Source organism: Podarcis raffonei, chromosome 17 (genome assembly GCF_027172205.1).
Source record: "Podarcis raffonei isolate rPodRaf1 chromosome 17, rPodRaf1.pri, whole genome shotgun sequence".
Lineage (NCBI taxonomy): Eukaryota > Metazoa > Chordata > Lepidosauria > Squamata > Lacertidae > Podarcis > Podarcis raffonei.
In genome coordinates this window covers 40251247-40395425 of record NC_070618.1, presented here as the reverse complement: position 1 = coordinate 40395425, position 144179 = coordinate 40251247, and the positions used below count along the sequence as shown (strand labels likewise).

The 144179-nt window shown below is 45.8% G+C and overlaps 2 protein-coding genes across 3 annotated transcripts; both read left to right on the top strand.

The window, feature by feature from the left end:
- The first annotated feature begins 59991 nt into the window (after nt 1-59991).
- Nucleotides 59992-79253, top strand: MRPL4 (mitochondrial ribosomal protein L4). The gene is made up of 9 exons (XM_053371622.1): nt 59992-60112; nt 61995-62079; nt 64399-64567; nt 65428-65479; nt 65869-65986; nt 69591-69697; nt 74821-74930; nt 78250-78320; nt 78993-79253. Exons 1-9 carry the CDS (start codon nt 60065-60067, stop codon nt 79136-79138), a joined length of 906 nt encoding a protein of 301 aa, XP_053227597.1. The 5' UTR covers nt 59992-60064; the 3' UTR covers nt 79139-79253.
- Nucleotides 79254-89519: 10266 nt separating this feature from the next.
- Nucleotides 89520-142735, top strand: LOC128405215 (sialic acid-binding Ig-like lectin 5). 2 transcript variants are annotated; one of them, XM_053371619.1, is made up of 5 exons: nt 89520-90435; nt 94256-94525; nt 95855-96145; nt 102399-102659; nt 142095-142735. In XM_053371619.1, the coding sequence occupies exons 1-5, from the start codon at nt 90378-90380 to the stop codon at nt 142244-142246; spliced, it is 1032 nt and encodes a 343-aa protein (XP_053227594.1). In that variant the 5' UTR covers nt 89520-90377; the 3' UTR covers nt 142247-142735. The 2 variants fall into 2 exon arrangements, with proteins under 2 accessions (XP_053227594.1, XP_053227596.1); XM_053371621.1 differs by lacking the exon at nt 142095-142735 and adding an exon at nt 112601-113518.
- The last annotated feature ends 1444 nt before the right edge of the window (nt 142736-144179 follow it).

Here is a 144179-nt window from a genome sequence, read left to right as displayed (position 1 = left end):
AGGGAGGTGCTCTCTTGCCTCTCCCCTGGTACTCCCTAGGATCTCTTCCCCCATCCATTGTAACAAACAGAATATTGATTTTGCCTGACAGCAGGTTGGGAATGTGAATGAGCCCAATAAATGAGAAACAGAGAAACTGTGATGGTGGCAACAACCTCCCTCAAAACAGAAGTTAGATTTTCTGGGTTTCAACCTTAAACTTTGCGCACACATGCTGGGAGCCTGATCCCATCTGCGCTTCCTCAGTGGCACTCCCAGTAAGTATGCATAAGATTGCAGCTAAGGCAGAATGCATAAGGAATCCAATCAACTCCTTGACTGGACAGGATTGCTTCGGCTTCCAGTCAAATAGTGTGCAAAGTAAAATTAGTTTCACCCTCAGCTATCATTGTGACATTTGAGGAAGGCGCATAGCTCAGTTGTAGAGCAACTGCTTTGCATGCAGAAGGTCCCAGGTTCCGTCCCCAGCATCTCAAGTTGGCCGAGAATTTCCCCTGCCTGAAACCCTGGGGACCCGCTATGTGTCGGTGTTGGCAATACTAAGCCAGATCATGAACCAATGACCTGACTTGGTACAAGGCAGTTTCATGTGTTTCCCTGACATTGACATTGCAAGTAGTCCTTGGTCTCTTGTAGATCATGTAGCCCAGCTCCCAGGTAAACTGTGACACTGAGGTGTCAGGAGCTACACACATAACCCCAGGACTTGGTGAGTCCCAGCACCTCTCATTTAGAGGTTAAAGCACTCATGCCATATTAATGCATGCATTATTTAGGAGAAAACATAATATACCCATGCTCAATAGCCAGTCTATAAAAGTCTTTAAAGGGTCAAGGAACAATTCTTGTTGCATGTGGGAGTCAGATGTCCCCCCCCCCGATACTCTTCTTTCCCTAACATTGAACAAACTAATCATTTCAGCCACTTGGACAACAATAATAGTTTAATTGGAGCCAGGGCCTACAATGGCATAGCATTGGGAGAGTTTTCAGTCCTGCAAATGTGAAGCAAGAACCTATGAAGTGTGTGCAGACTACTTTTCACCTCTGACTAATCACAACCAGCCTCCACATGCCTGGGATTGGACAGAATACCTTGCCGATTTGGGGATGGGAGTGAACAGTCAGTGTGTCATCCACACCAGACTGAGACTTGTGAATCTACTTTCATTTCATGATTTCACTGACAGCTGGGCTACACCTTTAAAGCACATTTGCAGCACAGCTGGTACGAAATCATGTCATTGCCTGCCTACCAGAGGGACTGGACACATTCCAATTTGCTTATAAAACGAAAAGATCGACAGAGGACGCTGTGGCGATTGCCCTCCATGCCATCCTTGCACATTTGGAGCAGCGGGGGGGTTATGCCAGACTGCTTTTTTTAGATTTCAGCTCGGCATTTAATACCATTCTACCACAGCGTCTGATGTCTAAACTGGAAGATCTGGGGCTTCCGTTATCACTTTGTGGGTGGATATTGGACTTTTTGTCAGACCGCTCCCAGAGGGTTCGGTTGGGCCCTTATACCTCTAAAATGCTTAAGACTAACATAGGAACACCACAGGGATGCGTACTCAGTCCGCTCCTTTATATTCTCTACACGTACGATTGTGCCGCTGCTCACCCTAGTAATAGGGTTGTCAAATTTGCAGATGACACAACCGTGATTGGGCTCATCCCTGAAAGGGAGGGTGAAACGCACTATAGAGATGAGGTGGAGCGGCTGACAGAGTGGTGCAGAGCTAACAACTTGCTCATAAATACAAGGAAGACAAAGGAGCTTGTGGTGGACTTCAGGAGACAGAAGAGCAATATCCAGCCACTTTTGATTGATGGGGTCTGTGTGGAGAGGGTAACAACGTTCAGATTTTTGGGCATTGAATTACAAGAGGATCTGTCCTGGAGTGTCAACACAAGGGGGCTTGTGAAGAAGGCGCAGCAGAGACTGTACTTTTTGAGAATTCTAAGGAAAAACCATCTTCCGCAGAAACTGCTGCTTGCCTTCTATCACTGTGCCATTGAGAGCGTGCTCACTTATGGCTTATGTGTGTGGTACGGAAGCTGTACTACCCAGGACAGGATGGGGCTGTGCAGAGTTGTTAAGGCAGCAGAGAGCATTGTTGGCTGCCCACTCTCCACCTTAGAGCAGATTTATGCCACAAGGTGCCATAGGAAGGCACTGGACATAGTAAAAGATCCATCGCATCCTGGTCACTGTCTCTTCGAGCTCCTGCCGTCGGGACGGAGATACAGGACGATGAAGACAAGAACGAGCCGTCTTAAGAACAGCTTCTTCTCCAGAGCGATCTCAGCCCTGAATGGGAAGCCTGGACTTTGAAAGTCATCTAATCTTCCTTGCTGTACTATACTGTATTGTTTTAATTAGTGTTTTTATGGAGCAGTCGAGTAATTTCGTTGTCCCTGAGAGGGGGCAATGACAATAAAGATATTATTATTATTATTATTATTATTATTATTATTATTATTATGATTATGATTATGATTATTATTATTTCACCCCCTCAAAGAATTCTGGGCGCTGTAGTCTACCCCTCAAGGGGGTACAATTCTCACCAACCTTTAACAAACTACAGTGCCCAGAAGCCTTTGAGGGAAAGAATGTGCTTCAAATGTACTTTAAAGATGTAGTGTGTGCACAGCCGAATGGACCCTCAAGCAGACCCTCAAGAACACCAGGCACTAGAAATCAATGCTGCAAAAGCAAAACCTGGCTCGCTGTCTGCGGAGGAGGAGGAAAAGGTTGAAAATTTATGATTCCCTCCCTCACACTTAAGCTGTAGGGAAGCTGGCAGCAACAGGAGGTCCTGGCTGGAAAGTAGTAAAGAGGAGCAGAGTTAAGACAACTCAGACTGACAGCCAAATAGACATTAAAATGGCACCCATACCCCCGCTTTATACATTCATTTCAGAATTTACATTATTTTCTTCTGTTATGGAGGCTTTTAAGTGCATTAAATATTTAAGCATTTAAATGTCATGGATTAATGCAACAGCAATACAGTACTAAAAACAAGAGCAGCAGTGCATCAGCAGCAGAGCAGGGCATGCGCAGAGATGGCCCAAGGAGCCTGCCTCCAAGAGACTTCTGAGTCATGTGAAGCAAGTTTCCATTTACCATTGCTGAATTTTTATTAACAGAGCGAGAGAGGTACTGACAGAATTTTACACCTCAAATGCCAAAATAGTTCAACTGAGTTCTTTTTTAAAAAACATTTTAAGTTTACATACATTCATCATCTTAAAGACTTCCCAACCTATCTTCCATGGACATCCTATATGACTTCCTTTGATCTGCTACATCTCCTTTATTCCACCCTTTTTTATCCCCTCAATTCTCTTCTGTTTTCTGCTGCTGTTCAGAAATTTGTCCCTATTTGAAAGTTTACCATCTCTTTTTAAGTACTCTTCAAGGCAATTCCACTCACTTCCTATTTTCTTTTCATCCCAGTTTCTTATTTTGGCAATCATACTCACTAGTTCCACAAATTCTATTAATTTAGGGGCAGGCCGGGTAAGTTAGTGAGTGTGCCGTGTGCCAGTCCCTCCTCCAACCTGGGGAATTGTGGTTGTCATATCAGCCAGCCCTCGGGTCTGCGACTGCTGCTGTTGAATGCCAGGTCAGCCCAGAATAAAATCTCCCTTATTCATGATCTGATTATGGATGGGGAGGCAGATCTGGCATGTATCACTGAAACTGGGTGGGGGAACAGGGTGGAGCAGCTGTGCCCACCTGGGTACTCAATGCAGCGTCAGGCCAGACTCGAGGGTCGGGCAGGGGGAGTTGCTGTGGTTTTCTCTATCTCCAGGTTCTCTGTCCGGGAGGGGGGCAGGGATCTAAAGAGTGTGTTCCTGGCGTTGGGCAATTGGGAGGTGGTAGCTCGCTGTGACTTATTTGCAAGGCACTTTGAGGATAAGATCACTTGCATCCACCAAGACCTTGACTCTGCTGTTATAGCAGATGAAACTCATGGGGTGTCCAGAACACAGTCTAGTCCTGTTGTGCTGGATGAGTTTCAGTTGGTAAGGCTCGAGGATGTGGTGCTTGGATCAGTCAGGGCAGCCACTTGCGCTCTGGACCCCTGCCCCTCCTGGCTGATAAAAACCATCAGGGAGGGAACAGCTGGCTGGGCCAGGGAGGTGATCAATGCCTCTTTACAAGAGGGGGTGGTCCCTGCCTGTTTGAAGGAGGCAGTGGTAAAACCACTCCTTAAGAAACCTTCCCTGCATTTGGAAAACCTAACTACTGGCCAGTTGCTAATCTCCATTTCCTGGGCAAGGTTCTGGAGCGAGTGGTCGCAGACCAGATCCAGGCACTTTTGGAAGGAATTGATTTTTCTAGATCCATTTCAAATGGGGTTTAGGCCTGGTTTTGGAACAGAAACTGCTTTGGTCGCTCTGTATGATGACCTCTGTCGAGAGAGAGACAAGGGAAACATGTCCTTGTTAATTCTCCTTGACCTTTCAGTGGCTTTCAATACCATCGACCATGGTATCCTGCTGGAGCGGTGGGTGGCACCGCTTTGCGGTAGTTCCAGTCCTACTTGGATGGTCTTTCTAAGAGGGTGTTGCTTGGGGAATGCTTTTCAACCCCGTGGAGCTTTCACTGTGGGGTTCTGCAGGGCCATCCTATCCCCTATGTCTTCAACCAGTGTGCCATGACACCCTGGGTTGCCTTGAATGATAGTCAGTACTTTCCGGTACATCTGGGTTCGGCGCGTCCGTAACCCGAAAACACTCAACCTGCAGCGATCGCAACCCGAGGTATGACGGTACCTTCTGCCAGTTGTGTCACATAGGACAGAGTGTGGACAAAATGCAACAAATGAGGTCGGCTACAAACTGGTCTAGTCCCTATATTATTTATTACCTTTTTAGGTGCCAGGTGAAATATTCAGTCGTAAATATTCTTTTACTTGTACTGAATATTGTACTGAATATTACCCACTTTTTATGGTTTTAGTCTGTATTAGATTTTAGTTTCCTGTTGTATTTTACGTTTTTAATTTTTAACTTGTAAACCACTCAGAGGTGGTATATAAATATTGGAAATAAATAGTGAATAAAGAGTGAATACAGTGCTTCTAGCTACCAAATCCTTCTTGGGATTACAGCCAGACATGTTCTCTTCCCACACACTCACACACTGCCCCACTCACCCCCCTCTAAATTAAAACCATTATTCCTAAAGGATCAGTGCTGTTAGCTAACCCAAGAAAAGAATGTTTTATCTGAATGAAAGTGTCTCACAATAACTTAGCACCAGAACCTATCCTGAAAGGCACAATGAAAAGAGAGCCCTTCTTTCACCACTAAATAACTACAAACGACTTGTATATATTGTTGTGAGTTTGGGGGATTCCATTGTTGAAGGAGCTAGGCAAGTTTCTTGGTGAGTTAATGGGCCCTAAGTATGGTGTGTGTGTGTGTGTGTGTGTGTGTGTGTGTGTTTAGTATAAGAAAGGAGTTGCTCTGTGCAGGAAGGCAAATGGGTGAGCTCTCTCTCTCCCCAGGCTAGTAGTAAGAAAGACAAAAGCTGAACTAGAGTGTGTGAAAACTGGGCTACAAGTAGCAGAAGTCAGAGAGGGAGAGACATGCTTGATTTCTGCCTGAATCCAAGGCTGTGACTAGGGGGGAAGCAAGACCCTCTTGGGGTATTAATGCTGTGAGCCCCTCCATTGTAGGTTCAGGTTGTATATATGTGTCAATAAACCATCTATCATAAAGATACCACAGTCTCTGCTGTCCCTCAGTCCCAGGAAATAGAACCCTGGGTAAGTGGCTGGAGCCTCAGGAATCTCTCACCACTCAGAGATTGGGGTGGCGGGCAACAACATGATGGGGGTCATAGAAAACAGCTTTGGTGGGGATATCAGTTGATAAAGTAAATAAAATTAGAAGGAAGGAAGTAGATTTTCTGTCATTTGTTCATTTTCACTTGCTGAAGAGCTGCACTTCTGTTGTGCAGGAGGGGAACTTTAAACTTATGAAAAAATATGCTTGTTTTTAATTGCATATTTGAAAGATCAGAATCGGCTATTGCATCAGACCTGCAGATGTAGTCATCATCACTGGAACCGCATCTTAGGGGGAAATTATGTTGAAAACATGCCTGGTTTTCCTAGGTATGGTTCTGCATGAGTTCTCTGACTTAGTCACTCTTTAAAACAGAAGTTGTGATGGGGAAGGGTCTTACTGTCACCCAGAGTCAGAGATGGTTCATTCATCATTCATGATAACCACAAGGCTTACCATATCACCAAGTGACACTCTCCCACTGCCAGACAAGTAGGAAGTTCACCCTATGCACAACATCAGGCTGGTAAATGTTGGGCTTGGAGGCCTTTGCAGTGCTGGTGTTTGCACCAAAGATAAATAGAGAGAAAATGGGCAGGAAAGCACTATTCCCAGAAGGGTAGCTATGCTTGTCTCTTTCAGGAAAACATAAAAGTCTTGTGGCTTCTGAAATACTAACACATTTATGATGGCATGATCTTTCATGGTTCTCTTCATTGGACACACAAAACCTTATTTGCAAGCAGGGATTTCATGAAACTTGGATTACAGTTGTATCTGTATGTGAAAAGGACTTTCAGAGAAAGTAAACACTTGACAAATGTTTGCGCCATCTTCCAGTAGTGAGCTTAAAAACTCTCTGTTGTTCAGTTCTGTGGGAAAACCAGCCTCATATAACCAGCATGCTTAAGTCTACTTAATGCATGAAAGAGTGCCTTGGGTATGCATGCCATAGAGTAAGCTGTTCTGCCAGACTTAGTTAGGTCACTCCCCCTCACCTTGGGCGGAAAGTAATCAAGCACATGGGAGATCTGAGCTAGTTGCTCCAAACTGCATGGCTCTCACAAGTCACCCTGGAGTTCCTATACCAATAATTTAGATACTTTCACCACTATAGCTAAGCCAAGTTTTACTGCCTGTGCAACTTTTTCTGAATGGTGTATGGAAAAACACATGAATCTGACCTTTGAACAGTTTGTATGTAAACCATATTTTAACTTACCAAATGTGTGGTCTTTTTCTATGTTAAGGGATGGGAAAAGCTTTGGAACGCACAAGGGCATATTTTAAAGGTCCCTAACAACCGATGTTTCCGTGCTTTACTTTGCTGCTTTTTTGTGATTTTAAATCCCTGCTGAGGTTGTCTCACCAAATAGTACATGCCCCGAACCTGGATCTCAGCATCCAGGGAATTCTCATTTTATATACCTTTTGTTTGTTTTTTTGCTTGCTACCAACAAGTTCAACAGGAAGTTCTTTTCCAATACATTATTTTGCCAAGAAAATAGAAGTTATAGAAAATAAACTGAAGATGAATTGATAGTTGCCCTTGGTGTAACAAGCATGTTTCTTTTGCCCACTGCTCAAATTGTGTTTGTCAGTTTTTGAAACACTCCAGAAATCCACAAAGCTTCTTTGACCAAAGAAGGGTGACTTTCCTGCATCTTTTAGTGATTCAGGATGCCCCACAGGACCCTGCACCCCTAAGATTGTGTCCACTTTTATAGATCTAGATTGCTCTACCACCTCCAACTATAGTAATTTGTAGAAATCGGCAAACACTTAAACAAACTCTGTATTTGCAACTTATTATTAATAATTTAAAATTAAATAAATTTATAAGACTTACAAACAAATGCTTAAAGAATGCTTTCTTTAGATAGTTTATTTATTTCATTCAACAAGAAAAAGACTCTGCACTTTTTCAAAAGCATTCAGTTTGATATGCTAAAATTTAAAATAAAAGGTAGCCACTCTTGGCGCCTACTTCTTGGTGCCCAGGGGGCCAATGGGAACTTTCCTATCCGGCACAGAAGTCCCCAAATAGTTAAAGCCCGTACCCCTTCATCTAGGGTCCCAATTTGGATCCACTCTTGATTGTTATTCCACCTTTCTCAAAATAATGGCAATTGTCCGGATGGGATCATATCCCCCTGGGCAACTTTCACATCAGCTTTTCGTCTTGAGGTTCCAGCTTCAAACAGCTGTGAGCAGCAGAGAACTGTGGGTGTGGGTTTTCTCAGTGAGAACTGCAGGACCAAGCCGGCCTTATTGTTAGTGCTGGAGCCACAGGTGTCTGGGGTGTGCATATGTCAGCTTTCACCAAAAAGTGACTTGTCCTGCTATTTATTCATTTGTACACCCACTCAGAAAACAGATAGATCTGAGACTGACAGCTGCATGCACTGAGACTGAGAGAGAATTTTCCTGGGCCACATTAGGAAGGAAGTGATGATGTTCCAGATAATTATATCATGTAGATACATTTCCTGTGCCTATAGCAGTTTTGGGCTGACCTCATTCAACCATCAAAACCACAGATTTAGTTCTGTTAACAAATCTTAGCATTTTGCTGTAAAGCTCAATTGACTTTTGTTGTCCATGGAACAGCAAAAGGCTTTGTCACTGGAACAGGATAATACTGTACTGCAGTTTTCTAAAACCAAAAAGAAAGGGAAGGAAGACCAGTTGCTGAATTTTGCAAAGTTTGTTGTTGTTTCTAGTGATCTCACTGTTTCAGATAAGACAGGTAGAGATACTTAGGGTGGTATGCAACTAAGTTTTCCTCAGTGTAGATCCATTGAAAATAATGAACATCTGTTAGGTCCTTTAATTTCAGTGGGTCTGCTCTGAGTAAGCTTAGTTAAATGCCACCAGTATTAAGCTGGCTTTAAAATAATGGCTTCAAGTAAAAAGAAAGGAGATTCCGACTAAACATCAGGAAGAACTTTCTGACAGAGCTGTTTGACAAGAAAGTGATGGGCTCTCCTCCGTTGGAGGTTTTTAAGCAGAGGTTGGATGGTCTTCTGTCACGGATGCTTTACTTGAGATTCCTGCATTGCAGGCGGTTGGACTAGATGACCCTCAGGGTCCCTTCTAACTCTACAATTCAATGATTCTATTAAACCTGTGAGGTGGATTGTGTGAGGCCCATGGTCAGTAAAGTAGGTATTTCAACTGAGATCTTCCCCAGTCCAAGTCCAACACTGTTCTCTGTGCAGCACTCATATGAAGACATTTCTAATTAATGTATGGAACCCCATTACCACAAAGGGGGGGTTATGGCCAATGGCTTTTAGAAGAATAAGATAAATTTGTGGAGGGGTCAGTCAATGGTTATTATCCATAAACACTAAAGTTCAGAAGAGAGTTTTGCCACTGAGAAATAATAGTGGGAGAAGGCTATTGCCCTCGTGTCTTGCTTGTGGGCCGGAAACAGGCCCCTCAATGCCAGTTGCTGGTAATCACAAATGAGGAGTTGGTTGGCCATGATGAGAACAGAATGCTATACTGGAGGGCTTTTACATTCATCCCACAGGGCTTTTCTTAGTGTTTTTGCCCTGTCCTAGTTGGGTTCCAGGTACAGACAGCCTCTTGCAGCACCGTTGCTCCTGGGGACACAAGGGTTGCTCCTGGGGACACAAGGTATAGCATTCTGTCTCTGAGTCAGACACCAAATTCCCATTCTGAGGGGAAGGATCCCTGTCAGTCTTCCCCAAGGGCCCCATTTCTTCCTTGGCTGCTGTTCTGGGCTGCATCCAGAGGTTTCAGGTCATCCTCAGCCAGAACCTCGGAGAATGAGGAGGAGGAGACACCTGGCAAGAGCATGGCCATTCTTAAGGTTCTGTGACAGGAACATTCACACTGTGTTCTACAAACTTAACAGCTGGCAGAGGTGCTGCTGAATCCACCTGGAACTGCGATAGTGACCTACAGGGTAAACATTTCCTGCTGATATTTTTCCAGTTAAAAATCTCCCACCACACTGCTATTTGCCTGGCATATAGTGATGATAAAACCTGCAAGCACCAGGGCTGGCTCTCTTGCTTCCCTCCCCCCCCCCCGTTTTCCTTCTCCATTTCATCCCCCTTGCTTCTCCTCCTCATTTCATGTAATCTTCCTTCACCCTCCTTTCCATATCTCTGTCAGACCACTAACCCACAGAGTTCTACTCAAGTTCCACGCTGTGTGAGCAGCTGCCTCCCTGCCCCTTGGCCGTAGATAAGCAGTACAAAGAGAAAGCAGTCTCTTACCCAGGGGTCAGCAAACCTTTTCAGCAGGGGGCCGGTCCACTGTCCTTCAGACCTTGTGAGGGCCCAGACTATATTTTTTTTTGGGGGGGGGGGAATGAACAAATTCCTATGCCCCACAAATAACCCAGAGATGCATTTTAAATAAAAGCACACATTCTACTCATGTAAAAACACGCTGATTCCCGGACCGTCTGCAGACCAGATTTAGAAGGCAATTGGGCCAGATCCGGCCCCCGGGCCTTAGTTTGCCTACCCATGCTCTTACCAGTAACAGAAAAGTTTAATGAATGCAGCAAAAGAACAAGCAACCATTCTCGGAGGTGCTCCCAATTAAGGTTCCTTCCACTTCCCTCCAGTCACTTTCGTCCTCTCGTCTCCTAGCCACCTGATCTCTCAACCACTGAGCCTTTTGTGAAGCCACCTTATCTAACCTCCTAGCCTTGGGACTGAGAGGCTGCACATCTTCCAGTGAAAGTAGGCTAGCTCACTCTCTTCCTGTTCTTCTTCTTGCTGATCACCTCCCAGTTCCGCCCAGCAATTGTCTCCCGAACTGTGCCCTTCAGCAAACCATTGTTCCAAATCAACACTACTCCACTGGTCCTGTGGAGTTTCAGGATACTGGCCATGAGCAGGGGGAGAGGTAGGTTCCCACCATTCCTCATCGAGTTGTACTCCTCAGCCAGGTCTCTGACAATATATTTCAAAAAGCACCACCTTTCAGAAATCCCAACCATGTCAATTCTGCCTTTGAAATCCCAGACGTATGGCAGCCCTCCCTGATGGTCAGGCTCCCAGCTTTGCAGAGAGCAGCTTCAGTCTCCAGCCATGGGGTAAAGGCACATGAGAGACAGAGAAGTCAGCAGAATGGAAGGAGGAGTCGTGTTTTGGGGTGACGGGGAAAGGGGGGGGGGAGATGAGTGCTTGTCTGAATGGAGGACGGAAAGGAATGTGTGACTATGAGGAAGCCGTCCCAGGGAGAAGGAGGTTTTGTCACTTTGAGCAAGCAGGCAGGCTGCAGGGAGGTGGGTACAGCACTTAGATTCAAATCTGCCGCCTCTCCCAGAATGCCTCTTGAGGCGACTGCCACAGAGAGGTGCATGGTAGCTCCAGGCCTGCCAAGCACACAGGACCACTACTCATGTCTATTATAAACTTTCCCTTTTCTGATGATGGGTTCCAACATCAGCTTCCCCCACAGGAGGAGAGTGTTGGGGCTAGCAGTGCTGATGTAAATATAATTTTATTTGCAGCTAAAGTGGTTTGTTGGAACCCTATACTTACAACATATGAAACAAATGGCAAATGTCATAGGATCACAAGTGTGAAAAAAATTATATGAATGTGGACAAAGTTAAATTTGGCATTCCACCTCATGCTGAGGCAGTCTTCCTTAAATGGCTACCCTTCCGTTACTTTGGACTCCCAACTCCCTTCAACTGCAGTCAGAATGGGGCACCAGAGGAAGGCTGCTCTAAGGCACCCTCATCAGTCCCAATGAAGATCCACCACATCTCAAGCCCTGGGCTCTGAAGTACACATCAGAAAGTGAGAAGGTTCCCAGCAAGATTGGCTAGCGTGGCTGTTGAGTCAGATGGCTCTGAGATCCAGAGATGCTCTCCTCATTCACTTTCCACTCACGAGGCCTCACTTTCACATACTGTGGTCCTTGTTTGGCTGCTAAGATTGCCAAAGCAAGTCAGCTTGCAGATGAGTTCTAAGACTGGTCCTTCTATTTGGCAGAATGAAGCAGCTGCCTCAGACAACAGTTGCAGGAATGGTGGTGAGGTTTTAGAGGACAGAACTACTTGTGCCACAAGGGCTAGATTATGTTCCATTTTACAGATGAGGAACTAAGTCTGATCCACACGTCACATGGTACACAGTGGAGTAGGGATTCAGCATCCTCTTGCCCAAGCTCATTTCAAAAAGCTGGTGCTACTGAACCCCATGGGCCTTCTGCTCAGTTCTGCACAGTGTTTAATATCTAGCTCTTTGCCTGGTTGAAATGGGAGATCTGGGACTTATCTGTGCTGCTGCTTCCTCTAAATTCCTAAGCACTCTGGATGGCTGCCTTAGCCTTCGAGGACCCTTGGACACAAGAGATTCCTTCTTGGATGAAGAGCTGCAGCTGGGACTGCTACTGCGTCTCCCTTCATTTTAATGGAATGATGCATCCTGTGCAACATCATTGATAGAGCAATGTGAAAATGCTTGTGGGAGGACAATAGGCTCCTAGCACCCCTCTATGTCAGCCCCAGAGCATCTGCACACAGGACAGCTATTCTCACCAGATGTGGCAGGGACAGGGGCAGAGAGAGAACAAGAGGAAATGGCATGGGGATGGGTGGGTGATCTATGATGCTGGGAGGTATGTGTGTACAGTGGTACCTCTGGCTACGTATTTAATTCGTTCTGGAGGTCCGTTCTTTTTTTTTTATATAAATTTTTTATTGGTTTTTCAACATATAATATAAGACAATACAAACAACAAACACTAACAAACAAACATATAAACATGTATAATTTCATAAATTTTTTCATGTACCCAATTTCAGCGACTTCCCCATGCCTCCCTTTTCTGCATCCCTGTTTTGAACTTTTTTCCAGCAACCCCTGGTCTAAATTACTTATTAATTCCTTTCTTTAACCCCTTTCTTTCTTCTTATCCAGTCATTTGTCGCTGCAAATCTGTTATGCTTTACCCATGGCATTTAATTTTTTTTTTTTTAGAATTTTTCTGTTATGCTTTACCCATGGCATTTTAACACTCAATAATTTTACAAGAATTTTTAAGATAAAGTTTAAATTTCTTCCAATCTTCTTCCGCCGTCTCTTTCCCTTGGTCACGGATTCTGCTCGTCATCTCTGCTAGTCCCATATACTCGATCACCTTCGTCTGCCACTCTTCCAGTGTGGGTAGTTCTTGTGTCTTCCAATACTTTGCTAGTAGGACTCTTGCTGCTGTTGTAGCATACATAAAAAACATCCTATCTTTCTTTGACACCAATTGGCCTACCATGCCCAGGAGAAAAGCCTCTGGTTTTTTGTGAAAGGTACACTTAAGCACCTTCTTAATTTCATTATATATCGTTTCCCAGAAGGCCTTAATCCTTGGGCACGTCCACCAAAGGTGATAGAAAGTACCTTCAGTTTCATTACATTTCCAACATTTATTATTGGGCAAATGGTAAATTTTTGCAAGCTTGACTGGGGTCATGTACCACCTATAAATCATTTTCATAATATTCTCTCTTAAGGCATTACATGCCGTAAATTTTATACCGGTGGTCCATAACTGTTCCCAGTCAGCAAACATAATGTCATGACCAATGTCCTGTGCCCATTTAATCATAGCTGATTTAACCGTTTCATCCTGTGTGTTCCATTTCAGCAGCAAATTATACATTCTAGACAGATTCTTAGTTCTGGAGGTCCGTTCTTAACCTGAAACTGTTCTTAACCTGAAGCACCACTTTAGCTAATGGGGCCTCCTGCTGCTGCTGCGCCGCTGGAGCACGATTTCTGTTCTCATCCTGAAGGTATTATTTCTGGGTTAGCGGAGTCTGTAACCTGAGGCGTATGTAACCCGAGGTACCACTGTATAAAGGAGAAAAAGGAATTGTATGGGCATGGGAAAACAAGGCTAGATGCAGTAGTTTTACTGCCCCAAATGGTCACACCACATGATCTGCAGAGCATGTTGGAAGTGCTGGGGTGCAACTCAACTTGTATTTAAGACTGGTGGTCTGGATGGCGAGAAAGTAGACAATAGGAGCCGACTCCTAGGGGCCGAGGTCCCTTTGGACCTCCAATAAAACATTTGAGGGGGCTGCCCTTCCAAAGTTGATGGGCATTGCCATTTAAATGGTGTTTGTACACCACATCTTGTGATAGATTATGCAGAGCAGGGCTTACCTGCCCCCCAATATTTAATTTAAATTAGCATCCCCAAAGTAGAGAGACATATGAATACCAAAGCTTCTTAGACTGTTGTTTAACCTGTGCTGATCCTCCTTCGTATGTTAGGCGATGGTCTTAGGGTTGCTGATCTCATTTCCTACTGCTCCCTTCTGCATCTTCACCTTCGGAGTGGATACATATTTGTGTATGTCTCCTGCTGAAAATAAAGAGGTTCTTTGTATCTCCACCTCAGTTAGACAGAACTAGAATTTTTCCTATCAAGTATGTATTTCCTTTAAATTTAGCTTACTACTTTTTCCAAACTCAGAGTCTCAGTGTGATTGTATCCAAGGGTAAAGTGTCCTCTTCCACAGGGATCCAGTGCTCAGTTCTGCAGGTGCATTTAAACTCCAAATGCCATTAAGGTGCAAGCCCAGGATCCCATGCCCTCAAACGTTCTGCAGGTGAAAATAAGGGCATTTCTGACTCCCCTCTACTGACCCCCATTTTTTTTGTCCCATCCCTCCACAGAGCATTTCTTATTAGAAGGGCAAGTGCCACCCCCACTTCACCAATGGGACACATCACACAGGGCTGGGCCTCGACAGCGGCAGCCTCTCCTACTCCTCACGCACTCTCCAGCAGCCACTGTGAGCTGCCCAAGGGAGGAGGCTGGCAGCAGCAACCATGGAGAGGCAACAGGATGCTTCCTCGCCTCGGGCACCATTTGCGCCCCCCCGACCTGCGAAGGACTTCGGAACGGGGGACGGGGTGAGCAGCGCGGTGCTGAGAGTCGACTGCTTCTCCTGCGGAGTGAAGCCGCGCTGCCATGGCCGGAGAGCGCTGACTTCTTCTTGTGATTTGGACTTTAAAATAACAACCCGTGAGTATTACGGAAATTGGATTTTTAAAGAAATTTTTCTTTTGTGAATTAGGCACGATCGGGGAAGGCGTAAACAGGAAGTCCGTCTCCCCGTCCTGTAAACAATCTAAAGCAAGGACCTGCTAACTAAGGTCGAGAGAATTCTTTCTTTTATTACTGGGTAAAAGACATTAATTTCACGATTTGGCATTAGAAGAAATTTTACTGGAGGATAAGAGCTAATTTTGGGAGCTGAAGTGCCACCCCCCCCCCCGGACCCGGGAGTGATCCGCGAGAGAGCCTGTTGAAAAGACATTGAAGAGTTTGACAGCTGTCAAATTAGCTGTCAAGACGGAAAAAGAGAACTTTGTTTCTGCTGCTTCTGCTGGCTATATTTGTTACAATTTGACTATACTTTGTTGAAAATAAGGAAGAATTGATACAAATTAATTTGACTTTTGGATTTGAACTGGAAGGAATACTAAGTAACCAAAATCCCTCTAGAGGGGATTTTGGGACATTACAAGAATGGCTGAAGGAGGGAAAATTCAGGCTGAATTGGACAGAGTGTTTCTTCTCTTGGGAAAGTTACAAGGCCAAATTGATGTTTTGGCCACAAATGTTGCAACTCTGGACTTAACAGTAAACAAATCCATTGAATTTGATAAGGAATTGACTCAGGAAGCCCATGCAGCTAGACAAGAAGAGAAACTTGAGAGTTTTGAGAGTGTGAAGAAAGAGATATATGTTGTTTCTGAGGAAAATAAGAACTTGATGGTGAAAATTTGGTCTGAACTGGAGACTGAAGAATGGAGAGATCTCCTTATGTGGAGATCGGAAGACCCAAGGATTACAAATTTGATTAAGGTGGAAGTTGGAGCTTTGGGGACATTTGGACTTGAAAGGAGTAAGAAACAAGATTCAGGCTCCACTTTTAAGTATGGAGGTCTGGCTGGAAGAAACATGGACCCTATTGGACTAGTGCTTCTCCGAGATTTGGTGTTTAATACCAAGGACTATCAAAAAAACCGGCAGAGAGGAACTGAGAGAGAATTAAGAGCCTCGGACGTGAGATCTCCAGGCTGATAGTAGATTGATTGATGGACATTTGTTGGGGATTGAAACCGGGAAAGGGGGGGGTGGAATTTGGGAATCCAAAGGGTGTATAATTATAATCTGTTTTGTTTTTACTTTTGTTATATGTTTGAGAATTGAGGAAATCGTGGAAGGGAATTTAGGCCGACTTTAGAAAAAGGTTTTAAGAATAAGCACTGATGTATTACTATTGATGTTTATAAGGCAAAAGTGCTTTTTTAAAATGAACTAAATATAAAAAGGTTAAAAATTAGGGATAAGAACTTGTTGAACCAACAATTTGAATTGGAATACAAGAGGGGGAGGTGTGGGGAAGTCAGGAAAATATGTTATTGAAAATAAGGATTGTAAATTCTATGTGTTTTTAAACTTTTTTGTTTTTTCTTTTTTGATTTTTTAATGTATTACAATGGAAAATTTTAATAAATATTTTTTAAAAAAAGGATGCTTCCTCGCCTCAAGGGTGATTTCCAACAAAACACAAATTAGAATGATGTCTAAAATGTAACATTTATTAAAAACAACCTTAGAGCCTGCTATTTGTTTTGGGGATGGGACTGCTGTTGCTTTCAAGACTAGCACTAGTGACAGTGTACTCCTCTGCACAGAAAGTGTATATCTGTAAATAATGCAGAAAGGCACACAAGTCTCTGTCCAGAATATTTGGAAGGCACACAAGCTCATTTAAGTGAGAGAGTGTTTACCCATTGACGTTGTTGGTATCCATCTGTCTTGGGAGACAATGGAGTATGCCTCCAGGGTGAAGTCCAACCGCTGCATTTTCAGCATCAAAATGACGTCCACAGGGTGCAAGTCTAAGCATTGTGCATGTAGGAGCTGGGCTGCGCAGCCAACAAGACTGATGTGGTCCAAAGGAAAGCAGAGCAATACAATCGGCACCTGCTTGGCTGCAGGAGTTGCCAGAAGGAGGCGTACAAAGAGCCATCCAACCGTCTTAGGGACTCTGGATTTGTGTAGGGTTTACTCCCGAGCCTTTTCTTCTCTCAAAGATGTCCTGCAAAGTTTAGGACCAGAGTTATCCTTCTCCTGGATGGGCTGGGTTCCTAGGTTGACGAGCCCCATCTGCCCCTGCATGGTTTTGCTAGGGGTGGGAAAGTCTTTCATTTTCGGTTTCTCTCAGTATCATTTTTTCCAAACTTAAGTTCAGTTCTCCATGTTTTCACATTAGTTTGCAAGAGTCAGGGCTTTATTTCCAGCTGGAACTCAGTTCTGACACCTCTCAGGTGGGCGCCCTTGCCATTATAAGAGAACAAGGGAGGCATTCGTGGTGAGTCCCCACACCACTTTTTCTAGAAAATTGCACTGGAAAGAAAATTCCAGTAAAAATTCATCAGCATTTAGTGCAAATTTATCTTAATGTATGTGCTGAAAACGTTATAAAATAGTCTGTAAATGTTTATTTTCTACTTTTGACTTCTGAAAACCTTTCCAGCAGCCTTGCATTAAGGGAGCCACTGTTAGCCCTACGCCCCCCCAAGTGCACACTCACAGAGGCTGCCCCCATGGGGAAGCGCCTGGAAAAGGCTTTTCTCTTTACAAAAGCCCTTGATAACAGGAATTGACTATGTACACAGTACTGTTTGTTCAGACCATAGGAGCCAATTGCTAGAGGCCTGAGGCCCCTTTGCCCCCCCTCAATAAAATATCTGAGGGGGGCAGAACCCCCCCCCCCAAGTTGATGGGTATTGCCATTCAAATTGTGTGCATGCACACTTTTCTCGCCTCAGGCTGACCTGCCCTCCCATATTTTATTCGAGTTCAGACTATCACATGAATGACATTCACCGGTCAGCTTGGTTACCTATGTTGTGACTTGAATGTAACTTGTGTTAACTAATCAAAATGTCAATGCTGTATGTAAACTGCACCTGGATGGGTGTGAGCCTTACAATTCACAAATTACCGTATTTGGTTGACATATTGTAGATTTTGACCTGTCTGATCTGCTGTAACCCCTCCTCGAATATGATGTATTTCTGACGTTTTGCCTACGTATCATTATGTTTGTGGGATGTGACTTCTTACTGCTTTGGCACCAAATATGAACCTTTAAAAGGCCAAACACCCATTGCCCAGGATTATTCTTTTGTTTTTAGGGAGGTTGAAACTTCTCTTGCAACAAATAAATATAATCAAATGATTAACAGCCCACTTGGTTTTATATTTTTGCCTGGTAGCCTTCTCTTTTTCTTCTTGATGTGACTGAGGAGCCTAGCCTTCAGCAACAGTGACTCAAGTAAGGGGTTCTGGCCCCAAGCAAGCCCCTGGTTTTCTGGCAACAATACCCTTTTATTGCAATGCATTTTTGTATGTGTATATTTTTATGCACACTCTCCTCTGAAATACATTGTTATACCAACTTTTGCTTTGGAGAACTGCACTGCAAGATTTGGAGAAGTTTGAATCTGAAATGATAGTTGCATTTTGGTTTCTGTATTGTTTCAGGAAGTAGGAATTAGTTCTGATTGCCTTTAAATGCAAAGTGAATCAACTTTTTCACACACACCACTTAAAAAGTTGTAAGTCACATGGTGACTGGAACTGCTGTGTAAGGAGCAAGACAATAACATTCTTGGATTAGTTAGAGAAGTTAGGGATGGACTGGGGCAAGAGAGGACATAGAAAGAAAGATGTTTAAATTGTTTGCAGCAGCATAGTTTGGTCTTAGTTGTTGTTATAGAGTGTTATATGGGGATTATTGGTTAATCAGATAGCATCTGTTCACTCTTCAGTTCTTGTGGTCGTTTCTAAATGCTTTAACAAGGCAAAGTCTGCAGTACTCTCTCTATGCAAGGAAACTCTCCTGGGGCAGCTGAGGATGGAACAACATGAAAGGGAGCGGGGTAAAACTTAGCAGGCCCAGCATGAGGTGCAGCGGGACAAACAGGGCTTCCTTGGGATCACACTGAGAGGGGCGGACACAGTCAGGTGGAGGCTTTCCGTTGTTAGCTATTGGCACTCAGCCACTAGGTATGCTGGCTCGCACCACAAAGAACTGGAGTGTTTGTGTTGAATGGCAAGACCTGAAAGTCATGTTTTTGTCTGACCAAGTGGACCTTGAAAACTTGACACAGAAGCGCTTTCCCACTTGTCTTAACTCACAAGCATCTTTTTCCTGCCACTGTGTTTTGCAAAAGCAGAAATGGAGTCGTCAGTATTCAGGCTTAGTCAGGGGCAAAACTAGGCTTTATTTAACCCAGGTCAAAGTCCCAGTTTGGCACACGCACCCATGCACATTTGCACATATACATACACAGGCTGGGAGCCTCAATGGTGCCCATCTGGAGGCTTCACCCAGGGCAAAAACCTGGCTAGCCTCCCGCCCGCCGCTCTGGCTTAGTAATAGATCTTAACAGGTAATTTGGGGCAGTGGATGTGAGGCATCAGATCAAGATCTGTATTTTAAAATGAGCTTAAAAAATATATTTGCAAATGTTTGTATCTCTCATGCCAGGCAGAAGACCAGCTGGGTTTGGCATATGTTTATCTTCCTGGACAAGGGCCCCCTGATTTATAGCAGGAGCCAAAATTCTCAAAGTTGTAAAAAGAAAATTACAGGCTGGGAGCAAAAGGTCACACTGACCATACAAATTACAGAATACAATCAAGTTGCAAAAGCACTCATTGTTTAACAAATAATAATACCATGTGTCTTCCATTAGAGACTTGAGCCAAAGGTTAAAGGGTAAATTGAAGAAGTTGCTTTTAGAAAATGCACTTGGCCAGGAAAAGGGGGGTTGCTTTGGAAAGTGTTCTTACTAAGTTTCCTTCTAAAAAGCTATATATGTTAATGTATGAAATATATTGGCTTAAATGTAATTATGCAAAGGATTTAGAAAGTAAGAAATGTTAGATTCTTATGTTAGATTCTTATTTCATAGAATCATAGAATCATATAGTTGGAAGAGACCACAGGGGCCATCGAGCCCAGCCCCCTGCCAAGCAGGAAACACCATCAGAGCACTCCTGACATATGGTTGTCAGGCCTCTGCTTAAAGACCTCCAAAGAAGGAGATCTTTCATTGATGATGCGTGAGAATGTGAACCCAAGATCTCTGACCTCTGTTTAAAATAAAATTTTAAAACCGTTAGCCATCTGTTTTGGAGGGCAATAGGGCAAGGAGGGCAAGAGGTGAGCTGGTAATTAAGCTGCCTTGTTGAGGCAAATGTAAGATATATGTCTATTTATTTGCCATTTATAGATAGAAGGAAATATAGCTCTTTGTCTCCCATAAAAGGTAATAGGAAATGGGTGTATCTTTTATGATTGGTTCTAGCAAACAGCCAATAGGAATTTCAACCAGGCTGATTGGACAGAGGCAGCCAAAGGAGGAGCAAGGGGGCTGGGCTGAGGGAATATAAGTGCTGGCCATCAGGGCTGGAAAGGCAGAGCTTTGGTAACCATATACCACTGTGTCTCTCATTTATTTGTCTGACAAATAAATTATTATTTTAATTTCTCTATTGCTGCGTTGAATATTTCATTCCAGCTAAGCGTTAACCACAAGCAGGGTGCTACAGCTGCAGCAGAATGAGGCATGTGAGGGAACCTGCCACAATGCGAACTGTTCCAACATTCAGATTTGCTTTCTGTTAAGCAAACACAGGTTTCATGAAACAGGTAACGCTGCACCCGCAAGAGTGGCAGATGAATTACATGGTGCTGCATTGAGAGGGATATGGACACAGCTTGGTGGCTGAGGTGGAAAACCTGAAGAGAGTACACACAGACACCCCACTCCTTCCCCTCCACTTAATTTAGGGCAGTGACAGTCCACTTAAGTCTCCTCCACAGTCTTCTCAACAGGCTCCACTGAGCACCATGACAGTGTGCTGAATCTGGCCCTCTGGTATCTGCCAACCCAATATTTATTATGGTAGGATAGACTTTATCTGAAGCTTTACTCACAAGGAAAAGAAAAAGCTCATATGTTGCAAGAAATTGAGCCTACTTGCTTGGAAAACCTTTTAAAAGTTTAATGTGTTATTAAGTTTTTACATATGTTGGAAGCCGCCCAGAGTGGCTGGGGCAACCCAGTCAGATAACAGAGTACAATTATTATTATTATTATTATTATTATTATTATTATTATTATTATCTTTTCAGATGTTATGTTTCACATTTTTGTCCTTGGGGGCCTCAGGACTGTCATTTAGGGAACCGAGTTATGGCTTTCTGAGGATGTTAAGAATTGCAACTGAATTTTCAACTTCACTTGATATAACTTTATGTCTGAATGGACTTTTGCTGCTTTGGGGTGTTGCTTTAATTTTCCATATTTTATTTAATTATTTAATTTTATTTCCTCAATTTATTTTCTATTTTTGTTTCTTAGTGCTTGGTTGGACTCCTTGTAAACATAAAGGTACAAGATATTAAGTTATTTAATCTGTGTGAAGTGCAGTTCCTGAGCATATGTGCTCCATAACAGGGAAGTCTTTGTTTTAGGGTGTGGTCTGAAGGCAAATTGGGTGCTTGCTGCAGGTAGGCAAGCCTGGATCTTCTTGGTACCTGAGTGAGTGGCTACCTGAGAACCATATGTATGCACCTTTACCAAGAGTCCAGCTGATGCGAGTTGTAGTTCTAAAACATCTGGAAGGCTATAGGAAGGAACTAATACAACTATTAATATTGCACAGCTTGAAACAGACAAACTGGAATAAAAAGTGTCCAGACCTGCAATTATTACTCAAAGCTTTACTAACCAGAACTTCATCAAATCAGGTACAAAAACATCAATGATGCATCCAAATAATTCCATACAATCATGTACACATCCAGCACAGGCTCAGTTTCTTATAAAATATGAAATAGTCCAAAAAGATCTAAAATCACAGGTGTGTCTCTCCCCACAGCCTCCATTACCCCCTACAGCTGTTTTTCCTTTGGGAGAGACCTCATTATCACGTTCTTTGTCTTTGGTTGCTTGAGGACAAAGACTCAAAACACACAGATTAACATATGCAGAGAGTGTAATTCTACCTCTTTTCCCTTTATTTTTTTAAAGTGGGAGATCCCACCATTTTAAAAATCATACAAATTTTGTGTTGTTGTTGTTTTTTTGAGGGGGTATAATGGGTATAGGAAGCATTTGGCACCCCTACCTCTACACTTTTTCAGCTGGCTCTCCCCCCCCTTCCCACACTTTGCTGCATGCCAATGGCCTGTTTGCAGACATGACCGACTGTTGTGAGGTGCCTACAGTCTGAGAGAGAGGTCAGTTTTGCCCCGTGGTAGCTGTTTTCCAGAGTTCATGAGTCCCAACAGACTGCTTATCTGGCCATGGGCAACCTAAACTGTTTTGAGTAGCCAGATGTGTGTTAAATGCTTTAAAAAGCTTGCAGTCCAGCTTCCAACCCAATCCACTGGCAGAACTGAACTGGAGACTGGAAAGGAAAGTGTTTCCATAATTGAAGACAGCATCAAGGATTTCCTAGGGCCCTGCTAGGCAGAAGAATAAACTTGGAGGCAGGAAGGAGCTGCATAGTTGGATAAAGAACTGAGAGGAGCTGTGAGTGTTTATTAACACACATGGCTTCAATCAGCACAGATGTGGAATACAGAGAAGGATAGTGTGAAAAAGGGCCCTGCCCTTCTCTTCTGACTCTTAAGCTAGCTATTGCACAAAACCTGGGAGAGCAACTAGAAGAACATTTTCTTCTTCTTACCATGAATTTCAGTTTACAGATTGGGGTGGGGGGACAACATTCCTGATAGAGATGACTCCCCCTACTGGAGACAGACAGGGTCCTCTCCAGAGGGGGAGAGTCATCCCGTCTCTGAGTAGCAGAGCAGAATAACTCCTCACTCTGAAGCAGATGCCCGTATGCCAGCCAAATCACTGGAGCACAGTCCTAGAAAGGAAGGACACTCATACTCAAAGCATGGGGTTAGATAGCAATGCCAAAGGTAATACCCCACAAATGCCTCCTCATATCAATCTATAAACCAACAGAAGCCGCCACTAGAGGCGACAAGTGCTGCAATGCGTTGAACCACAGGAAGATAGAGGAGGGTGGAATATCGTCATCCCCCTTCCGTAAACTGAAATTCAAAGTAAGAAAATTTTCCATTTTTACCAGATTTAGGGGGGTGCCATTCCTGATAGGGATATGCCAGAGCAGTATCCCAGCATTGGGGAGGGCTTCCTCCGCCTCCAAATTACTGTGGAACTATTCTCTGCAGCACCTTGCAACCAAAGGCCGCATCAGAAGAAGCGAAGGAATCAATTTTGTAAAGCTTAATGAAAGTATGCGGAGAGGCCCATGGAGCAGTCCTATAGACATCCACTATTGGAAAACCTCCCTTACACACACTGAGGCTGCTGCCCCATGCAAGGAATGAGCACCTCTGACATGGAACAGAGCTGAGTGATCTAAATAAAACTTTAGGGCCTTATGCACACCCAATGAATGCCAACTATGCTCTTCTGGGCAAGAAGGATTAGGACAAAAGGAAGGCAGAACCATTTCCTGTGATCTATAAAAAAAAGGGAATTGAATTTAGGGATAAATCCTGGGTCAGGTTTGAGAACTACCTTATCTGAACAGAAGAAACAAAGTTTGGGATCAGAGGAAAGAGCGCCCAACTTGGAAATCTACCTTGGTGAAATAATGGAAACTAAGAAAATTATCTTATAGGTCAGAAACTTTAAGTCACAAGAATCCATAGATTCAGTTGGAGCCTCTATTAACCCTGTCACGACCCAATTAAGATCCCAAGTAGGAAAACCCATGAACTGTCATGGGAGCCAACAGTGCAAACCACTTCATGGAAAGCTGAGTCAAAACGTCAGTAGATAGAAGAGGGCCCACTAAATTGGACAGAATGCTGCTAAGAGTGGGAAACTGCCTCTTAATGCACAATGTCCTTTATCCCCCTTGCAGGGGGTTGGACTAGATGACACTTGTGGTCCCTTCCACGGGGAGGGGAGCTCTGGAATGGATTCCATTCGACTGCCCAAGGTATGACTGTATTACAAATCTGTGCCATCTGGGTTTTTGGGTGGGTGGGTGATGCATTTCCTCTTATTTTGGCAAGCCTCAATAAGCTCATGAGAAAGGAAAAGTTAGAGCCACAGACTTCCTGTTTTATAGCCCACTTTTTTCAGTCATTATGCCCCTCCCCCCGGTCTGTTGCAGAGTTACATACTTGTTCAGAAACTCTGTTCTGGAGAAGTAAGAAAGTGGGTGCACAGAACAAGAGTACCTAAGGGGAGACTAGACAGATAATAGCTATCTAGGCCTATCGGAGGAGGCAGAAGCAACATCTCAGCAATAGACAGGAAGGAAGATGCACCTTCTGTGAATGTGTTATGACTGTACCAGCTCACAGCCCCTGCAGACACAACAGGCCTGGGGAGAGAATTGTGTGTTGTGTGCATCTGGGGAAGAAGTTAGTGTGAAACATAAGGGGATGTGGTATGCATACTGCCAAAAATGTGGTTTTGCTGAGTAGTAGGTGTGATTTGCATGAGTAGAGTTGCCATGTACAGGTATCAAGAGTTGCATAGAAATGAAGTTAAATTGCTGGTTTCCCCAGCACACTATTGCAATGACACAGGAAGCCACGTCTGAAGGTCTGGTGAAATTCAAGCTCCTCTTAAAAGGACAGTTGCAACCTAACACACATTGCCCGGCCAAGACCTTGTGCCCCATGAGAAGGAAAATCCAGACAGTTCCTTTTCCCACTGCCTTGCTAAGTAACATGAGCCTCAATCCCCTGGCGTTTTCCCTAACATAAGCTCCACTGAAATGAGCTGATAAATATCCTGATGCGAAGCCCTTCCAGGGGAGGAACATGGTGGATTCAAGTATTTTGTCAGCAGGCTACTAATGAAGATAGTTGTGTGGCAATTGATGATATTCAGATATAAATCTTGGCTATAAAATTCACTCTGGAAAAAAGAGTGAACAGGGGGTTGACCTTTGATGGTCTTTAAAAGGCCGTTTTCTGCATTGGGAGCCTGAGAAATGGTCAGTTTCTGGGAACCCTGACAGGGTTAAGTGACTTGTAAGTGAAGGAATCAATATCTTACCCAAAAGCCACACAAGAGCCCTGATAGGCACTGGATCTGCAAAAGCCTCTTTTCTTAATTATTTCTAAGATGGTTATAGTTTATAATGGACAGAGATTTTTCTGTCTGCTGGTAGACATTGACATTTGATGTGTGAGCTACTTTCTGGCTTCAAGAATAAGGGAATAAGCCTGCTCCAATTGTTTGAGGCAAGAAAGTTTAAATGAGCAAGGTAGTTCTGTGTGCTAAGAATTTGTATTTTCTTTATTTTTGTTTTCTTGATGAAAGTGTTGCCTAGAAATCAAAAGTAATTCAGACATTTGGCTCTGAAGATTGGGAAAATATTGCTTAACAGAAAGTAGAACAGTTGTATGTAATACTAGAGTGCATGTTTAGAATAATTTCTTTTATGTAACTAGCAGATGGAAAATTGGAAATCTTTTCAGCTATGTTGATAGTTGAGTTAATAATAACAATTTATTATTGTTGTGGTTATTAATTATTCATTGCTTACTACATAAAATGCCTCAAAATTATTTATTTATTTATTTATTTATTTATTTATTTAATTTATATGCTGCCCTATACCCAGGAGTCTCAGGGTGGTTCACTTTTGTAATAACATTTAAAAAACAAAATTTAAAAAGTTATTAAAAAGATAATACAACAATATTGACTAAAAGGGCTCATCTTGCAATATTGTAAAAGGATAAAGCCTATTCACCCTACTAAAATATGAATACTTTGACTTCAAACAGCATCAGCCTAAGGGATTGAGCTATCACAGAGCACAAAACTTCAAGTAACTTATGGAATTCTTTATTTGTGACCTGCATCAAGATGGCGGTGCTCACTGGCTGCTTGTTTGCTGTTGTGTATTCCATAATGCAGTGGTTTTCAACCAGTGTGCCGTGGCACCCTGGGGTGCCTTGAATGATGGTGATGTGGGCAGAGGAAGGGAGTGAGGAGGGAAGAGAGCGAGCAGCTGTCAGGTAGACTTGTACAGCAGCACAGGCCTTTTGGTGCTGCGCTTCTGTGTGAGCCAGTTATCTCGTGCAGCAGCGTGACTCACATCCCAATTTTCAGCTGAGAAATGTTGGAGGGTATTTGTCAGGGAACTGCCATCGGTTCAGGAGGGAGAGAAGAAAAGCCGAATGGATTACAGAGAGCCTCCAAAGATTGTGGGAAGCAGCTCCTCCTCAGCGGAGGAGAGTAACCACGTCTCCAGTGGAGAGGAGCTGCAGGGCTCGGAGGGGGCGAGGCGGTGCCAGGACACCTTGCCTGGGCAAAGCGGGGAGGAGAGGGGTCCTCCGTTACCCACGCCCTCCTTGCGCAGTAAGCTTCTGCGCAGAGAGGGGAGGCACAGAGAGGGGTGTCAATAAATTACTTTGCTGGGGAAAGTTTAAGGACCGCCCACTCACGGATTCTGCCAGTGAATGAGCCAGCCACGGGAGAGTGGCGCTCTGGACAGATAAAGTTTATTTTTGCAGCTAAAGCAAGGCTTTACAGCCGAGCAGGCAGGTATTTGCCTGCTTGCTCTCGAGCAACCACTTGGAACCTTTACAGTATTGCTATGTATGCAGGCAGTGCAGGCAAAACCCAGTGCATGGTACCCTTGATGCCTCCTGGAGCTCAGGAGCTTTAGCAGCATAACAAAAGATAGGAAGGATTCTAAAACCCTCCAATAGTATTTGTTGGTAGCTGGCAGGCAGCCAATCCCTGCTGGCATAGGGCCAGTGTTGTGATTTGCTACCTGCAGCATAAGGTGACCTATCTGTTAAGTTATGGGTGAACATATCAGATGACACAGCGATTCCTCAAACAGCTCTTGTTTATTCACAGGCCAGAACAGAACTGAACTGAAGGGTTCAGCCAGCCTGCTTATATAGAGCTCCATTACAACGCAACTGTAACCATTTTCTGTAACTATCCATTCACTGAACATCACTTTCAATCCCTTATTTGCATATGTGGACCTGAGTGAAAACTATCTACAGTATCCCCCTGCTGGCCCAGGGTGAGAACTTCAGTACATAACACTATCACAGGTGGGAGGGTGTTACCTGGGCTGGCTTAAGGTGTCGAGTGCCCCAGTTTGTCACTCTTGTTCCTGATGCTCCAATAAATCCTTCTGAGCTGAACCTAGGCCTCAGGTCATGCTTGAATCCACCTGCACTTCAGGTATGATACTATTAGTGTGGCCCAGCACAAAGTTTAACCCAGCAAGCCAATATCCTCAAGGCTGTCAGCCCACAGTTCCAAAGTACTGCCTTCAAGAGCCACTTCCTTTTTCTCCTGCAGGAATCAGAGAGCTATATAATGCTGGGCTTTGGTTTTGCTGCTGACCACAGGAAGAAAACCACAGTGCTAGTTGTGCCAACCCAGATGTTACTTCTAAAACAAAAGGAAGTTATTAATTGCAGACTAATGGAACTGCCTTCCAGTCTGTTGGCAGACACCTGGCACAGACCATTCCTGGCAGCTGCTATTATCCTGCTGTAGCCACTGACATGCTGCTAATTATCCAATTGAGGCAGCCTAATATTATGGGTTCTGGAGAATAACAGTGGGATGGTTGAGGACCACAGTTATCTTAAGTCTAATGGTGTGTCAGGAGAGAGACCAGGGAGCTCCTCAGGGAGCCCAAGGCAGTGAGCAGCAAATGGGATTGTTGTCCCTTGACCTGGGGCTGCTTGGGCAGGCTGGAAGTATTTTAAATTTATGCATAAAATAAAATTAAAACAACAACTTAGCAACTTATAAAAGAGAATTTGACACTGGCAATATAAAGCAGTCATAAAACAGTAAAATGAGAGAGGGATGCCTCAAGTGGGAATAAGTATGAGGGTTACAACAGTAGTCAAGGAGAGACGCTGACACCAGGCAGTGATTCAGCCCACAACATATAATATAGACTCTCTAGGGGGACAGTGGACATGATTCTCATCACTCGACAGCTTCAAGAAAAATGCAGAGAGCAAAACCAACCCCTTTCCATGGAGTTTATTGACCTGACTAAGGCCTTCAGCACTGCAAATCGTAATGCCCTATGGACTGCCCTTCTAAAAATTGGCTGCCCAGAGAAATTTGTAAACGTCATTTGGCTCCTCCATGATAATATGACAGCAAGAATCGCAGATAACAATGGCTCACAAAGTGGGAGAGTGGGATCAGGTGTTAAACAGGGTTGTGTTATTGCCCCTACTCTATTCATTATGTTCATTGCCATGATCCTACACTTTGTCGAAGGGAAACCCCCTTCAGGAGTAGAAATCATATATCAAACAGATGGAAAGCTCATTACCATGAACAGCAGAAGGCAAGGCAAGGCTTTCCTCTAAGACTGCATGACATACCCTATAAAAAGTTTACAGCATAAAATTTGAGAGCATTAACATATCCAGAATGGAGCTTCTTAGTTGCCGGAACAAATTTGACTACCAGGTGTGTAAGCTGTAGATCTTTATCAGCTAGGAGCTCAACTGTCAGCTGCTTATTTTGTTTATTAATAAATTTGTATAACACCCTTCATCTGCAGGCCTGAGAGACAGTCAAGAACAGATGGTAATTCTTTTCCTCTGGACACTGACTATAAGGGGCAAAGCAGCAGGTAATGGATGACACCCTCAACCTGATTGCATCCACAAATGCACCTGCGTTTCATATGGGGAATTCCCAGGTATTTCCCCTCTAAATAAGCTGAGGGCATCTGTTGGAACCTTAGTTCAACAAATGCCCTATGTAGCTGTGGGAAAGTTAGTGTCTCAAGGTAATGGAGCCTTGAGTGGCTGATGTTGATTTGGGGGTACCAGATAGAATAACAGGCAGCCATGGATGCCCTACCCTGGTTGGCATCCTGATCAAAGTTCCAATTTCTTAGGTCATGTGGACTGAGGACTAAATATTTCTCCATTTTCAAATTGTAAGCACTAAGCTTATTGTGACACTTCTGCACCTTAGTTCCTCTAACCAGCAGAGCTTAGTTGTAATATGTCCTCGGAGGCATTTAGTCTGTGCCCGTATCTGAGGCAGGCTAGATTGATTCTGGCTCTTATTGAGGGGAGACCAAACTCAGCTCTGAGGTGGACTGCCGGTTCCCCAGTGGAAGCCCCAACATCTGCCTCAAGGATATGTTTTGTTGGACTTCTAGTTCAGATTTAATACCACTTCCCCAGATCTCAACCCTGTAAAACTTGTTTAAAAACATATACTTGTTTTTTGTTTTATAATACTCCTGAAATAGGGGGGAGAAGGAACAGTACAAACAACCGAACAATGTCAAAAATAACTTAATCACAACAATCAAAATTACTTCAGAAAGGGAGCAACCTCTCATGGCCCAAAAACCGTTCTTAAAAGGAGGGCTTTATTTTTTATTTTATTTATTATTAAATTTGTATAACACCATTTATCTACAGACCTCAGGGTGGTTCACAACATAAAATTACAATATAAAAACCACCAAATACATAGTAAAAATGAAAGCAACAAAAACCCAATAATCCCCACTCCAACAACACATTTAAAAGGGCATCAAATAATAATAATAATAATAATAATAATAATAATAATAATAATAATAATAATAAATTTATACCCCACCCATCTGGCTGGGAACCTTCTCGGTAGTGGCACCTGCCCTATGGAACACTCTCCCAACAGATGTCAAAGACAAAAACAACAACCAGACTTTTAGAAGACATCTGAAGGCAGCCCTATTTAGGGAAGCTTTTAATGTTTAACAGACCACTGCATTTTAATATTTTGTTGGAAGCCACCCAGAGTAGCTGGGGAAACCCAGTCAGATGGGCGGGGTGTAAATAATATATTATTATTATTATTATTATTATTATTATTATTATTATTATTATTATAGAAGAAACAGTGTATGAACTTCGTGAACAAATTAAATGTAGAGGGGAAAGTAAAAAAGAATCTGAAAGATATACAAAGGCAATTTACAAAATATTATACAGAACTATACCTAGTTGGTTCTGAAAATAAAGAGAAAATTGTAGAATATTTAAAACAAAATAACCTGCCAAAAGTTCCAAAAGAGAAAATGGCTTTATTAAATGAGCCAATTTCAACACAGGAGGTGTAAGAAGCAATTATACAAGCTAAAATAGATAAAACGCCAGGGCCAGATAGACTACAGTGGTACCTCGGGTTAAGTACTTAATTCGTTCCAGAGGTCCGTTCTTAACCTGAAACTGTTCTTAACCTGAGGTACCACTTTAGCTAATGTGGTACCACTTCAGCCAAGAGCATAAGGTCAAACAGATTCCTCACTGGCCTTGCAGACAACTTCATTGTCCAGAAAGTGGGAGAAGCAACAAGAGGAACAGCCATTTTAGATCTGGTCCTAACCAATGTTGATGACCTGGTTAGTGGGGTAGAAGTGGAAGGATCATTAGGCGCGAGTGATCATGCTCTTCTGAAGTTTACTATACAGCGGAAAGGAGCAGCCAAGCATACTAGGACTCAATTTCTTGACTTTAAGAAAGCCGACTTCATAAAACTTAGGGAAGTGCTGGGTGAGATCCCATGGACAGTAATACTAAAAGGAAAGGGAGTTCATGATGGCTGGGAGTTTGTTAAGAGGGAGATAGTAAAAGCACAACTTCAGGCAATACCAATGAGACGGAAACATGGAAGGTACCTAAAGAAGCCAGGGTGGCTATCTAAAGAACTTTTAACTGAGTTAAGATTAAAAAAGGATGTGTACAAAAAATGGAAAAGGGGGGAAACCACCAAAGAGGAATTCAAACAAATAGCCAGCACGTGTAGACACAAAGTCAGAAAAGCTAAAGCACAGAATGAACTCAGGCTTGCTAGAGAGGTTAAAAGCAACAAAAAAGGCTTTTATGGGTATGTTCGTAGCAAAAGGAAGAACAAAGAAACAGTGGGGTCACTCAGAGGAGAAGATGGTGAAATGCAAATCTTTTCCCTCTTTTCCAATTTTTGTCCTGTAATTTATCTTAATATAATATAACTTAACTTTCCCTCCTTTCACCAATTAACAGTCTGTTTTTTCCTAAACCTTTATAACCTTTCTGCTAAAACCACATAGCTTCATTCCAACATCCTTCTAACATTAATTTTACAATGTTTCTGTAGATAGTCTTTAAAATTCTTCCAATCTTCCTACACCGACTCTTCTCCCTGGTCTCGGATTCTGCCAGTCATTTCCGCCAGTTCCATGTAGTCCATCACCTTCATCTGCCATTCTTCCTGGGTGGGTAGATCTTGTGTCTTCCAGTACTTCGCAATAAGTATTCTTGCTGCTGTTGTAGCATACATAAAGAAAGTTCTATCCTTCTTTGGCACCAATTGGCCGACCATGCCCAGGAGAAAGGCCTCTGGCTTCTTCAGAAAGGTATATTTAAATACCTTTTTCATTTCATTATAGATCATCTCCCAGAAAGCCTTAATCCTTGGGCATGTCCACCAAAGGTGAAAGAATGTACCTTCAGTCTCTTTGCATTTCCAACATTTATTATCGGGCAAATGATAAATTTTTACAAGCTTGACTAGTGTCATGTACCACCTGTAGATCATTTTCATTATATTTTCTCTTAAGGCATTACATGCCGTAAACTTCATACCTGTGGTCCATAACTGTTCCCAGTCAGCCATCATAATATTATGTCCAACATCTTGTGCCCATTTAATCATAGCTGATTTCACCATTTCATCCTGAGTGTTCCATTTCAACAGCAAGTTATACATTCTTGACAAGTTCTTAATTTGGGGATCTAACAGTTCTGTTTCCAATTTTTATTTTTCCACCTGGAAGCCAATTTTTTTATCCAAATTATATGCTTCCATTATTTGGTAATATGGTTTTTAAACGCTTTATGTGCTTTGACCTTATCATACCACAAATATGCATGCCACCCAAATACATTATTAAAACCTTCTAGGTCCAACACGTCAGTATTTTCAAGAAGCAGCCATTCTGTCAGCCAGCAAAAAGCGGCTGATTCATAATAAAGTTTTAAGTCTGGCAGGGCAAATCCACCTCTTTCTTTAGCATCAGTTAATATCTTAAATTTTATTCGAGGCTTCTTGCCCTGCCAGACAAATCTAGAGATATCTCTCTGCCACTTCTTGAAGCAATCCATTTTGTCCAAAATTTGCAATGTTTGGAACAAAAACAGCATCCTTGGCAATACATTCATTTTTATCGCAGCAATTCGGCCTAGCAATGATAACTTCAAATTTGACCATATTTCTAAATCCTTTTTCACTTCCATCCAGCATTTTTCATAATTATCCTTAAATAAATTCACATTCTTGGGAGTCATATTAACCCCTAGATATTTCACTTTCTTAACCAGTGTTAATCCTGTCTCCTTCTGAAACCTCTCTCTCTCGGTCACTGTTAGATTTTTCTCTAACACCTTAGTTTTCATCTTATTCAACTTGAAACCCGCTACCTGACCAAATTCTTGAATCAGTTCCAGTACTCTTTTAGTACTAGATTCTGGCTCCTGTAATGTCAATACCAAATCATACCGTTTCCAAAACCTTGACCAACCCCCATCCCCTGTAAATTCTTCTTCATAAAGCTCCAAGAGATATTGTCAAAGGCTTTCTCTGTGTCCACAAATATCAGAACTGCTTTAGTGTTAATGTTCACTTGTAGTTTTTCTAAGATGTTAATTATGTTCCTCGTATAGTGTCTACCCGGGAGAAAGCCCACTTGATCTTTGTGAATTTCTTCTACTAGTACCTTTTTTAATCTTTTAGCGAAAATATCTGCAAAAATTTTATAATCCGCATTAAGCAAAGATATGGGGCAGTAGTTCTTAAGTTGTGTCTTCTCAGACTCTATTTTCGGTATAAGTGTAATATAAGCTTCCTTCCACGACTCTGGTGCCTTTTTCCCTTCCAATATTTCATTACAGACTTCCTTTAAAGGTTGTACTAACCATTCCCTCAGGGATCTATAATAACTTTATAAAATAAGTCATGTCAGACTAACCTGATCTCGTTTTTTGACAGAATTACAAGCCTGGTAGTTGAAGGGAACGCAGTGGATGTAGCCTACCTTGATTTCAGCAAGGCATTTGACAAGGTGCCCCATGATATTCTTGTAAAGAAGCTGGTAAAATGCGGTCTTGACTATGCTACCACTCAGCGGATTTGTAACTGGCTGACTGACCGAACCCAAAGGGTGCTCATCAATGGTTCCTCTTCATCCTGGAGAAGAGTGACTAGTGGGGTGCCACAGGGTTCTGTCTTGGGCCCAGTCTTATTCAACATCTTTATCAACGACTTGGATGATGGACTCAAGGGCATCCTGATGAAATTTGCAGATGACACCAAACTGGGAGGGGTGGCTAACACCCCAGAGGACAGGATCACACTTCAAAACGACCTTGACAGATTAGAGAACTGGGCCAAAACAAACAAGATGAATTTTAACAGGGAGAAATGTAAAGTATCGCACTTGGGCAAAAAAAATGAGAGGCACAAATACAAGACGGGTGACACCTGGCTTGAGAGCACTACATGTGAAAAGGATCTAGGAGTCTTGGTTGACCACAAACTTGACATGAGCCAACAGTGTGACACGGCAGCTAAAAAAGCCAATGCAATTCTGGGCTGCATCAATAGGAGGATAGCATCTAGATCAAGGGAAGTAATAGTGCCACTGTATTCTGCTCTGGTCAGACCTCACCTGGAGTACTGTGTCCAGTTCTGGGCACCACAGTTCAAGAAGGACACTGACAAACTGGAACGTGTCCAGAGGAGGGCAACCAAAATGGTCAAAGGCCTGGAAACGATGCCTTATGAGGAACGGCTAAGGGAGCTGGGCATGTTTAGCCTGGAGAAGAGGAGGTTAAGGGGTGATATGATAGCCATGTTCAAATATATAAAAGGATGTCACATAGAGGAGGGAGAAAGGTTGTTTTCTGCTGCTCCAGAGAAGCGGACACGGAGCAATGGTTCCAAACTACAAGAAAGAAGATTCCACCTAAACATTAGGAAGAACTTCCTGACAGTAAGAGCTGTTCGACAGTGGAATTTGCTGCCAAGGAGTGTGGTGGAGTCTCTTTCTTTGGAGGTCTTTAAGCAGAGGCTTGACAACCATATGTCAGGAGTGCTCTGATGGTGTTTCCTGCTTGGCAGGGGGTTGGACTCGATGGCCCTTGTGGTCTCTTCCAACTCTATGATTCTATGATTCTATGATTCTGGTACAACACTTAAAGACTTACTGAATGAGATATTAATGATTGGGGAAGTACAGAATCCTGGAAAGAAGCCTATATTACAATGATTCTGAAACAAGATGCTGACCCACTGTTAGTCAAAAAGTATAGGCCAATTTCTCTATTAAATAATGATTATAAAATATTTGCAAACATTTGCCAATGGAATGAAGAAGGTTTTAATTGATCTAATTCATCATGATCAGGCAGTTTTCTTGCCAAGCCTCCAGATGAAAGACAACCTAAGAAATATAGTTGAAGTTATACAATACTTGGTCAGACCACAATTTAAGAAGGTTATTGACAAGCTGGAATGTGTGCAAAGGAGGGTGACCAATATGATCAAGGGTTTGGAAACCAAGTCTTATGAGGAGCACTTGAAGGAACTGGGTATGTTTAGCCTGGAGAAGAGAGTGAGAGGTGATATGATTGCCATCTTCAAAAATCTACAGGGCTGTCTCATGGAAGATGCAGCAAGCTTGTTTTTTCCTGCTTCGGAAGCTAGGACCTGAAGCACAGACTCTTCAAGTGTCCCTATTTTCCAGGGGCGTCCCTGATTTAGAGAAGCTGTTCCAGTTTCTGATTTGATCCCGTAATACCCTACTTTTCCTTAGATGTTCCTATTTTAATTGGAGAAATGTTGGAGTGTATGGAGTTATCCGACCCCCACACTGTCTGAAAGCAGTGCTGTACAGGGAAGTTTTTTAAATGTTTTATTATGTTTTTATATGTGTTGGAAGCTGCCCAGAGTGGCTGGGGCAACTCAGTAAGATGTGTGTGGTATAAATAGTAAAATTGTCATTATGGAATGGGATGTCCCTACTTTCATCGGAGAAATGTTGGAGGGTATGTTACCATGTTGCAGTAATCTAACCTAGAGTTTACCAGATCATAGACAACAGTAGTTAGAGTGTCCCTGTTCAGATAAGGCCACCAATCAAAGCTGATGGAAGGCACTCTGCACCACTGAAGCCACCTGAGCCTCAAGCAACAGCAAAGGATCCAGGAGGACCCCCAAATCAGTGGCAAAGGTACAAGATTTGAGTTTCCAGCTAAACATCAGGAAGAACTTTCTGATAATAAGGGCTCGTCCTGCTTGCACTGTGCGGAGCCAGCTCAGGTCTAAGCTCTTTTGCCTTGGCTCCACCACATTCCTCCAGAAAAGCAGCTTCTTAGCACTGAATTGGAACAAATGGCAACCTGCGGAAAACCTGTTTACTGTTTGTTCCGATTCAGCACTAAAGATTGGGTTTCCCCAGGGGAAAGTGGCAGGGGAAACTGAGGTTTGGATAAGCCCTAAGAGCTGTTTGACAGTGGAATGAGCTACCTTGGAAGGTGGTGGGCTCTCCTTCCTTGGAGGTTTTTAAGCAGAGGTTGGGTGGCCATCCATCATGGACACTTTAGCATTGCAGGGGTTGGACTAGATGATTCTTGGCTTCCTTTCCAGCTCTACAATGCTATGATTCTATGAGTAGCACAATAACCAACCCATTTTCTCGAAGCAACTTTCCAGATGTTTTTTAAAAACGCTTTAGTTGTTATTGAGTGAAGGAGAAACACGTAGAGGGAATGCAAAAAACTCAAACCTGGGGAAAGAAGCCCCTTTCTTCCTCTGAAGTCACACATATATTTGCCTCTTTTAGACATAAAAATAAAACAGTACAAGACTCCCACTTCCCCTGCATCACAATGCCTAGCTATTTAAAGATTGTTTTAACATTTATTTTTCACTGAAGGGAGCGCTCCCCGTCAGCACTAGAGTGAGCAACATCACCTGGCATTTAAAATATTTTAAAAATCAACAAACAATTAATCTTCCCCTCTCCTTATCAAGGCTTCTTCTACCAAAGGAAAGGAGAAAATTCTGAAAATGTTGCCTCTGTCAGCAGCCAAAATGCTTCCAGTTGAAAGAGATAACCATAGCCCTTCTCTGATAGGTCAGTCATATTGCAGGAAGCCCTCTTGCTTTCCCTCCACCCTCTTCTTTTGGCTTAAGAAATAGATGTTCTCTCCCAGGAATCCATGTCCTGGGCAGTTCCAAGAAGTATAAATCAACCTTCAACCTACAAGCGCTAATGGGAAGCAAAATGAAAAAGTCTAGAACTTAGTGTGTGCCTGATTGCAGGGTTTAAGAACAAGAGTAATCTCAGTTGTAGAGGTTGCTGTGCTTCCCCAGGGGAGGGCAAAGGCTGTGTTTGGGGAGCCCTTTCACGGAATACGTGGAAAGACTGTGAAGAGCAGCAGTCCCAGCAAATGGATCATGGCTTGGGTCTTTAGCGACCGTGCCACTTTTTCTTCCTAATGATCCCTCCAATTTTGTGTGTGTGTGTGAGATAGAGAGAGAGAGAGAGAGAAGCTTATGGGTAGGCCAGATGTACTAATTCATTGTCTGCAATACAATACAATTGTCTGCAGCACAACTGATAGTAGTGTCTGGGTGCAGATCACAACACAGTCTTTGCTGCTGTGGTGCACATCAAAATTAGCACCCACCTTTGGTAAACAGGCGAGGCATTTTCACGTGTCACCTTTTGAGCCTCCCTTGCTCTTTTCATTTTGAATCCTGATCAACTGTCAATGCGAAACAGGAAGCATAGGAGGGACATTTGTCATGTCAATGAGCATTCTGGGTCAAGGTAAGTTACAAATTTCCTTCCTGTTACAAACTCAGTTGAGGCAAAAGCCTCTTGGAGCTTCATGAGTGAAAAGGCCTGAGTTCATCATATTCAAGATTTATCACAATATTGTGGACCCTGAGGGTACAGATGATAATTGCTACTGTGGAAAATAATCCCCTCTTCAAATCTGGCAAAGGCAGTAGATTACACAATGAGCATGACTATATTTGGCCCCACACCATGTGGGCTGTAAGCAGTGCTATTTTTCTAGAAAAAGAGGTGCTGGAACGCAATCAATCAGTCAGTCAATCAATCTCCTTTTTGGGCATAGTAAGGGTACGTCGTATACATGGATCAGAACACAACACAGGTAACGAAATGTAGTAGGAGGTACTTTAGGGTAAGACTGTCCAGACATCATGAAATACAAAGGTGGCTCTTAGGACCTATGGCAGGGGTAGGCACACTAAGGCCTGGGGGCCAGATCCGGCCCAATTGCCTTCTAAATCTGGTCTGCAGACGGTCCGGGAATCAGTGTGTTTTTACATGAGTAGAATGTGTGCTTTTAATTAAAATGCATCTCTGGGTTATTTGTGGGGCATAGGAATTTGTTCATTCCCCCCCCCCAAAAAAAATATAGTCTGGCCCTCCACAAGGTCTGAGGGACAGTGGACTAGCCCCCTGCTGAAAAAGTTTGCTGACCCCTGACTATGGTGAAGTAATTTCATGGCATCAATCAAAAATATTGCTACATTCTCCACAACGTCAATCCTACAATTATTCAACAGATAGGTCACTCTGGAAGAGTCAGTGTGATAGATCCTGTTATGTACTGAAGTTCTCACCCTGGGCCAGCAGGGGGGTACTGTAAATAGTTTTCACTCAGGTCCACGTCAGTTACTTTAGGCGGGAAACCCTGGATTGTTGTTGGTACAATGTTGACAGCCGGCTGCCTATAAAAGCAGGCCGGCTGAGCTGTTTGCTGTTCAGTTCTGTCCAGCTTACAAATAAAGAGCTGCTCTGGAGAAATCGCTGTGTCGTCTGCTGTGTTCGCCCACAACTAAACACTGGCGACGAGGATGGGATGCACTGCGAGTTCCAAGATGCCCTGATGGATCGAATCGTCTGCGGGGTCCAGGACATCCATCTGCAACGGCGTCTCCTCGCCAAGCCAAACCTCACGCTACAGAAAGCCATTAAGGAGGCTGTGGTCTCAGAAGCTGCTGAACGCTCCGCCCAGGAGATCCGCAAGTCCGGCAGCCCGCGTCTTGCTAGGAAGCCAGTTCCAGTGCATCATGAAGAGGCCAGCAGTGATGAGGCATCCTCCAGTGAAGACGATGACGTGCACCAGACAAAGCGGGAGCGCAGGAAGTTCCAACAGAAGTCCAAGGGCCAACCGGAATGTGCCGGCTGCGGAGGCAACCATTCCCGTGCCAAGTGTCGATTCAGAGACGCCATCTGTAGGAAGTGTTCCAGAAGGGGCCACATCGCTAAGGTCTGCTGATCGGCTCCGCCTGACACCCCCCCCTTCACTGACTCGCAAGTCCAAGTCTTCACTCCAGTCTGCCAAGGAAAGCTGTTTCGCTCTCACCAACTGCTGCTGCCCGTCTGGAACCACGATTGGCCAAACCGACTCACCTACGTGATGCAAGCTGAACATCACGGTGCTCATTGAAGGAGCTCCATGTGACATGGAGATTGACACCGGGTCTGTCCTGTCCATCGTGTCTTGGAGCACCATCAAAAGACTGGTACCCAGAGTGTCCAAAAGGCAACTTGACTCTCACCGCGTACACCTGAGAGACTACCAGGGAAACGACATTCCCGTGGTAGGCATTGGCCGGTTCCGGATCGCCTTCAAGGATTTTTCGGGCCTGCTCCGGTTGGTGGTGGTCGAAGGTCAGCGGCCAAGCCTCCTAGGGCTAGACTGGCTTGATGCCCTCGGCCTGGAAGTCACCGGCATCAACTGCATCTCTAACGCAGAGACTGAGGGTCTGGTCAAAGACTTTGCCGAGGTTTTTGACGGCACTTTGGGGCAATATACAGGTACGCCCATCTCCTTTAGCCTTGATCCACAAGTCGCCCCCATCAAACTAAAGCCACGCCGGGTTTCCTTTGCTCTCAAGGCTAAGGTGGATGAACAACTGGACAAGCTGATCGCCCAAGGAGTTTTGGAGCCGGTTGACCACGCCAAGTGGGAAACCCCCATCGTCACGCCTGTCAAGCCAGACGGGTCGGTGAGCTGGACCTTGCCCAAGCCTATCAACAACTGCCCGTCGATGATGCCACTGCTGAAGCCCAGACAATCGTCACCCACCGAGGGGCATTCCGTTGCCGCCGGTTGCAGTTCGGGGTGAGTGTGGCTCCTGGCATCTTCCAAAGCCTTATGGAGCGTCTCCTGCAAGGGCTTCCGGGCGTGGTACAATATTTTGATGACGTCTTGGTGTCCGCAGACTCACACCAGCAGCTGTTCAAGCGCCTCCGTGCCGTGCTGACCAGGTTCCAAGAGGCCGGGCTCAAGGTAAAGAGGGAGAAGTGCCAGATCGCCGTTCCACAGGTAGAGTTCCTGGGCTATTTTATTGACGCCTCCGGCCTTCACCCGACCACATCCAAGATCCGCGCTATCCAGCAGGCCCCCATCCCAAAGAAGAAGACGGAGTTGCAGGCGTTCCTGGGGCTGCTGAACTTTTATAACATGTTCCTGCCCCACAAAGCCACGGTGGCTGAGCCTCTTCACCGACTCCTCAGCACAAAGACGCCTTGGTCCTGGGGTCATCGGGAGACAGCGGCCTTCAACGCAGTCAAGGCTCTCCTTTCATCGGACCGTGTGCTGGTACAGTACAGTGAATCCAGGCCGCTGGTCCTTGCCTGCGACGCCTCACCTTTTGGCATCGGCGCTGTCCATAGTCACCGTTTTCCAGACGGAAGAGAAGCACCGCTCGCCTACTTTTCCAGGACGCTACCTCCGACGGAACGGAATTACAGCCAGCTTGACAAGGAGGCACTGGCACTTGTGGCTGGAGTGAAGAGGTTCCATGAATACCTCTGTGGCAGGACTTTTGACCTCATCACTGACCACAAGCTGCTCCTGGGCCTCCTCGCCGGTGATCGTCCAACTCCACCGGTCCTCTCGCCATGCATGCTGCGATGGACTGTTTTCCTGGCTGCCTACCACTACCGGCTCGTCCATCGCCCGGGGAAATCGATGGGCCATGCCGACGCCCTCAGCCGTTGCCCTCTTCCAGCGTTTGTGGAAGACCCGGCTCCAGCTTCATCGCTCCTCCTGATTGAGGATCTTCCGGCAGCGCCTGTATCGGCTGCCACTGTGGCCTCCGCATCTGCCCAGGATCGCACCATCAGCCGGGTGCTCAACTGGGTGTGGAGGGGGTGGCCACAAGGGCCTTTTGCATTGGAGTTCCAGCCCTTTGCAACCAGACAACATGAACTCTCGACTCATTGCGGCTGTCTGCTGTGGGGAGACTGCGTCGTGATTCCCCAGGGACTCCGTCAGCGCATCCTGGAGGCTCTGCATGTTGGCCACCCGGGAATTGTCAAAATGAAGGCGTTGGCTCGGTGTTACGTCTGGTGGCCTAACATGGATGATGCCATCACTGCCTGGGTGTCCGCCTGTCAAGCGTGCCAAGAGTCGAGACCTGCACCACTGGCAGCTAAGGGACACACCTGGGAGACGCCAAAGACACCCTGGTCGAGGGTGCACATCGATCTGGTTGGCCCCTTTCATGGCCGGACCTTTATGGTAGTGGTGGACGCCTATTCCAAATGGCTGGAGGTGGCCCTGATGCCCTCGACCACTACTGAGGCCGTATCCGGGTGCTGCGAGGCCTGTTTGCGACGCATGGGTGTCCTGATGTCCTTGTATCCGACAATGGACCGCAGTTCACATCAGGCACTTTTGAGCGGTATCTTTTGGGACTGGGCATCCGCCATGCCCTAATGGCACCCTTTCATCCATCCAGCAATGGGCAAGTGGAGAGAATGGTGCGCTCGGCAAAAGAGGCACTGGCGCGCCTGGACCGGGGAGACTGGCACGAGCGGGTCGCCGAATACACATCACCCCTCATGAGGCCCCAGGGCGGAGTCCTGCTGAACTGCTTATGGGCCGCCGCCTCAGGTCACCGCTCGACCAGCTGCACCCGGACTTTGCCATGGCCGAACCCCCAGGCTGTGCCAACGCGCCACGGTCATTTGTTCCAGGAAACCAGGTCTTTGCCCGGAACTATGTGGGGGACATTCCTTGGGTGCCAGCCACAGTAGTGGGAGTCACTGGACCTCGCTCGTACCAGGTGGCACTCGGAAGACGGACGCTTGTGGCGCCGGCACATAGACCAGCTTAGGCGCAGGGTTGGGGACTTGGACACTACCGTGGTGCCCCCAACTGCGCTTGTGGCTCCAGGAGAGACACTTACAGATGGCGAGGCTCCACCTACACCTCCCTCGCAAACTGCCAGCGTGGAGCCGAACCAAGCCGCTTCAGAGGGTCTGCCAGACTTACCACAGACTCAGACCACTCCACTTGCGGAGGCTCCACCCACAGCAGCGGATCCAGGGGATTTGGTTTCAACGCCACCTAGGGTCACACCACAGCCTCAGCAAGAATTGTGTGGCCCCCTGGACTTGGCTACCAGTCCCCGGTGGTCTGGCAGAGTTTTCAAGCGCCCAACTTATTTAAAGGACTATGTTGTTGGACATGTATCACTGTTGGTCTAAGTATGGGAAATGTAACCGATATGCTTTTATGCCTAATTGAACCATTACGTGTAGTGCTGTATATAAGGAAACCATTACGATTGTAACTAACGCCTTATCTTGGTGGGGAGGGGTGTTATGTACTGAAGTTCTCACCCTGGGCCAGCAGGGGGATACTGTAAATAGTTTTCACTCAGGTCCACGTCAGTTACTTTAGGCGGGAAACCCTGGGTTGTTGTTGCTACAATGTTGACAGCCGGCTGCCTATAAAAGCAGGCCGGCTGAGCTGTTTGCTGTTCACTTCTGTCCAGCTTACAAATAAAGAGCTGCTCTGGAGAAATCGCTGTGTCGTCTGCTATGTTCGCCCACAACTTAACAGATCCCCTCCTTCATTAAGGGGGGGGGCAAATATTTATCATATATTCTTGCATATAATAGGCAATGAAATAAAACGTGTGGTGGATTCGACCTGTTTTGTGCCACAAGGGCCACCTTTCAGAATATGGGATTTTGAAGAATCTACCTTTCAAGACTGCAGACGGTGAGGGAAAGAGCTCTGCATAGATGGGGATCATAAAGGTGATATAAATTCCTCCTGGCCAAATAAAGGTGGAATTCCCACCCCCAGTGGGGAATAGGTCTTAATGGCTGTGCTGCTGAGGGTTTGGAATTAAACCTCTTGAATTCTGCACTTGATTATCTGGAATGCTTCCAATTGTGGGAGCATAAGCAGCAACTCAAGTGATAGGCCACAGGTTCTGATTTTGCTCTCAATGCGAACTAACCATTTGGAATGGTGAGATTCTGCCAGCATATGGAAAGTTAAAAAAGATGAGTTGGACTTGAACTCACCATGAACACCTCCCTCATTTTCTTAGAATGGCAATGGAACTCACCTGAGAGGTGCCGGAACTGAGTTCCAGTGAGTTCTGGAGGGGGGAAAGCCCTGGCTGTAGGTGGTCATCTAGTGGAGGCACAGAAAAAAATGGTCGAGGGGCACAGAATGGATGATGGAGATCTCTAGGTGGGCCAAAAAGAAAAATATCAGCATGTACTAACGACAGGAATTGTTCTCCCACGCAGCTGCCTCTTTCTTCCTGGGAGCTGACTGGTTAGAAAGAACCAGGGATCAGGTTTCCTCGATTTCTGTCTCTAGCTGGAGAAGTCTAATTGAAAACAGCTATCTCTTTACTCCCACACTGCCATTTCCCACCCACTCAGGCACAAGAGGCTGCAGGGTCTGGCGTCTGCATTCTGAGGCTCCCTGCTTAAGAAGGAAGAGGGAAAGGGGCTGGTGCTGAGAAAGGCACAGGCAGAGGAAGGATGGGCATCTGGCCAAAGCCTATGGAGGCAACGTATGCAGATTGCACCCACTCTCTCACCAAACATGGGTGGAGCACCTCCACCAATGCTCCTCAAAATGTACACTCTCAGACTTGGAACCTGCCTCCCTGGCCTGAAAGAAACAACCTCTTCCCCTGCTCATCAAGCCACTTCCCTCTCTTCTTTTAGAAATTCATCCTCAAGTGCATACCTCTTCAGAAAATAGTTTCTGCATGAATAAAGCCTTTGAATGCCAGAAACTAGAAGTGATTATTCCAATCTAATTCACCCAAGCTGCAGGGTCTGCTAACAGGTTATGGACACAGGCATTGATTTGGAACTCCAAACTTTGTTTCCCAAAGTTTCCCTTCCAAAAGCCTTCCCATCCCAGCTGCACTTCTCCAAGGAGAGAGGCAGCAGGAAGGGGAGTGAATATCAAGGAAACTGAAGAGAAAAGAAGGGAGTGGGCTAGAAAGCAGGAGCAGGTGGCAAAGAACAAAGGAAGGAATCAGCAAAAGCTGGAGGAGACCGTTTGCATTGCTGAGAACTGCACTGAGATTGGGTTGGGGTTAGTGTTAGGGTTCTGGTTACTGTTAGTGTTATTTGTGGTTAGGGTTACATTTGGTTTGAGGTTAAGGAGTGGGTTAGGACTAAGCTTGAGGTTCAGATAAGGGTTGGGGTTAGAGTCGGAGGTATGTTTAGGACTAGGATTAGGGCTGAGGTTAAGTTTATGATAAGGGTTAGGGCCAGAGTCAGGCCCATGCGTGGGGGGGGGGGCTGCCAAATACACTTGCCCCAGGTCTGAGAGGGCTAAGCAAGCTGGGGGCCCTGCAAGTGGCCGGCTGGACTTCTGCTGTCATGCCAAGAATGCCCTGCACCTCCCAGCCACCCAGGGCCTTTGTATGGGCCTGGCCAGAGTTAGAGTTAGTGCCGGGTTAGGGTTACATACCTTTCAAGTGCCCCTATTTTCCCAGGACAGTCCCGGAATTACAGAATCCACCCTGGCTTCTGATTTGATCCCGGAGTGTTTGTTTCCCCCTCCAGCCAGCCCTGCCGCCCAGCTTGGGGAGTTGGATGAGCCGGCACTTGCGCTTGCAGAAGAACCCTCAGGAAGCAGAACCACTGTGTCCGGGAGAGGCGGCTTCCTGCCAAAGCGGAGGTGGTGGATGGGCACAACCCCACAATGCTGCCAACTACACTCCAGTAGTTGCTGCCGCCACCTTCCCACTTACCGGTACTCCTGCAGCCTTGGTCCACTATAACAGAGGTGAGTTTATCTCACACCACATGAAAATCTGCCTGAGGGAGGAAGGAATAAGACACATGAGAAGTGTTAGTTACACCCCACAACAAAACTCAGTCACTGAAAGTTTATATCTCCTCTGGAAATGGCATTCCCAAATGCTAAGTCAAGTTTTACTGCCTGTGCCACTTTTTTCTGAATGCTATATGGAAAAACACAAGAATCTGACCTTTGGAGAGTTTGTAAACAACCATTTTTAACTTACCAAATGTGAGATCTTCTTATGCTAAGGGAAGTCAAAAAGACTAGAAGGAACTTGGAATTACAGTGGTACCTCAGGTTACATACACTTCAGGTTACATACGCTTCAGGTTACAAACTCCGCTAACCCAGAGATATTACCTCGGGTTAAGAACTTTGTTTCAGGTTGAGAACAGAAATCATGCTCCAGCGGCGCGGCAACAGCAGGAGGCCCCATTAGCTAAATTGGTGCTTCAGGTTAAGAACAGTTTCAGGTTAAGAACAGACCTCCGGAACGAATTAAATACTTAACCCGAGGTACCACTGTACATACAGTATTTTAAAGGTCTTACTTTGCTGCATATTTTGTGATTTTAAATCTCTTCTGGGGTTCTGTCACCAAAGTGTACTGGCCCTAAACTTGGATCTATGCATCCAGAAATTCTCCTTTCTCTATTTTTTCCTTGCAGTTTTGTCCCCATCTTCCTCCTTCCTGAGTTCTACAAGGGAAAACTGAGACAAAGGAGCCTGGCAGCCAGGGCCATCCTCTGGGTTGGTTGTTAAAGTCAGGTGGGTGCCGGCTGGGGGAGACTCACATTGGTGGGACGTGGCCCCATTTGCCCTATTTGGCTAGCCTCCACTGTCGCTGTTAGATTGCAATGCCAAACGCACTTATTGGAGAGTAAAATCCATTGCACACAATGGAAATTCTTTTCACGTAAAGCTACACAGCACTGCAACATTATCATGGCAGGCACATTTGTGGACTTGCGCACACATTGCCAGATTCATCAATAATTATTTGGCATATCAAATCAATGTGTGCAGAGGAGGGCTGCCACGTGGGTGGTGAAGCAAGCCTCTTTTCTCCTGCTCTGGAGGGAAGGACCCAAACCAAGGGCTTCAAGTTAAACATCAGGAAGAACTTTATGGTGGTGACAGCTGTTCAACAGTGGAATGGATTCCATTTGGAGGTTGTGGACTCTCCTTCCTTGAAGGTTTTTAAGCAGAGGTGAGATGGCCATCTGCCATGGATGCTTTAGCTGAGATCCCTGCATTGCAAGGGGATGGACTAGATGACCCTCAGGATCCCTTCCAAATCTACAATTCTATGTTTCTACTAAATATTTATTAATGACCATCATTAAGAAACGGGGATAAGAAGCACATAGAACACATTCTAATTTTGCAGATTTACATGTATGGATGGGTGGATAGCTGGATGGGTGGGTAATATAAATAGTATAGCTGGATGGGTGGGTAATATAAATAGTAATGTCCAAAAGCCATGAAATGCAGGAAGTACATTTCCAGTCTGTGATTTATTGTTGCTGGTTTTAAATGTCGTTTTGTTTTTAACAGACATGTTGTTTTAATTTTTCATTTTGTGCCGCTTGCATTTTATAGAGCTGTGACTAATGCACTTCATAGATAAGAAAATAAATATTTGTCTACGTGAACCCTGGAGAGCCATTGCTTCAGCTGAACTCCCACAGCACAGGGGGCTCCAACCTAGGAATCAGAATGAGAGCCCTTCAAAGTCTGTGAATCAGAAATTCTCCTCTTGATGCCTCTAGTGCCACTTCATAAATTTGAACAGCCTGGAAAAGAGCTGAACAGTTCAGAAAATTAGATGTATGACCACACAGAAGTAGTATTTACAGGAATTTAGAGCAGGAATTGAAGGACCAAGGAGCTTCAAATTAAGAGTTTTGATTGCAGTATTGGTGGTGGTTGCCATACTGGATTGAAAACGTCTGGAGAAACTGTGAACTTTGACTTTAAAAATTAAAATTAAAAAATAGCTCAGTTCCTGAATTGTGCTTTACATCATTCCACAATTTCACATAGTTTCATCCATGGCTTTACAACTCCCTCCCTCCAGGGCTTACTTATTTTAAGTAAAGACTAAAACTGGAATGTGTTTTCTATGCCAAGGCTTAACCTCAGAATAAATAAAGTACTACTGAGCATGTGCACAGTTTGCCCCAGGGTTTCCAGGCAATGCATTACTGGACAGTTCAGCATGTCAGCACTATCAGGAATTAACTGCCAGCAAGAATGTCTGTAAAATTTAAGATTCACCTATGTCAGATCTGGAAAACAAAGCAAAACCATAAATTAATGCTGGATAGGGATTGTGTTATCAAGCACAGGATTCCATAATGCTTCCAGCACTTGACTTACAACAAGGATCTTGTCTACTGCGGGGAAGCTGCACTACAGAGGGAGCCTCATGTCCAGCACTGTCTGGTTGGTTAACAATAGTTACTAGAAAGTAATGGAAAATGATTCACAAAGAATTAAAAAAATATTCTTAAACTCACATTTCCCCAAAGACCAGAGGCCTTTCTGTTAGGGATAATAAGTGATGACATTCCAAAAAAGGCACTCACAATCATTTTGTACATGACTGCTGCGGCTAGAGTAGTATATGCAAAAAAAGTGGAAAGAAGAAATTTGGCAGGACAAATTGATAGAATACATAGAACTAGTAACTCTGACCATGAAACTAAGGAATAAGGATGAGTTAAAGAGAAGAGTGGAGGTGTTTTGGAGATTATTTTAGAGGGTGCAATATACAATTTAACCTACGAGTAGGAGTTAACAAATGAGCAGAAGATAACATCAGAAAAGTAAGACTTGAGATGATAATGGGTGGAATATCAGTACCGTATATGCAGCAGATCAGGGTTTCCCTAGAATGCCACGGAGAGATGGACTGGGAAGTCCTAGGAAAAGAGATAAGTGTCGTTGTTGTTTAGTCATTTAGTCGTGTCCGCCTCTTCGTGACCCCCCTGGACCAGAGCACGCCAGGCACTCCTGTCTTCCACTGCCTCCCACAGTTTGGTCAAACTCATGCTGGTAGCTTCGAGAACACTACCCAACCATCTCATCCTCTGTCATCCCCTTCTCCTTGTGCCCTCCATCTTTCCCAACATCAGGGTCTTTTCCAGGGAGTCTTCTCTTCTCATGAGGTGGCCAAAGTACTGGAGCCTCAGCTTCACGATCTGTCCTTCCAGTGAAAACTCGGGGCTGATTTCCTGATGGTGATGGATACTGTATGTTAAAATTGCGTAAGTAACAGTTGTGTTTTTCAAATAAAAAAATTGTCACTCAGAGTGCTTCCAGACATGGGCTTAATTTCGCCTCAGGTGGCAAAACAGGATGGGCCGTCCCTGGGACAGACACTCCTTTGCCATCCCCTTTCCTTCGGACAGTTGGGCCACGTAGAGCCCAAGGATCTTTACTAAGCACCACATGGGGGCTGGGTGTGATGTCCAACTCTGCTGCAGATGTTTGACCTTCAGAAACAAAACAGCCTATGGGCATAGCCAAGGGGAGAAGGAATGCAGCTGCCCTCCTAAATCAATAAAATAAATACAAACCTGAGGTTCTGCCCCCCTAACAAAGGCCTGCCCCCCCCAATAATCCTTTCAAACAAACAGAGCTAAGATTAGCAGCTTTTGCTGTTTCTCTTTCTCATCTCTGCCAGCTTCTCAGCATTTTTCACAGGCAGAAATAACTCAAGGAGGCACCTAATGAACCTTTTCCCAGACCCAACTTTTCTACTGCGTTTGGAGATGCCAGTGAAAAACTAGGACATCAGATGTACCTGAGTCTGGGAAGCAAATAACTGCTGCTTCTCTTCCTCATCAAGTAGATGGGATTAAAAGATCTGCATCTTCTACTCCTGTTGGGTCAACAATGAGAACACTTCAAAGCCCCTTTTTATTTAATGGTTGTTGCATTTGGCATCCTTTGGGAGTGAAGTTGTTGTGGCTGTAGAAACCAATATGGAAGAGAGATGTTTTGTTGCAGCAGGGCAGATGAAGGCGCCCAGTTGTACTGTTGCAGAAGCACCATGACGTTTCTTCTCTCTATGCTCCTCCCAGCGGTCATTCCTCCTTCAGTCACTGTTATGGATGCACAACCTGACTGTCTCCAGGCACTGTGATTGTCTGCCAGGGAGGTTGATGTTGCCAGCCTTCATGGCACATTTGCAGACATCTTTGTGATGCGGAGTTGGGCTGCCAAGAGGCCTGGTGCCTGAAGCCAGCTCCCCATACAACATATCCTTGGGGATCCTGTCACCTTCCACTGTGTGTGCTGGCTTTATTTAATAACCAGCCTGCTAAACACAGGCAACAATAAATTACATGCAGGCCTACTGGGGGAGAAGCTGGTGTGGAAGGAAATAACCATTATATTTATTATATTTTATACTGCCTTCAAGAGTATTTCCAGGGGAGCTTACATTCCATCAGCTTTGCCAGCACAGGCCTGCTCTCCTGGGGGCAGGAGAGCTAAGAAGCAGAAGGCTCAATCCAGCCAAAGGAGGGGTAGGCCACCTAAGGCCCGGATCGCCTTCTCAATCTGGCCCGCTTTGGCCCAGGAATCAGCGTGTTTCTACATGAGTAGAATGTGTGCTTTTATTTAAAATGTATCTCTGGGCTATTTGTGGGGCATAGGAATTCATTCATTATTATTTTCCCCCAAAATATAGTCCGGCCCACCACATGGCCTGAGGGACGGTGGACGGGCCCACGGCTGAAAAAGGTTGCTGACCCCTGATCCAAAGGAACAACGGTTTACAAATGAGTGCCTGAGTTTTGGTTTTAGTTTTCCTGTTTCCTCCCTGTCCCTTTCCCCTTGCATGTCATGTTTCTGCAGGTAGGGACCAGGGGTGACAACTAAAACAAAATATTGAGGGGCAGGCAGGTAAGCACCACCCTGCATAATTGATCACAAGATGTGACACACGCCCCCCCATGTAAATGACAATGTTCATCAATTTGAGGGGGCAACCCCCTAAAATATTTTAGAGGCACGTGCAAAAGAATCTCGGCCCCTAGGACCTGGCTTCTATGGAAGAGACTGTCTTTTGTAAGCTTCTCTGGGAACCTTTTTGACTGAAGTAGTACAAATCTTCTAAATTTAATAGGATTAAAAGAATAAAATAATTATAGATCACAGAATCATAGAATTGGAAGAGACCCCAGGGTCATCTAGTCCAACCCCTTGCAATGCAGGAATCTCAGCTAAAGCATCCATGACAGATTTGCCGCTTGCTTTTAATGCGCCCTGATCTATTGCCCGCTTCACAACTTGCTGGCAGGAGACGGAGAGCTCCAACATTAAACCCTTTTGCTCCATCAATTGCCTCTTTAGGGGGAGGGGGCTGGGGGCGAGGAGACCCTCAAAACTTGGCAAGCCTCCAAAGGGAAAACTTACATCGGGCAACATCTCAGTGTTGCTCCACCGCCTGCCCATTGCCAGTCCTCAGGAAGAGCCTCTTTCGCAGAGCTCAGTGGATCCTTCTGGAGACAATTTCCCGGGGGGGGGGGAGGCTCCACTGCCACTCTCCCCCCCCCCAAGCCAGCCCCCCCGGCATACCTCTCCTCCTCCCCGCTCCTTCTGCCTTCTTGTGCGTTTCCGCTGCGCCTCCAGAGCATGATTTCTGTTCTCATCCTGAAGCAAAGTTCTTAACCTGAGGTAATACAGTGGTACCTCGGGTTACAGACGCTTCAGGTTACAGATGCTTCAGATTACAGACTCAGCTAACACAGAAATAGTACCTCGGGTTAAGAACTTTGCTTCAGGATGAGAACAGAAATTGCGCAGCGGCAGCAGGAGGCCCCATTAGCTAAAGTGGTGCTTCAGGTTCAGAACAGTTTCAGGTTAAGAACTGATCTCCGGAACGAATTAAGTACGTAACCAGAGGTAAAGGGACCCCTGACTGTTAGGTCCAGTCGTGGCTGACTCTGGGGTTGCGCCGCTCATCTCGCTTTATTGGCTGAGGGAGCCGGCATAGTTTCCGGGTCGTGTGGCCAGCATGACTAAGCCGCTTCTGGTGAACCAGAGCAGCGCACGGAAACACCATTTACCTTCCCACTGGAGCAGTACCTATTTATCTACTTGTACTCTGATGTGCTTTCGAAATGCTAGGTTGGCAGGAGCAGGGACCGAGCAACGGGAGCTCACCCCATCGCGGGGAATCGAACCACCAACCTTCTGATCGGCAAGTCCTAGGCTCTGTTGTTTAACCCACAGCACCACCCACGTCCCTGTAACCAGAGGTACCACTGTACAAATCATCTACATTCCTCCACTGGGAGAACTGACCATTTACTCCTACTCTCTGCTTCCTATTGCTTAATTAAGGCTGTCCCCTGAGTAAAGAAATCTTAAGCTCTTTTCAGAATATTCATATTGGGTCAAAGGAACCCCAGCAGGGATAGTCACATTGTGGTGGCCTCCATGGCCTAAGGTAACCCTGGGTTGCTGACTGCAGGGAAAGAGCCATCATGCATGCAGTTGTCACACGCAGGGCTTTCAACAGAGGTTATAGCTGCAGGCTAAGGGTAGAGCCAGTCACTGCAATGACACACTACCATGTGCAACCATTTAATGCTAAATGAAGGTCTGTACAGGGCTTTAAGTTAAAACCCTAAATACACTTACTAACACATAAATCCCACTGAACTTGCTGAAATTTGCTTCTAGTATAAATTTAGGATTGCAGTTAGTTGATTAAGTAGATGATTTTTCATGGTTTAATCATTAATTGATTAAATTTGCATAAAGGTAAAAACAATACATTCTGAAGCCAAAAGTATGCTTTCTTTATTTGTTTTCAGTGTGTTGTCCCAGACATTATTTATTATTTCCTGTATGAGTCAGAAAATGTATCTGCTACTTGCTCTCTGTAATTTGTTATAGGGTTGTCATATTTTGAAGAGCAAAAAAGAGGACTCGCATGTGCACCCCCTTATTTCTTACTTCCTGCTCCTCCACACAGCCAGAGGCCAGGATGCTTCACAACCACCCAGCCCCCCCCGCCCCCCCAGGGGCCTCAGGCTGCGTCATTGTGCATCATGACCCAGAGTCCATCCTCTCTCTCACCTTAAAACCGCCTTCTGTTCAGCAGGACTTAACTCCCAGGTCAGTGAGAATATAAATACGGCAACCTAAGAAGGGGCTGCTGGGTTTACATGTTCGCTGGGCTTTCCCGTGGAAGCCAACAGAGAAATTCATTCCGTGAAGGCTGCGATCAAATGGCAGCAGAAGTAACGGTGGAAGCAAAGACCGGGCGCCTGATGGATTTCAAGCCTTCTTTCTTGAGGGGAATTTATTTATGCATTTATGTATTTATATGTGCACACACATACAATCATTATTATCCCATATTAAAAATTGAGCAAGGGTGGCTCTTAGGACAGCCCTCCTAGTCTTGTGTCGCTCATTTTGACTCAAGAAAAATAAATACAGTAAATGGACAAAAGTACAAAGATTCACAAATTGTTTAGGGGTATGCGTACCCCTGTGTACCCCCAGAAGTTAGCACTGCTGGCAGGGGAGCAGCTGAGTAAGCGTATGTGACCATAACCCAGCAGTGTAGTCCAGGCTTAGCATCCAGGGTAACTGCATATGTAATGTACCCTCGCCCTCTTTTTGTAGAATAATAGGTAGTAGTAGCCCAACAGAATTTCCCCCAGGATTATATTGTTAGCAGAGTTTAAAAGTAGGTGCTGCAATAGAAGTTACACTAGTGGCCAAAATTGTGGAAAACTTTTGGGAAAAGTGTATTTCCGTAGTTTGATGGGTCATAACACCACTTTTTTGGGAGCAATACCATAAAATTATATATCAATGGAAAGATAATTTCATGAAGAATGTAATGCAATGACTTTTATAAAGGATTATTTATTACAACAGCAATCATAAAGAAGAAATGTGAAACATAGAAAAAATGAGATGTACAAAAATTCTCACCATGTCAGTTAATACTTAGTTGGGTAACCTTTACCTTTAATTATGGCCTTATAATGCCTTCCCATGGAGTAAACCAAGTTTTTTTAGTTCTGCAGCTGTAATAATGTGAAACCAAGATTGAATTATTGCCTCCATTTATTGGATTTTATTGCTGGGTTGCTTCTGACTAACAAGTTTCTTTAGTCGGCTCCATAGATTTTTGATTGGGTTAAGGTCTGGGCTATGCATTTTGGGGCATTTACATTCCCATTGATGCCATGAATTATACCCACACCTTTGCTGTTATGTAACTTCAGATCATAACACTAACTGGGGTTTCAGGTACTTGTAATGCAAGTAGAATGGAAATCTTCTCCGAATCCTCTCCTCAGGTATTTCAGGCCATCCACTACCAAAAGCAAGGAGATTTGGGTCTCATCCCTCCAAATAGCACTGTCCCATTGTTCTGCTGTCCAGTTAACATGGGTTTTAGCCCAGTTTGATCTTTTCAACCTTTGTTTGAGATAACAATGGCTTTTTCCTTGGAATTCTAGCATTTAGACCGTATTCCTGCAGTCTGTGCCAAACAGTTCTTGCACTCAACTTCACATTACATTGCGCCAGATGCTTTTCTTCTGCCCCGTAGACAGACTGGCGGGTCCTAGCAATGGGGGAGATTTGCTCTCTGCTGAGGACTCCTTTCAAAATGAGTGTCTGAAGGGTTTGGACAGAATTGTGTCTGAAATGAAAAAGGGATCTCAGGTATCTGACACTGCTCCATCAGATTTCACTTCTGCCGGGCCGGGACGGAGGAAGGCCGAGCCCGGCCGGGAGCGGGGAGCGCCTCGCGGCCTCCTTCGCCGCCGCCCGTTCCCTCTCCGCCTCGAGGCTGCTTGACATGGCGGGGAGGGAGGCCGCCTTTCCCTCCGCTCCCTGGCGGGGGGAGAAGCAGCCCTCCGGCGAGGGGGCCGGAGCTCCGGCCTGCTCGGCTCCCTGGCCCAAGGCCCTGCTCTGTCGCTCCGCGGAGGCGGGCAGCCCCTCGCCGCCGCCGCCGCCGCTGGGCGGACGGAGCTCCCTGGCCGCTTCGTCCTCCGAAACAAAACCAACAACCAACCAACAAAACTCCCAAACAAAAAAACCCCGGACATTTTGCGTCATTTAAAATATCCGCCCGGATGGACGTTTCAGTCCTGAAAAAGACGACGTGTCCAGGAAAAAACGACTTATGGCAACAATAATTTGTTATCTGCAGAACTTGCGTTAAAAACAATTTTCTGTGAAACTATGCTCCTCAAGTGAATAGGAGGGGCTTTTAAATTGATCTAACATTTTAAAATGGATTTATCTGTTCGTTCAATTAAATATTGCAGCCTAATAAAATAGGTTGGCTGTCATCTCTTGCAAAATGACTTCTTCCCCTTGCAGAAGTCACTAGGGTCAAGTAGCCAGATGACTGAGGAAGAGGAAATCACATGGTCTCTGTCTGGAATTATTAACTTAGAAGTTGATGTGTCACTGAGTCAACTTCCATTTCACTGGAAAGCAGAAAATTCCTCAGTGTATTTGGTTCTTGGATCAAATGTGTGTAATCTGACCCAAACTGCTTCTCTTCAGTTGAGATGTACAGGGTGAGGGGCAATGGGCAGGAATAATCATGTTTTGGCTAAATTCTACTGCGGTAGCAGGAGTTACTGGACATCACTGCATAGCATCCCAAGGCCAGGGAGGCAGGAGCTGCAGTCCCCCAACATCTGGGGAGACACTGACTTCCATTCCCTGATGTTGCTTTGGAACTAGCTGGGCCCATTTCCCCACCCCGGTAACATTTCATTTCACATTTAATTTGTATACTGCATTTCTATATTAGTATACACAAAGCAGTTTACAACAACAACAATATACCACAAAGATCACACAGGCTTATAACAATCTAATCCGATGCAGAAAGTCATAATAAAAACATAGCTTTAAAATAAGCAGTTTATATCAAATGATGTAATATTCAACAATCCATTAGAATATAATAGTACACAATAAAATTAACTCTCAAGATATCAGCAAATACTACTTACACAGAAATTCTATAATCAATAAAATCAAAAACAAGTCACAATGCATAAAATACCACAATACATACAAAAGCATGTCAAAGGATTAAAGAGAGAAACAAAGTCACACAGCTTTTAATTTTTTTAAAAAATCTCCCTCCTCCCTCTCCAGCTGCTGCTTTGTTCTTAAAGTCATCGCCTGGGAGAGGCTGCTGCTCATCTGGCCTTGGCTGAGGGTGGGCGAGGCCAGGCTCTGCTGCCCTTCTGCGCACTTCCATGCGGAAGAAACTGGCAGTCGATCTGAAAGGCTTCGTTTCCCTTGTGCATCCCTTTCTGCTCCTCATCCCTGTGTCTGCTGCTTGTTCACTTGTCCTGTCAATCTGACTGAAGCCTCAATAGAGTGCCTGGGGCAGCCACACCTGAGACATCAGTTCACTTGGATCAACTTCTTCTGCTTGCCACTGTTTTTTCTCAGTCTAATTTACCTTGCTGTAAAGGTTATTGTGAGGGTAAAAGTCTATAACTCATTTACACATGAAAAGCACTGTGCAAGAGGTGAAATTCATATAGGCTCCTTTCCTTTTCTAATTAGCTCTTGCCAATCATGTGGAAGCTGAAAAGTGCCTTCTAGGAAACTTTTTGCTTGAACATAAAAATATGTTAGACTGCCCTCTGCTGGTTCCTTTAAGAGGGATCACTAAACTTGCACATAAAAAACGGGTGCAATCTAGGATTTGGAGTTTTAAAATCTGGGGAAGTTAGGCAGTGGTGAAGTTGGTAATGCTGAGACAGTTGTTTAACTCAGAAGAAGAGTTAATCCCTTTATCAAGTTGGAAACAAAGATAAAACCTACCAAGAGCAGCAAGCTAGAAAAACATATTAGACTGTGTACATTGTCATGTCATGTATTGTCATGGCTCTGGCTCTGGCTCCAATGTGCTCCCACCGCTAGTGTTTGAAGCTGAGAATGCAAGACATTAGCCACAATCCATAGGTATCCTTAGCTTCTTGAGAAACTTTGTTTCCCTCCAACATTCCCACTTGGCTGTGGCTAAGCTGATGTGTGACATTTGAGACAGTCATTTCACATGCACAGATGTCAGATTCAGGGTGGGGTTGCAGGTGCAGGGAGACAATCCAGGTAACACACATCAGGTGAAGACATCTCCACCTCATCTCTGGTGTGCACAGCAACATATAAACGTGACTTCAGATGCAGCCACTGCCAACAGCTTCACTGTGTTTCAGGCTGCTAATGTGTACCTAGCCTTCATTGCCTGACTGGTGCCTGCAACTCTTTGTGCATCAGAGTCACCTTGTGCACACCATACATTTAAAGCACAGTACTCCCCCCCCAAAGAATCCCTGGAGCTGTAGTTTGTAAAGGGTGCTGGGAACTGTAGCTTTGTGAAGGAGAAACGAAAGTTCCAAGGATTCTTTGTGGAAAACTCTGTGTTTTGAATGTATGATGTGTACACAGCTCTACTGTAATTGCTTCAGACCACCTTCATTCTACACAGAGTAGATCGACTGAAATTAATGTACCATCTCTATGATAAACAATGGAAACCAAACTCAAGGTTTTGTTCCTGTAAGGTGAGGGAGAAATGGAGTAGGAGGTGTCCAGTACATAACTGGCAATGCTGATCTTTGAAGAAAAAAAATTCCTTAGATATGTTTGGCTGCATTTAATTTTGGGGATATAGAATAATAGAAATGGGACCCCAAGTGTCATCTAGTCCAATCCCCGCAATGCAGGAAGGTCAACTAATGCATCCATAACAGATGGCAAACCTCTGCTTAAAAACCTCTAATGAAGAAGAGTTCACAGCCACCTGAGGGGAGTCAGTTCCACTGTTGAACAGCTCTTACTGTCACAAAAACTCTTCCCGATGTTTAATCAGAATCTTCTTTCTTATAACTTGAAGTCATTGGTTCCAAACTGTCCATCATTTCTCCGATGAAAATAGGGACATCCCATTCCACGATGATAATTTTACTATTTATACCACACATATCTTACTGGGTTGCCCCAGCCACTCTGGGCAGCTTCCAACATATATAAAAACATAATAAAACATTTAAAAAACTTCCCTATACAAGACTGCCTTCAGACAGTGCGGGGGTCGGATAACTCCATACACTCCAACATTTCTCCAATTAAAATAGGAACATCTAAGGAAAAGTGGGGCATTACGGGATCAAATCAGACACTGGAACAGCTTCTCTAAATCAGGGACGCCCCTGGAAAATAGGGACACTTGAAGGGTCTGTGCTTCAGGTCCTAGCTTCCGAAGCAGGAAAAAACAAGCTTGCTGCATCTTCCATGAGACAGCCCTGTAGATTTTTGAAGATGGCAATCATATCACCTCTCACTCTCTTCTCTAGGCTAAACATACCCAGTTCCTTTAAGTGCTCCTCATAAGACTTGGTTTCCAAACCCTTGATCATATTGGTCACCCTCCTTTGCACACATTCCAGCTTGTCAATAACCTTCTTAAATTGTGGTCTGACCAAGATGTGGTCTGACCATGGCAGAATAGGGCAGGACTCATACTTCCCTTGATCTTGGCACCCAGCTTCTGTTGATGCAGCCTAGAATAACATTAGCTTATTTTGCTACTGCATCACCCTGTTGACTAATGTTAAGCTGGTGAGCTACTAAGACTCCTAGATCCTTTTCACATGTACTGCTAGTAAGCCAGGTATCCCCCATCCTATATTTGTGCATCTGGTTCGTCCTGCCTAACTGCAGCAGCTTATATTTGTCCCTATTGAAATTCATTTTGTTAGTTTGGGGCCAGTTCTCCAAACTGTTAAGGTTTTCTTAAATCCCAGTTTTATCTTCTGTGGCCTTAGCTACCCCTCCCACTTTGGTCATCTTGAAATTTGATTCATCCATTTATAAAGGCATTGAACAGTCCCAGGACAGAACTCTGTGGCACTCCATTTGTCACTTTATTCCCAGATGATGAAAAACCATTTGTGAGCACTCTTTGGGGTTGGAAAGTTAACTAGCTGCCAATCTACCCAACAGTTACCCTGTCTAGTCCACATTTTACCAGCTTCTCCACAAGAATGTAATGAAGGACTTTGTCAAAAGCCTTACTGAGATATAGATACACTACACCCACAGCTTACCCTTCTTAAATCTCAGCTGATCTATAAACTCCTTATACAGCCACACCATTCTTTTTAGATGCTTCCCACTTTCCTATCTTGTTGGAATTGTTTGCATTTGTGCCTTCAATGTTTTATCTTTAAGAAACTCCCTTCCTAGGACTCCATTCTCTTTGATACTCTACGACATGGGTAGGCAAACCAAGGCCCGGGGACCAGATCCGGCCCAATCGCCTTCTAAATCTGACCCGCAGACGGTCTGGGAATCAGCATGTTTTTATTGGAGTAGAATGTGTGCTTTTATTTAAAATGCATCTCTGGGTTATTTGTGGGGCATAGGAATTCATTTACTCTCCCCCCCCCAAATATAGTCCGGACCCCCACAAGGTCTGAGGGACAGTGGACCGGCCCCCTGCTGAAGAAGTTTGCTGACCCCTGCTCTACAATTCTATGTAATTTGAGGCTTAGTGATATTTTCATGCAATTGGCACAATGAGGGAGTCTCCAGGTGTGCCTCAGTCTGAGGAAGGCCTGGAGATCCTAGGCCATAATGGCTCTTGAAAAAGTTTGGGCAGCCCTTTGAAGCAAACTTTTCAGATGATTCCTGGTTCGTAAGAATCCTTTTGCTCTTGTAAGTTAAACAACTTACCTGTGATTCCTGCATTGCATGAGGATGAGGTTGGTTAGTTGTGGTTCTTGCATTGCAGAGGGTTGGACTAGATGACCCTTAGGGTCCTTTCCAAATCTACAATTCTATGACCTTATCAGTGCTTTTTCTGAGGGTACTCAAGAGTATACCATACTGGCACCTTTCTCCCCAAATGTAAAAAGTGTGGCACTTACTGTAACAACTTCATGGTGAGTACCTGCTGGTGAGCTCTATTGGCTTGCCTGGAGCATCAATTAGCCAGCTTTGGAGGGCAGACTCAACTTCCGAGGTGAGTATTTATTTATACCCCACCCATTCTGGGCAGCTTACAGCACAAAATCTTTTTTTTTAAAATAGAAATTTAAAATTTCCTGATAGTGCTAAATCATGCTTTGCGCATGCACAGAAGCGCCGAATAGCAACCTGCACGTGCGCAGACGCACCGCTGCGGGTTGCAAATGTGCATCCCGCACGGATCACATTCACAACCGGAGCGTCCACTGTATTCAGCTTGTGCTGTAGAACCCCCTCCCGCCCACCTAGAATCCTGAAATGCCCACTAGTGGGCGGTAGGGACCAGGTTGACAACCCCTGGCGTAGACTCAATAGATGGCAGTGTGGGGCTGCCTATATCGGACATGTTATAATGGCAACAATTTTTACATTTATACACATAAGTTCTCACTTTGTTGTTACATTATTTCATAGGGTATTTCTTAAGCATCCCTTTAGAAACATTCATTGAATTCATTAGAGAACTCATTCATACAGTGTTACATTTTACATGATTATTTCAAGGTCATACATTATTCTGTTAGTCCTTGGGCACACACTTTATTAACAGTAGGTTACAGGAATGTGAAGGGGGGAACTCCCCCCCCCAGTTCTGTTTACATCAGTAGTTAGTCAAGGGAGCTGTGTACTCAAAGCTTGAAAACCTGTGGCGTAAGGGATAAAACTAAACCCTGAAGACCTCACATTGAAGTCTCAATGGGGCTGAAGAGCACTGCACAAGCATATCCTTTGGAAATGACCTTCCAATTAGGACTGGTACCAGTGCAAAGCAGTGCCAGTCACCCCTAACTCAGACAGCCACTCCAGAAGGATACCATGGTCGATGGTATTGAAAGCTAAGAGGTTGAGAATTAACAAGGACATATTTCCATTGTCTCTCTCCTGACAGAGGTAATCATACAGTGTGGCCAAAGCAGTTTTTGTACCAAAACTGATTGAAATGGATCTAGAAAATCAGTTTTCTGCAAGAAAGTGTGAATCTTTCCCTTTTGAGTGGACACTTATGGCTGTGCTATTAAGGGAGTAAGTTTCCAAAGCGTGTTAGGCAGTTTGTGAACTGTGAGAAAACTGGTGTTCTGCATCTCATTAAATACTTGGGGTATGAATAAGGAGTACACCCCCCACACACGAGGGTGCCTTCCGGACAGCCTCCAAAATGCAACAACAGTAGAGTAGAAGGAAAGTATTTAGGGCTGTATTTATAAAGGCTGCCAAGTCCGTGTGTGTTGGGGGCGGGCAGGCAGGCTGGGGCGTCCGACGCCGCCTCCGCACCCGGCAGGAGCAGATGCCCAGCACCCGCTCGCTCCTCCTTGCAGGCTAAGGACACTTCCTTCCCTCGTTTATCATCGTCGTCGTCGGCATCCCTCTATTCTTGTGGTTTTATTCCGCCCTTCGTCCAGAGGAGGGGCGGCCCCAATTGCGCCCCCCCCGCTTCCTTTTTCGCCTCACGACCATCCTAAGAGGCAGCCGGGGAGACGACGGTTCCTGCCCAAGGCAGCCCGGAAAGCTCTGCGGGTGAGAAACAAACGAGAACACGAGAGGCGTCACCAGGCGCCATCTTGCACAGAAACGAGTCTACCATTTGTTTGCTTTCTCGTCTCTTAGGATTCCGGGCCCCGAGAGCGGAAATGTCTTGTCACTCGTCTCTTTCTACACTGAAGAGCCAGCTAAGCACCGGAAGCGGAAGTAGGGGAAGCCGTTCCTAGGGCGGAAGGGTCCGTCGCGTGGCGTCTTTTTTCACTCGCATGAAAATTCCTGCGCGCCCAGATGAAGCAAAGCCCCTTTCGCGCCTGACGTCATCGGCCAGGGACGAAAGCTTTTTTTTTTTAGTGCGCATGCTCTGTGTTTGCCAGCGGGCGAGGCGCGAAAGGGGCTGCTGTGATGCTCCGGCTCTGCGCGTCGCTGCGGCGTCGGGGAGTCGCTTGGCGGGTGAGGCGACGGGGCGCGCGCGAGGGAGCTGTGGGGCTCCTGGGAAGCGGGGGCCTCCCCCCTCCGGCCGCCCAGCTGCGGAGGCTCCCCTCACCGCCTCCGAAAAGCCACTCAGGCGGGAGCGCGCTCGGGCACAGGCGCGCGCGCCCGGGGAGCTGTAAATGAAATAAGGGTTGTACTTGGCGAGCGTGTTGAGGCTGGACTTCAGCTGGCGCTGCTATCAATATTTGGGGATAGAAACGAGCCGGGGCCCCAACCGGAATAAAATATTGCGGGGGAGGCTGGCATGGGCCTAGGCCGGATTTTTTTTGGCGGGGAGAACCTCAGTTAAGTATTTTTTATTGAATTAGGGGGGCATCTACCCCCCTTGGCTACCCCCATGGGCCCTGGTAAGCCTCACGCCACATAATCACAAGACGCTGTGCCTGCACACCATTTGAATGGCAGTGCCCATTAACGGGGGGGGGGGGCTATGGAAACGAGGAAATAAAATTGAAGACTATTAACTTTTTTATTCATGGCAGCACGTACTACCATGGTTCAGAAGTAGAAGGCAGCATTGGAGAGGGCTGGTAGGGTTAAGCCAGAAGCCTTTGGGGTGTTTTGGAGAGATCTTATTGAATATATGAACAGGGCAAAGCTGCTACACTCCTTGACAGCCTTCACAGACATATGTAATATGTGAAGACAGTATTATTTTTGTAGTTATATCAATATTTTAAGTATCCCCATTTTTCCTTCAGCTCATTTCCTATCTTTGTATTTGTTCTGTGAAGCATAAGATAGCCACTTACATTATTTATGTCTATTGTGCATCAAAATGTGATTCACCATCCCCCATTATGTTTGCTTTATTGGTTTCTAAACTATGTGCAAAATTAACAAAGAGTATTTGAAAAAAAACATGTTAGTGTTGATCACCACATATCACAGCAGCAAGTTCATTATTTTTGTGTGAAAAGGGAATTTCTTTGCCTTGAATCTTACTTTTTATATTCAGTCGGTTGTTCTCAATACATGTGAATATAGCCACAGAGGGAACAAGAACAAGGTGAAGCCCTGTGCAGATGTACTTGCAGCTGTGTAAAGAAGTGCATAGTGCTGTCTTTTAGAATTTTCTGAGTCTTCACTTGATTGCACAGCACATCCACCTGCTATGCAAACCCAATCCACTCCAGTCCTGAGATACCCAAAGCATCCTTGATGTCTGTGGGAACTACTCATCAAAAGCATTTTCGGAGATCCAACATATGAGGCAGAGAGAGCTTTCATGACAGGGAGTGCTATCTTTTTTGCACTGTGCCACTAAAAGGAGTTTAGGGCAAAGTCATAACATTTTGACAGTATGGTGAGCACGTGTATCGAAAAGCATCAATGTATTGTCACTCATTTTTATATACAGCATCACAAGTGAACTTTACAAAGCAACATAAGCAAAAGAAAAGGGGGGAAATAAGCAAAAATGTCAGGCCTCTGCCTCAGTGAGCATATATGTACATTTCAGTAGTGTGGGGGTGTTAAAGAGGAAGGACGATGGGATTAATATGATAAAAAAAGTTATGCATTCCTTAGTTACAGCCTAATCCCTATGCATCAGTTTAATGGAATTACACTGTGGTAAACATCTGCAAGGCTAGCCTTTTTCTGTATTTCATTAGGACTGTGAAGGTGCACAGTGAAAAGTACAGGGTTATCTCAAATGACCCCATGGGAAAACTGGATTTGGGGCTAAGTTGAGAGAGGTGGCACCAGGTTGGCATTCTGTCTAAAGATCCAAGCATAAGCCATCTCCGTGATAAATGAGCAGCCATTTACAGGAGCTATCTCGATTGAGCTGTCGGTACCTTCAGATATCTTACTCCATTTTTATTTCTTCCCCTAGCCTTTGTGTACATTATCGAACCAGACAGGATTTCTAGGCAACCCTGGTGTTTCAGCTAGTGTGACAAATGTAGCTTCATTAAAAGGTAAGGCCTTTTCATGACTAGAACAGACTTGTTGCCTCTAGATGTAGGGCACCCATGGAATCATCAGTCCTAGATTGCATGGCCAATTGTCAGGCACAGTGAGAATTGTTGGCAGAACATTAGAACTTCCTCACTGGGGAATGGTTGTAATCCTTTACACACTTGAGAGTGAGTCCCATTGAACTCAGTGGAGCTTACTTCTGATGCGACATGTATAAACTTGTACTGTTAGTTATCAAGTGTGTTAGAAATGCCTGATCCATAACAGTGATGTGAGGTGGAAAACATTCCATTTTTAGAAATGCATCATTTAATACAAGTAATTAGCAGCATACTGAATGGATCTACTAGCAGTCAAAGATAAAATAAATATTGTCATTTTTTTTCACATGAGTACCCCTGGAAAGTACATGCATTTATGTATTCAGCTCTTTGAGCATGCTAGAGTTAATATGGTAACTGTCCTGAGTGCATTCACTTTTTAAATTTTAACAGTGTAAGGGAAATGCATGCTATACGTTGTTCAGCGTCTTTGTAAATGACTTGGATGAAGGAATTGAAGGGATGCTCATCAAATTTGCAAACAACACCAAACTGGAAAGGGTAGCAGAAGACAAAATCAGAATTCAAAATGATCTTAACAGATTGGAGAACTGGGTACAAGCTAACAAAATGAATTTCAGTAGGGACAAATGTAAGGTTCTGCACTTAGGCAGCAAGAACCAGATGCACAAATATAGGATGGAGGACACCTGGCTTACTAGCAGTACATGTGAAAAGGATCATAGGGTCTTGGTGGACCACAAGCTTAACACGAGTCATCAGTGTGATGTAGTAGCAAAAAAAGCTAATGCTATTTTAAGCTGCATCAATAGTCCAGATCAAGGGAAGTAATAGTATCACTCTATTCTGACTTAGTCAGATCACACTTGGAATACTGTGTCCAAATCTGCACACCACAATTTAAGAAGGATTTTGACAAGCTGGAACATGTGCAGAGGAGGGCAACCAAGATGATCAACGGTCTGGAAACTAAGCCTTATGAGGAGTGCTTGAAGGAGCTGGGTATGTTTAGCCTGGTGAAGAGGAGACTGAGAGAAGATATGATAGTCATCTTCATATATCTTAAGGGCTGTCACATGGGGGAGGGAGCAAGCTTGTTTTCTGCTCTGGAGCGTAGAACTCGAACAAATGGCTTCAAGTTGCAAGAAAGGAGATTCCAGTTAAACATTCGAAAAAACTTTCTGTCAGTAAGGGCTGTTCAGCAGTGGAACAGACTCTCACGAGAGGTGGTGGACTCTCCTTCCTTGGAGATTTTTAAACAGAGGTAGGATGACCATCTGTCATGGATGCTTTAGTTGAGATTCCTGCATTGCAGAGTGTTGGACTAGATGACCCTTGGGGTCCCTTCCAACTCTACAATTCTATCAAGTTGTCGTGTCTTTAAAATATTTACAATTATTTCAGTAAGAATAATTTCCAAGTAAAGTTTTGAATTTAACTATAAAATTAAAATTGCATTGTATTTTATTGATTTCTTCATTTAATCCAATGTTTCTGGCTATTGAAACTAACTTTTGTTGCACCCCGAAAGTAATATGGTGTGGTTTTATTTATTTATTTTACTAAATATGAGTCAAACATAAATAAGAACACCATCAATTTAGGGTAGTAGATTTTTTTCTGATTCAAAATCTTCCAGTAAACAGATATCACTGCTACATACTATGATTAAGAATGGAATAATTTTTTGAAAGAGAATCAATCCCAGTTGCGTGTGCACCTGTAGTTCTCAACTCATTGCTTCTGAGGAAGTTGGAGATTTCAGGCAATATCATTAGAGTAATCTGCAAGCAACAACTTTAAAGGCTCTAAAATGCTTAAAATGTGGCTGACAAACTTGGAAGGGATTGCCTACCTAAACATTTCATGCAGATATCTAGAAGTTTGAAACAGCATTTTCAGTCCAGTTATGTCCTAAAAGAGATCTGATGATAGCACCAAGCCATTTCAAATATTTTTCTAGACATGGTTTGAAATAGAATCAATCTTAATACAGGCTTTTAAAGAGTCACCTGGCATTTCCTCTAGGCATACAATTAAGAAAGCATTTGTAAATTGGGTAAGATGTTACCTTTCTTCTTTGCAATAATGAGTCCCAAATAAATAAAACAGGAATGTGTGCATATGGCCTTGTAAAAATGTATATGGAGTGATGCTTTTGTGAATTCACTTTTAAGTTTCAAAGAAATTATTTCAGGCAAGATTGCCCAAAATCACACCTGCACATATTCCCCCCCCCGCCTTGTTTCCTTTTAGAAAAGTGTCCTGACATAGTCTCTAGTGAGCCCATCCTACGGAAATGCAGCATTGCCATCCCCAAACACCTTGCACCTGTTCAGGCCTGGGTAGAGTCCCTGAAGCATTATGACACCAGGCACGTGGGCTTGACAGATTTGCATCCTGATGTGTTTGCAGTAATGCCCCGGTAAGAATTGATTACCAGTTACTAGGCATTTGCAGAGATGGGCTGGAAGTGACCATCAGTCGTCAAAAAGTGGGTGTGGGGATTTCTCATAAAGCATTTCATGCATCAAGGAATGGTGGTGAAGGTTGGGAGTAGGTAACAGAAAAGAGATATGGAGTATTGGTTACGATACGTAAAAGGCTGACATGCAGATCTTAAGTTTCAGGAATCATATTCAGTTGAGCACCTGGCAATCATAGACCAGGCTGGGCCTGTCCATATGTGCCATAGGGATAAGATGCCTTGAATAGTTCCTGAAATTTGGCGCTGTCATTTCAGGAGTCTGGGCTTTTCAGTTTGTTTTTACAGGCAACTCCCAATTTGTGTGGAGGTTGTTTTTCGGGTCATTGCACTCTTGCATGAAATTGCATGCAATTGAAACACCCCTCTCTGCCCCTGCTCCTGTTCTGTCCTTTTAGTGACGTCTTTGATGATATTTCTGGGTCATTTCTGGGTTCGCCACTGTGCGCATGTGTGTGATTGCACACATATCAGTCGTGCCTAAAATGTGAGTTGCCTGTATTAGCTAAGCTGGTTAGGGAGCATTTAAGACCAAAAGAGAAGTTGAAATCTTACTTCCTCGTGACTTTTCTAGGCCAGGTTTCAATTGGTATCCTCCACCTCCAGCTGTATCTTCTCCCTTGGATAAAATGGAGGCTTCAGTTACTGTGGCAAAAGGACTGGTGTAAAAATCTTGTGTTTAAATTCTGAACCATTTTAACCATACTGCTTTCCATCATGACAATTACTGTGGTGCTGTCCCATTTCCCAGATCTCTTGCTAACTTGCTTCTTGTTGGTGTCTGTGTGTTTTCCTCTCAGCGTTGATATTCTACACACAGTGGCCATCTGGCAGAAGAACTTTAAGAGAATTGTAAGTATAGAAATTGGAAGATCAGGAGCTGGTGGGCAATATGGGGAAGAACATTGTTCAGTGGGAGTTTTGCAGGGAGAAATTTGGGGCAGACAATTTGCCAGGGAGAAAGGGGGCAAAATAATAGGCAGTGGTAAAGGGAGGGCCCTCTTTGCATAATGAAGTTAAAGTCTTGGGAAGACTCCTTAACATTTTGCCACATCCATGAATTCCACTAAGAAAGCAATTCTTTCTCAGCTTCAGCCCCCACCCCTTACCACCTTTGGGGACAACAATCTTACAAGGTTGTTGTAGGAATTACTGAGGCAAATTGTGCCCAGCACTTTGAGCATTCTGATTGTGTTTGGCCAGAGCAGCATACACCAGTCTCACCTGCCTTAATTTTCCAGAGTTATGCCAACACAAAGACTCGTGCGGAGATGCGTGGTGGCGGCAGAAAACCCTGGGCACAGAAGGGCAGCGGACGGGCCCGGCATGGCAGTATCCGGTCACCTTTGTGGCGTGGTGGTGCGTGATGATCTCTCTCTCCATCTCAAACCACTGTGCAATATGTCATCTCTGTAAGCCTTGGAGACACTAGTAGCTGTTCCCTTTGTGGCTGGGATGCAGATACCCAAAACATTGCTGTGTCAACAGAGCCCAAACACTGTCCCTTCAGAAGGCTGTTAGTGTGCAGCCAAGATAATAATAATAATAATAATAATAATAATAATAATAATAATAATAATAATTTTTATTTATACCCCGCCCTCCCCAGCCAAGGCTGGGCTCAGGGCGGCTAAAAAGCAATAATAAAAACAAGTTGAATGAATACAACTTAAAAACAAGATTAAAATACAACATTAAAATATTGAAACATTAAAATATTAAAATGCAGCCTCATCACAGGAGGAGAAAGGAAAAAGAAAGAGGGGGAGGGAATCAAATTGGCTCCAAGCCAAAAGCCAGGCGGAACAACTCTGCCTTACAGGCCCTGTGGAAAGAAATCAGATCCTGCAGGGCCCTGGTCTCATGAGGCAGAGCGTTCCACCAGGCCGGATCCAGTGTTGAAAAGGCCCTGACTCTGGTTGAAGCTAATCTAACTTCCTTAGGGCCCGGGACCACTAGGGTGTTGCTATTTATGGACCTTGAGGCTCTCCGTGGGGCAGACCGGGAGAGGCGGTCCCGTAGGTACGAGGGTCCTAGGCCGTGAAGGGCTTTAAAGGTCAAAAGCAGCACCTTAAACCTGACCCTGTACTCCACTGGGAGCCAGTGCAGCTGGAAAAGCACTGGGCAGAGACCATGTGAGGAGCCTTCCTGCAGCATTCTGCACCCACTGGAGTTTCTGGGACAGCTTCAAGGGCAGCCCCGTGTAGGGCGAACTACAGTAGTCAAGCCTGGAGATGACCGTTGCATGGATCACTGTGGCCAGGTCGGGGCCAGAAAGGTAAGGGACCAACTGCTTGATGAGGCGAAGGTGGAAAAATGTCACCTTGGCTGTTGCTGTAACCTGCGCCTCCATGGAAAGGGAGGTGTCAAGGATTACACCCAAACTCTTTAACGGAAGGCAATGGCACTAATTGGGCCCCCGCAAGAGAAGGGAGTTGGTCCCTCATCCCTATGCCATCCCACCCAGCCATTGGACCGCTGTCTTCGAAGGATTTAGTTTCAGTCTGCTTCCATGAAACCATCCAGCCACAGCTTCCAAGCATCTGGTCAGTGTGTTCGGGGCCGAGTCGGTGTGGCCATCCATCAGCAGATAGAGCTGAGTGTCATCAGCATATTGGTGACAGCTCATCCCAAAGCTCCGGGCAAGGGGGCACATAAAGCATCGGGGAGAGGATTGCGCCCTGTGGCACTCCACACACCAAGGAGTGGTGCGACGACATTTCCCTCCCTAGTGCCACCCTCTGTCCCCGACCAGAGATAAAAAAGCACAGCCATTTATAGGCTATGCCCTGTATCCCCACGTCGGCGAGGCGGTGGTCCAGAAGATCATGATCGACCATGTCTAAGGCTGCTGACAAATCTAAAAGGATCAGCAGTCCTGACCCGCCTCGATCCAGTTGTCTACGGAGATCATCTGTTAGGGCAACCAGAGCCGTCTCGGTCCCGAAACCAGGACGGAAACCGGACTGAAATGGATCTAAAGCCGATATTTCCTCCAGAAACCTACCAAGCTGTTCAGCAACCGCTCTCTCAATTACCTTACCCAGATATGGAAGATTTGAAACTGGGCGGTAATTGGATAGGTCTAAAGGATCTAGTGAAGTTTTCTTTAAGAGCGGACACACCACTGCTTCCTTCAGTTCCCCTGGGAATGTCCCCGTGCAAAGGGACAAATTGATAATTTCAACCAGCGGGGTCCGCGCAGCATCTGGACACGCCCTAATCAGCCAAGACAGGCACGGATTGAGGAGGCAGGTGGTGGGCCTACCAACTTAGAGGAATCTATCCACATCAGCAGGGAGTATCCGATCGAAATGGTCCAACACTGGACCCGAAGTCAGTCGAGGGGCCTCCAGTTTAGTCACTGTATCTAAATTAGCAGGGAGGTCACGGCGGAACAACAGGACTTTCTCCGCAAAAAAGCTCACGAATGCCTCACAGCTGTGGGTCGAATCTGGGCTTAAATTTGGTTGTCCTCCTAATTATTCTAAAAAGTTGTGCCGGGCGAGAGCTAGCGGATGCAATGGAAGCTGCGAAGTAAGATTTCTTAGCAGCTTTCATAGCCATCTCATAGGCTTTCATAAGTGTACTTTAAGATGTTCTTGAGGCTCCGTCACGAGTCCATAGCCATATTCGCTCTAGCTGTCTGAGATCCCGCTTCATTTTCCGGAGCTCCTCAGTAAACCAAGGAGCCCGGTTTCGACGGGGTCGCAGAGGGTACTTAGGCGCGATCTCATCGATGGCTGCCAAGAGCCGGTTATTCCAGTCTTCGACAAGGTCATCTAATGAGTCGCCAGGAGGAGCAGGGTCCCGCAAGGCCTGACGGAATCTATCAGGATCCATCAGCCTTCGCGGGCGAGCCCAGATAGGCTCGCCACCCGAGCAGGGGAGGAGCGGGAAGTCAATCTTGGCTTTCAGAGTGTAGTGATCAGACCATGGCACTTCCACAGAGGGGAGCATGATCTCATCTATGCCAGCACCAAAGATCAGATCCAGCGTGTGGCCTGCTTGATGAGTGGGGCCCAAAAGAAACTGGGAGAGCCCTAGTGTTGCCATGGAAGTCACTAGGTCCAGAGCCTGTGAGGAGGGAGCGGCATCGGCATGGACGTTGAAATATCCCAAAACCAGTAGGCTTGGAAACTCCAAGGCCCAGCCTGCCGCCACCTCCAGCAGATCTGACAGGGTGGCTGCCGGTGCACTAGGTGGTCGGTACACCAGCCAGACAGCCAAGCTCTCCTTGGTGCCCCACACGAGACCAACAGATTCAATGCCGGAGATCGCCGGTGCTGGCAGAGTTCTGAAAGAGCAATCCTGCCAGATTAACAATGCTACTCCTCCCCCCCCGACCCACAGTCCGCGATTGATGGAGGACAGAGAAACCTGGGGGTGTTATCTCATGTAGGGAGACTACTTCGCCTTCCCGTACCCAGGTCTCTGTCACGCAAGCCAGGTCAATCCCCTGCGAGACAATAAAGTCACGCATGTTGGCGGTTTTGTTACCTATGGACCTGGCATTGCACAGCACCAATGACGGAGGTGGGTAATCCCTGCTCGCCCTACCCTCGTCCCTTGGGATGGGGCATAGATTGGAAGGGGTTCGAGCATCATTGCATCTCAAAACACTTCGCCGATAGTGATATCTAGCCCCACCGCCATTCCTCCCTAGCCCTTCAGTAGTGGAAATCCCAGACCCTATACTAGCTTCCCCAAAAGAGGGGTAACATCCCCTCACTAACAAGTCATCCCTGGACCAGGACTCCTGGGTCAAAATGGTATGGGGAAGAGGTGAAGTTTTGATAGGGTAAGTATCCCTAGAAGATAAAACCCAACCAACGGCACCCCAAGCAGGGAGGGCAGTCCCATGGTGTTTCGTTAACTAAATCCCCCTCTCCCTCCTGGATTGATTGGATGATGTGTTTATTCCCACTAACGTCCCATAGACTTCTCTGGCTCTTGCTTTTAGGTGGTGTTGCCTGTGGCCCTCGTGGTCCTACCAGCTACTACTACATGATCCCCATGAAAATGCGTGTCCTGGGACTCAAGGTGGCATTGACAACCAAACTGGCACAGGTATCACACAGCCACAATTCTTTGTGAATTCAAAGAGTTATTACCAGTGTAATATGCTGTGACTGGTCGAAGGGTTGGCTCATGGTTTTTTTTTTAAGGTCTGGAACTGGACTCTGTAGTTATGTTTGTATATCACTGTCTAGCAGTAGTCATAGAATCATAGAATCATAGAGTTGGAAGAGACCACAAGGGCCATCGAGTCCAACCCCCTGCCAAGCAGGAAACACCATCAGAGCACTCCTGACATATGGTTGTCAAGCCTCTGCTTAAAGACCTCCAAAGAAAGAGACTCCACCACACTCCTTGGCAGCAAATTCCACTGTCGAACAGCTCTTACTGTCAGGAAGTTCTTCCTAATGTTTAGGTGGAATCTTCTTTCTTGTAGTTTGGATCCATTGCTCCGTGTCCGCTTCTCTGGAGCAGCAGAAAACAACCTTTCTCCCTCCTCTATGTGACATCCTTTTATATATTTGAACATGGCTATCATATCACCCCTTAACCTCCTCTTCTCCAGGCTAAACATGCCCAGCTCCCTTAGCCGTTCCTCATAAGGCATTGTTTCCAGGCCTTTGACCATTTTGGTTGCCCTCCTCTGGACACGTTCCAGTTTGTCAGTGTCCTTCTTGAACTGTGGTGCCCAGAACTGGACACAGTACTCCAGGTGAGGTCTGACCAGAGCAGAATACAGTGGCACTATTACTTCGCTTGATCTAGATGCTATACTCCTATTGATGCAGCCCAGAATTGCATTAGCTTTTTTAGCCGCCACGTCACACTGTTGGCTCATGTCAAGCTTGTGGTCAACCAAGACTCCTAGATCCTTTTCACATGTACTGCTCTCAAGCCAGGTGTCACCCATCTTGTATTTGTGCCTCACATTTTTTTGCCCAAGTGCAATACTTTACATTTCTCCCTGTTAAAATTCATCTTGTTTGTTTTGGCCCAGTTCTCTAATCTGTCAAGGTCGTTTTGAAGTGTGATCCTGTCCTCTGGGGTGTTAGCCACCCCTCCCAGTTTGGTGTCATCTGCAAATTTGATCAGGATGCCCTTGAGTCCATCATCCAAGTCATTGATAAAGATGTTGAATAAGACCGGGCCCAAGATAGAACCCTGTGGCACCCCACTAGTCACTCTTCTCCAGGATGAAGAGGAACTATTGATGAGCACCCTTTGGGTTCGGTCAGTCAGCCAGTTACAAATCCACTGAGTGGTAGCATAGTCAAGACCGCATTTTACCAGCTTCTTTACAAGAATATCATGGGGCACCTTGTCAAATGCCTTGCTGAAATCAAGGTAGGCTACATCCACTGCGTTCCCTTCATCTACCAGGCTTGTAATTCCGTCAAAAAACGAGATCAGGTTAGTCTGACATGACTTATTTTTCAGAAATCCATGCTGACTATTGGTGATCACAGCATTCCTTTCTAGGTGCTCACAGACTGTTTGCTTAATGATCTGCTCTAGAATCTTCCCTGGTATTGATGTCAGACTGACTGGGCGGTAATTATTTGGGTCCTCTCTTTTCCCCTTTTGGAAAATAGGGACAACATTTGCCCTCCTCCAGTCTGCCGGGACTTCGCCTGTTCTCCAGGAATTCTCAAAGATGACTGCCAGTGGTTCTGAAATCACATCTGCCAGTTCTTTTAATACTCTTGGATGCAGTTCATCTGGCCCTGGAGACTTGAATACATCTAAACTAGCCAAGTATTCTTGTACTATCTCCTTAGTTATTCTGGGCTGTGTTTCCTCTGCTGAATCATTTGCTCCAAATTCTTTAGGTCGGGCATTGTTTTCTTTATCGGAGAAGACTGAGGCAAAGAAGGCATTGAGGAGTTCAGCCCTTTCTGTGTCCCCTGTTTGCATTTCACCATCTTCTCCTCTGAGTGACCCCACTGTTTCTTTGTTCTTCCTTTTGCTACGAACATCCCCATAAAAGCCTTTTTTGTTGCTTTTAACCTCTCTAGCAAGCCTGAGTTCATTCTGTGCTTTAGCTTTTCTGACTTTGTGTCTACACGTGCTGGCTATTTGTTTGAATTCCTCTTTGGTGGTTTCCCCCCTTTTCCATTTTTTGTACACATCCTTTTTTAATCTTATCTCAGTTAAAAGTTCTTTAGATAGCCACCCTGGCTTCTTTAGGCACCTTCCATGTTTCCGTCTCATTGGTATTGCCTGAAGTTGTGCTTTTACTATCTCCCTCTTAACAAACTCCCAGCCATCATGAACTCCCTTTCCTTTTAGTATTACCGTCCATGGGATCTCACCCAGCACTTCCCTAAATTTTATGAAATCGGCTTTCTTAAAGTCAAGAAATTGAGTCCTAGTATGCTTGGCTGCTCCTTTCCGCTGTATAGTAAACTTCAGAAGAGCATGATCTCTCGCGCCTAATGATCCTTCCACTTCTACCCCACTAACCAGGTCATCAACATTGGTTAGGACCAGATCTAAAATGGCTGTTTCCTCTTGTTGCTTCTCCCACTTTCTGGACAATGAAGTTGTCTGCAAGGCCAGTGAGGAATCTGTTTGACCTTATGCTCTTGGCTGAGTTTGACATCCAACAAATATCCGGGTAATTGAAGTCCCCCATTACTACTATCTCCCTTCCTTTTGCGTGCTTGGCCATCTGTTCCAGGAAGGCATCATCTATGTCCTCCGTTTGGCTTGGGGATCTATAGTAAACTCCCACAATGAGGTCACTGTTATTCTTCTCTCCCTTAATTTTGACCCAAATGCTCTCACTTTGGCTTTGAGGTTCTAAATCTTGGATCTCTTCACAGGTATACACATCCCTGACATATAGCGCCACTCCTCCTCCTTTATTGTCTGGTCTGTTTCTCTGAAATAGATTGTATCCCTCCATTATTACATTCCAATCGTTTGACTTATCCCACCAGGTTTCAGTGGTGCCTATTATGTCATATTTAGTTTGCTGTACCAAGAGCTCAAGCTCATCTTGTTTATTTCCCATGCTTTGCGCATTAGTGTAAAGACATTGAAGTCCATTAATCATTCCCCCGTGTCTCTTATGTGAGGATTTTTTCCTCCCACCACTAGGTCTACATGCTGTTTGCTCCATTTAGTCTATGACATTTGGATGATCATCTTCATCAATTGATAGACTCCTACCTTCAGGAGCATTGTCTCCCTCCCCCACATTAGTCAGTTTAAAGCCCTCCTGATGAGGTTTCTGAGATTTTTGGCAAAAACATTCCTCCGAACCGTTGTGAGGTGCAGCCCATCGCTTGCCAGAAGTCCATCTTCAAGAAACTGCATATTACTTATTCATATTACTTACTATTTATATAGTACTTACAGGGTTTCCAAACAACATCATTATAGTATATTCTACAGCAGCTCTGTAACATAGGGAATCTGAAGAACCCTTTAGGTCTGTCCACTTGTTGCAGTGAGGGTGCAGGTTGCTTGCAGTCCTTTGCAGACGCAATTGGGGTCACAGTAACCCAATTTTTTGCACAGAATAATAACAGTCATGAAGAGGAACAGTTGGGTTGCAAGGATTTCTAACTAGGGAACAAATCAGGTTTGTAAAAGCACTTCATTAACCTGTGGGGGTACTATTGATCCCTGATAGTAGTGAGGCTAATGAAAGTGAATGATTTGTTACTTTGGAAATAGAGAAATATTGTGCTTTTTACCCTCTATGCGCCTTTCTCCTAACATAACAGAACAAGCAGGTTCTGGCTAGACACTAAGAAGATCAAAATAATTTAAATAGCATTTCTGAGGTCATTTTAAGCCCTACTACCTTAATTGCATTGGTCCCCCCCCCCTTATTTTTTCATTCATTCCAATGAGTAGAATTAACTAAATTCTGCAAAAAATAAAAACATCAATTTTTAGGACCCATCACAACCCTGCAGTGGCAGCTCTCACCTTGTTATGGTTGAGGAATACCTGGAGCATGAAGTTGGGAAAGACTGGCACAAATATATACATATATATATTTAAAATAGTGTTGCCATGTTATATTTGCCCCTACCTGTTTACATGTGGCTAAAGAAACCCCTGGCTATATGTGGAATGCTCTCTGCTTAATGCACATTTATTTTAATTAGTCCATAATCACAGAGGAGATGTGTGGAAATTTGATTATTTAATTCAGAATCCTTCCAAAAAGCATCCCATGTGCTGGCAAGAAAATATGATGGTCTGTGGAGAAAAGCAGTTGCGGGCCTCAGTATAGCAGTGTTTAAAAACCAGTGACCTGGCCAACAGCACTAGATTCTGGTATTCCTGGTTCTGGCAGCCTCTCCCCACATTGCCCATGTGAAGCCTGCATGCTGTGCTCTTGCCCTTTTTGTGTGCTCCCATTTCCAACAGTGACAAGCTGCTGTGGCTTCCCTCCCTGCCAGTGATTCACTGTCAGCCTTCTGTCTCCATGCTTGCTCTTGTGAGCTGCTGCTGAGAACTTCAGTCTGAGTTTGGGTTTTTTGTCTTTTTAAATAGAACCCTTCCCCTTGCCACTGCTTTTACTGACAAACAAAAATGCCTGTAGGCTAAGGCACCACTGCTCATCTGCTGCAGCAGAAAAATTCTCTCTCCCCTACAAAGGGCTGCCTGAGTTGGCAGCTGTTATTGTTGCTGCTTTGTAGTTGTTGCTAATGTTTTATACAGAGTGGTCAATGTGCATGTAGCCTTACTGACTAGCGTAAGCAGAAATGACAGATGCCTGCAACTGAGGTTTCATGTAATTGGGCTTTGTTCTAGTTCAGAATGAATAATTTGAAGGGTTAAGCCAAAGGATTTGAGGAAAGCTTTACTTCTGCTGTCTTTTCCTTGAGTCAGACCACTGGTCCATCAAGTTGCTTTTTGTCTACTCAAAGTGGCAGTAGCTCTGCACAACTCAGACAGTGTTTCTTCCAGCTCTGACATCCTTTTAACAGGGTGGGGAAGGGGGTGTGAACCTGCAACCTTCTGCATGCAAGGCATGTGCTCTGTCACTGAGCTACAAACACTTGTTTGGGATTTTCAGGAAAGGCTTTTGTGACACCTCACAGGTGCCCTGGAAGAGAGCTGCAGGCATAAGAAACACCATGGGAGAAGTAGCTTAGCAGGCAGGCTTCTGTTCATTTCCTTCGGCTCTTTTCTTCTCTCTTTGCCTGCAGGATAATCTGCGTGTTGTAGACTCTCTAGATATGCCAACTTCTGACCCACAGTATCTGATGGACCTGGCTCGCTACAGACACTGGGGAGAATCAGTGCTGATTGTCGATGTGTGAGTTTTGCTTCTTCAGGTTCTGTTTGGGGGGTGGCTGAGGATACAGCCTGTCACGGGTCAGAGCTTTAGAGACACTCATGTGGTTTTGGAGGATGTTGGTTTGACCAAAGGTTGCTGCTGTCTTGAGCCACGGGAACACTTTCAGAAATGGCCCAAGTGTTTGTGACAACTTTTATCCAGGCCATTGGTTTTCAAACTGAAGAACCCTAGAGTTCGGCAGAACCTTTTTCAGGGATCCAGAATAAAAAGATCAGTAGTGTCCCAACAAGTTGCTTTGAAGTACCCACCACTACTGATCTCTTGAACTGTGCAGTCACATTCAGTGTTTGGTTCACGCAGGGTGAGAGTAAGATCCATCAGGCCCGGCCCCTGGGAACCTGCTTTGTTCTCTAAAGTATGCCTTGGGGTGCTCCATGGTGCATTCCAGTGACCGTGAGGTTGAGATGGAGAAGGTTTCCAACCAAGGTGGAAGATGGTTTTTTGGTCATGTAAAACAAGAAAAATAGCATTAGCTTCAGTCATGTGACTGGGTACTGGAGCTTTATGGATTTAGGTAGCTTTTATGTGTCAGAATGTGTCTCTACATAAAATGGCTCAAGTTTCAACCGTGTCCCTTGTGATTTCATCCAAGTTTGAAATGCCCTTCATCATAAATGTCGCACGCTTGTTTAGGTGTGCAGGAACATGTCTCTTGTAAAGGTTGGAAATTAGGCACTTTGATTGTTGTTGTTGTTGTTTAGTTGTATCCGACTTTTCGTGACCCATGGACCAGAGCACCCCTGTCTTCCACTGCCTCTTGCAGTTTGGTCAAACTCATGTTAGGCACTTTTTTATTTGGGCACAATTACCTTAAGCTGAGTGGGATGCTGGTGGGGTCCCTTTACCTTTACCTTAAACTGCTGTGTTAACAGTAGAGGGCCCTGAAACCTGAAGCCCTCGTTGAAGTCCATTTGTTGGGCTTGTTTTTCATTGTTCCTCTGGGTTGGATTCTTCTTCTTCTTCTTTTTATAATAAGTTTTTATTGTTAAAATAGTTCATCATTAATACACATATATTACAGATACACAAGCATACAAACACACATTTCATACAATCCTTAAAAGTGTTCAAACATACTTACACTCAATCCCACAAATAATTCCTATACAGAGTATTCTTCTGACCAAAATTCATGCAAACAACTTTCATATTGAAACAGCATAGAGACTTGCAATGCTTTAAGCAGCCTTTCCCAAGCTGGTCCCCTCCAGATGATGTTGGACTCCAACTCCCACCAGCCCAGGCAGCAAAAGCATAGGCAGGGATGATGGGAATTGGAGTCCATAATATCCAGAGGGTAGCCATTTGGCAAAGGTTGCCTTACAGACTGACTTAAAGACTTAACAGATTTATTGTCTGCAAAGTGCGCTCTAGCCTGCAACAGCTATAAGACATTAATTTCTTAAGGCACTATAGCAATATTTTCTATTTTGTGGCAACACAATTTCATGGCAAACATTTTGGAACAGTTGTAATCTTGGTGAGGCTTCTGAACCAGAGCAACTCTTCAAGCCCCTTTTGCTAATCAAGTTTTTGAGCAATGAGCCTCAGGTGCAGACTCCAGCAGGGACAGGAGATAGGTACGGAGGGAGGCAAATGAGGATCCCCCCTCCCGGTCACTGCATACCGCCCAGCCAAAATGTAAAGGGGAATGACTAGTATTTTGTACCCAACAAATCCTGGACCTGAACCTGCAAAACATACCGTATTTTTCGCTCTATAACATGCTCCCAACCATAACACGCACATAGTTTTTAGAGGAGGAAAACAAGAAAAAAAATATTCTAAACGAAACAGTGGATGTATGATTTTTGTGGTTCATGCTGTGGCCACAGACATGTGATCTGACGGTGAGTTTGGGGTAGCCCAATGCAAAAATCCTGAGGATCCACGTGGATCCGTACTTTGTAACCACGTTTTTGCACCACTGCGGCCCCAGGCAACAGTGGGTGCGTTATTTTTTTGGTGCATGCTGTAGCCATGGACATGCTATGTGATCTGATGGTGAATTTGGGGTGACCCAGTGCAAAAATCCTGAGGATCCATGTGGATCCGTGTTTTGTAACCACGTGAATGAAGGAACTGTCAGTAATGTATGATATCTCCAATACAGTGATAAGGAAGAGGGGGGGGGGAGCTCACACTTGTCCTAGGCAAAGCAGCCAACTCCTATAGGCCTAGGTGCCTTCACCCCCCCCCCATTAAATATTTGAGGGAGTCATCCTCCCCCCATGCTGATGGGCATTGCCATTCATATAAGGTACCAGTGTGCATGCACTTTGTCTTGAGATCATTGCAGTCTGTGAGATGGGGCTTACCTGTACCTGCCCCCCCAATATTTTATTGAAGTTGGAAGAAGGAGGGAGGGAGGGAGGGAGGGAGGGAGGGAGGGAGGGAGGGAAGAGAGATGGAGAGCTCACATTTGTCCTAGGCAAAGCAGCCAACTCCTATGGGCCTAGGTGCCTTCACCCCCCCCATTAAATATTTGAGGGAGTCATCCCCCATTGTGGTATGTGAGTGGGGCTTACCTGGCTGTCCTCCCAATATTTTTTGAAGTTGGAAGAGGGAGGGAGGGAAGGAAGAGAGAGGGGGAACTCACATTTGTGGAGCTGCCTTGCCTCGAACCGGAGCAAAAAGAGGAGGAGACTCAGGGACACGAGCCTTGTAAGCCGCTTTGTTTGAATTTACCGGTGAGGTGCTGGGGGAGGGACGGAAGGGGATGCCCTCTTTGTCCCTCCTTCCGGCTCATTGTAAAGAAAGCAGAGTAAGAGCCGCTTACATTTGTGTAAGGGAGAGCCATAGAGCAGGCAGACACTGAGAAAGAGAGGCTGTCTCCCTTTCCCCACCTTGGCTTTTACACGCTGCGCGCAGCTCTTGCCAGCTTCCGAGTGCCCACCTCGCCAAAAAGCCATAGAGGAGGCAGACAGGAGGAAGAGAGGCTGTCTCCCTTTCCCCACCTTGGCTTTTACACACTGCGTGCAGCTCTTGCTGGCTTCCGAGCTGCCTCCCTTCTCCCACCTCGCCAAAAAGCCATAGAGCAGGCAGACAGGAGGAAGAGAGGCTGTCTCCCGACACTCAGCTGTTGCTCAGCTGTTGCCGGCTTCTCAGCCAGCCAAGCGGAGGAAGAGAGGCTGCCGAACAGCCAGCAAGAGCGGTTCCTCCTGCCTGCATTCGCTCCATAACACGCACACACATTTCCCTTTACCTTTTAGGCGAAAAAAACTGAGTGTAATGGTGCGAAAAGTACGGTAGATAATTTTCCCTTTCTGGCTTCCAGCAATGACTTACCTGAGAACATCAAAGCTGCAACGAGAGGCCTTAAAACCATCACAGTCCTACCAGCCGTAGGTGAGTGGGGTTGGGGAGAATGGGCAGGGCCTTCTGCAGAATGACTCACTGCATACTTAGTCTGGGTGGAGTAGGATGCTTAGGCAGTTGCAGGCAAGCATCCCACCCAGTCTCTAATTCTTCATACAGCACAGCAGTTTCAATGCACGATATCTGTCTATTGATATTATTTACTTCATCCTTTACTGCTTATGACTATTGGCCTTACACTGTAGTTTTAACAAGAAACAAAGTATAGTAAAGTGCGTGCACACACAGGACAAAGGCATATTCTTAAGCAAGTTCTTAAGTTGTCAGCTTTATAGTTAACAGTCTGAGGATATTTACTATGACTTGTGCTAACATTGACAGTGAATAATGTAGCCAATATATCCATATCTGACTGTAGAGCACCAATGATTGCATAACAAGGCCAGTTCCTATAAGGGGCTCAAATGCAATAAATAAAAAGAAAAACACTCCAGGCTGTCCACCTGGAGATGCTGGGGATGGAACCTCGGATCTTCTGGATGGAAGGCAGGTACTATGACATTTCCCCTCACTGGCCCCCCTTCCTGTCTCTTGCATCCAAGCTAGTCTTCTTGTCATGTCTTGCCATTGCTACCCTTCCGCTCTTCGGGGCCAGGTCTCATTAGAGATACAGCCTGACTCCTGTGTCTTTTTTTCTCACAGGTCTCAATGTGCACAGTATGCTGAAGCACGAGACCCTTGTGCTGACCCTGGATACAATTGCCTTCCTGGAAGAGAAGCTGCTGTGGCATGACTCGCGATACAGGCTGCTCTACCCTTTGCAGTTGCCCTATAGCGACTTCCCATAACCTTTATGGCGAAGGTGGACTGAACAGCTGTGAGCTGGACACCTCTCACTCCTTGCATCCTTGGAAGAGTTTTCCCCCACCTAACATGAACATTAAAGCTAACTTGTCTTCCCAAGTTGCAGCCTGCTTTTATCTTGAGACATAGTTCCTCTTTCAAAAATCTTTAATTTTTTTTAAAACAGTTGATTTTTGGTGCTTACTGTTGAATTTGCACAAGTGAGGAAACAAAAAAGCCAAAATGCTTTTGTGCTATATGTTTGTATGGTGAATTTTGGAAGGGGTGTGTGGAAAAAGAGCCCTGCTGGATCAGACCAAGGGCTCTCCTAGTCAGCACCGTTTCCATATTAATAATTCCAGCATATACAAAAACATAATAAAACATTAAACTTTTAAAACCTCCCAATACAGTCAAACCTTGGTTGTCAAACGTAATCCATTCTGGAAGTCCATTAGGCTTCTGAAATGTTCGACAACCGAGGCGCAGCTTCTGATTGGTTGCAGGAGCTTCCTGCACTCAAGCGGAAGCCGTGTTGGACATTTGGCTAACAGAAAAAGTTCAAAAATTGGAACACTTCTGGGTTTTCGGTGTTTGGGAGCTGAAATGTTCCAAAACAGAGGCATTTGGGAACTGAGGTTTGACTGTACAGGGCTGCCTTCAGATGTCTTCTAAAGGTTATATAGTTATTCATCTGCTTGACATCTGATGGGAGGGCGTTCCACAGGGTGGGTGTCACTACCAAGAAGGCCTTCTTCCTGGTTCCCTGTAGCTTCACGTCTGTGAGGGAACTGCCAGAAAGCCCTCAGTGCTGCATCTCAGTGTCTAGGCTTAATGATGGGGGTGGAAACGCTCCTTCAGGTATACAGGGCCGAGGCCATTTAGGGCTTTAATGGTCATTACCAACACTTTGAATTGTGCTTGGAAACGTACTGGGAGTGTAGATCATACAAGATCACCAGTCTACCTGCTGCTTTCTGGATTAGTTTGTAGCTCCATGTGGAGCGCATTGCCGTAGTCCAGACATGTCCAATACGTTGATCATGATCGATGAGTCGATTGTGCAATGGATTTTCATCAATCGCAACCCAAGCCTTGGCATGCCTCCGCCTCACCCATGGTCACCAGGTGCCCTTGGCACACGCTAGGCCACGGGCAGAGTGACTCCGCAGGCGGCATGGGCGTTTGAGGCTCTGCTTAGCCAGGCTTGCTCACTGCGGTGCTGCCGCAGCAAGCATTCTGGCTGGCACTTGCACTGCCTCTGCCTCGTGGCTGCCTCAAGCACCCCACTCCGGCCGCTGGCTTTGCCCGATGCCCAGTCAGCTGGCCTGGAAAGGTATGAGGCACCTGCCTCTACCCCCTGCAAGCTGCAGCCATGGGGTAGGGAGGCAAAGATGAGGCGCATGGGCTCTGCATGGGGTGCAGCTGCGGACGTGCCCGGTTAGCCCCTCCTGCCGGTTCCCATGGAAAGAAAATGCCCTCTCCCTTCTAGTTCTGCTGGATGCTGAACATTCCCCACCTTTCCAGCTCCAGCCTAGCTGTGTTTACACGCAAGTAAGCCGCTGCCCCCCTCTCCACAGAGCTCTTCTTCTAGTAAAGGGGGAATTGGACATTTCAGAGCGTGTTGGCTTCCCGTGTGCACCAAGGGCCCTGGAAGGGGGCTGGGGGGGGTAATAATTTGTTATTTTTATCATCATCATTATTACAGTTGTACCTCAGGTTAAGGACTTAATTCGTTCTGGAGGTCCGTACTTAACCTGAAACTGTTCTTAACCTGAAGCACCACTTTAGCTAATGGGGCCTCCTGCTGCCGCCACGCCACTGGATCACAATTTCTGTTCTCATCCTGAAGCAAAGTTCTTAACCTGAAGCACTATTTCTGGGTTAGCGGAGTATGTAACCTGAGGTACCCGCCCATCTGGCTGGGTTTCCCCAGCCAAATATATGTTTAAGCTGCAGAATGACAATGGGAGAGTGTGGTGGATTACTGCCAGTTTTTGATATTGGATAGTAGATTGCAGCCTAATGCAAGTTGGACATGCCTGCAGTAGTCTAAGCGGCAGATGACCAGGGCACATACCACTCTGGCAAGACAGTGCACAGACATGTCTCAGCCTGTTTACCAGATGGAGCTGGTAGGCAGCTGCCCTGGACATAGAATTAACTTGTGCCTCCATGGACAGCTTTAGGGGCACAGTTACTCCATTCAGGACCAGGGAGTCGTACCCCCCCCCCCCCGCCTGCCCTCTGTCCCCCAGAAACAATACTCCTGTCTTGTCAAAATTAAACTTGAATCCATTAACTGCTATCCTCCAACCCCCTCCAGACACACAGGACACTCGCTGCCTTCACTGCTTCTGATTTAAACGGAGGTAGAGCTGGGTATCATCTGCATATTGGTGAACACCCAGTCCAAACCCCCTGATGATCTCTCCCAGCGGCTTCATATAGATGTTGAAAAGCATGGGGGAGAGGACAGAACCGTGAGGCACCCCACAAGTGAGAGTCCAGGGGTCTGAACACTTATCCCCCCCCCCCGCACTTTATGAACATGGCCTAAAAGAAAGGAGTGGGAGCATTATATAACAGTGCCCCCAACTCCCAACCCCCCTAGACAGTCCAGAAGGATACCACCATGGTCAATAATATCAAAAGCCGCTGAGAATGCTGCAAACCTGCAAGTGAATGTTCCAGTTTGTGAATGTTTTTTGGAAGCAGCTGGCACTTGAGTGCAGGAAGCTCCTGCAGCCAATCAGAAGCCGCGTCTTGGTTTTCAAATGGTTTCGGGAGTCGAACAGACTTCCGGAATGGATTAAGTTCGAGAACCAAGGTACCACTGTATTTTCTAATATTGTTGCATATTTTAATTACTCTATACCCTACCCTTCCCGCTTGTTCCCAGATACATGTTTTACTGTTGTTCTTAATTCAAATCCTTCTTGCCTTTTTACATGCTTGCAATAGCACTTTAGATATTCTAGAAAACGTTTCCAATCCTTAAAATCTGCTTCTTCTTGATTTCTAATTTCATGGTAAAATTTGCCCATTCAACATATTCTGTCAATTTTAACTGCCACTCTTCTTCTGGGTGGGTAATAATCTAATTAACAACAACAACACTTTGAAAGCAATATTACCACTGCTGCTGCTACTGCTACACTTTAAAAGCAATATTACAGTGAGGGGGGAAAGTATTTGATCCCCTGCTAAATTTGCCCGTTTGCCCTCTGATGAAGAAATGACCAGTCCATAATTTTAATGGTAGGTTTATTGTAGCTGTGAGAGACAGAATAACAACAGGAAAACCCCCAGAAACCCAGAGGACAAAAGTCAAAGATTGATGTGCATTATAATGAGTGAAATAAGTATTTGATCCCCTATCAACCAGCCAGATGCCTGGCTACCTGGTATCTTCACTGTATGTAACGAGCTGAGATTAGAAGCACCCGCTGTAAGGGAGAAGTCTCACCTGTAATTCCAGCTCGTTACAGTACCTGTACAAAAGACAGCTGTCGACAGAAGCAATCAGTCCTGCAGATTCCAAAGTGGCCACCATGACCAAGACCAAAGAGCTGTCCAAGGATGTCAGGGACAAGACTGCACAAGGCTGGGCTGGGCTACAAGAGCATTGCCACGCAGCTTGGTGAGAAGGTGACAACAGTTGGTGCAATAATTTGCAAACAGAAGAATCACAAGATAATTGTCAACCTCCCTCAATCTGGGGCTCCATGAAAGATCTCATCTCGTTGGCATCTATGAATTGCAAGTTAAATTTTGACAGCACAAAGTGAACCTCCATTTTTTTCACCTTGTCTGTCTTTTGCCAATTAATTGTCCCGTTCCAATTTTTCAATTTATTTTACCAATGTGGCTTTAAATTTATTGAAAAACATTACTGCTTGAGGCTGAAGTTCAGGGCTTTCCACCAGAGACTTGTTGTTTTCTTCTTGCACCTCTGCCGCTCGATCCCATCTCAACCCCCCCTTTTTTTGGTGGGGGAGACACAAGAACCCGCAATTTAGCGCTGCCGAAGCTCCACGCCCAAATCTTCTCTTTGGGCTTCTTTCTGGAGGCAGAGCGTCCTTGTGCACACCCCAAAAGTCTCTTGATGGCAGAGTCTTTCTTGGAGGCTAAGACTCTTACTTCCTCGCCATCTTGCAGTCACCCTGGAAGCTTAACACTTTTAACTTTTCCAACCAACTATATCAGGGGTGTCAACCTTTTTATACCTACCGCCCACTAATGCATCTTTCTTGATGGTAAAATTTCCTTACCGATCCCCAGTGCTCAATGGAAGGAGGATTCAGCTTGTGCCGTAGAGCCCCCTCCCGCCCACCTAGAATCCTGAAACGCCCACTAGTGGGCAGGAGGTACCAAATTGACAACCCCTGAATGATACCAAGGTAAGAATTGCACTCATTGCTTGACTTGATTTTGCTTCTGCAGTTTTGTCTGGGCAACAGCACAGAAAGTTAATGCACTTTTACACTTTGGCTTCCTTAGAATCATAGAATCATAGAATCATAGAATCATAGAGTTGGAAGAGACCACAAGGGCCATCGAGTCCAACCCCCTGCCAAGCAGGAAACACCATCAGAGCACTCCTGACATATGGTTGTCAAGCCTCTGCTTAAAGACCTCCAAAGAAGGAGACTCCACCACACTCCTTGGCAGCAAATTCCACTGTCGAACAGCTCTTACTGTCAGGAAGTTCTTCCTTTGGTAAAGTAGTATCAAACTAAGCAGCAAAACAGGAACAGCCTCATGAAAAGGAAGCCCGTTAATTTTGGGGTTTGTGGTTTTGAACTACAGTTGCTGTTTCCTCTATGCAAGATCATTTACCACACAGAACATCTGCATGCTAAGCAGAGGTGCTGGGCAGCTGCCAAGGCTTTTTCAACCCAATAGGATCCTTTTTTAATTGCACAGGTGGGGAGAGAGCCTCATTTCCACACGGGCAAACTTCCTGTTGAAATCAGCCTTTGATGCCACCAGTGTTCCATGTTTTTGTTTTTGTGTGCCACTCTTCTTGCGCTATAGTGGAAGAGTGCCTGCCCCCATGGCAGTAATGCAGTATACATTGGGGGAGATTTACAGAACAATTAATAAAGCAGATGGGATATTATTGCCTTGATAACAGGTTTCAGAATATAATTGAAAAAAGAAAAAAAAAAACCCCACCAATCTGGAGAGGCCCCTTGTCCTTTGTCTCTTGCCAACACTCTTTGTTCCAGTTCTTCTGAGAAAGTTCAGACATAGGAACCTGACTTGCACATTTTGGAGTAAAGATAGATGCAAATAATTCAACCAGCTTCTTTAAAATATCCCCTTCTCCTTTTTTTATATATATATAATATTTTATTGAGTTTTATTGAGTTTTCCAATTTAATAATCCAATAAGAACCACATTAAAACATTCCAAATTACAATACAATAAAAAGCCAAATATATTGCCAAATTATATATCTTTGAGCGACTTCCCATGCTCTGAATTTCACGGAGTGCTAATCATCTACTATCACATTGCATTTCTTAATTAGTCAATAAACCATTCCAATGTTAGTCCTTCACTTGGAAGGACTAATGGAAAAGGGGGGAAACCACCAAAGAGGAATTCAAACAAATAGCCAGCACATGTAGACACAAAGTCAGAAAAGCTAAAGCACAGAATGAACTCAGGCTTGCTAGAGAGGTTAAAAGCAACAAAAAAGCCTTTTATGGGTATGTTCGTAGCAAAAGGAAGAACAAAGAAACAGTGGGGTCACTCAGAGGAGAAGATGGTGAAATGCAAACAGGGGACACAGAAAGGGCTGAACTCCTCAATGCCTTCTTTGCCTCAGTCTTCTCCGATAAAGAAAACAATGCCCGACCTGAAGAATTTGGAGCAAATGATTCAGCAGAGGAAACACAGCCCAGAATAACTAAGGAGATAGTACAAGAATACTTGGCTAGTTTAGATGTATTCAAGTCTCCAGGGCCAGATGAACTGCATCCAAGAGTATTAAAAGAACTGGCAGATGTGATTTCAGAACCACTGGCAGTCATCTTTGAGAATTCCTGGAAAACAGGCGAAGTCCCGGCAGACTGGAGGAGGGCAAATGTTGTCCCTATTTTCAAAAAGGGGAAAAGAGAGGACCCAAATAATTACCGCCCAGTCAGTCTGACATCAATACCAGGGAAGATTCTGGAGCAGATCATTAAGCAAACAGTCTGTGAGCACCTAGAAAGGAATGCTGTGATCACCAATAGTCAGCATGGATTTCTGAAAAATAAGTCATGTCAGACTAACCTGATCTCGTTTTTTGACGGAATTACAAGCCTGGTAGATGAAGGGAACGCAGTGGATGTAGCCTACCTTGATTTCAGCAAGGCATTTGACAAGGTGCCCCATGATATTCTTGTAAAGAAGCTGGTAAAATGCGGTCTTGACTATGCTACCACTCAGTGGATTTGTAACTGGCTGACTGACCGAACCCAAAGGGTGCTCATCAATAGTTCCTCTTCATCCTGGAGAAGAGTGACTAGTGGGGTGCCACAGGGTTCTGTCTTGGGCCCGGTCTTATTCAACATCTTTATCAACAACTTGGATGATGGACTCAAGGGCATCCTGATCAAATTTGCAGATGACACCAAACTGGGAGGGGTGGCTAACACCCCAGAGGACAGGATCACACTTCAAAACGACCTTGACAGATTAGAGAACTGGGCCAAAACAAACAAGATGAATTTTAACAGGGAGAAATGTAAAGTATTGCACTTGGGCAAAAAAAATGTGAGGCACAAATACAAGATGGGTGACACCTGGCTTGAGAGCAGTACATGTGAAAAGGATCTAGGAGTCTTGGTTGACCACAAACTTGACATGAGCCAACAGTGTGACGCGGCAGCTAAAAAAGCCAATGCAATTCTGGGCTGCATCAATAGGAGGATAGCATCTAGATCAAGGGAAGTAATAGTGCCACTGTATTCTGCTCTGGTCAGACCTCACCTGGAGTACTGTGTCCAGTTCTGGGCACCACAGTTCAAGAAGGACACTGACAAACTGGAACGTGTCCAGAGGAGGGCAACCAAAATGGTCAAAGGCCTGGAAACAATGCCTTATGAGGAACGGCTAAGGGAGCTGGGCATGTTTAGCCTGGAGAAGAGGAGGTTAAGGGGTGATATGATAGCCATGTTCAAATATATAAAAGGATGTCACATAGAGGAGGGAGAAAGGTTGTTTTCTGCTGCTCCAGAGAAGCGGACATGGAGCAATGGTTCCAAACTACAAGAAAGAAGATTCCACCTAAACATTAGGAAGAACTTCCTGACAGTAAGAGCTGTTCGACAGTGGAATTTGCTGCCAAGGAGTGTGGTGGAGTCTCTTTCTTTGGAGGTCTTTAAGCAGAGGCTTGACAACCATATGTCAGGAGTGCTCTGATGGTGTTTCCTGCTTGGCAGGGGGTTGGACTCGATGGCCCTTGTGGTCTCTTCCAACTCTATGATTCTATGATTCACTTAATTTTCATTTATGTTTACAACCACTGGTCTGTTCAAACTTTTGTCTTCATAATTCTGTGTGAAATATTTTCCCCTGATATTATCCACATTCCAGCATTTTTGGTTTCTGCCAATAGGAGCAAAAACAAAATAACTCCAATCCATAATTGTTTCCTTCCTTCCACCGAGGGAACAGCAGCAATGTTCTTTCAAACCCACTTGCATTCAAACAACATCCCCTTCTCCTTTAGCATATATTTAACTCCCTTGTTGTCCAAAGGCACTACTGCCTTCCCTAACGGGTTTCCTGCTTCTAACATAGTTAAATATTTTTCTTGTTATTCAGCTGGTGGAAAGTTCCTTGAAATTATTTTGCTTTGTTGCTCTTATAACCTGTTTGCATTTATTTTGCTAGACCTTGTGTCCCTTTTTGTTCTTTTTTGGGCAAGACTTCCATTTTCTGAATTAAGTCTTCTTACCTCTAGAAGTTTCCTTGACTCTGTTAACAATGCTGGCATCCTCTTGAACTTAGTGGTACCTTTCCCGAGATTTTCTCTCTCCTCCTTTCACCCACTCCACCCTGACCCAGCATTCTGGAGAGATTTGAGCCTCTTGACCCTTAAAGTTTTTTATTTTGAAGCCCAATGCAACTTTGTTGGATTTCTATGGGAGATCTGTGTGCTTGTGTGTGATTTCAACAGCACTGTCCAGAGCAAACTTTTATTTCTGATGTTTTGCTGAATTCTTTCCCTCTAATGGAAACTGTTTCAGAGCCAAAGTTCAGATATATTTTCCTGGGTTCCTGCTCAGATGGCATACAACTGTTGCTGTTTATGGGAAAGCTGCTGTAAGGTGATAGATTTTATTATCAGGGATCCCCAGTGTTAAGTTGTGGGCGAACATATCAGACGACACAGCGATTCTTCCAAAGCAGCTCTTTATTTGTAAGCTGGAAAAGAACTGAACTGAGGAGCTCAGTCAGCCTGCTTATATAGAGCTCCACTAGAATGCAACAGTAACCATTTTCTGCAACTAGCCAATCACTGAACGTCACTTTCGATCCTTCATTTGCATACAAACTATCCAATCACTGAACGTCACTTTCGATCCTTCATTTGCATAACTATCTACAGTATCCCCCTGCTGGCCCAGGGTGAGAACTTCAGTACATAACACCCAGAGACTTCTGAGTAATTGAAATAAAAGTTTCATTTACCCTTCTGCTAAATGGCTTTTCCCCACCTGGGTGTGCCAAGGAATATTGTGCAGAATTTAGAATCTGAGAATATCAGCTTTGGGGTTTGGGAACTTTCTGGTTCAGATGAAAACAGGTGTAGATGTTTTATGCACCACCTGGCTGAATACAGCTCATTCGCCATGAATTGTGACCTGGCAGCTGACCCAACTCCCTACTCCCATTTTTCCAGTTCTAGGAAGGCAGCAAAACTAGGAGGCCCATTGAGTCCTTGTAGGCCTACCTTGTAGGTGTGCTGTGTTGGGCTTGAGAGATCACAACTTTTGCAAGTCTGCCTTTGAAAAGCACACAGAGTGCCAGCAAAGACTTCCAAGATTCACTGCAGTTGGGAAAGAAGAAACCCTTCCCAAAGTCCACAGAGACAGCCTGTACTAGCAGCGTATTATGGCTGACAGGTTTTATTCCAGCATCCTGATTCCATCCTGAGACACAGAGATTAAGGAGCTGAAACTGCTCCCTTATTTTCACCTGCCAGGTCAGGAAAAGCTTCATTTCCTATAGTTTGTTTTGTTTCAGGGTTGTGTTAAAAACATTGGGGCAGAGCCAGAATAAAAAGTGGCAACTGTGCTAGTTATTTTGTAAGAAGCATATTTTTGTTTTCGGTAAGTTGATCTGAAAACTTTTATCAGTACAGTCAATATTTTGTGTGCTTGTACAGTGTCAGAGCTGTAGACTGGAAGAGCAACAGATTTATTTCAATGATTTTTTGCTGTGCTGATAATTACTGCTCACTCATCAAAGCAGTGGGTGGGGTTTGTGACCCTGTGCAGGCTTCCTGTGCCAGGGTGACCCCCCCTTTTGTTGCTGGCTCTTGCTCCCCCCCACTCCCTGGCTACCCAATCAGCTGCTGGCTGGGGGGCGGAGCAAAGACCAGCTAGTGCGGGCCTCCAGCTGACCACCTCTCCATTTGGTCTCTGGAGCATCACTCACCCATCCCTCCCTCTAACTGTCATGTGGTTTTCTTGCAGGCTAACCTTTTCCTTCCTAGGTCCGCGGGTGTTGCTATGATCGCACGATGCTTTCTGTGTCCCAGAGCCAGGAAGGAATTTTCCCTGCTCGGCAGGTTTTGCCTTCCCCATAGCAATTGTCAGTTTTTGGGTGGTTTTTAGGTCCTGGGCGGAATCCTATAGTCTATCTTCGGAATGGGGGGTAGCATTGTTAATGCACCCCCATGCAGCGACATTTGCAGGGCCTGTTAAAGGTTTGATTGCAGGAGTCACTGGCCCAGAGTGGCGGTGTAAGGTTAAACTCCCTACATCGGGTGAAGTGGGGGGTACGCTATGAAAATTCTCATTTTGCAGTCCCCCTCATGACACCTGTCTGCGCTGCGCATCCTCAGACCCACGGGGCTGAGAGGGATGCCATCCAGGATTCCTACACCTGAAGTCAATGAAATTGTGGCCTCATTTAATCCCATACATCTGTTGTTGTGTCTCCTTATTTACGGGCTGGCTCCTGAGCCGGGGGGTTAGCGCATGGGCTCACAAGCAGTCCAGCATCCTCTTCTCACTGTGACCAGCCTGATGCCTCTCAGAAGTCTAGAAGCATGATGGCAACACTATTCTCCCCACTCCAGATTCCCATCAGCAGTTGCCCTACAGACGCATGAAAAAGATCAAGCAGATGCAACTTGGGTTTAATATATTGTAAGTTTTCATACTTCCTGTGGGTTTTGATTAGTTTGCTCCTGTAGTATAGAGTGAGAACTAGTGACGTTTGAACTGGAAGTCCTTTCTCCATGGCCTGACCCTGATGTTGTCATTGCAAAACCACTTCCATGCAGCTAGAGGACTGTTGGGCAGTGGGAGCACATTTGGAAACAGTGTGGAAGCTGTTTGTAGTATGATGATCTGACTTCCGCTTGCCTAGGTCACTGCTGCAGTGAAGGACCCCATCTCACGGACATGCTTTGCAAGTTTATTTGAGCTGACAGGCTGAAATTAGAAAAACAGAAGTGTGTGTATGTGTGGCTACAGAGGTGAGGAAAATGTAATTCTCAATATGCAGACATGCCTTGTCAAAACTGCATCTGGTAGGATCACATCTTCTGAGTGATTTTCAAAGCAGGGATGGGGGAGCCTGTGGTCCTCCAGATGTTACCGGACTGCTGTTCTCATCATTGTTGACCACTGGCTGTCTTGCCTGGGGCTGATGGGAGATAGAGTCTAACAGCAGAAGCAGTAGTCGGCGGGCCAGAGCTCCCCCAGACCTGTTCTGAAACTCAAGGAACTATATTGGCCATTGAACACTTATCCCTACACTCAGTTTTATATTCCTCAGAGCTGTTTCCTCAGAGCCATATTTTTGTTTCGAAGGGAGGAAGTGCTTGGGTGGGGCGGTGAGTCAGCTGGTTAAAGGATATGCATGTTTCCTGAACCAAAACGTTAAATAAAACTTTAGACAAAAGCGTGGCTAAGCTTAGACTTCCCTGGACTGTTCTGGCTCCATATAGCTAGCTGGAAAACCATCAAACTCCCAATGGTCATCTTTTCTGCCTTGTCCTGGTGAAGATGATACCTGTCTTGCCTCTGAACTTTGCTGTGCTTCTCATCTTCTGGTTGCATGTGGGTGAGTCATCCTGAAAACTCTTTACATTCCAGAGCCAAGGAGAGCTGTCTAGTTTGTGTTCCCTTGGTGGAGGAATCTGGAAACTGGCTTCATCTAAAGGTGCTTCCCGATGGGGGCTTAATTTGCAAAGAGATTATTGAGATATTTGCCAGTGAGTTGTTGCAACAGTTTTTCAAAAAGTGTATTGTCATTTCCATAGAAAGGGTAAATCCAGATTAAATTGTGTGTGTGTGCTATGGGCTGGCATTTTGAGGATGAGAATGCTGTGTGGGTACTGCATGACTAAGGCACACTGTTCCCATGCTAAATGTCTTTCTAAAAGCATCCTAAGATCCCCAAATACAAATGGGGGAATGGAAAATGTCTTGTGTGATGGATGAGGTGTCAGAAGTGTTGGTGGCAAGGAAAAAAAATAGGTATAAAAGGAAAAATCTTGGATGCCAAGATCCAATCTCATTTATACTAGGTCTAATCTGAGAAAAACAAACTCATTCCAAAAAGAAACATGAGCTCTGGGTGAGTGCCTGGAACCCCTGGAAACTCACACCCCCTCGGAGGCCAGGGTGGGTGGCAGGCCGCAGTATTATTATGAGAGTAAGGAGACTGTTCCTGGTTCCTGGAGAGACCCTTGGTTTAGTTTCCTTGGAAGGAAGAGGACTGGAAATTGATGACTTTTCTGTGATAGGAGATAGGAGATAGAGATCTCCTATCTGCCCATTCGATTTCTAAAGAAGCCCGAGTGCCAAAGCACTGGATTCACCACTGAGCAAGCCAAGCTAAGCTGCTGTGTCTTTTTCATATCCAGTTTCAAGACTCCTGCCTTTTGACTATTTCAGACAATATGCTTTCCCCCCAACATACTGCCCCTCACCTAACACCCCAGAGGCATATTAGGGGGAACTGCTTTTCAAAAATATGTATATTAGGCAAAATTACATAAAAAATATTTATAGTATTTTTTGTATTATTGTATGATGTTATTGTACATGTCTAATATATCTGACTGTGGAGATATTCACACAAAAATACTGGTGAATTATCATGAGGTCTTTATTGTTAATATTGCAAACTGATTTGGAAACTTGGAAAACTGAACTTAAGGTTGGAAAAATGAAAAGCTGATGGATACATACTTCAATCACAAGGTATGGGAGAGATTTGCATTCTTAGCCTTAGGCTGAGCCACTGGAACAGGTCCAGTCCTCTTTTCTACTTCATTGGCTGCCTATTTGTGTCTGGACTCTGTTAAATCTTTTTTTGTAGCCATAAATTATCTAACAGGTACTCGTACCTCAAAGGAAACATGAGAACTGTAGTGAGGGGAAGGGGACTAGGAATCTCTACCAGATAAAAGTCCCTACTGTTGCACATCACCCAAATCTCTGGTGGTGCAAGATTCCAGAGGTTCCAGGTGCTGACCTAGGGTTCATGTTTTGTTTTGTAATGAGGCTTTGTGTCATCTGTTTGATATATGCTTAATTTACATATATATACGATCTGAAACTATGATGGTGGGGCTCACAGCATCAACACTCCAATAGAGCATTCTCTCATGGCCATAGCTTTGGATTCCAACAGAAATCAGGCATGGCTCTGCCTCTCCCAGCTGCCTAGCCTGCAGCTTCCAGCTTCTGGTTTCTAGCTCACATAACTCAAATTCCCAACTCAGGACTTCTGGTGAAGCAAGATGGCAAGCCCCTCTGAGGACCACCAGCACCAACTGCGCTGCCTGGCTGGTCCGCATGCCAACTGCCGCCGCCACTACTGCGATTGGGGGGGGGGACCAAGGTGCCCAACGCGACAACCAGGGAGGCTGCATGGAGCCCCCAGCTCCTCCAGCGGCCTCAACCCCACTGGGACCAGGAGCACCGATGGCCCAGTGGAGCTCCACGACCTGGAGGCCTCTGGAGCTGAACAGAAAACAAAAAGGAGGGGCCCCCCAGCCGAGCACCAGCTTAGATAGGAGGGTACCGGGAGGGCCAGGGAGGCCATGAGGAATTGCACAGCCTAGCCCAGGCCTGACCCCGAGGCTACCTCCCTGGCGGTTAGCGCAAAAATAGCAGGCTGAGACCCAGGGGGAGGGAACAGTGTGCTGGAGACCACCCCACAGGAAAAAACACAGCATGGGTTCCCCCTGTTGGAAATATATATATATATAATATTTTTTAATAATTTTATTATTATTTCTTCAAAAAACTGTAATGGCATCCATGTCAGAGGCCTGAACCACTGAAAGCCACTCCTGGGACTCCTGCCTTAGCCCTAATCCAGGGACCTGAAATCCAGACTCTGCGGGCCCCGCAGTGAAATTAAAACTGCTTGTGAGTCAAAATTACAGCAAATACATTTTAAAATTATATACATGAACCCCTTTTTTATTAGTACCATTAGTTTCCATTTTTTATTCCTTTCACACATTTTCTATGATTACTTATATTTTGTATTTTTACCCTTTCTAATTTTTTTTAAAAAATTCTCATTTAAAAAGCCCCGCCTTCTCACTATCACTATCATCTTATTTCTACCTTTTATTTTTAAAAATGCCGTCGCCATTTTGGGAAGCTCTGTCGGAGGTCTTGAGTCTGGGAGGAGAAAGAGAGAAACAAAGCTGTTTATATATCATGGATTAAACTCCTCAGTGGGACTTAAGAGCGACAACTTTGTAAAATTATGATGGAAAGAGTCATGTTATCTATGAAGGAGATGATATATGGAAACCATCTGGACTTGGATTGGAAGAACGGGAAATTCACACAGGATTATTATATTTGTTTATCGGCTTAAGGAGACTATCAGAAGAGATCATAAAGAAAAAAGAGAAATTTTATGAACAAGATATGATGTGGAAACAGCAAGATAAGACTGGATAGAATTATGAACTCTGTTTGGACTGATTGGGACTGATTGGGACATTAACGCAGTAGCAAGAAGATGATTAGAATCCCCCTTCGGATCTTGAAATACGGGTCCCCCCAACAAAATTTAAAATTCGGCTTTGTAATTCGGAATTTATGTGATGTGATTTAATTTGATGTGATTGGCCAGTTAATAATTTTTTTTTTAAAAAAAGAGAATATACATTTTGTTCAAAGGTCCATCAATCTAGCAGAAGGATAGACTCGGTATGGCTATCTAAAGCGTTATCAATAACAGTAAAAAAAAAGTAGAAATACAACCAAGAACACTCCTGGATCACAATTTGATAATTCTTGAACTAAAAAGGGGAGGGGAATACCCCATTTAGATGGAGATCGAATGAGGAGTTATTAGATAATCCGGATATAAAACAAAAAACAGAAAAAGCCCTGAAAGATTATTTTGAACTAAACTTAGATCAATACACTGATAGGAGGATTGTCTGGGATGCTAGTAAGGTGGTAATGAGAGAATTTTTTTATCCAAGAAAATGCCTATCAGAAGAAAATTAGAAAAAATAAAAAAGCAGATATTAGATGGACTGATTAGAAATGAGAAAGAACTAATTACCGTATTTTTCGCTCCATAAGATGCACTCTTTTCCTCCTAAAAAGTAAGGGGAAATGTGAGTGCGTCTTATGGAGCGAATGGCGCTGCGCAGAGAGGTAGAGCTGTGCAGTGCCCCTTCAGCGAAGCGGGAGGAGGAATGGAGCCCCTTCTGTTCCTCCTCCCCCTTCGCTGAAGGGGTGCTGCGCAGCTCTCCCTCTCTGCGCAGCGCCTGTCCTGCGAAGCCGGAGGGGGAACAGAAGGGACTCCTTCTGTTCCTTCTCCAGCTTCGCTGAAGGGGCGCTGTGCAGTTCTCCCTCTCAGATATCTCCCCATATCTTTTCTTTCTTTCTTATAGTGCACTTCCTTGACACTTGCAATGTGACTATCCACCCTGAGGCACCTGCTGTGGAATTTGGAGGTTCTGTGAATCTGAACTGCACAACTACATGTGCTAACTACACCCGGTTGGAGTGGGAGGTGTCTGTTGAAGGAGGAATCCAGAAGGGCGATGGGTGGATTTCCCTAAACATCACCAATGTGTCTGAATGGGAACTTCAACCTATATGCATAGTCCAAAGAGCAGGCTTTGATTCCTTAGACACCAATGTGGTCATCTATGTTTACCGTGAGTATGCACAGAATTTCATGGCGGGGAGGCATCTGGAGGCTATGTAATTTAGCCTCCTTCCTCACACACATAATGTCAAGGGGGGAAATAGGTCCCATGTTTCCATGTCGTCCCACTACCCTAAAACAAAATAGCAGAGCACACATGTTATTAGACATGGTATGCTGCATAACATGGCTGTGAGGCCTGAGGAAAGAGGGAGGGAAACCCAAGACCCGCCCAAGACATTTTGGTGATTGGGACACATGATCTTAGCGGCTCCTCTGCTCTACAAAAATCATGCTGCATGTAGTATTAGCAACACCAATCTTACAACAAAACACCTTCTGGGAGCACTTTAACATAACTTAAGGGCAGCGGCAAAGCATATGCTACCACTGCCTGGGGTGGAGCGTGGAGGGAGCTTGCTGCATCTTTTCTCGCAAAGTGGAGCGGCGGGGGGGGCATACTTGTGCCCAGCCAAGAAGAGGGCTGGCAAATCCACTCCTGGGTCAGGTCTGATCCGGGAGTGGAGCTGGGGTGGCTGGCGGTGTTGGGCCATCACAATGAGGGAGCCTGCCACGGGGGGGCTGCCTGGTCGTGCCCCCTCCATGCTATGCCACTGCTTCAGGATGCTCAGGACTTCATGTCTGCCATGACAACCATGGGGCTGTCACAATATAACACCAGCCCAACGCACATCGTAGGTCACACTCTGAATCTTGTCTTTTCGACTGGGCCGGAAGAGGGTGATCTGAAAGAGGCTTCTAGCCTCTTCCCCACTCTGTAGAGGCAGGGGACCCACTTTCAGAGGTTGTGGGATCCATGTAGTTTCCAGACAGCTCTGGAGGATTTTCTGCCTGATATGACTGGCGTTCCTGTCAAAGCCTTGGCCAACCTCTGGAACAAGAGGATGGCTTGGGCTGAACTTTTGAGTAGTGGTTTCCTATAAAGAAAATATTTCATTGAAAACAAACTGAACTTTCAAAAGAAGCCTTTGATACTTGTGTTTATGTCCTTCTTTTGTACATAAATTATCTTTTGTAAACTTCCTTGGAATGCCTTTGCCCTGAAAATCAGTATATAAGTGCAGTCAGTCAACCAACCAACCAATAGGAGCTCATCCTTGTCCACCATTATTTGATTAGGTTTGGATGCTCAGTTGTCATGCAGAGTTTTCCCTCCCATTGCCCTGAAATTGTTGTCTATATTTATTTTAAACGACTGGGATGGTTAACATTTCCAACTTCAGAAAGCCAGGAGCTGTAGATTTCCTAGGCCTCTTTACTAGTTAGTCCTTACTTACCATTTCAGATGGTGGCCATTCATATCTTTATTTCCCCCCAGAGTTCTCAACCCCAGTTCTCAACCTTACTTCCAAGATTGTGGCTAATCACTGGGAGAAAATTGTATGCAGCATCCCGAGTTTGAAAGTGAGAGGTTCCAGCTCCCCATCTAATGTCAGCATCTTCCTGAGAAAGGGCAGTAATGTCCTGAAGTGGGAGCGCAGCATCTCTGTGGAGTACAGCTTTTTGGCTAAGCCTCAGGAGGATGGGGATGAAATTCTCTGCGAAGCTAACCTCCAGGTGGGCTCAGAAGTACTGCAAAAAAGTGCAAACAGAACCTTGAAGATTGTGGGTAAGTTCTATTCGCTATGCATCTGATTGGTTTGGCCACGTGTTCAGGGCTGGGAGGGCCGGTTTGGAAGTAATTTATGCACACATGTATCTAACGATTTGTTCTAGCCTAGAGGGCTTAGGATACTTCTGTAGCTGAGTATTTTATTTATTTACGTGTTAAAACGCATTTATATGCCACCCAATTTACAACCAGCTGAAATACAAATTCATTTCATAGAATCATAGAATCATAGAGTTGGAAGAGACCACAAGGGCCATCGAGTCCAACCCCCTGCCAAGCAGGAAACACCATCAGAGCACTCCTGACATATGGTTGTCAAGCCTTTGCTTAAAGACCTCCAAAGAAAGAGACTCCACCACACTCCTTGGCAGCAAATTCCACTGTCGAACAGCTCTTACTGTCAGGAAGTTCTTCCTAATGTTTAGGTGGAATCTTCTTTCTTGTAGTTTGGATCCATTGCTCCGTGTCCGCTTCTCTGGAGCAGCAGAAAACAACCTTTCTCCCTCCTCTATGTGACATCCTTTTATATATTTGAACATGGCTATCCTATCACCCCTTAACCTCTTCTTCTCCAGGCTAAACATGCCCAGCTCCCTTAGCCGTTCCTCATAAGGCATTGTTTCCAGGCCTTTGACCATTTTGGTTGCCCTCCTCTGGACACGTTCCAGTTTGTCAGTGTCCTTCTTGAACTGTGGTGCCCAGAACTGGACACAGTACTCCAGGTGAGGTCTGACCAGAGCAGAATACAGTGGCACTATTACTTCCCTTGATCTAGATGCTATACTCCTATTGATGCAGCCCAGAATTGCATTGGCTTTTTTAGCTGCCGCGTCACACTGTTGGCTCATGTCAAGTTTGTGGTCAACCAAGACTCCTAGATCCTTTTCACATGTACTGCTCTCAAGCCAGGTGTCACCCATCTTGTATTTGTGCCTCTCATTTTTTTTGCCCAAGTACAATACTTTACATTTCTCCCTGTTAAAATTCATCTTGTTTGTTTTGGCCCAGTTCTCTAATCTGTCAAGGTCGTTTTGAAGTGTGATCCTGTCCTCTTAAGCCAGTCCATTAAACAATAAATAATAAAGCCCCCACCACTAACTATTGTTCCCCATTAAATCTTATTGGGCCCCTAAGACCAGTGTAAATAAACAAGTATTCTAGAAATGATGGAGGCACATTGCTGTTGGTGCTTCAAGGGCATGTTATTGCATAGGGTTGGCCAGGGGCGTGGCCAGGGTTTTAGTGGGGGGGGGGGAGAACCTCAGCTACCTATGTATTACTATTGATCTTTATTGATTTAGGGGAGGCAGCCGCCCCTCCCTGCCCCCCCAGCTATGCCCATGGAGTTGTGCAGTGTTTTTTTTTGGGGGGGGGAAATAGGTGCCAGTACTCACCATGAAGTTGTGGTGGTTAAAAAGTGTGGCACTTAGTGTAACAACAACAACGAAGGTGCTGGTACTGCATACACTTGAGTACCCTTTGGAGGGAAAAGCACTATTGGATGGGAGCCCAAACTGAGAAGGCTTTTCCATGGTGACTTCAAGAAGGGCATCTGCAGGCTGTGGTATAACCAAGAAGGCCCCACCAATGAACTATACGGGAGAAAGTGTTACCTAAGCTGTCTAGGGCTTTATACATTACAATATTAGCAAAACTGTTGTTGCCTGTGGTTTATTTTTTGTCCCATTGTTGTCTATTTTTGAGGCAATATAAAACTCTACAAAACCTGTTTGAGAATTATGGGGTGGGCCTGAACATTATGGACAAACATGCTGTCACCTTGTATCACCTTCAAGCTGCTTCAACTCTCAGGGGGTGGACTGGGGAGAATTCATCTCCATCCAGGCTCAGCTCACCCTCCTTACCCGATAGGAGGAGTTGAGGGTAGTGGGGTAGAAGTGGAAGGATCATTAGGCGCGAGTGATCATGCTCTTCTGAAGTTTACTATACAGCGGAAAGGAGCAGCCAAGCATACTAGGACTCAATTTCTTGACTTTAAGAAAGCCGACTTCATAAAACTTAGGGAAGTGCTGGGTGAGATCCCATGGACAGTAATACTAAAAGGAAAGGGAGTTCATGATGGCTGGGAGTTTGTTAAGAGGGAGATAGTAAAAGCACAACTTCAGGCAATACCATTGAGACGGAAACATGGAAGGTGCCTAAAGAAGCCAGGGTGGCTATCTAAAGAACTTTTAACTGAGTTAAGATTAAAAAAGGATGTGTACAAAAAATGGAAAAGGGGAGAAACCACCAAAGAGGAATTCAAACAAATAGCCAGCACGTGTAGACACAAAGTCAGAAAAGCTAAAGCACAGAATGAACTCAGGCTTGCTAGAGAGGTTAAAAGCAACAAAAAAGCCTTTTATGGGTATGTTCGTAGCAAAAGGAAGAACAAAGAAACAGTGGGGTCACTCAGAGGAGAAGATGGTGAAATACAAACAGGGGACACAGAAAGGGCTGAACTCCTCAATGCCTTCTTTGCCTCAGTCTTCTCCGATAAAGAAAACAATGCCCGACCTGAAGAATTTGGAGCAAATGATTCAGCAGAGGAAACACAGCCCAGAATAACTAAGGAGATAGTACATGAATACTTGGCTAGTTTAGATGTATTCAAGTCTCCAGGGCCAGATGAACTGCATCCAAGAGTATTAAAAGAACTGGCAGATGTGATCTCAGAACCACTGGCAGTCATCTTTGAGAATTCCTGGAGAACAGGCGAAGTCCTGGCAGACTGGAGGAGGGCAAATGTTGTCCCTATTTTCAAAAAGGGGGAAAGAGAGGACCCAAATAATTACCGCCCAGTCAGTCTGACATCAATACCAGGGAAGATTCTGGAGCAGATCATTAAGCAAACAGTCTGTGAGCACCTAGAAAGGAATGCTGTGATCACCAATAGTCAGCATGGATTTCTGAAAAATAAGTCATGTCAGACTAACCTGATCTCATTTTTTGACAGAATTACAAGCCTGGTAGATGAAGGGAACGCTGTGGATGTAGCCTACCTTGATTTCAGCAAGGCATTTGACAAGGTGCCCCATGATATTCTTGTAAAGAAGCTGGTAAAATGCGGTCTTGACTATGCTACCACTCAGTGGATTTGTAACTGGCTGACTGACCGAACCCAAAGGGTGCTCATCAATGGTTCCTCTTTATCCTGGAGAAGAGTGACTAGTGGGGTGCCACAGGGTTCTGTCTTGGGCCCGGTCTTATTCAACATCTTTATCAACGACTTGGATGATGGACTCAAGGGCATCCTGATCAAATTTGCAGATGACACCAAACTGGGAGGGGTGGCTAACACCCCAGAGGACAGGATCACACTTCAAAACGACCTTGACAGATTAGAGAACTGGGCCAAAACAAACAAGATGAATTTTAACAGGGAGAAATGTAAAGTATTGCACTTGGGCAAAAAAATGTGAGGCACAAATACAAGATGGGTGACACCTGGCTTGAGAGCAGTACATGTGAAAAGGATCTAGGAGTCTTGGTTGACCACAAACTTGACATGAGCCAACAGTGTGACGCGGCAGCTAAAAAAGCCAATGCAATTCTGGGCTGCATCAATAGGAGTATAGCATCTAGATCAAGGGAAGTAATAGTGCCACTGTATTCTGCTCTGGTCAGACCTCACCTGGAGTACTGTGTCCAGTTCTGGGCACCACAGTTCAAGAAGGACACTGACAAACTGGAACGTGTCCAGAGGAGGGCAACCAAAATGGTCAAAGGCCTGGAAACGATGCCCTATGAGGAACGGCTAAGGGAGCTGGGCATGTTTAGCCTGGAGAAGAGGAGGTTAAGGGGTGATATGATAGCCATGTTCAAATATATAAAAGGATGTCACATAGAGGAGGGAGAAAGGTTGTTTTCTGCTGCTCCAGAGAAGCGGACACGGAGCAATGGATCCAAACTACATGAAAGAAGATTCCACCTAAACATCAGGAAGAACTTCCTGACAGTAAGAGCTGTTCGACAGTGGAATTTGCTGCCAAGGAGTGTGGTGGAGTCTCTTTCTTTGGAGGTCTTTAAGCAGAGGCTTGACAACCATATGTCAGGAGTGCTCTGATGGTGTTTCCTGCTTGGCAGGGGGTTGGACTCGATGGCCCTTGTGGTCTCTTCCAACTCTATGATTCTATGAGGACCAGCAGCGGTGTAGCAACCCCGGCCGGTGTCTGCGGCAGACCAAAGTTGTTGAGCTTTTTTTAGGATATCAAAGTTGCTGAGCTTTTTATAATCAGGGTGTTGATTTTATTGGCCTGTTAAGAGGCTCGGACATTGTGCTTCCATACTGGCTGGCTGTGGAAGAAACATTTTCCTCTCCTCTGCAGCTCACAGGTTGCTCACTTAGCAGGCTAGTGCAGTGGCATAGCATGGGGGGGGGGTTTGAGGAGGTCACCACCCAGGCACATTTTTTTAAGGGGCTCAACCAGGAACCTCGACAGAGAAAGGCCTGACTGGGCCAGCCTTTTTATGCCCCCCTCTCTGGCGATGGCATCCGGCACACAAGGGAGCTGTGTGGAGGGAGCTTCATCCCCCGGAAGAATCGGAGAGCAGCCACAGGGCCCTCCTCTGACGCCGCGATCTGCGCAGCTCCACCCCCAGGGCAAGAGTTGGAGAGGCGGCTCAACACTGCCAGCCGGCTGCAGTGTGGAAGCGGTGGGCTCCCCCCCCCCCGTTCGTGCCTGGCCCAGGAGGCGATCAGGATGCTGCGGCATGGGGCTAGTAAAAGAAGCCAAAGTAAAAAGCTACTATCTTTTGTGACCTTATTTACAAGGATGGAGGGCATCCTTCTGTTTGGGTAATGGAGTAAAACAAAGTTAAGCAAGAATAGGCTTCAATGTGCTGAATCTTCCTTTGCGTGGACAGGCGGAGTCCCCCAAACCCTGGGCGGCCCCCATGTGGAATAACAACTCAAGACAACGTGGTATGGGATTAAAATTGGCCACAACTTTATTATGTTTCAGATGTGGGTAGACCTTGGCTCAGGCATTGGGCGTTTAGCCCTCCCAGTCCCCTGCCGGGGACCTAGGGAGCATCAGGGTTATCCAGTGTGTGTGCGGGGGGGGGGGGATGGGCCGGCTCTGGATAACATATGTTCAAACAGAGATAGCCGCCCCCATTACGCCGCCATCGCAGGAGAGAGCAATGATGACCTTTAGGCATACGGCCAAAGCCTCCCCTCAAAAACCCCTTTAACGGGGAACCCTGGTATCACCGCTGCAAAGAGGAGGGGGGCGTGGGTCACTTCTGCACGCCCCCCCCCATTCAGGGAAGATAGACTAAAGGATTCCGCCCAAGGCCTGATACTGCCAAAGTTGTGACGTTTTACTACGGGAAAGGCAAACCTGCCAATGCAGGAGAATTCCTTTCCGGCCCTTCAACAGCGACCTTGACGTAGCAGTGCCCGCGTACCTGTGGAGAAAAGGTTAACCTGCAAAAGAAGTCTTAACTGAGGGTGGGTAGGGTGGGAGAAGTTCTGGAGCCAACTGGCGATTCCCAAGTAAGACCCTCCCCCTATTGTGTAGGCAGGTAGTCCCTCCCCCTCCCCCTACCTGGCCTGATCACCTTGGCAACACCTCCCCAGGCGGGATTGGGCAACTGACTGAGGTAGGCGGAGACCTCCAGGTATCCCACCTGGGGAGAGGTGAAGCCAAGCCTGTGCTAATGGTGCCGCATAGGGTCCAGGGGCTGCGTGCGACCATGCAAAGGGTGCCCCCCATTTAATGTGGGGAGCGGTCATTCCTTTTTGGGTACAATGTAATTGGGATTGGGGAGTGTTTGGTCTCCATTGTAGCGTGGCAATGCTTGGCTTCTGGTGCTGTGACTGGAATAGCATCTGTCTATGGCTCTCTAGGGTCTCACAGCTGTTTTAGGTTTTATGATTTATTTGTTTACCTATGTATATCACACTTTTTATGATGAGCCTTCTGAAAGCAGCTTACAAAGATCACTCAAAACAATGACAGTAATTTTAAAACTATTTCACTACTGCAATCTAACTATATTTACAAAATCTAAGCAGCAGTGCTAACAAAATAAAACCCGTCATAGTGCTTTATTTAATAACAAATTAAAGCATAATCAGAACAAGCATACAACATTTTTTTTATTTTTCAAATAACACTTTAGTTTAATTAAAAGAGGATTGGAATAGAAAAGTGTTCATAGTAAAGCAAGGACCATTTGTATATCGTTTGCAGGTGGCTGATGGCTTCTGCAACTCATCAACCATTGTTTTTTCTTATTGCAGCCAGTCCATACAATGTGAACATCTCAACAAATTTCACGGTGTACAAAACTGGTGCAGCCCTTGTGGTGAAGTGCCATGCAGAGGGAAAGCCCTTTCCAGAGTTTTCATGGGATCTCCCCTCCCAGACTGGCGTGGAGTACTCAGATAACAATAAGACCATCACAATCCCTTCAGCGCAAAAATACCACAATGGGACTTACCGATGTCTAGTACATAATGTCTATGGCGATGGCTTGACAGAGGTTGACATTCTGTATGAAGGTAGGTTGCATATGACTTTCTTTCCAGTCTCCCCCTTCCCCCAGTGTAGCACTTTCTCAACGTCCTTCCTCATCCAAGGGTGCTTCCAGGACGGGACTTTATTTGCAATGTGAAATGTCACAAATGGGCCATTGAAACCAGTCATTGTTGCTTTTTTAACTCATTTAATTTCCCCCAGAATGGGTAAACTCAGATTAAATGAGGGAAGAATATGAGCTGCTATTGTGATGCCAATGAAAACTGTGTAGACTCTGGTGAAAACTTGTACAGGATGAGAACCATCCATCCTGAAATACACACCCATCTCAAAGAATCTCAAGTTATTGGTTTCTCAGGAGACTAGGAATTGAAATTTCACCATACAGTGGTACCTTGGGTTACGAACTTAATTTGTTCTGGAAGTCTTAACCCGAAGCGTTATTGACCTGAAGCGCACATTCCCTATATAGGCCTCCCACGGCCCCGGAAGCGGATTGCGTTCGTATCCCGGGGCAAAGTTTGCAAGCCGGGACACCTACTTCCGGGTTTATGGAGTTCGTAACCGAAGCGTTTGTAAGCAGGACTGTTTGTAACCCGTGGCACCACTGTATATGATCCTGAAAGAGAATTTGAAGTCAGGATGCGTGGAGAACTATTTGGGGGATCTGACAGGAGATCAATTCAGATTTGATAAGACTAAGAAAATTTCAAAGGTGAGGGGCTGCACTTCATTACTCCTCCACAGTTGAGGCTGATATAAATGGAAAGAAAGGGGGAATCTTTGCAAGGAATGTTCAAGTACCAAACTGGAAGTTAAGAATAATTTTCCATAAAAGAAAATACATTCATCTGGAGACTTCCGGTTAGCGCCAGCGCTTAATGGCGGATTTCTCCCGGAGCTCCGGGAGAGATCTGCTTCGTGGGTTCGGGTCCTGCAGCCACGGCGGAGCGAGGACCCCTAAAAATCACAGGCGCGTAGCCTGTGAACTGGAGACTCGGCGGGCACCTTTGCGCCCCCCCGACGTTGTGAAATAGCCTTTTTAAAGGCTACGGATCAGCGGAGGGTGTATGGAGCGGTGCTGAGAGTCGCTTTCACCCAGCCTGCGAAGCGAAGCCGCGTCGCCATTAGCGGAGAGCGCTGACTTCTTCCGGTGAACTTGGACTAAAAAGAGCAACTTTCCGTGAGTAGGATTGAGCTTTAAAACATAATTGGACGCTAAAACTAAAGAAATTGGGCACCGAGACGGATAAGCATCAAAAAGGAAGTCTGCTTTCCGTTCTGTAGCAAGATCAAAGCGAAAGGCATTTAAGCTGTAACTTTTGACAGGAGAGTTTGCGAGCAAAGAAATCCACCACCAAGCAAAGAACTCCCTCCCCCGAAGGCAGGAGGGGGGGGGAAGAAGACCTTAAAGTGATTCCCTGCCTGTTTTAAAAGAAACTGAACTATTTACCGCTGCCCCTCTGCCTGGGGGTCGGACTGCCGGAGAAAAGGTACCGGCTAAGGACTGTCGTTACATGAAGGTTAAAAAGTAACTGCAATATAGACTTTGGCTACTCTCAACTTGAAACATCTTATTTTGTTGCACAGTAAGTTATCTGCAGGATACTATTGATTTGGATCTTTTACAAAGAAAGGAACTAGGAGGGCTTTTGTTTTTCGGAAGGTGTGGGAACAATTTGAAGTTAAAGAATTGACTTTACGCCCTCTAGAGGACTTGTGAATAGTTTCAGCAATAAGTGGAGTTTAAAACCTGAGAAATTTTTTTTTTTCTGACAGCTTATGAGTGTGGGAATGACCTTGAGTGAAAGACTTTGTTATGGCAGATGGTAAACAGAAAGAGGACTTACAAGAAACAACTTTGAGATCTGGTAGACAATACAAAGTCGATCTTTCTATGCAAAGAAGGGCCTCTGTATCAGGGGCTTCCGGAACTGCAGCTGTCACAAAGGCAAAAGTGAAAATAATGTCTTCAGAAGAAGCATTTGCAAAGGCATTGGGAAAAATAAATGACTCTTTGGAGGAACTAAAGAAGCAAGGTGCTGAAACAAATAAGAAAATTGAAGAAATCTCTGGGAAAATTGATTTAAATACTAAAAGTATAACTGACCTTGGGAATAAAGTGAACTCAAATGCAGAAGCAATTGGGAAATTACTGGAAGATTCATCCACAACTCGAAAGATAGCTGAGGAAGCTAAGGAAATTGCAACTGCTGCCGAGGAAAAATTTCCACCGGTGTACAGGAAACTGGATGAGTATGAGCTGGCACTTTCTATGCAGGATATGCAACGCAAGGAGAAAAATTTAAGGATCAGACTTGTGCCGGAAAAGGAAGGAGATAACTTGGTGGATTATTTGACAAAAGAATTCTCTGACTTTTGGAAGCAGGAGCTGAATAAGGAAGAATTTAAGATAGAGAGTGCATTTAGGCTGGGAATAAGGCAGAGGAAGAACAGACCCAGAGATTGCTTGATAACTTTAAGATCAAAGGAGGAGAGAGACAAAATACTGAACCTGCACTATCAAACAACCCTTCAAATTGAAGATTATCACATTGAGATTTTTAAAGACATTCCCAAAAGTATTTTGGATGCAAGAGGTCCTTACAAGGATTTGGTGACACTGCTGAAAAGGAACTACATACTATTCAGGTGGGAGTTTCCCCAAGGCTTGTCTTTTAAATACAAGGGGAAGAAAAGAAGAATAAAGACAGTGAGTGATAAAGACAAGTTCTTGGGAGAACACGAAGAAGACCTACAGAAAGAGACGTTTCCAGGACAAGGACACCCTTCAAGCAAGGGACCACTAGATACGGACACAGAACCACCGACAAAAGACGAACAACAACTGGGAGCTGTAGGAGGAAGCAAATAACCCCATCATGGCTTTGCAACTTCTAACCTGGAATTGTAACGGCTTAAATAATCCTAGAAAAAGGAAAAATATATTTCATGCTTTAAAGAAAGACCAATTGGACTTGATTTGTCTACAAGAGACTCATGTGACAAGAGCACACAGAAAATTACTAATAAATAAGAGATTGGGACAAGAATTTGTATCTTCAGACAGAGTAAAAAAGAGAGGAGTGGTGATCTATGCAAAGGAAAATTTGCAACCGAAACAAATCTTTAAAGATGATCAAGGAAGATATTTGGCAATTGAAATTCAATTCCAAGGAGAAAAATTTTTGATAGTGGGAATATATGCACCAAATGAAGGGAAAGCAGAATTTTTTAAGAAGTTGCATGAGACTTTGATGGACTATATGGATTACAAATTAATCATGATGGGGGACATGAATGGAGTAGTTTCAACAAATATGGACAAAGCACAAAGACAGGTAGTCACAAAAGACGGAAGACTACCAAAAACTTTTTTTGAAATGACTGACAATATGGACTTGATTGACATTTGGAGAACAAAACACCCATTAGAGAGAGAGGGAACCTTCTTTTCTGAAGCCAAAATGACATGGACACGGATTGACCAAATTTGGGTGACTAGCAGTATGGCGTCGAATATAAAGAAAGTGGAAATCTGCCCAAAAACCTTCTCCGACCATAACGCAGTAAAGATGGTGATGAAGCAAACAACAACTGGTTCCTTCAGATGGAGAATGAATGACACCTTATTTAGAGACGAGGAGATTTGTAAAAAGGCCCAAAAAACTCTGAAAGATTATTTTGAAATCAACTTAAGGACTAAAGTAGAAAAAAGAATAGTATGGGACGCAAGTAAAGCCGTGATGAGAGGGTTTTTGATACAACAAAATACATTAAAGAAAAGAAAGCAAAACGAGAGGAGAGAAAATTTTGGAAAAGATAAAAGAAGGAGAAAGGAAACTAAGATTGAAGCCAAAATCGCAAGAGATTTTAAGAGAAATTAAATTATACCAAACACAATTTATGGAACTGATGAATCAAGAAATAGAATGGAAAATTAAACAAATGAGACAAAAGACTTTTGAATCTGCAGATAAATGTGGTAAGTTATTGGCTTGGCAAATAAAGAAGAGACAAAAACTCAACACGGTAACAAACTTAGAAGTGGAGGGAAAGAACATATGCAACCCAGTGGAAATTAGGAACTGTTTTCAGAGCTACTTTAGACAACTGTATACACAAGGGCCGCAGAAAGAAATAGACATACAACAATTCCTCGAGAAAAATGGGCTGAAACAGATTTCGCAGGAAAGTAAGACAATTTTGAACCAGGATATATCAGCACAGGAAATAGAAGAAGCCATTCAAAACATGACGTTGGGCAAATCACCTGGACCGGATGGACTGACTTCCAAATATTACAAAGTTTTGAAGGAAGGGCTCATACAACCTTTGAAGGAAGTCTGCAACGAGATCATTGAGGGGAGGAAGGCACCTGATACGTGGAGGGAGGCCTACATTACACTTATACCAAAGACAGAGACTGAAAAGACCCAACTTAAGAACTACCGACCCATCTCGTTATTAAATGTGGATTACAAAATCTTTGCTGATATTTTAGCAAAGAGACTGAAAAGAGTCTTGATGGAGGAGATTCATGGGGACCAAGCGGGCTTTCTCCCGAAAAGGCATTTGTCGGACAATGTAAGGAACATAATTGACATTTTGGAGAAGTTGGAAGTGAATATAAACACTAAGGCTGTTTTGATATTTGTGGACGCCGAGAAAGCCTTTGACAATATATCTTGGAGTTTCATGTTGAAGAACCTCCGGGGGATGGGGGTAGGCCAAGGGTTTGAAAATGGTATAGGTGCAATATATTCTGAACAGAAAGCAAAATTAATTGTAAATAATGTGGTAACAGAAGAGTTCAAGATTGAAAAAGGGACACGTCAGGGGTGCCCTATCTCCCCATTACTTTTTATATCGGTCCTGGAGGTTTTGCTTAATATGATTAGGAAGGACCAGTTGGTCAAAGGGGTTCAGGTCGGAGCTAAACAATACAAATTGAGAGCATTTGCAGATGACCTAGTACTTACTTTACAAGAGCCAGAAGCTAGCACGAAAAGAGTTTTGGAAATAATTCAAGAGTTTGGTCAAATGGCAGGATTCAAATTGAATAAGTTAAAGACTAAGGTATTGGAGAAAAATTTAACACAGATTGAAAAAGAAAGGTTTCAGAATGAGACGGGGTTGACTGTGGTTAAAAAAGTGAAATACCTGGGTGTAAATATGACAGCTAAGAATGTGAACTTATTTAAAGACAATTATGAAAAAACTTGGACAGAAGTGAAAAAAGATTTGGAGATTTGGTCTAACTTGAAGCTTTCCTTGTTAGGTCGAATTGCAGTTATAAAAATGAATGTATTGCCAAGAATGTTGTTTTTGTTCCAAGCATTACAAATAATGGACAAAATGGACTGTTTCAAGAAGTGGCAGAAAGATATATCTAAATTTGTCTGGCAGGGCAAGAAGCCCAGAATAAAATTTAAGATATTAACGGATTCAAAGGAAAGAGGGGGGTTTGCCCTGCCAGACTTTAAACTGTACTATGAAGCGGCAGCTTTCTGCTGGCTAAAAGATTGGCTGCTTCTTGAAAACACAGACATTTTGGATCTGGAAGGTTTTAACAATATTTTTGGGTGGCATGCATATCTGTGGTATGACAAGGTTAAAGCGCATAAAAGTTTTAAAAACCATATTGTCAGAAAAGCACTATTAAATGTCTGGGTCAGATATAAAGATTTGCTGGAAAATAAAACTCCAAGGTGGTTGTCGCCAATGGAAGCTAAGGCAGTTAAAAAGTTAAATATGGAGTCGAAGTGGCCAAGATACTGGGAAATTTTGGAAAAGGAAGGGGACAAACTGAGATTGCAGAGTTTTGAGAAACTAAAAGAGAAGGTGAGAGATTGGTTGCATTATCATCAAATAAACGAAGTGTTTAAATTGGACAGTAAAATTGGCTTCCAGGTGGAAAAATCAAAATTAGAGACTGAATTGTTAGAATCCAGTACTAAGAATTTGTCAAAAATGTACAATTTGCTGCTGAAATGGAATACACAAGATGAAATGGTTAAATCAACTATGATTAAATGGGCTCAGGACATTGGTCATAATATTTTGTTTGCTGACTGGGAAAAGTTGTGGACCACCGGGATGAAATTCACGGCATGTAATGCCTTAAGAGAAAATATTATGAAAATGATTTATAGGTGGTACATAACCCCAGTCAAGCTTGCAAAGATCTACCATTTGCCTGACAATAAATGTTGGAAATGTAAGGAAAAGGAAGGCACATTCTTTCACCTCTGGTGGACGTGCCCGAAGATTAAGGCATTCTGGGAAATGATTTATAATGAACTGAAAAAGGTATTTAAATATACCTTTCCTAAGAAACCAGAGGCCTTTCTCTTGGGCATTGTCGGCCAAGGGGTGTTAAAGACAGATATAACTTTTTTTATGTATGCTACAACAGCAGCTAGAATACTGATTGCAAAGTACTGGAAGACACAGGATCTACCCACACTGGAAGAATGGCAGATGAAGGTGATGGACTACATGGGCTTGGCAGAAATGACGAGCAGAATCCGAGACCAGGGAAGAGAAGCGGCGGAAGAAGAATGGAAAAAGTTTAAGGACTATCTAAAGAAATATTATAAAATTAATGACAGTTAGAATGATGTTGGACTAAAGTAAATGGTTACTATTAGCAATGGTTAAGACAAGGAGAATAAGGATGATTAGCTTAAATTTATAGTAAAATAAGGGAAGATTTGCTGAGTAATTGATTAGAATTTGGAATACAGAAATGGGAGGCATGAGGAAGTCGAGGAAGAAAGGTTTAAGAAATTAGGATATGAAATGGTACTTGTTTCTTGTTTTGTTTTTGTCTTATGTTTGTTTATGTATGTTTTGTTTGTATGGTTATAAAAACTGTTTAATAAAAATATTAAAAAAAAAAAAAGAAAATACATTCATCTGAAGACTTGTTGTTTAAACAGCTTCATGTGGATGCATCCTAATGCCATCTCTTCAGCTGCATCACTCTGAGGTGGTGTCAGGCAGTGCAGAATCTGTGCATTGCTGCCCTGTGGGCATACCCTCCAACATTCCTCCCCAGCTGACCAGACTTGACCCCCCCATTTCCTGTCAGAAGAAAGGCACTGCTACACCAACAGGACACAGCACACAAGCCCTTCACCGTCCTGAGAAAACACCTTAATCCCAATTTTGTTTTATATTATTTTATTCTTTGGTAGATTTACAAAAAGAAAAACACACAGCCATAAATACATTTTAGAAAGCGGCAAAATTAGATGTAGATGCACAAAGCATTTTTTTTAAAATCCAGACCAATTGCGTTCTGCTCCCCGCTTTCTTCCCCTCGCAGGAGGGCAGGGCTCTGCCTGCCCCTCAGAGCCTGCACGTCCCACGGGGCTGGGCCTTGGCGGTGGCAGCCTCTCCTCCTCCTCGCCTGCTCTCCGGCAGCTGCTATGAGTTGCCCAAAGGAGGAGGCCGACAGCGATGGGCATGGAGAGGCAACGGGATGCTCCCTCGCAGCTGCCACTGCCACCATCGTCATCACTCGCGACAAGCTCCTCCTCAAGCTTGGTGCTGGTGGTGCTGGTGGGGGTAATAGGGACATTCCAGGACATTCCGGGATCAAAACAAAAGCCGGGATGGTAATTCCAGGACTGCCTCCATAAAATTGGGACACTTGGAGGGTATGCGTGTGAGGAATTGTTGGGAGCTTCTCCATGAAGCACCTTCTGCCCTCCCAGCTGGTCCTTTGATCTCCTGGGCACGAAGGCACACGAAGCCTGACTACTAGCTGCTCCTATGATTCCTGGGCACATGGGCCCTACTTTTAGGTGGTTCTGGAAGACTTCAACATCCATGCCAAGGCAGTTGGCTCTGGGGCGCCTCAGGGCCTCATGGCAGCCATGACAACCATGGGGCTGTCCCACCATGTCACCGGCCCAACGTCCATGGCAGGCCACACTCTGGACCTTGTTTTCTTGACTGGGCAGGAAGAGGGTGATGGGCTGCGGACATCGACATCAGTCCCCTGTCATGTTCAGATCACTTCCTGTTGAGATTTAGGATGCCAGCACCTTTTCCCTCTGCACAGGTGGGGGACCTATTAGGAAGGTCCGCCCATAGAGGCTGATGGATCCAGTGGGATTCCCAGTGGCTCTGGGGGGTTTTCCGGCTGATATGACTGGTGCCCCTGTCAAAGCCCTGGCTGACTTCTGGAACACCCAAATGGGTCGGGCTATTGGCAGAAACTCCCTTGAGCACCCTCTCGCACTTCGTGGAGCCCAACTGGTCTCCTGGTACACTCCAGAGCTTAGGACGAGGAAACAAGCTGGGAGACGACTTGAACACAAATGGAGGGAAGATCCAAATGAATGCAACCAAACACTGGTAAGGGCTCATTATGAAGCCTACCTAGTGGCAGTGAAGGCAGCAAAGAAGACATACCGTATTTTTCGCTCTATTTTTCCATCTCCGCCAAGTTAAGCAGTTGGCTCCTTACCTCTCTCGCCCTGACCTAGCCACTGTGATCCACGCAACGGTCACCTCCAGACTGGATTATTGTAACTCGCTCTACGTGGGGCTGCCCTTAAGACTGACCCAGAAACTCCAGCGGGTGCAGAATGCTGCAGCGAGACTCCTTACGGGGTCTTCGCTGCGAGATCACATTCATGCGGTGCTATATCAATTGCACTGGCTCCCGGTGGAGTACAGGATCAGGTTTAAGGTGCTGGTTTTAACCTTTAAAGCCCTATACGGCCTAGGACCCTCGTACCTACAGGACCGCCTCTCCTGGTATGCCCCACAGAGAAACTTACGGTCTTCAAATAAAAACATCTTGAAGGTCCCAGGCCACAGAGAAGTTAGGCTGGCCTCAACTAGAGCCAGGGCTTTTTCGGCTGTGGCTCCGACCTGGTGGAACACTCTGTCACAAGAGACTAGGGCCCTGCGGGACTTGACATCTTTCCGCAGGGCCTGCAAGACAGAGCTGTTCCGCCAGGCCTTTGGCCAGGGCACAGCCTGACTCCCTCCCTCGGCAATCTTCGCGGAGCTCTGGCCCAATGGCGGCCAGTGGCTTGAATTTAATTAATTTTATAATGAATGATTTTAGAGTCTTGTTTGTGTTGTATTTTTGTATTGTTTTATTGTTGTTAGCCGCCCTGAGCCCGGCTTCGGCTGGGGAGGGCGGGATATAAATAAAATTTATTATTATTATTATTATTATTATTATTATTATTGGACGCACCGGACCATAGGACGCACCGGACCATAGGAGGGAGAGAAGAGGAAAAAATTTTTTTTTTCTTGTTCTCCCCCTCTAAGTCAAGGTGCGTTCTGTGCGTTCAAGATGCGTTCACCTGAAGCCTCCGGAGCCCAGCGGGAGTTCCCGCTGGGCTCTGGAGGTTTTGGGTTCCTTTCGACCTGCTCTTTGGGGCTGGGGGGGGGGAGAAGCGCTGCTTTCCCCCACCGCCGGCCCCAAAGACCAGGTCGGGGAATAGCGGGAAGGCGATGCTCTGCCTCCCCGCTGTCCCCCCAGCTTGTGGGGCTGGCGGTGGGGAAAGCAGCGCTTCTCACCACCTCCAGCCTCCAAACCAGGCTGGGGAACAGCGGGAAGGCGGCGCTCTCAACCACTGCCACTGTTTTGAACAGGAGATCTGAAATGTGAGGCACTGTATGGCTCTTGCATACTTCCTACATCCCGTTGGTTTCAATTAGGCTCATGCAGAATTTCTCCATGGCTGGTTGTGCCCCAGGGTCCATCTGTTGCAGCAGCCTGTTTTCCAGTGCACAAGCCCTTCTTGCTGCTTGTCCCCCACTTACTGAGCACTTCTTCCTCTGCAGCCAAATTCCATCCTAGAATCATAGAATGGTAGAGTTGGAAGGGACGTTGAGAGTCATCCAGCTCAAACCCCTGCAATGCAGAAATCTGGATTCAGGCACCCATTACATCCATTACCTAATGTGCTGTCTTCTATTATTGCAGAGGCGCCTCGCAGCTGGGTTGCAGTCTGGGTGATCGTGCCGGTGTTGGTCATCTTGGTCATCTTGGGCACCATTTGCTACCGCCTAAAAAGAAGATGATCATTGGGGAAGAAAGCTCAAAGTCTCAAAGAGACTGTTCTTGGCACAATGGAGACGGCTAAAAGATCCATTTCTTAGCAAGCCCCCACAGAAGCAACCAAGAGAGGGTATAATTTACTGTGATTCAGGATATGACAGCACTCGGCAGAACTGGATGATAGCCTGAAAGCACATGAATTCCATTAATCTGCTACTAGCTGTAGACAAAATCAGGGACTGCTGCTGTGAAGAGCAATGGTGGAGCTAGCCGCTCGGGCAGCCAGAGCAGCGCACATGCTGTGCACCAGGGGGCGGAGCATCCCGCCCAGGGGGTGCGATCCGCGCAGTGGATCACCACTGGGGGGATTTTGTCACCCCTCCCCCAGGGATGACACCCAGGGAGAGCCGCCCTCACTGCCCCCCCTTCCCACACCCCTGGTGAACAGCCAAGTAGCTTTAGAGCAGCTGGAGTGGATCTTAGAGCTCTGGCGGAGAAAACATATAGAATATGGTATCAGACATGGAATTCAGCTAGAAAAGAATCTTTGTATTAATCAAAGGTGAGGGGATCAAGTTTTCAGCCCTTAAGGATGTGGAAAATGTCCATTGAAATCTCAGAAGCTTAGTCTGGTTTGATTAAAATTCCCAGCCGCTGTGGGGAGACCTTCCCTATGATTTGCAGCACCAGAATAAATTATGCAAAATAAGATAAATTTTGCTCCCCTCCCCATTTATGCATTTATACAGGTTGCTGAATGTAACTTTCCTTGGTGCAGATTTTGGGGTTCAGCAGCCCTTCTCTGCCCACCTTTCTCCCAATAAAATCATTTATTTGGTTAAACGTTTCCAACTGGTATATAGTGGTAAGCTTGCCTCATGCTTGAGAAATGAATGTCACAGACCTGAAGCGTGAGTACTAAATGACAAAGGCTTCGGTATGCCACCCATACAAATCTCCCTAAGGGGGATGCCTGCCCTTGAGCTTGGCAACAGCAAGTTTTGCCTCTGAAGCATGTCTCAGAGGAGGAGCCACCAGACCCTGCAGATAAGCAGAGGCTCATGATACCCTTCCCTATCTTGGAAAAGGGACACCCACGGAACCACTTTCTCTCAACTGTCTAGAGACAGAGGCTAATCTTGGTGCTTGGGGAAAGGAGTGTTTATGGCTGCGCATTTCCACTGTCTTTGAAAAAGGCTGCTGGGTATGCATCCCTCTCTGAGGTTAATGCAGGCAAAGCTCTAAAGCACAGGCTCCATGGGGGCCTGGAAACCTCTGGGATATTCCTGGCCTGTTTCTTGAATTTTAAGTGTTTGGCTTGTTTACAGAAAGACTACTGTTAAGTTGTGGGTGAACATATCAGATGACACAGCGATTCTTCAAACAGCTCTTGTTTATTCACAGGCCAGAACAGAACTGAACTGAACTGAAGGGTTCAGTCAGCCTGCTTATATAGAGCTCCACTAGAACACAACAGTAACCATTTTCTGTAACTATCCAAGCACTGAACGTCACTTTCAATCCCTTATTTGCATATGTGGACCTGAGTGAAAACTATCTACATTATCCCCCTGCTTGGACCAGGGTGAGAACTTCAGTACATAACAACTAAATTTGCTTGTAGAAAAACTACATTTCTTAATCTTTCCCTTTTGGAGTTGCCAGAGTTAAATATGGGGGCAGCTGCTCTGTAGAAGTAGATCTGCTCTCATTGTCCAGCATTTTGGTGACAGTGGCTGATGGGATGTATTAGGTAGGTGTGGGAATATGATCAACTATATTTTATCACCCTACGGGCCCATGTGTGTGAGGTATCAGTCAAAAGGATTGCATTTAAAAGCACGGTGCTGAGCAGAGTTTAAACCTCATCTTGAACAGTTTAATTGAAAACATAGGCATCCCTGCTCCTCCTTAACAGTCACCCAGCTTTATGGAGACAGGGGGAACCTTGCAGGAAAGGACCATGTCTGCATGTGTGTTGTGTGTTTCTTGCTTTCCTTCCCCTGGCAGTGAAAAATATTTCTGCTTCTGATCTTAATCTTGTTTTGCCCTCTCCAGCCCCACCCCCATGAGCACACTAATTTTGTGAAAGGCAGGTTGGGGCTGCCACATGGAGAGCAGTGGCTTGTGTTGCCATTGACGCGTGTTCCCACTTACACAAGTGCCGGAAATGGTGCCAAAAGGGGTCTGGGCAGAATGGGGAAGAACGGGGAAATCTCCACTTCCAGGCCTGCAGTGGCAGCCATGGAAGGACTGTGGGTGATCAAGGGAGCGAGGGACTGTGGTGGCCGGGGGCCGCACACAACGTGGGTGCGTGGACGCCTGATGTCGACACATCCATGGCATGAGCTGACATCACACGCATTTGGAGAGATGGTGTGATCAGGCACCCCCCGGCTCCGTCCCTGGAGGCTGCCTCCTCGCTCCCAGCAACAGTTCCGCTGTGGGTCAGGTCTGACCCAGGGCCGGAGGGGAGGAGAGGCGGCAGCGGCAGCACTGCGGCCAAGGCACTCCTCTCCTGCCCTGCCCTGCCCTGAGAGGCAGCGGCAGCCATGTTGCCACCCCACCTCTCTCCAGCACAGGGCTGCACGCAGGGGAGTTGCCAGCTCCCTCAGGCCCAGCCGCAGCTGCGCTCCTGATTCAGGCATGAGCCGAGAGGTGGAGAGAAGGAGGAGAGTTGTGGCTGTGCTGCTGCCCCTCACCTCAACTAGGCAGCGCTGTGCAAGGATGCTGCCAAGGTAGCCTTCTCACTGGGGCGGGGCGCCCCTGGTGCAAAAAGCTGTGGGTGCCTGGCCCCTTCATGGGGAATGGTGTGGTGGCCTATGAGCCACTGGGTTAGTCTTTCAGGTGCCACAAGAGTCTTGCCTGTTTTGGCTTCCTTGGCTTTCTGCGACTACCACCGGGGGGAGACGGGGGGTTAAAAGAAAACTGCATGACTCTACTTGGTGTAATCTAGCCATGTGTAATATTCAGTGCCTCAGTGTGAAACCTGCCCCCCTGCCCCCCCCCGCCTTCTCCCTCCACCTTGCTTAGGGGCAGCTCTCCTACATAGACTGGAGAGAAATTTCCCTTGACTTGCGAAAATTTTGTGAGGGGATTTTCTTTAAACAAATACATTTCTTTGGAAATGAGAAGCAGACTGCCAAGGGGGGCCTGCCATGAGGCTGGGGAAGCAGTTGCCTTGGGGTGCTCAGCGCTGCCTCCGCCGGCTCCTCTGGGGCTGCCTCTTCATTGCTCACTGCCTTCAGTGGGATGGGGCTTCCCTCCCGCCACCTCAGGCTGTGGGGGGAAGGAGGTGTGGCAGCTGGGGGTCGAAATGGGGGTGGACTGCAAAGGACGAGGAGGGGAAACTCCATTTTCTGTTTTGCTGCTAGTGGCAAAATAACTTGGGTTGACCTTGCAGATAGCATCTGTTTCACCAGTGTTTCACAACCTTTCTAAACCCATGCCTGCTTCTTTTAGCTATTCTAAAAATCCCACCCTCTTTCAAACCTATCTCTCCTAATTATTTTTAAATGTTCAAAAGATTGAACTATCCACAAGATCTGGCATAAGGCATGGAAAGGAAAATTAGGCAAACTCTCCCCATCCCCACTGAAATATACTCAGAGTCGCAAAGTGATTTCATGCTCTTTATTCAGCTCATAGTGGTGGGGAGGAATGAAAGTCCCCTCAAAGTATCTGCTTTATATACATTATTTACACAATGGGCTGCACATGATTGGCTAATTCCGGAATTCTACTGTAAGCCAATCAGGTTGTGGATTCACTTCTATCTGGAGCATGATTGGGTAGTTCCTGCCAACCAATCATACTGCTGCATTGTTCTAGGACCAATCAGACTGCTGCATTCTGAATCCTATTGTTCTAGGACCAATCAGACTGCTGCCTTTTGGATCCTATTGTTCTAGGACCAATCAGACTGCTGCAGTTTGGATCCTATTCAATTCAGTACATAACAGTACTACTTCTGGGTGAGCAGAGTTTGTTACTCGAGGTGTCTGTAACCCGAGGTACCACTGTAGTTTGCTTCCACCTGCGATGCTCTTCATCCCATTCAGCGACTAATCTCTTGCTCGGGGCTCGGCTTGGCCTGCCTCCCTAGACGGTGCTTCCATCATTGCCTCAGCTCTCCCCCGGAGCCTTCTGGCAGTTGGGGTCCATCCAGGCCATTCATGCTGGAGTTCTCACCCGCGTGTTTGCAGCACTGCTGAGTGCATCTTTCTTGTGCAGATGCTTTGCAGCTTAGGAATCTGCGGAATGGAGCCCAGGAGACCTCCTCTCCATATGCTGGGCCTGCTCCAGAGAGGCCTGTGTCTTATCCCAGCCTGGCCTGGCCACAGCTGGCCCCTCTCCCTGCAGCATTCCTGCCCCACCTCCTTCCCTTCCACAGCACCCTTCCCTTCTCTTCGCCCAGGCGCTTCCTTCTTTGTGCAGAAGAGATCATGTTTTCTCTTGAGCAGCGCAGGGGAAATCCAGGGGGTGGACGCTGTGTTTTCTCACTCTCTGCGCAAGGAGGAAGTAGGCAGCTGAGGGGAGTTTTGAGGCAGCAGGAAGTTACCTTGTAAAGAAGGTTACATTTCCGCTTTTAACTGAGAATATGGATTTGTCAGATGGAAGTGAAGTCCCGAGGCGTCTGCTGGGGACAGTTAATAAGGAAAGAGGGTTGCCAGCAGGGATGGAAGGAGCTCAACTCCAGTTCTTTCACATTCTCATTTTTCTCATCTTAAATTCAGCTCTCTACGTTTTGCAGCAATTGGTGGGGTTTTTTAACTCACAACATTTTAGTGCAAAGTTATCCTAATAACTTTAGTTTCTGCTAATGTACACATTTGCCAGCAATTTCCCCTAACATAATGCATTTTGTGCATTCTTTTCACAAATATGTTCATTTTTATGCACACTTTCCCCTAATAGGTGTATTTTTGTGAACATTTTTCGGATGGCATAGCAAAATTCAAAGGAAGAAGCTGTGCTTCATTTCATAATTGTTTTGATAAGTGCAAATTTGACAGACACGTGAATCAAATTTCTCTCCCCTTCCTAGCAACTGGCAGAGCGGGGGGGGGGGGGTTTGTAGTTCTTCCAGACTTGGGGGGGGGGATGCTGAGTAGCGGACATTGAGCTGCTACACACCTTCGCGCTGCAGCATGGGAAAGGAGTTCGTTTTTTCTCTGTAGGGGGACAAACCAGGAAAGTGGCTGGAAAACCCCTCCTGACTCTCAGCCGTTGTGCTGTCACACATTTCTATGGTAACCACTTCTCCAAATGTTAGAGATTTCAGGAGCAGCCTTTTACAGGATTTGTTTCCTTATAATTAAAAAGTACGGCAGTCTTTATGGGTTTTGGGTGTTGCTTGGTGGTGGTGGTTTTTTTGGGGGTAATTTCTGTTTATTTGCAAATATGCAAGTTGAAAAGGAGGAAGCTGTCACAGAGTCAGTGTTGGTCTTGCAGGCAGCTTAGTTTCATTAAAAAGCATCTTCCATATCTTTGGAATTCACACACACACTGGCTTTTTCTTACCAAGCAGCTGAAAAAGCTCTGACTTCTTTTTCATTTGCCGGCTACTTTCAGGGCTTATACACACGAGAGTTTCACGTGGATTTGAAGCTGTTTATGTCATTAAGGTTGTGGTTATGATTATGATTTGCTCTGTCCCCATGATGTCCTCCTCATTTGGTCCATGGCAGCCACTGCTCCAGGCTGTTCCAATGGCCAGCCTCTCTTCCTCTGTCTCTTAGGACTGCAGCTGACCTTGAGCTTTTGGACTCACATGTTACAATCCAAGTTAGACTCATGTTATCAGCTCAGAGGACCCTTCTTTCCTTTTTTGTTTTCCCCACCTGCACCCTGCAAACAACTTTAATTAAATATGTTTCAGAGGCATTACAATAAGACCTCCATGCCTCTTTGTACACCAGCACAGCTTCAAGCTTCCGCAGCGTATGGGAAGGAAATAAATGTTCTATTTAAAATAATAATAATAATAATGAGACATTATTAAGTGACTATCTCAGGAAGCAGATTGTCAGATTGTCATTGAAGCAGCAAAGCAAGGGGAAAGGCCAAGTGACCCACAGGACATGCCCACAATCTATGCAGAAATTATCCTGCGTGTGCTTCTGTTAAACAGCCAGTTCACACAACACACCAGCAGCTCTGAGCGTGTGGCAAATTCAGAACAGGTTAGAACGGAGTGTGCAGCAAGAGCAGTCGTCCGATTGCACCCCATCCCATAGCCAGATCAACTTTCAAAGACTGAAAAAAGGCAGTTCTCATGGGTGCATTGACATTTGATCAGGTGATATATGCCATTACCTGCTAGCAGTGCCCTTCTGAGGACAGAGACAAGTCTCCATGCAGAAGAATGAATGGACACAAATCTGACATCAGAAATGGCCAGGACCAGCCAACACATGAGACAAGGTGAAGACTATTGAATATAAATATAGATGGGAAACGGCTATGTATAGTGAATACTTATCTACTTCTAAAAATTTTCACCTATGATCTTTTTCTTTTACTTCTTTATTTTTTCTTTGTTCTTTTTTTCCTCTGATATCTTTCATTTCACTCCTTTATTGTGAATAGCATTTTATAGAGGTATAAAAAAGTTAAAGGTACCCCTGCCCGTACGGGCCAGTCTTGCCAGACTCTAGGGTTGTGCGCTCATCTCACTCTATAGGCCGGGAGCCAGCGCTGTCCGCAGACACTTCCGGGTCACGTGGCCAGCGTGACAAGCTGCATCTGGCGAGCCAGTGCAGCACACGGAACGCCGTTTACCTTCCCGCTGGTAAGCGGTCCCTATTTATCTACTTGCACCCAGGGGTGCTTTCGAACTGCTAGGTTGGCAGGCGCTGGGACCGAACGACGGGAGCGCACCCCACCGCAGGGATTCGAACCGCCGACCATGCAATCAGCAAGTCCTAGGCGCAGAGGTTTTACCCACAGCGCCACCCGTGTCCCTACTATAGAGGTATAAATAACTCTAAATATAAAAAGAGGCAAAGTATTCTCTAATTTTTTTTCCCTTGGTTATATGTATTTTCTTTTTCCTTTGTATTTTCTTTTGTTGTAAATATGTATGTTTTCTAATTTGTACTTAATAAAAATTAATTAAAAAGAGAGAGAGAGAGACAAGGTGAAGCGACCATCTTGGGTGGCAGGATGCGCAGGGGCAGCAGATCCGGCTTCAAGGAATGCATCGCCTGCTGCTGCTGCTGCTACCACCATGGTGGCAACGCCTGCTGTGGAGTGAGCTGAGAGGCTGGATCTCTGCCTCCTGGACAGCCCTGCCCCCTGCAGTGGCCTCTCCGTGATTAGGCGGTGCTGCTGGTCTCCCCCCCCCCCCCGTTCCTGATAAAGATCTTTATTCCCCTCTTGTCCCTAATGTACTCCCCACCCCCTTCTTTCCTGTTGGTGGAGGCGCCATTTTGTGATTTGATTTACATCCCGCCCTGGACATAGCAATATTCAGAAGTCATTGGGGGAGCATCCCAACCTCCCAAGACATCCAAGGCCTATGAGTGAGAAGTGTCATTGCCATTGGCGTACTTCTGTTACGTCATGTTTTCTCAGTACCTGCTCACTGTGTTAATATACAAAACTCCCAGGGCATTTTGATCAGGGGGAATTTAGTCCTTAGTACTCAAGTTTTCTTGGGGCTTAGTATCATTACCCACAATGATTCTGTGGAGGACAAGAATTTTTAACAGATTATACATATTAATATTAATTATACATATTAATTGACTCAACCAATACCAGGATGTCTATATTATCAAGAACTGTTTCGTGAATTACCAGTGGTACTTAGGAAATTACCATTGTCTGTATTTTTCTACATTTCCTTTCCTTCTGACCTCACAATCTCCCCACTCCCACAAAAAAACCCTACATGTACTCAGGATAACATTTCATTACGTAGTGGTGGATTTTAGCACCTCAAATTCCAGAGGTGTCCTTGTGATGCCAAAATTTGGCGTCCCACCTGCCTCTGGTGCTCCAATTGAAATACTAGTTGTGGAATCTCCCGCAGCACCTTCAAGGCTCCATGCCCAGTGTGACCGAACCAGTCATGCTCCCCTAAATCCGCTTCTGACTTCATATGCAGAAAAGCTTGACTGCTCAGGCAGCACTAGAGAGTCACAGCTCTGATGTCTGGATCCAGGCTTGAGGGACCTTTGGCCCAGTGTCTGCCAGCACACCTGGTTTCCCTGGCTTTGTGTGCAAGCACTTCCTGGGCAAGCACACACTTGCCCCCCTAGGCTGGCACTTGCTCAGAGGAGCCCTGAAACTGCCACTCGCTTCTGGGAATGTCTTCCAGGGTAGGCAATGTCAAAAGTCTATATAAGGGCTTGCACACTATTGTTCTGGGTTCCTCCTCCCTCCTGTGTGTGGTGAGTGGGGACCCTGTTGCAACAGTTAATAAAGATCAGGCTTACTAGCTGCATTGCTTCTCCCTATTCTCTGGCTGGCCTCTGTTATTTTCTCCTTCTGATAGGGAACCTACTTAAGGACTCTATGTGGGCTCTTAGATACCCCTATAAGGGAAAAGGATCAGTTTTTCTTATAACAGTAGGAACAAAGAGGAATGGGGGGGGCTAGCCTTTAGTCCTGGAGAAGCTCATTCCGCTTTGAACTGCTGTTCTTGCTCTAACAGCTGAAACAGAGTATTCCTCCCAGTCATTAATTAAGCACTTTTCCATGGTCGGCTGGGGAGAAGGGGAGAGGTCATTTTTAAAAACTGATTATTATTTTTCCAGAGGAAGCTGTTTCACTCCAGGCTGACACAGCAGCTTTGCCATTTTCAAAAGAAAGTATTTTGTGTGGTCAACTATTACAGCATTTTAGTTTGGATCAGGATGTTATTTCTTGCTGGGGGAGGTGCTTTGCGAGGGAGAATTAGGCTTCAGGGTTTCTAAGAATTCACTAGCCTCCTTAAGGAAAAATCTGGTTTTTCCTCTCCATAAAACGTCTTTCCAGGAAGGTCCTAGTATGACAGATGGTCCTTCCCTGATGCCAGAGTGCATAGTGGGTACCTGGTGACACAAGCGGGCGCTGATTCATCAGCAGGGCCCAATTAGATGTGAGATTAATTGCATGATTTGTTAGGGAGATACTGGGAATTGGTGGCGGGGGTGGAGTTTACCTCTTTGTCTCCCTGCCGCAATGCTCCTGACAAAATCATCACTCGTTGGTTCCAACAAAGGCTTCCTTGAAATGCAAATGGCAGCTTCAAGGGGGAAGGGTTTGTGGACCCTGCAGGGGCTTAGCGTGTGCCCCAGGAAGGGCAGGCACGCGGTGGGCGGGAGCAGAGGGAGCCCGCCCTACCAGCCCAGCCTTTCCCGCTGCTTCAGGGCGCACTGTCCTGCCTTGGCAGCCCCCCCAGGTACCCCAACAGCAGCACCGGCACGCTGCGGGGGGCTCGCTTGGAAACACGGGGGAAGCGGTCCTTTGCTCCGGCCAGCCCGAGTCTGCCTCCTTCTTTGGCGAGCACATGGGCAGGGGTCACTCTGGCCAGGCAGGGAGTGCTGTGTTGCTGTTCAACACCACCTAACCTTAAACAGTAGGTATACTTAGATGTAGAAGAGGCTTTTATTAAAAGGTTTCAAACGCAGCAAGATACAGTAAAATATTATAAAATTTAATTTCTTTGGAGCCTTCCCACTTAACCCCACCGCAACTCATCAGGCCCACTCCTCCCTTCCCCCTGCTGTTGCAGCCCCACTGCTTGCTTGCAGGATGCATCTGGGCATCTGATCGGCGGCCGCTGTGAGAAGAGGATGCTGGACTTTCTGGGTCCCCGGGGGCTTGCGCTTAGCATAAGATCCTTCTGGATTTGGATAGTCCGGGTCATGTTCTTTGTAAGAGCAACGAATCATAGAATTGTGGTGTTGGAGGCCCCCTAGGGAAATCTGGTCAAACCCCACGGCTTTGTATATTGTAATACATATTTGTGTTCATTTGTGACTGCATTAGTCTTTTAATGGTTTAACTCTCCGTTCTTTTTGAAGAGGGGAGGTGCATTGTGGTCCTGCCAGTTTAGCCATCCTCTAAGGAAAGAAAGGGACGTGAGTGGCACTGTGGGTTAAACCACAGAGCCAAGGGCTTGCCGACCAGAAGCTGGCCACATGACCCGGAAGCTGTACGCCAGCTCCCTCGGCCAATAAAGCGAGATGAGCGCCGCAACCCCAGAGTCATCTGCGACTGGACCTAATGATCAGGGGTCCCTTTACCTTTACCTTTAAGGAAAGAAAACTACTAAGGCTACAAATGCTGTTGCTCCTGCTACCAATTTGAGCATCTGTTTGCAGGGTTATGCTCACCTCGCGCTAGAACTGGAAACACAACACTAAGGTGGAACTGCATAGTACAATCTGTGACAATCTGGCAGGGGAGAGGAAAACACACACAAACAGAAAATGAAAAAATGGTGTTTTGCACCAGTGTATCTGAAAAGTTCCTCCTGCCTAACTGTCACTGTGGTAGTATATCTGGTGAATCTCAAGTGCAGGATTGTGTCCTAAGTCACTGGTCTGATATATTTGTTGCAATCTAAGAGACTTCTGCCACACCCAAGCTAATTCTCTTAAAAATCAAATAGTTATTTCAGTTTCAAATGGCAATTCAATATAAACACAGAACAGCATTAGCAAATGGGGCAGGAATGTACTGTTGGCTTGCAGGCTTCCGGTGGGGGTGGGGGAAAGGAGAACTCTGCTTTTTCTAGTAGGGAGAAAATCCAGTATCTAAATAAGCCAGCTCAGTCTCCTGTTCCGGAAATATTTGTTTGATGCAGAACTGATATTTAACTCTGCCTTCACAAATTAAAAAAGGGGGTGGGGTGGCGGCAATTATTTCTTCCTGGTTTTGAGCCAATCTTCAACTATCACTGGGAAATTGTCGGAATATAAGTAGATGACAATGTCCTTGATAAAGACTATTTAAGGCTCACAAACTTTCCACAGAATTTCCCAGGTTGGCTAAGTATTTTCCACAAGTCATTTCTTTGTCCCTTTACACAAACATCCAGGGAGCAATTTTTAAGGGATACATATGACACAAAGAGATTCTGAACACTTTGTTGAGAAATTCTGTTTGCTGGAGAGGGAAAGACAGCTCTTTGCTGAAAGGGAAACTGAGTGTTTCATTCACTTCAACAAAATTCCCGAGAAATTAGCCAACTGAGAAAATCCCATGGAAATTCCCTAAGGTCTCAAATTTTGTATGTAAGAATGGGTCACTTGAAAATTGCTGGGCGTGTTGGAATCATAGACTATATATTTATAATAATTTTGTAATAGTAACTTTGTATTCATGTGACATTTTAAAAAGAAGCATATTTTTGTAATACTCTGTATACGGTAAGTGCCTGTTGTCACTTCAGTTTTTGTATACCACGTAGAGATTTTTAAATAAATTCAGCAATGTAGACATTAAATAATCAATAATAAGCTGTTCAGTCATAGAATTGTAGAGTTGGAAAAGCTGCGTGGGCTACTCAGAGCACAACCTCTACAGCACGAACACATTCTTCTCTGGCAAAATAACGAGGGTCCTAGGGGCACCCGAGGCCAGGCCCCTGCCCCTTGATGCCACCAGGCCCTTCTGACACCTCCTCTCCCAGTCCTCTCCCTCGGGCCACTCCTTGTTGTCCCCCACCAGTCCCTGGGCTCTGCGCTTTCTTCCCCTGGGGGTTCCCCAACTGGTGTCTCACGCCGTTCCTTTGTCCAACCAGCCCCGGACAGTTTTTTGGAAATTACTGAGCGGACTTCAGCCGTCTGCTAAGGCGATCATTCTGTCAGGGGAGGCATTTGGGCTTGCTAGATGGAATGATCCTCCCCGCTCCCCCCACTGCACTGCTCCAGGGCTCCCCACCCCCAGCAATACTGGGAACCGAGAGAAAAGAGCAGAAATCCTTCTGCAAGGCTTCCACTACCAGGACTCACTAACTGAACCTCACCTTGAATCTTTTTTTTAAAAAAATTATAAGCACTTTGATTCATGTCTATTATTAAGTCTCAAAATATTATTTATGATTAAAAGTCATATTAGTTCAATCTTTTTGTTTTAGTTCCTGGATGCAGCACAGATCCATTCCTGGAAAAGCCAGGCTAGCTTCCTGGTCAGGTAATGGCCCTCTAAGTTTGGGCCATTAAGGTAACAAAGCCAGTGTCTCTGTGTCAGATGGCAAATGGGTGGGCTTCCCTCCATCAACCCACTAGTAGAAATACAAAGGCCTGAGTTGGGATCTTAAAAATATATATATATTTTTTTAAATGAGTCTCTTGGTTTACAAAAGTACATGCCTTGTCTCTTTTTTCAGGTTGTACAGCCTTTCTTACAAATCAGTTACATTTGTTGTGAGTACAGTACAGTGGTACCTCAGGCTAAGTACTTAATTCATTCCGGAGGTCCGTTCTTAACCTGAAACTGTTCTTAACCTGAAGCACCACTTTAGCTAATGGGGCCTCCTGCTGCTGCTGCACCACCGGAGCACGATTTCTGTTCTCATCCTGAAGTACTATTTCTGGGTTAGCGGAGTCTGTAACCTGAAGCGTATGTAACCTGAAGCGTATGTAACCTGAGGTACCACTGTACAAGGTTGGGGAAGACGAGGTGGGGAAAGGAGGGCTGGGGTGGAGAAGCTTATTTTGTTTTGTATAGTGTGCATGTGGGGTTTTGTGTCAGCATCACCTGGGTAGGTTCTCTTTCTATTTGTTATTACATTTCCTTGGTAGTGAGAGGTATCGGGGGGGCAGGGGGTGGTTGGTTGCCTGTGGTTGGCGGCTGTGGGGTTTGTTTGCATTTGTGGGGGGGAGAGGGCTTGTTGGGTCAAATTAGCCAGAATGATTTGTATACTATCGGTGGATTCTTGTCGTTGTCTTGTTGGGCTGTGTGATAAAGGGGAGCCATACTGGGGTGAAGGCGTCCTCTTCTATTTTTCCCTGTGTCAGTTTCAGTCTGTTGGTTATCTTTTCTAGTAAGGCTGTTTTCCATACGATTTGGTACCAGTGGTTCATGTTTACTCCTGACAGGTCTCTCCAGTGTCTGGCTATGAGGCTTCTGACTGCTGAGAGTAGGTGGGTTATAAGCTCTGTATAATGTGAGTGGTCATTATGATCTTGGAAGATGTTCAGTAGGGCCAGTTCTGGGGTGAATTCTGTTTAGTTATTTTGCATATCTCTTGGAGGACTGATGTCCAGAAGGGTTGGATTTTAGGGCATTCCCACCACGTCTAGAGGTATGTGCCTGTGGAGGTGCAGCCTCTCCCACATCTTGGTGAGGTTCCTGGGTGTATCAGCGCCAGTTTCCGTGGTGTTGAGTACCACCCGTAGGTGAGTTTCTGAGTGAATTCCCTTCTTTTGGCGACAAGGACTTAAAGAGAGGGTTAGACCACATTCTAGTCCATTGGGTGGGTTTAATTTCATACCCTATGTTGTGCTCCCATTGTTCTTTGATTGCGTCAAGGGGGATTTTGAGCAGTATTTTGTATATTGTGGATACCATCCTTTTGCTGCTGCCAGGAGAAGGTTTTCAAAGGTGGTCAAGGGCCTAGTGGTTGCTGATTTTGCCACTGGATTGTTTAAGAAGACATGTAGTTGACGATGTGTTAGCCAAGGTATTTGGGTGTCCCCTACTTTGTCTTGTATTTCTTGTGTTGGTATGGGTTTGTTGTTTTGTAGAAGTCTTTTAGACAGTGTAGGCCTTTGACTTGCCAGGTTTTTATCTGGAGGTTTGTGCTGCATGTTGGAATCGTGGGTGATCGGCCAGAGGGGTTAGTGGGTGTTATGTACTGAGTTGAATAGGATCCAAACTGTAGCAGTCTGATTGGTCCTAGAACAATAGGATCCAAAAGGCAGCAGTCTGATTGGTCCTAGAACAATAGGATTCAGAATGCAGCAGTCTGATTGGTCCTAGAACAATGCAGCAGTATGATTGGTTGGCAGGAACTACCCAATCATGCTCCAGATAGAAGTGAATGCACAACCTGATTGGCTTACAGTAGAATTCCGGAATTAGCCAATCATGTGCAGCCCATTGTGTAAATAATGTATATAAAGCAGATACTTTGAGGGGACTTTCATTCCTCCCCACCACTATGAGCTGAATAAAGAGCATGAAATCACTTTGCGACTCTGAGTATATTTCACTGGCGACAAAGGTGGGATCCCGCTGAGCTGACTGTCACACACAGCACCGCAGCACCGCCACCTGCCGCACCGCTGCCTCGCACCGTGTATCCAGGCTTCAGCTCCGGGACACAAGGAACTCAGAATGGCAACCGACAGCAGCTTCTCGCCGTTCAACCCAGCATCTGGAGACTGGGAAGCGTACGCCTCCCGTTTCACCTTCCTCCTAGAAGCCAAAGGGGTCACCGATGAAGAAGACGCCAAGAAGAGGGCAATATTCTTCAGCGTCTGCGGAGAGGAGACGTTTGAAATCACCCGGGCTCTCCTTGCGCCTGAAGACGTCACTACTGTTCCATACAAAACAATAATGGAACAGCTGAAGGGGCACTTTTCGCCACAGCCCTCAGTGGTGGCTCGTCGAAATGCCTTCTACGCAAAGCGGCAAGCCCCTGGGGAAACCATAACTGGGTTTGTGACCTCTTTCCGCCAAGCCGCCCGGTTCTGCAATTTCTCAGAGCTGGAGAACATGCTTCGTGACCACCTCGTCGGTGGCCTGAAGGATGAGAAGCTGCAACGACGCCTCTACGCTAAGAAGGACCTAACGTTCCAGGTCGCTCTGGAGGAGGCCCTGGCAACGGAAGCTGCCGAGAGGTCGACGCAAGAGGCACGGCCGAGCCAGCCGTCCCAACCGAGGGTCCACCACGAAGACCTCACTGACGACTCAGGATCCAACAGGGAGGAGGTGCACCGAGTACAGCAGCGCACTCAAGCAGCCCACATACCACAGCTGCCTCAACGAGAAGGAGGGAACGGCGCAAGCTGTGGAGAAAGTCAAGAGAGGAGGACCTGCCGTTTCCGCAACGCAGAGTGCAGGCAGTGCAGCAAATCGGGACACATCGCCTGGGTGTGTCGGGCTCGGCCCACCCGACACCAGGCATCAGATGACCAATCCAAGAGCCCCAGGTCCCGGGGCCCAACGCACCAAGGCAACTCGACAGAGCTCACGGACTTCCAGGTATACCAGTTGCCCCACTCCAACGTAGAGAAAATTTATGTTGACGTACAGATAGAGGGGGGCCCCATGCCGCATGGAGCTTGACATGGGTTCAACTCTACCCATAATCTCGGCAAGGACCTTAAGGAAACTGTGTCCTACTGGGGGTCCCAAACTCAGGCCGGCCCCATTCACCCTCCGGGACTTCCAGAAACGTAAGGTCCCCACAATGGGGGTGGGGACCTTCAGGGTGCAATACCGAGGGCGGACGCGGCAACTGGACTTGCTGGTGGTCAAGGACCCCTACATTAGCTTACTGGGATTGGCATGGTTTGGACCACTGGGGCTAGCCGTCACCGGGGTGAACTAGCTTACAAGTGGACGTGGACGCCATATGCAAGGAATATCCGGGGGTTTTCGATGGGAAATTGGGACAGTATACGGCCCCCCCCCATTGCTCTACAGCTTGACCCCGCAGTACGACCGGTCAGGCTCAAGGCCCGCCGGGTCCCGTTCGCCCTGAAACCCCGTATAGACGAGGAATTGGACCGGCTCGTGGAGCAAGGAGTGCTGGAGCCGGTGCCTAATGCCCCCTGGGAAACCCCAATCGTCACACCCGTCAAGCCTAATGGTTCGGTCCGCATCTGCGCAGACTACAAATGTACCATAAACAAGGCCCTCACGGCCCATGCATACCCAGTGCCAGTGGTCAGCCATGTTCTTGCCACCCTGGCTGGGTCGAAAATTTTGGGCAAGCTGGACTTGGCCCAAGCATATCAACAGCTGCCAGTAGATGAGGCCACAGCAGAGGCACAGACGATTGTGACGCACAGAGGAGCATTCAGGGTAAAGCGGCTGCAATTCGGTGTCAGCGTGGCACCAGGCATATTCCAGAATCTAATGGACTCTCTACTTAAAGGGATTCCTGGTGTCACCCCCTTCTTCGATGATGTGTTGATTGCCGGGCCCACACCAGAGGAGTTTGAGGACCGCCTCCGCACCATTCTGCACCGTTTCCAGACGGCGGGTCTCAAGGTGAAGCGGGAAAAATGTCTACTAGGAGTGCCTCAGGTGGACTTTCTGGGATTTATGGTGGACGCAGAAGGGGTCCACCCGACTGGGGACAAGGTATGGGCCATTTGTGATGCCCCAGCGCCCAAGAACAAGACTGAACTTCAGGCCTTCTTGGGACTATTGAACTTTTACCATTCCTTCCTTCCCCACAAGGCGGCGGTAGCGGAGCCCCTACACAGACTCCTGGACAAGCGGGCCCCTTGGGTGTGGGGCCAGTGCCAGGAGGCCGCATTCCAGGCAGTCAAGGACTTGCTTGTCTCAAACTCGGTCTTGGCACACTTCGACGAGAGGCTGCCGGTGGTGCTAGCATGCGACGCCTCGCCCTATGGAATTGGCGCTGTCCTGGGACACCAACTCCCGGATGGAAGAGAGGTACCAGTGGCATACTTTTCCCAGACACTCAACGCAACCGAGCGGAACTACTCGCAAATCGACAAGGAGGGTCTGGCAATCATGAAGGGAGTAAAAAAATTCCATGATTTCTTGTACGGGCGGCCCTTCACCGTGGTGACTGACCACAAGCCGTTGCTTGGCTTGTTTGCCCCCGAAAAGCAGACCCCCCAAGTGCTGTCTCCTCGCGTCCTCAGGTGGTCAATTTTCCTTGCCAGCTACCAGTATGCACTGATTCACCGTCTGGGGAAGGCGATGGGCCATGCGGACGCCCTCAGCAGGCTACCACTACCGGAAACAGGCCCCGACCCAGCACCTGCACAAGAGGTTATGAGCCTGGAGCTGCTTCCCGACCGCCCCATTCAGGCACAAGAAGTTGCACACCATTCCAAGAAAGATAGGGTCATCTCCCGGGTCCTGGACTGGGTGTGGAGGGGATGGCCCAGCAGCAGCCCCGGGCCAGAATTCGCCGGCTACACAACCCGCAAACATGAACTGTCGGCCCACAAGGGGTGCCTGTTATGGGGAAGCAGGGTCGTTGTTCCCCAGCCCCTCCGCAAAAGGGTCCTCACAGCCCTACACGAGACACACCCAGGGGTAGTAAGAATGAAGACCCTTGCCAGGAGTTATGTGTGGTGGCCGAGGATCGACAGAGAGATAGAGGCCTGGGTCAAACACTGCCAGGCCTGCCAAGAATCCCGCCCAGATCCCCCAAGGGCCCCAGTCCAGTCCTGGGAGTCCGCCCGAGCACCATGGTCACGCCTGCATGTGGACTTCGCTGGCCCCTTTCAGGGGAAAACATTCTTCATAGTGGTGGACTCCTACACCAAATGGCTGGAAGTCGCACTGGTACCGTCCACTTCTACGTCCGCAGCCATCCGGGTACTACGCAGGCTGTTTGCAACCCACGGGCTCCCTGACACTCTCGTCTCAGACAACGGGACTGCATTTACGTCAGGAGAATTCCAAACCTTCACAGCGCAGAACGCCATCCGCCACATCCGTTCGGTGCCATTCCACCCTGCCACCAACAGCCAAGCAGAACACATGGTGCGGACCACCAAGGACACCCTTCACTGCATGACGCAAGGGGATTGGGAGTACCGCCTTGCCACATTCCTTCTAGCACAGCACAGCACCCCCAGCTCAACGACTGGCCGGAGCCCCGCTGAACTACTAATGGGTCGGCGCCTTGCAATCAGATTGGACCGCCTTCACCCCAATAGAGCTCAGGATGAGGTAGTGGTGGGGGAAGGCAAGAACCCCCGGACCTTCGAGGCTCAGGATCCAGTGTACTCAAAGAATTTTGGGGCAGGCCCAGCATGGGTACCCGCCACAGTCACCAGGGTCACTGGCCCCGTGTCGTATGAGGTGCTAACGGATGGGGGGCAATGCTGGCGCCGCCACTGCGACCAGATACGGCGAAGATTCCCGGGAGAAAACCAGGAGGAGGAAAGGGCAGAGGAGTGCTAAGGGAACAGAGGGGCAGTGAGGCCCATAGAGCACGAGGGGCCAGCAGGAGAGGCAGAATCAGTAAATACAGAGAGGACCTGCGAGGCCGAAAGGACACCAGAACCAGAACCACGACTGAGCGAGCCGGTTGCGCCAGACCAAACAGCCCCATCACAGCCAGCATCCTTGGAACACGAGCCAGAACCTGAACCCCGGACCAGGGAACACCCCAGGCCGCAACGCACACGTAGGCCGCCGGCGTACCTCGAGGACTATGAATGCGACCTCCCGGGCAGGACTGGAACTTAGAGGGGAGGGGTGTTATGTACTGAGTTGAATAGGATCCAAACTGCAGCAGTCTGATTGGTCCTAGAACAATAGGATCCAAAAGGCAGCAGTCTGATTGGTCCTAGAACAATAGGATTCAGAATGCAGCAGTCTGATTGGTCCTAGAACAATGCAGCAGTATGATTGGTTGGCAGGAACTACCCAATCATGCTCCAGATAGAAGTGAATCCACAACCTGATTGGCTTACAGTAGAATTCCGGAATTAGCCAATCATGTGCAGCCCATTGTGTAAACAATGTATATAAAGCAGATACTTTGAGGGGACTTTCATTCATTCCTCCTCACCACTATGAGCTGAATAAAGAGCATGAAATCACTTTGCGACTCTGAGTATATTTCAAGTACCTTGAGTTGAGAACTTTGCCCCAGGATGAGAATGGAAATCATATGGTGGTGGCGCAGCAGCAGCAGCAGGGGGCCCCATTAGCGAAAGCGCACCTCAGGTTAAGAACGGTTTCAGGTTAAGAACAGACCTCCGGAACGAATTAAGTTTGTAACCACTGTACATATGGGCTTTTGATTTCACAGAAAGCGGTTGTAATGTAGCCAAGCAACTGAGCTATGATTTGCAACAAATAGCAAGGGGGGGAGGGGGGAGTTTCAGTAGAGAAATGGTGCAGCGGCCAAAGGAAAGGTATTAAAATTCTTCCCCTCAGTGAATGCTGTATCCTCAGTCTGGATCAGGGGCAGCCTCCTGCCTCACAGCCGCTGTTGCTGTTTGTTGTTTTTTAAAAAAGGAGAACAAAAAGCAAAAGATTTAAAGATATCCACAGAAGTGACCACAGGGGGAATGACCGCTGGGCGTGGTGCGGAGAGTATAAACGCCATGTTGCACCAGGAGCAGCGAAACCAGATGTCTGCTCCTGTTCAGAAAGCGTTTAGGGCTCATGTGTTTAGGGCTCTTCTCCCACTGCCCCCCCCCCCGGAAAAACTGCTTTTTAGCACTCAGTCAGATCAAAGGGCAATTCGGGTTTCATCTGGATTGACAGCTGCTCCCATTTAGCACTGAATAGCAGGCTTTCCCTGGGAAAGGAATGGGGCAAGGGGAAAACTTCTCAGACTCATGTTTTGCAGGCATGGTTCAAGCGGAAGTGTGGATTAGCTCTTATCTTAATTCATTTGAGCAGTTTGCAGGGTGGTTAGATGGACGCCAGATGTTAATCCACCATTTAATAAAAACAAAAACAGTAACAACAGAAACTATAATTTATATAGCACCATCTAAGAGGAGAGATGGCGTATTCCTACACTGAGGGGCTTACTGTCTGGAACAGACAGGGAAACAGCAATGAAAGTGTGTGTCTTGGGGTGAGAAATGGAGGCATGGAGAGGACAAGGAAGAATATGGGGTTGTTTCAACCACAAAAATTTGGCAATAGTATACAATGCAGAGAAGGATCAAAGTTCTAAGGCTTCCCAGAAAACTTGATTTTTGATAAGGGGCTTAAAGCAAGTGAGGGAAGAGGAGACCTTTGGAAGGGAGATAGAACTGGATGAGTGAAGGATGGAAAATAAGTTTACGAAGATAAGGGGCTAAGTTTGTTCCCCTTTCTGTGAGATTCCTGCTCCCATCTTCTTTTGTTTAGACTGGATTGCCACAGCATTTTTAAAGGGTTATTCACTGCTATTGCTCTTAAGAAATAGCTGGGTTGTGGATGCATAATACATTTAAACCACACACCCCAATTCCTGGGAACTTTAGTTTACCCTATCACAGGGCTACAGCTCACAGCACCATTAACAAACTACAGTTCCTGGTGGGTGTGCTTTAAATGTATGTTGGTCTCAGGCTTTAGCAGATTATGGGCCTTTCCAGTATATGCAACCCCGCTTTCAATACTATTTGTGCAGCCTGCAAAACTTTGGGGGTAGTCATACTGCTTTGCTTCCAATCAGTGTATTCCCCCCATAACTTCTTGCTGAAATCCTGTAGCCTTTTATACCACAAATGTTCAGAGGTGGCTGCTTTTTTGTCGTGCACTATACCTCAAGAGTGCCCCTCCAGATGGCAGTAATACAGTAGCACTGGGGGAGCATCTCAGAACTAACCATGCAGAATGAAACTCCCACTAATGCACCATTCTGGCACCAGTGGTATGGAGCAGGATACACCTTGCGAAATAAAATAACCCACTGGTCTGGAGGGGCCCTGCCATATACATATGAGGTCAGAAAAGACCCCCTAGGCTCAGAATACCCAGTGGTGAGGTATCTGCATGTGCTCACGGGCACTCTCTCCCATAGACGCTAGTAGTGAATTATGTCCAAAGAAAAATGTGTCCAGATGTGCTTAAGGCTCTGTGGGAGTCCCTGCCTTAGGTCTAGAAGACCTCCCCTTAATTTCATGTTTGTGGGTAACTGAGTAATTGAGGTGAAGGCACTCTGCAGTTGCTCAGAGGCACCTTCCCTCAGTGAACTTTGCTTCAGCTGCTTTCTCTCTCCACACACACTGTGGCTGGAACTGTGTGAGAGTTGATCACACAGGAACAGGAAGGAGAAGTGGTGAGTAGATGGCCCTCTCTTTGCAGCCAGCCAGGCGGAGGTAGGAGGGGAAAAGCCTGGGCTGCAGGACTCTTGAGCGCCCACATGATGGTTGGCTTCCTGCGAGGAGGAGGTGGCGGGCGCCTGCCTGCTGGGTTCCCACGTGTTGAGCAGCTGACAAAGAGGAAATCTTGCATCAGGCCTGTAGGGGCTTGAAAGCTGGGCATTGTTTTTTTCTTTTTCTTTTTTTCTAACCTAGTTTTTATTCATTTTCATCTATTTAAACTATTTAACACGGTGGCATATGACATGCAACAATTACATGAAATACAAAATAAAAATAAAACAACAATAAACACATTTCAAAATATATTAAAGTTTTGTCAAATGTACCGGTATATACCAAAATTATTAGTTTTTACAGATGTGAAATGATGTGTAAGTGAAAGGTATTTTGCATCAATAACAATAAGAATTTATAGGGATTTGTAGGAAGGGGAGAGGGGGAAGGCCTGTGTGATTTGACTGGCCAAAAGCAGAGGGAGGCTCCCCTGAGGCAAGTACAGTTCATTCTTGGTCATCTGGACTTTGCCTTCTGAGTCATAGCAGCCCCTGGCAGGGCCTTTTGAGCTCGACCAGCATGGAAGCTGTCAAAGCTGATCTAGCAGTGAGTATTGTCAAAGTTCCTCAAGGACTACAATGGCATCTCCCTGGAGTCCTGTGTCCAATTCAAGGAGGATCTTGACAAGCTGGAGCATGTGCAGAGGGTGGCCAAGATGAACAGGGGTCTGGAAACCAAGCCTTATGAGGAACAGTTGAAGGAGCTGGGAAGGAAGAGACGCTGAACAGTCTAACTTGATTTTCCTGTTCCAGTAATTTTTAATATCAGCCTCAAACTCAGAAAGGGAGCCCCTGAAAGCTCCCTTATTGTTTTATCTCCATATCAGCAACCAGCTCCCCTTGCTAAATTTATGCAGAAGCAGAATTAAATGCCCCTAAAGGAACTATGTCTGCTCCCTGAAACAGAGAGTAAATGTTGCTGAATATATTTGAATTGCAGCTGTTCTATAATCAAGAAGAACTGTGAGATTATTAAACTTCCTTATTTATTTTTTTAAAACTCTTTTGGTCAGTTGAATAAAACACACACATAATAAAGTACATGCAATGTGTAACTCAGACATAGATTCAGAGTATGAGAGTAGTGCCTCTACTGTCATCTGTGAAGTTTTTTTGCAGTTGGGGGGGGGATTCTAGCATGCCCCATGGTAAAGTCCAGACACAGGCTGCCTACACACAGTGAGACCATGAACACGCCCAAATTAATACTATACAGTAAAAGGAAAAAGTAAAGGACCCCTGGATGGTTAAGTTCAGTCAAAGGCGACTCTGGGGTTGCGGCGCTCATCTTGCTTCCAGGCCGAGGGAGCTGGCGTTTGTCCACAGACAGTTTTCTGGGTTATATGGCCAGCAGGACTAAACTGCTTCTGGTGCAATGGGACACCATGACGGAAGCCAGAGCGCATGGAAACGCCATTTACCTCCCAACTGCAACGGCACCTATTTATCTACTTGCACTGGTGTGCTTTTGAACTGCGAAGTTGGCAGGAGCAGGGACACAGCAACGGGAGCTCACCCCGTCGCAGGGATTCAAACCACCAACCTTCCGATCGACAAGCCCAAGAGGCTCAGTGGTTTAGACCACAGCGCCACCTGCATCCCTAATACTATACAGTATAATTACTCTTGAGCCAGACATCCTGGAGAGTGAAGTCAAATGGGCCTTAGAAAGCACTGCAAATAACAAGGCCAGTGGAAGTGATGGTATTCCAGCTGAACTATTTAAAATTATAAAAGATGATGCTGTTAAGGTGCTACACTCAATATGCCAGCAAGTTTGGAAAACTCAGCAGTGGCCAGAGGACTGGAGAAGATCAGTCTACATCCCAATCCCAAAGAAGGGCAGTGCTAAAGAATGCTCCAACTACCGCACAATTGCACTCATTTCACATGCTAGCAAGGTTATGCTTAAAATTCTACAAGGAAGGCTCAAGCAGTATGTGGACCGAGAACTCCCAGAAGTGCAAGCTGGATTTCGAAGAGGCAGAGGAACCAGAGACCAAATTGCAAACATGCGCTGGATTATGGAGAAAGCTAGAGTTCCAGAAAGACATCTACTTCTGCTTCATTGACTATGCAAAAGCCTTTGACTGTGTCGACCACAGCAAACTATGGCAAGTTCTTAAAGAAATGGGAGTGCCTGATCACCTCATCTGTCTCCTGAGAAATCTCTTCGTCAGGGCTAATCTGACGAAGGAAAATGGAAATTATTACCGGCTGGAATCCTCCGGAGACCCACTCCCCAAAGAGAAAGGGAAGAAACTACGAAAGAAACCAACAAAAGACAAAGAAGTGCGTAAGCACAAACAAGAACAAGAAAATCTGCAGAAGGGGCCTAGAAGAGACTTAAGGGCCTCAGACATAAGATCACCAGATTGATGGACTGGATGTAATGGTCAGAAAGGACTGACATAACCCGAGACCAGGAAGAAGGGACGTTGGATAAAAATTAGAGATATCAAGGGGTACGACAAGGCTGTATTTTGTCTCCCTGTTTATTTAACTTATATGCAGAATTCATCATGCGAAAGGCTGGGCTGGATGAATCCCTAGCCGGAATTAAGATTGCCGGAAGAAATATCAACAACCTCAGATATGCAGATGACACAACCTTGATGGCAGAAAGTGAGGAGGAATTAAAGAACCTTTTATTGAGGGTGAAAGAGGAGAGCGCAAAATATGGTCTGAAGCTCAACATCAAAAAAACGAAGATCATGTCCACTGGTCCCATCACCTCCTGGCAAATAGAAGGGGAAGAAATGGAGGCAGTGAGAGATTTTACTTTCTTGGGCTCCATGATCACTGCAGATGGTGACAGCAGCCACAAAATTAAGAGACATCTGCTTCTTGGGAGGAAAGCAATGACAAACCTAGACAGCATCTTAAAAAGCAGAGACATCACCTTGCCAACAAAGGTCCGTATAGTAAAAGCTATGGTTTTCCCAGTAGTGATGTATGGAAGTGAGAGCTGGACCATAAAGAAGGCTGATCGCCAAAGAATTGATGCTTTTGAATTATGGTGCTGGAGGAGACTCTTGAGAGTCCCATGGACTGCAAGAAGATCCAACCTCTCCATTCTTAAGGAAATCAGCCCTGAGTGCTCACTGGAAGGACAGATCGTGAAGCTGAGGCTCCAGTACTTTGGCCACCTCATGAGAAGAGAAGACTCCCTGGAAAAGACCCTGATGTTGGGAAAGATGGAGGGCACAAAGAGAAGGGGACGACAGAGGACGTCACCTTGCCAACAAAGGTCCGTATAGTTAAAGCTATGGTTTTCCCAGTAGTGATGTATGGAAGTGAGAGCTGGACCATAAAGAAGGCTGATCGCCGAAGAATGGATGCTTTTGAATTCTGGTGCTGGAGGAGACTCTTGAGAGTCCCATGGACTGCAAGAAGATCAAACCTATCCATTCTGAAGGAAATCAGCCCTGAGTGCTCACTGGAAGGACAGATCATGAAGCTGAGGCTCCAATACTTTGGCCACCTCATGAGAAGAGAAGACTCCCTGGAAAAGACCCTGATGTTGGGAAAGATGGAGGGCACAAGGAGAAGGGGACGACAGAGGACGAGATGGTTGGATAGTGTCTTCGAAGCTACAAACATGAGTCTGACCAAACTGCGGGAGGCAGTGGAAGACAGAAGTGCCTGGCGTGCTCTGGTCCATGGGGTCACGAAGAGTCGGACACGACTAAACGACTAAACAACAACAACAACATAATTACTCTGTTCCCTTGATCATCAGGAGTTGAGGGGGGTTACCCTTTTCTCCCTTGAAAAGTGGTGTTATAAGGGAAGCCCAACCCTTTAAATTAAGAAATGGTCGTGTTTTGATTATTTTGAGTATTGAAGGGAAGATTGCAGGCCAACTAAGATAGAGGCGTTAACATGACAAAAGGTGTTGGTGTCCCATCTAAGAGGAATCTTGGGTCTGGGCACACAGAAGTGGCCAAGGTGATGGGGTGTGAGGTGACAGGAAAAGAGTGTCTTAAGGTGTGCAGGAAGAAGAAGAAGAAGAAGAAGAAGAAGAAGAAGAAGAAGAAGAAGAGGAGATCCATATTTTGGCTGGTGGAAGGGAGGCCGGGAGAGATGCCTTGGGCTCCAGTGCTGCATTGCTGTGGGGAGAAAGCCCCGCTTGAGATGACCATGTTGTAAGATCCATTTAAACAGGCATAAATATGTGAATAAACCATATTCCTTAAAGCTATGATAGCCTCTGCCGCCTCTTGATTCTCAAAGGAGCACAGACCCTGGGTGAGTGCCTGGAACCCCCTGGCAGAGAGGGGGGATGGCTCCCAACCTTTATAACTGTACATAAAGCTGAAAAAGAAGGTTTGCTGTCCTACTTCCTTTTCACCTCTCTGTGCTTTTCAAGATTGAGATGGTGATGATGATTTCGTTGCTGAGCTCATGGAAACGACTCAGAGCAACTTACTGGTTCTGAAATGACTGCAGCTTTCCCTTCTATCTTGGGGGAGGGAGGCTAATTAAGAGGAAGGGGTAGAGAGAAGGGACCAGAGGGGGTGGCGCTTATGGCCCTCGCTCAAAATGCCAAACGAGCCCATGGACCTAAAAACGTTGATGACCTCTGCTGTGGAGTGAATATATATTTGAGCTGTTTCTAGCAGAAGCCAGCTGTGTAAAATTCTGGCTGAGTGTCCCTTCTGGCAGCCCTCCCTCCCCACTGCCCTCCCTCCCATCAGCCAGGACCAACCCAAGACATTTTGGTTCACCTCATTTTGGCACCCCCTCCCAGGCCAGGGAAGAAGAGGGGAGTCAGGAACAAGGGGAGGGAATCAAATCCATCTCACCCAATGGTTGAAGTGGGATTCGAAGGCCATCACCAGGGGCTTGGGGGAGGGGGAAGAGGCCCACTCTGATGAGTGCCAGAGACGTCATCTTCTAAAGTACATCAAGCAGGCCCAAAGTGTCCTGACGTCACGCGTGCGACATTGTGTGACGTTCTAACATTGCTCTGTGCTCAGCTCTGCGTTTGGCCTCAACAATGGGCCCCTTCAAGAGAAAGATTGAGGGGCTCCAAAGAGCTTTAGCCCCTTGGAGCTGGCACCCAGGGCAGGTGCAGAGCCCAGGAGATCTCAAAGCCAGCCCCCACTTTTACGCCTTGGGGTGGCAGGAGACCAGCAACATCTTCTATTCCCTGTGAGGCCCCTGCAGAGGGGGATGAGGGGGCTCTGCTGAGGAAGCAGCAGATCTAGCCTCCAAGGAGGACACCAAGGAGCAACGCATTCCTTGCAGACCAGTTCTGCTGTCCCTGCGGATCCTGCTGCCCTCGTGGGGGGGGGGGCAGCCCTGCCATCAGCTGTACAAAATCAGAGGGGCTTGAAAAAGTGCTCCAGATAGTAGGAGGTAGGACTCAGCTGCTGAGCAGGACTTTGTTTGTGAAGGGGCTGGTGGGACTTCCCATCCTTCCCATCGGGCCCCAGGGTGGAACTGGACTCCCCTCCCTGCCTCAGAGGCTGCTTCCCTGGAATGTGGGGCCCTCCGCTCTTGGATGCTGCTCAGTGCCTGAGAGCTGCCTCATGACCTACATCATGGATCCCAAAGGACAAAATATTATTTGGTTTGTCCACTGCTGATCGTGCAAGAAAATTTTATTTACAGCATCCTTTGCCCTCCAGTGCGGCTGGAGTCTGATGGTAGCTATGGTCCAAAACACCTAAACTGCTGGAGGGCACCAGGTTGGCAAAGGCTGCTGCAACTGAGTCATATCTGTCACTCAGGCCCCCAGAGATTATCCTAAATCACATGGAGGTGACTCCTTTGCTCTTGGCACTGATTATCAAATGAAGCCTGACCCTTCAATGCCATAAACAGTCTTTCAAACCTTGACCAGATTAGCGCTGATCTCATTGTGAATTCCCCTGAAATACTAGGCATGTTTTGCAACAACAGACCTGAAGCTTCTTTGTGGAGCAGACCAGAAGGTCAGAGTGCATCAGCCACATGGGATGGGCTTAGCAGTGGCTTTCCTAATGGTCAGTGCTCATATCTTAACGAGGGGGGGCTGTTTTCTCCTTCTCTCCAAATACAAAAAATGTGGGCTCTTGCCAGTATTCTGTGCCTTCTGCTAACATTTTCTTCTCTTTCCATCTAAAGGGGCTGTTTGAAAAGTTGGCAACTTTTATTTTCAGAGGGAAGTTAGTGGGATATGATAAATAAGCAAAATACTTTAACCCTTTCCCTGTGACAGGTTGTTTTTTAAAAAAAAATTAAATAAATGGAATGTAACTTGGCGGCTGCTGTCCTGACTGTCCTCTGAGGCTATTGGGTTGCAAGATGCACGATGAGTAAAAGGTAAAGGTAAAGGTACCCCTGCCCGTACGGGCCAGTCTTGACAGACTCTGGGGTTGTGCGCCCATCTCACTCAAGAGGCCGTGGGCCAGCGCTGTCCGGAGACACTTCCGGGTCACGTGGCCAGCGTGACAAAGCTGCTCTGGCGAGCCAGAGCCGCACACGGAAACGCCGTTTACCTTCCCGCTATAAAGCGGTCCCTATTTATCTACTTGCACCCGGGGGTGCTTTCGAACTGCTAGGTGGGCAGGCGCTGGGACCGAGCAGCGGGAGTGCACCCCGCCATGGGGATTCGAACCGCCGACCTTCCGATCGGCAAGCCCTAGGCGCTGAGGCTTTTACCCACAGCGCCGAGTGCTTATATTTAAATGCAATAATAAAGCAGAAAATGTAGCACTACTTCCTCCTGTGGTGGTATAAATTTAGAAGGTGGGGAGGGAATATGACATGGTGAGAATTATGTAGCATCATATATACTTAAGGCTACAGTTGTATCGCTTTCTCCTATCCACACTTACTTTGAGTATGCCCCACTGAGTTTCAGGGGGATTCAATGGCATAGCGTGATGGGGGGCAGGAGGTGTGGCTCTGGGCTCAGAATACTGGGGGGGGGGGTGAAAACCAGTTGCCCCCTGCATGCTCCCGGTGCACGGTCGCCTGTCAGCGGCAGGGACTGGGTGAGTGTGGAGGGCTCCCTCTGAGGATGAAGAGTGGTCGGGCAGACGCTCCCACGCTGGGCGGGGACAAGGCAGGCAGTGTGCTTTTCACCCTCGGTGCTGACCTAAATCTCCCCTGTTCCAAACTCTGCTAGGAGCAAGTCTACTCTGCTGGTAGCTGAGGTGGCCTAAGTCTGGCAGAGGGGAAGCAAGCCTTTAAAATAGGGTTTGACTTACACCACCCTTTTGCCAGTGTAAGTTTTGCTGGGTTGCCAGGTTATGTGATGAAGCCGAATGGAGTTAGGATCCAGGACAAATTCCCTCCTCTGGAGCACCCATTTTTCAGGGTTTATGCTGGCATAAGGGCCACCAATCTCAGCTCAGATGGGAGTTATGCTGGCATAGCCTGACTGCATCAAGAATTGGCAGCTGAACCAGGTATCTGCTGGATCCTAACTTGCTCATCCTGGCAGATCTTGGGTTTGGATTGCCCCCTCAGGCAATCTATTCTGGGCGGAGTCAGGATACTGTGAGTGTGCTTCCAGTACAGCTCACAGTGGCAGAGAGACGGAGAACCTGCTTTGCGTGCAGCTTCTATTCCCAGCATTGCTGGGTAAAAGGATCTCCGCTAGAAGCAAGACTGAGAAAGGCCTCAGCATAGGACATTGGGGAGCAGCTGCCAGTCAGAACAGACCATAATTGGACTAGTGATTCAGTGTAAGGTAGCGGAGGCTGCTGATCCTATTAGGGCTGCTGTCCTGCCAGTTCCTTATGCCAGGACAGGAGCCATGTTTTCATAAACAGTGCCCTGAAGCAAGACTAGGAAACCTCAGGCAGGGGCCTGACTAGGTCCCTCCACCCTGCCCAAAACAAGACAGGGAGCTGCTGCTTCTTCTTAAAATATTTTTATTAAACAAATTCAACAAAACAAATTATCCATCAAAATAACCAATTGCATTTTTGCCCCTTTTTATTCCCCCTCTTCCCTCCCTCCCTCTCCCACCCATCCACCCAAGACTTCCCTCAGCTCCCCTCTCTGATTTATTTGCACATATTATTCTCTGCATGTTGAAAGTTGTACATATCATTACCTTATCTGTAATAGATTCTATTAATAAATTTGTGGATGTTTATTCAAAACCTGCCAAGGAGTCCAAATAATTTTGCTGTTTTTTTAGATAGTTAGTAAAAAGTTCCCATTCTTCCTTGAAGTCACAATTGTCCTTCTCACATAATTTATAGGTCAACTTTGCCAACTCCGCATAGCTCATCAGTTTTTCTTGCCATTGTTCTTTCGTTGGGGTTTCCTCATTCTTCCATCCTTATGCTAACAAGACTTGCTGCTGTTGTAGCATACATAAATAAATTCTTTGTTTTTCATGGCAGGTCTCATCCTAAAATCCCTAACAAAAATGCTTCTGGTTTCTTTACAAATGTCATTTTAAACATTTTTTTCAAGTCAGGGAGCTTCTGATGCCAGAAGGACGCAGTGCGCAGGACGGAAAGTCAGAAGACAGGAAGCTGACCAGGACCCTATGTCTCATCACCAACTATCCTCTGATATCCTGTTTCAGAAGGGAATGTGACCAGATCCCCTGGGGCAATGACTGAATTTACCATGAGGGCTTCCTTCAGAGCCCTGGCGCCTCCTTCCCAAACCCAGGAAGCTTCTGCCTGGCTTAGGGAGGGAGGTATGATGCTCACACATGCGAGATCTGGACGTCATGACATCATGCACATGACATGCCCCCCATTGCGCCTCTGGCCCTACGAAAGGGTTCACTGGTTCCCCAACCCCTGGAGTGGATCCATGGCTTACTGGCAATGTTTTGTTACAGGCCCCAGTGTTCTTCCTTAGCACTTCTCAAAATTAGAATGCAAGGGCTAGTACAGGTAAAGGTAAAGGACTTCTGGACAGTTAAGTCCAGTCAAAGGCGACTATGGGGTTGTAGAGCTCATCTCGCTTCAGGCTGAGGGAGCCGGTGTTTGTCCATAGACAGCTTTCCGGGTTATGTGGCCAGCAGGACTAAACTGCTTCTGGAGCAATGGAACACTGTGATGGAAGCCAGAGCCCACAGAAATGCTGTTTACCTTCCCGCCGCTGTGCTGGTCCAGGGAGGAGGTCCTAAGTAGCGTGGACCTTACACCGTCTTGCACTCTACTCCAACAGCGGTGAAGGTGCTGAGGTGACCCCCTGGATTCATCACTCCCGTTTGAAGAAGTCCGAAGGCAGTTGGACGTGCAAAGGTGACCCCTCTAATCCTTTTAAACTGACTCTCTCCAAAAACCCCTGTATCTAGCCCTACGGGGAACGGGCTAGGTCACGGGCAACATTAGACGACTGGCCTGCTGCAGCCACAACCTGGAAGCTGGCTGACCTGCGCACGCCTGAAGCTTGAGGAGCGTCTGAACCAGCAATTATGAACGGGAAGATTCTCTTATACAATTGATTGACTGCCCCCCCCCCCTTGTAGAACAATTATCGGGGATATTACTCATTGGGGATCCTCGGGATATATGTTTTGGTCTTGGTGGTTCCCCATTTCTGTCACTGGGGGAATTATATTGGGGCTAATATTTTTTTGCTATCACAATAAGGTAATCTTTTGTGGAAGGAATGCATATACTAGACATCAACATGATTTTATTGTTAATCCTGATCCCTTGGGAAGGGGAAGGGTCCTTGAATCTGACCAAATTTGCTAAATATGGATTCCGCCATGACCACAATATGTGGGTAGGCTTAGCTGAGATGGTAGCCAATGTTACAAATAGGACTAATTGCCTTGTTTGCTCTCTTGGGCCAGATGATTCAGAGGGAGGTATGCCCTTATTACCGATACCATTAAATGCCATTGGTATGGTAAGCGAAATACCACACCAAACAGAAGTACAGAATTTCCCCGGATGGAACTCAACTAAACCAATACGAGTTATACCTGTACAAGGGAAATTCTGTGTACATAAATCATCAGAGGCAGCTGATTCTACCATGGTAGGCTCTTCTCATTGCCACTATACTTGGGATTATATTAAGAATAGTCAAACCTGGGCAAACGGTACTACCTATCGAACTCGGAATACCTTGCCCTGTGCACCTCCTTTTATTCATGCATGGAAAATAGTGTGGAACATAACTGTGACAGCAAAAGGCAATCTAACATACTGCACTGTGAACTCTGTACCCCTTTTGATATTTCGCCTTATGCACTCCACATACCAAAAACCTCAGACCCGATGGTTGTGGTGGATATGTGGAGAATGGGCATACAAGCAACTCCCTTCCAAATGGAGTGGGACTTGTTTCCTGGGATGGGTATTACCACCAATGTGGATTATGCCCACTAGTTCAGCCAAGCGTACACGAAGAAATGCTGATATTTCTCATATAGCAGGAGGAAGTACCCAAAGTTGGAGCGATACTGATGATTGGCCACCAGAGCGCATTATAGCCTATTATGAACCTGCCTCCTGGAATCCTGATGAGCTCATACAAGGGGCATGGGATCCTATTTATAATCTAAACAGAATAATTCGATTGCAA

Bases quoted from the DNA above. Each gene is read 5' to 3' on its own strand.
- MRPL4 (XM_053371622.1), top strand. From the start codon at position 60,065: ATGCTCCGGCTCTGCGCGTCGCTGCGGCGTCGGGGAGTCGCTTGGCGG. The intron at 69,698-74,820 runs GTATCACACAGC...CTTTGCCTGCAG, and splicing joins TGACAACCAAACTGGCACAG to GATAATCTGCGTGTTGTAGA. The intron at 74,931-78,249 runs GTGAGTTTTGCT...TCTGGCTTCCAG, and splicing joins TCAGTGCTGATTGTCGATGT to CAATGACTTACCTGAGAACA.
- LOC128405215 (XM_053371619.1), top strand. From the start codon at position 90,378: ATGATACCTGTCTTGCCTCTGAACTTTGCTGTGCTTCTCATCTTCTGG. The intron at 94,526-95,854 runs GTGAGTATGCAC...ATTTCCCCCCAG, and splicing joins TGTGGTCATCTATGTTTACC to AGTTCTCAACCCCAGTTCTC. The intron at 102,660-142,094 runs GTAGGTTGCATA...ATTTTTTTCAAG, and splicing joins GGTTGACATTCTGTATGAAG to TCAGGGAGCTTCTGATGCCA.